Source organism: Tripterygium wilfordii, chromosome 21 (assembly GCF_013401445.1).
Source record: "Tripterygium wilfordii isolate XIE 37 chromosome 21, ASM1340144v1, whole genome shotgun sequence".
Lineage (NCBI taxonomy): Eukaryota > Viridiplantae > Streptophyta > Magnoliopsida > Celastrales > Celastraceae > Tripterygium > Tripterygium wilfordii.
Genome location: NC_052252.1, coordinates 1,205,571 through 1,321,152, shown reverse-complemented (window position 1 = coordinate 1,321,152; position 115,582 = coordinate 1,205,571). Strand labels below are relative to the sequence as shown.

Sequence of the window (115,582 nt, the reverse complement as noted above, 5' to 3'; positions counted from 1 at the left end):
TTGCGCATGCGTTGATTATATATACTCGAAGACTGAATTGGTTGCACCAATACAAATTAATGAGATAGACATATATGCAAAGACTTTTCATGCACGGCAGAGAAGACCCAGCACCAGAGCTAAGCATAATTTCACCTAAATGGAGGCAACGTGGTTCAAGACATCCACAAAAGTGGGAACCTACGTACATTAAGTAACTAATAAGTTTATCTTCCTGTGTGTTTGTGGACCTTGTTCAATTATATATGCTTTGTCACATGAGGACGCCTGGAAATAATAATATTTATGGATCTCTAAAATTAATCGTTAGATCTGGCCAACAACTGAGATTAGAGGTGATTAAGAATATCAGAAAAAAAAACTATATGGTCGCGATCTCCACTTTTATTTTAGCGTGTTCGGCAAAGGGGCGGCGATAATGATGAAATTTGAAGGGGTTCCATATTCACTTTGAAGTGTTCGGCGTCGATGATTGCGGTGAAACTTAAAAGGGTTGCGAAGGCGATGAGTTTCAAGTAGCAAAAGTGAAGCGTTTCAAACTGAGGTTTCAGGGGCATATGAGGAGGGGGGAATTGGCGGTGACGATAAAGGTTTACGAGTTGGGAAGAATTGGGTTGGCGCTCAATTTCTTAATCACCTCTAATCTCGACCGTTGATCATATCCAAAGGTTGAGATTAGAGGTGGATGAATATTATTATTTACAGGCATTCATATTTAAGAAAGCTTATATATATATATATATATATAAAACATAAAGTACTTCTACAGTAAAAAGATTCTTATTTTACCTCAAATAAAGACCTTTACTTTAAGTCGTTGGATCTGATAAATGATTGAGATTATAACTTATTAAACAATCTTAAATCCCAAACCTAAGTTTTAAACCTTAAAATCTTAAATCCTAAACTCCTAAAACCTGAACCCTAAGCTCCTAAACCCTAAACCTAACCCTTCCCTTAAATTCTAAATCAATTTTTATCTCAGTTAATTGGTTAGATCCAACAGCTTAAAATCAAAATGGAGAGAATATATATATATATATATATATATGTGAGAGAGGGGGGGGGGGTGTTTAATTAAATATTGAATTGGTCGTATTGAAACCATGCACAATTGCCCATGTGAAGACGTTACTCGGTGCAATGACACTTCCTAGTGGGAGTGCTTGAGAGGATCTATTCGGCGTGTGTCCTGTCACGTGACTTTTCAAATCTCATGGACTGACTTGAAAAGATCAAACCAAACGTCTAAATTAATTAAATCAATTAATGCCTTCTGTTTTTTTTTTTAAATATATTAAATCTTCAATAATACTATTTGCTCTTATGTGACCTTTTATATATCTACATAATTATATTGTTTATTTACTTCTAATATCATTTTCAGTAAATAAAAATGCCATATTGAGGAGGCAACTTGCTTTTGTTAGTCTTGTTCATTACATAATATTATTATATACTTCCATTTAAGATTATGGCTGTGTTTGGGATTTGGGAAACAATTTGAGATTTAATATTTATGTTAGCTGATTTAAAAAATACTGTTTAAAATGTTGGCATATATGTTTTACAAAATATTGTGAATGTTTGGTTCAATTATTTTAATATCATTTATATTGTCCAAAATATTGAGAAAAATTATTACATAAAAGGATATTATACAATTCTTTCTAAAATAGAAATAATCAATCATCTTAAATTCTTCAATAGTGAATAATAGTCAGACATTTTCAAGAGAAATGTTGAACACTAAAAAATAAAGTAGTTAAATAGTTAACAGTTAAAAGAGAATCAACACTAAAAACTAATTAGTTGTTATCAATTATAGAGGTCAAACCCAATGGGAACTTACCGAAGCATCTACTAAAAGTTGTTGGCGGAACATTAATGCAAAATGTGAAAATTTATTGGATATGTTATACAAATTGATGATAAATCAACAAACGGGTCAAATAGAACATGATACTATGGAATGATAAATATTTAAAAACTTTATGTTTTTTCCTTAAATGATTTATTAATATGTGCTTATATCTTTTATCAAATTTTAAATTATTAACCATTTAATTATTGTTGAATTATTATTAATTCGGAGATGAGCTTCCTATAATGGACTAATTTAAATGGGTTTGAGAAATGGTTACTCATTTCGTTTCTTGGGTTGGAGTCATAAAAATAATCAATTTGGTATTTTGATGATTTATTTTGGTTACGCGTACCGGAGATGCTATAAAGTTTAGAGAATTATAATTTTAATAAATAAATAAAGTCAAAATACCAAATTATAAAAATATGATATGATGAATTCAAATAAAAGCAAGTTGTTTAGAGTTTTTTGATCATTCAATAAACAAATTAGAAAACTCCACGTGGATTTTAGGAACCAATGTTGACCAGAATCCATCTATAATACAAGTGTGATTATATCATATATATACGCCATAGTTTTTGATTACCTCTCGCCCTTCCCTCATCGTACAAACGAGGACTAGACTTGCAGAGCAAACGCAAAGTCCACCCAGATATCTTATCTTATTTCGTTTGTTTATATTTCATAGGAGAGGACTTTCACATCTCTGATATTCTCCGGTGGCATCAAAAACTTCAGGTGAGCTTCATTTGTTCATTCTCTGCTATTGTTTGGTTGTTTTGTCAAGTAAATGACGAGAAAAAACCAGTTTTTTTAAGAGAAATAAAATTATGGGTTTTCTCTTTTGTTGCTTTGACTTTTCAATGAGGAGAAAGAAGTGAAAAATCAAATTCCTTTTGTGTAAATGTATGTTTTTTTTTTGGTCAATTTCTGTGTTTCTTGTGAGTTGTTGTTAATATTGATGTGTGAATTTGTGGACGAATGAATGTGAAACTGGATTGGGGTGTTCATATGGTAAGTGGGTATGAGTTGCAGAGTTATTGCTTTTGTGAAGTGAAGGGTCATTTACAAGATTAAAGTGTGAAGCGAATCCTAAAGCTTGTTTATGTCTCTTAGATTTGGTTGTGCAAGGATTTGTAGAAATTGACAACCTTCTCATACAGCTATTCATGCAACTCCTTTTGGTTTCTTGAGTTGAATTTCTTTGTACCATTCAACTTAATCGAAGTCATGAATCGGGTATAATGGACATGGAAGGTCCTGAGTTTGATTCCCACCGGGAGCAATATCACTTTACACCTTTTGGCTCTTCATTTTCATTTTTTTGAAAGATAAATTGTAAATAACTTGGTTAACTATTAGGAAGGGGAATATTGATTGGATTCTACCATGACACATCCAATTGCTTTACTTTTGCAGGGTGTGCCTTTTATTTGACTGGACACATTGTTCTCCTTATAGAAGCTGGTGATGACTTGTTTTCCTTTTAGTTTCAGAAAGAAGAGAGCCTCCCCAGCTGTACAAACGCCAGAAGTTGACGATGGTAAGCAGCTGGGCATCTTAATATTTGTTTGCCCTAAAGACATCAAATTATGATTTCAAGAAACCTTGAGAAAGAAGGATACTGGCATTATCCTATGTTATATCTAGTTTGTAAATGTTCCTGATGAATTTGTATTGAAACAGAGGTTTCAGACATTCACAATACGATCATGTACCCATACAGAGAACTGCGAATGGCAACTGAAAACTTCAGTCCAGTAAATAAAATTGGAGAGGGAGGTTTTGGTTCTGTCTACAAGGTGATTGAACCTTTTTTGCTTTTGAGAAAAATAATATCTTCATCACCTTTGGCTGAACGTGTGATTGATCTTTTAAATTAATTTAATACTGATGATTGGCTTCTTTTATAAATTATTGCAAATGAACAGGGAAGGCTCAGAGATGGTACGATGGCTGCTATAAAGGTTCTATCAGCCGAATCAAGTCAAGGGGTGAGAGAGTTCTTGACTGAGATAAATATGATTGCTGATGTAGAGCATGATAACCTGGTTAAGCTGCATGGCTGTTGTGTGGAAGGAAACCATAGAATCCTGGTCTATGGCTATCTTGACAATAACAGCCTTGCACAAACTCTTCTAGGTAAATCTGCTACTATTTTCCTGATTTAGGTTTAATTATTTTCTCCATGTTTCAATAATATAGTCCTATCTACCTTCTAGGTGGAAGCAGCAGCAGCATCCAATTCAGTTGGCAGATCCGAACTAGAATTTGTATTGGCATTGCACAGGGGCTTGCTTTCCTTCATGAGGAGATTCAACCTCGTATTGTTCATAGAGACATCAAAGCAAGCAATATCCTTCTTGATAAAGACCTCAGGCCAAAAATTTCAGATTTTGGTCTAGCTAAGCTTTTCCCTTCCAATCAGACCCATATAAGTACAAGAGTTGCTGGAACTGTGTAAGTTCATATTCGATCCCATTAGCCTTGTGGACAATATATTTATACGTGTATATATGTAGATATGTATGTGTTAATATCAGTGAGTTTTTGGTGAAGGGACTCAAAGACGGTTATTATTTTGCTATTGCCAATTGTGTTAAACTGTGTCGTCTACGATTTCTTGTTCAAAGAAATTGGTACAAATGGTTGGTTACATGGTTGATTTGTGTTTATCCCTTTTTTTTCGTACTTCATTTTGATGAACTTAACAAGTTTTTGGGATGATTGGTAACTGTTTTTCAGCCTTTGATTTGACTTTTGAGGCTTGAAAACTAATTTTGTTGCATCCCATGTGTTGTGAGACACATCAAACAGGATCAACACCTTCCTGATTTGGCATTGTTTAAGTGGGATACTATTAATTTGATTAACTAATTGCTTCTCTCGGTTCTTTTTTTGTTTTTCTTTAACATTTTAGCTTATCCATACTCGTTTCCTGACTTATGCAGCGGTTATCTGGCACCTGAGTATGCAATACGAGGTCAATTGACTAGAAAAGCAGATATTTACAGTTACGGTGTTCTACTCCTGGAAATTGTTAGTGGGAGATCCCACACAAACAGGCGGCTACCTGCAGAAGAACAATATCTTCTTGAAAGGGTATGTTTCATTTTTTTTCCATGTGTATAATTCATGGAAGAATCGATATTTCTCGATCAAACATGCCTGGGAGAGGACCAACCCAGTGATGAACTTGGGCCATGAATCTAGGTAACAGATTGGAAGTTACTGTCTTAAGAACAACAAAATCTGGGTTTATTCTTCAGAAACTTAGGAACGGATTCATAGGTACCATTGAGGAAGTTAACATGAAAGTTATCCACGGAACATTATTTGCTGAAATATTTTAGACTATCCTTCCGTTGGATAAACCTTTACACTATCTTTTATGTTGTGTTCCTGTCTTTGCCTTGTGAATACTTGCACGATAAACATCGTTTGTAATGCCCCTTGTCAAAATTTATCTTCCAAGTCTAATAGATCAAATCAGTGATGATCTAGGCCAAAGGAGCCAAGTTATGTTTGGCCAAGTTATGTTTGGATTTATGAATCTATTAGCTAGTCTTTTCCTTCTGGAAGCTTATTACTTTAAAAGAGATCTAATCATTAGTTGTTAATTGAAGTTCTGGGAAAGAGGAGAACAAGAAGGCCTTTTGCATGTAAGGTATAAATGGGCTGAGAAACCAGTGAAGAAATAAATTTACCAACAAATAGTATTATTATTACTGTAAAAGTATGAAATGTATTTGCTTTGAAGTCAATGAATTAACATCTTCTCCCTTGGTAAGCTCTTCAAATAATGTCAACTGCTTTTCCTTTTAGCAGCGGAAGAATTTATTGAGAATGAAACAAAGGTTTTGATGATAAAGATGATGATGTTATGTAGGATTCGTCGTCGTTTTGGAGTACTCCATAAGAACCTTGCCTCATCGCACTAGTCAAATTGTCTATTGATATACTCCTTTTAGAAGCCATCTTCATTTGTTCCTTGTCCGTTAGATGGTTTATGTTGAATTGCAAGAGGCGTTATGATAAAGAAAATATGTAACCTGCAGGCATGGGAACTCTATGAAAAGGGAGAGCTTGCGAGTTTAGTAGACACATCGATGAACAGGGACTATGATGTTGAAGAGGCATGCAGATACATGAAGATTGGTCTCTGTTGCACCCAAGACAAGCCAAAGCTCCGACCATCCATGTCTACCGTGGTTCAGATGCTAATGGGTGAAATAGATGTGAATGACACAAAGATCTCGAGACCAGGCCTCCTTTATGAGTTGATGGGTCTCAAAGGGCCTAAAAATAGTTCTGACACAATGAACACAACTTTCACAAACTCTGCTGGATCAGGCAAACCAGAAACTTCATTCTCGTCGTTGGGAATGACCAGCTCACATGCTACCATGACCTTCAATTCAATATACGATCGAAGCAATTAAGTTGGGTAAAGAACTTCTTTAGGTACCACTTGCTTGTCATTTTGGATTTAATCTTTACTTTATTAGCCATCAAAAAAAAAAAAACTGAAGGAGTTTGTCTCCAATCTTCTGTTTTTCATTGTACTCGACTGTCAGAACAAAAAAGTCCTGAGGTTTATTCGAGGAGCAGTGTTGCACACCTGGATTGGTGAATTTTTGTTGAATAAATGGATGTGAAGAAAGGCTGTAAATAGAGAAATGAAGTGATTGTGATTGTTTATAGGAGGGTGAAGAAGGTGGGTTTGGATATATTTTTTTCCTTGCTTCTGATTGTTTATTTTGGTATTTAAGGTCTATGATGTCAATATACCAAGCTGTAGTTGGCAATTCAAGAAACATGAAAACAAGACTTGGATTCAATTGGGAGCAAACTAGAAATAAAATATCAAAGTGACCGCTATAAACAACTTTCAGACGAATCATTTTAAGGTGAACTTTTGATGCATATTAATTGCATGGAGGAGTCAAATAACGATAAATGGATAAATGGATGGAAGAACTTGCAATAGTGTTGCATAGAGTTTACGGAGTGTCATTTTAACGATTTGAATCGAATGGGGTGTTTTTAGAAATTACCTAAGCCACTCAAAAGTACCTAAAGAGGCTTGGTATATTGAAATTAGGGCTCGGCATCGGGCCGGGCTGGCCCGGCCCGGCCCGGCCCGGGCCCGGGCCCGGTTTATTTCTTCGGGCCTCGGGCCGGGCTCGGGCCGGGCCAAACTAAGAATATGAGGCCCAGGCCCGGCCCGGGCCCATAAAGTTCGGGCTTCGGGCTCGGGCCTCGGGCCGGGCTCCCACGGCCCGTCACTATTCATCCTCTTTGGAAATTATAAAATTAAATTGTTCATCATAGGATTCGAACTTGAGACTTTTAGAAAGGAGAGTAATGAACTAACCAACAAGCCAACTCTACTTTCATGTTATATTTGTCAACTAATTAAATTATTATCTTTACATACCACATGTTATATTTTTAACACAATTAAATAATTTTAGTTTTACCTAATCAGTATTGATTTTAAATTTTATATTATACACATATATAGTTTTAAATAGTTTAATTTTATACTTATTTTATAAAATCTTAGGGTCTTAAGATTTTATCAACATTTATGAGTAGATGGTCATATTATGGCTTTAGGGTTAGTGCTTAGGTTTAGGGTTTAGGATTTAAGATCTTTAGGGTTTAGGGCATTTAGGGTTTAGGGTCTTTAGGGTTAAGGGTTTAGGGCTTTTAGGGTTTAGGGGTTTTGAGTTTTGGGGTTTAGAGTTTAGGGCCTTTAGGGTTTTGGAGATTAAATCCTCGCGGGCCGGGTCGGGTCGGGTCGGATTGGGGCGGGGATAAATTGTCATCCCTGCTTACAATTGATTAATGTCATAATTGTACTTTAATTTTTACACAATTGAACAATATTTTATAGAGTGTGAAATATATACGTATGATGTGTATATATATATACACATACATTGCAATAATATATATATACACACATATATTATATATTATATATACATATATACAGATATATATGTGTGTGTATGTATATATATATATTACATGTATATATGTATGTATATATATGCAGACAGTGCATGCACTGTCTGCATATGTATATATATACACAAATACACAGACTGTGTATTTGTGTATATATATACATTATTTATTTTTATATGTACATAATATAAATACATACACACACACATACATATATACACACACACATACACAGACAGTGCACACTGTCTGTGTATGTGTGTGTGTATATATGTATGTGTGTGTGTATGTATTTATATATACATATATGTAAATATATACATATTATGTACATATAAAAAAAAATAACGTCGGGCTTGGGTCGGGCTCGGGCTCGGGCCGGGCCAAAATTGGCCCGAGGTGTCGGGCTTCGGGCCGGGCCCGGCCCAAAAAATGGAGCCCAGGCCCACCCAAGGGGTCGGGCCGGGCTGCCCAGGCCCGGTCTACTTTCGGGCCGGGCCGGGCTTTGGCCCGCGGGCCCGGGCCGGGCTCGGGCCGGGCCTAGGCCCGCGGGCCAAATGGTGAGCCCTAATTGAAATCTTTGAAATAACGGTAACAAAAACAAAACTAAAGATATTTATCATGCCATTTTGCCAATATCGGAGGGCATTTAGGTAATCCTCCCCATAAACCCCCTTCAAAAACCCTCATCCACCAGTGGACTTTGCACTCTCGCTATAATCAGTTAGGGTTTCTACAAAGAAACCGGACGCCATTGACGCCATGGCCACTCAACACCTTTCTCGCTCTGTCCTGTCCAGGCCTTCCAAAACCCTAACGTCTCTCCTCACTCGATCCTTCTCTTCCGTCACCACCACCACTGCCAACTCCTTTGTCTCTCGCCCTTCCTCGTCTCTACTTCACCGCCTCCGGCCCCTCGCGTCCCTTTCCTCCTTCTCCTTCTCCAATTCGAGATCTTTCGCTACCAGGGCCACTAACTCTTCGCTGAACGACCCAAGCCCAGACTGGTCTAATCGCCCACCCAAGGAGACGATTCTGCTCGATGGATGCGATTTTGAGCACTGGCTTGTGGTCATGGAAAAGCCGGAGGGAGAGCCTACTAGGGACGAGATCATCGATAGCTATATTAAAACCCTAGCTATGGTTGTTGGCAGGTAAATATTTGTTATAATCGCTGCTTGATTACTTCTAATACCATGACTTGTTTGACAATAATCAATTCTTGTATTGCTTGCTGATGAATAGGGAGAATGGGGGAAACTAAAAAGGTTACACATTTATGGATTTTAGCTTAGATTGTGTGGTTTGTGATAATATAGCCTACTTGCTATTGCAGCATGTTAGAGATGTATATGTAGATACACTAAGAAGAGTGTTATGTCATTGCCTCTAGAAGATTGCCTGCAGATTTTGTTTTTTGTTGTCATATTTTGCATGACTAGATACTTGGCAGAAATCAGGGTACATTTATGTTGTGTTAATGATTTATTGTTTTGCTTTCTCCTCGTACAGTGAGGAAGAAGCGAGGATGAAAATTTACTCTGTTTCAACTAGATGCTACTTTGCTTTTGGAGCACTTGTGTCTGAAGACCTCTCTGAGAAGTTGAAAGGTGTGTCTCTTGAAGTTATCCAAAACCGTTGTTTTGCTGAGAGGCTGTCTTGATGTTTGGTTTCTTTATGATTTTTATTTTCAGAATTGGAAAAGGTTCGTTGGGTTCTTCCAGATTCCTATCTGGATGTTAAGAACAAAGATTATGGAGGTAAGATGTGCTTGCATTATCTGTGTTGCTTGGTTCATACTGAAATAAATATATGCAAATTGTGAGCATCATATTATTTTTTCCAAACATTTTTATTTAAATTAACTAAGCTCGTATTTCCCTGAGCTATTTGCCCTGGAAGGTTGTTGATTTCATGGTTTAGTTTATTGTTTCTTACACCCAAGCTTCACCATCATGGTTTGAACGTTTTCTGTTAGCTAATACAAGAAGTAGTTTTTTATTCATCTCCATTTTACTCTAATGGTACTTTTGTTATTAAAATATCTAATGAAAACCTTGAGATAGGGCATTCTTCAGTGCTTGTGCTTTCTACGTATTGATCACATAGTTAACTGATTGTTGTGGTTTATACAATTTTTGAACGTGTAGAGAAATAGTTTATGCATGCTATTTAAGAGAAGGATGCAGAAGGTCCTGAAAGCATGGTTAAGTGTAGGTCCAATTTTATGTCATTTTAACTCGTGCTCTCCTTTGTTCTTAAATCGCCTCGCGTTCTCATATGTTGGATTTGTTGTTATCATTCATACCCTGTCATGCACAATTAGCTGCTTGATGATCATTTCCTTTTCTCTATTTTGTTAGGGGAACCTTTCATCAATGGGAAGGCTGTTCCATATGACCCTAAGTATCATGAGGAGTGGATAAGGAACAATTCGCGAGCAAATGAGAGAAACAGGCGCAATGACAGACCTCGCAATCTTGATAGATCAAGAAATTTTGAGAGGAGGCGAGAAAACGTGCAAAACCGAGACTTCCAATACAACGGTGGTGCTTCCGCAGCTAATCAGGGTGTGCAGAACTCTCCACCTAGCCTGAGTGGCATGCCGAACAACCCTCCAATGCCTAATCAGGCCATTCAAAACTCTCCGCCTAGCATTAGTGGCATGTCTAACCGCCCTCCCATGCCTAATCAGGGTATGCAGAACTCCCCACCCAACGTAGGTGGCATGCCTAACAGAGGAATGCCACCATATAACAACATGAGTGGAATGCCGCCGCCACCACCACCACCTAACATGAATGGGATGCCCCAGAACAACGTGGGAGGCATGCCACAAAACAATTATGGAGGAGGGCAGCCCAATGTGGGAGGCATGCCACAGAACAATTATGGAGTGCCACCCAACGTGAGAGGAATGCAGCCCAACGATAGCATGGGAGCAGGAATACCACCAAATGCAGGGTGGTCTGAGACCGTGCCTGGAAATACTCAAAACTACCAATATGGCCCCAACAGTGGTGGCATGCCTTACCAAGGTTCAGCTCCAAATGCAGGCTACCAGAACTACACTCCAAGCAGGGATTAAGAATTTATGCCTAGTTTACTTGGAAGCCTTATCATTCTTTAAATTTCCATAGAAGTGAGTTTAATAGGGTAATATGCTGTATATAAGCGAGGATGGCATAAGATTGTCTGGGATGTGCTGTTTGCACTGCCTGGTTATATCACAAGGTTCATGTATGTTATTTGCATGGCAGGCTGAGACTTGGGATTGTTTTTATTTAGTTAAATATGTTTACGTAAAAGTTCTTGTATGGGTTTTTTAGATCTTTTAGACATGTCCAAAATCTTTTGACAATGCCTTCTGAAATCTAGTTACAATGCGACTTTATTTTGTGTTCAGTTTTACGTTCTTAAATCAGGGGAATTGGCATCCTTCACGGTGATTCAAGCTTGTTTGCTGAGGCCTGAGTGCCAGTGTTTCCAGTGCTGTAAACATGGAAAAAAACCACAGATGTCAGGAAATTTTTAGCGGCTTTTGCACAACTAGGAAAGGTCATTTTATAGTTCTTTCTGCAGATTTTTAAAATTCAAAGGGGAGTTGAATTGGGAGAATAGTCGAGTGTACAAGCTACGAGTCATGGGTCGAAGAGAGAGCGAGCGTCAAGGGACAGAGAGAGCAACAGCTCGACTGGACGACGCAGCAGCTCGACTGGACGAGGCGGGGGATCTGTTACCAAACCATGTTCTGAGAGTAAGGCTTGTTACCAAACCAACTATGTTCTGAGAGTAAGGCTAAAGCAGTTGGGATTAATTAAGACCTATATAAACCACTTGTTTGCACCTTCAAGCCAGAGCTTGAAAATGGCACAAACCAAAGAAATGAACTAGAAAAGTAGTACTTTACTTAGAACTCCACTTTATCACAAACCGCAATAAAGGCTTGGGTGGAGTCAAATCGCACCAACAGCAGAAAACACGCGGTTTATTTGAATACAGTAAATAGCAGCAACGGTACTTGCCATTTATTTGAATATATGAAAGTTTAACAGCAGCATTTCCTTGAAATTCTTTTGATACATGCTGCATCAGACTATCAGAGAGAACCTGAAGATCCATCCTGAAAATCTACACAAGTGAAATAACTAGATATTTTCTTTGGTCGTAGTTACATGAGTATTTGAACATGGAGGAGCAACCATGCTTTCCAGGAAGATTGGTATCAGTCAGATCCTTCTTGTAATGAGTTCGGTACAAATTTGCATTAGAAGATTACTTTCTTCACCATGTGACACTGCAACCTTCCCTTTACGGCAAGGTTGCTCATAGCTCTTCCCCGCTCGGTATATTATCAAAGATTCCATGAAGCTACTGTATGCCACAATAAGTAAGCAAATAAGTAGATTAGAATTTGATTAGACAAATAAGCAAGTAAAGGGGAAAAAAAAAAGAACAGAGAATAAAGTTTGATTCCTTCTTTCTTCCTCTTCATCGGAAAATGCAGATCTTGGAACAACAATCCAAAAAAGCAATGTATGCATAAAAGTAGAAGCAAATAGTTGCAAAAGAAAAGAGAAAGCAGCTCGCCTATGTATATCATGCGGTTATTGATGCCAGAGAAAGTTTGACTTCATGCTTACTCTCCCCTTGCTTCATTGGATTTGTGAACAGCGGATAAGGCTACAAGAACTTCACCAGCCATTGGTTCTATTCTTTTGTTTTTGGCAGCTTGTATTTGTTCTTCAAGTGAAACTTCCCTATGAGTTTTCTCTCCCCTTATAAGCTCTGCATCCAATTTCTCCCAGGTGGGAACACTGGCTATCACTGTCTCTCCTTGAATACCAACATGACCATTCATGGACACCTTTCTTCGAATCTAAGGACAAGATAAATATACAATTGTCAGGCAACCACGAGTGGAAATCCACTATTGAAGCACATGAACATGTATCAAGTACACATCCCATAATCACAAAGATATGACAATCCATGACAAAGTACCATTCCTTAACTCGTGTCAAAGTCCCACAGACCATTAAAATGCAAAGGGAATATGGTAATTGGATCCCTAAGAGTTTTTTGAATTGCTTACGTTTAAGAAATTCACTCAAGAGGGATGGATTAGTTAGGTTATTAAATACGCAATGATGATAATCTGCTGTAAGTGACTTCTCTCATGCAATGTATCCAAGGTCAAAACCATCTGGCTTATTCCTTTTTCTCCCCATTCTAAAAGCTAAACATTTAAAAAGGCATAAAGGAAGATTTCAAAAATATCCTAAAAGAAAACACCGCCTGTATGGTGTTCAAAGAGAGACCCCAAGAAGAGGAATCCCCATATATTAGGAGGAAATAAGTAGGATGAGTCTGCCATTAAATTCCTATTTTCTTCACTCTCCCACATATTTTTATGTCTTCTGTGAAGTTTAAATTTTATACACCATTCTATGATGTATTGCTTGAACCTGAAAAGTGACTACATTGCCAATCTCAACCAATGTGAACAGTGAGAAGCAACCTTCTTTAACTCATTTTAGTTTAGTAGGTGGGTCCTTATGGGACATAACCAATATTAGGGACCCCATAGAAATGGCCCTCAAGTAGGCTGTCCTCCACAATATATAGAATTTTAAAAAGGTATACACAGAAGTAAATAACTCTTGTGCCCGAGGCTCTTGCAATGGAAGCAGGAGCACGTAAGAGCAAGATGTGCATACCCTTACCCTTGCATAGGCGAAGGGAAAATAGGACTCGAATGGCAAATTCAATCTACCTAGTCCAGTCTTGCGCAAGGAAATCTATAACAAAAAATAAAATAAAGACTCAGAAAAATCTGGCTAGATAGCAAATTGGGGGAGACAATCTGAGAAACCACTCCAAATCTCACAATGCTATATAGTCATCCGTAAAATTTTCCCATGTACCATAGGATTCATTCACAAAATAAGAAACCTCAACTCAAGAGAATGAACATATTGATATCATCACATATGCTAAATAAAGTTGCATGAGTGATATCCCAACACTACAGGATCCCAAAATTCCCACAAATCATAGGGTTGCCATTAATGCGATTCAGTCATTTACCTTCATTAATCTCTGTTTCAGTTTCCACTCCTGGGCAGCTACACACTCTTCTAGATCACTCTTTGATCTTTTGAGGGCGTTTCTCTTTATTTCTCGTCTAACTCTTGCTTTCTCTTCAAGCTTTTTCTGTTTCAGAGCATATCTTGCAATCCTATCTTGTGCTGCCCTCATCTTTGCCAGCTCTTTCGCCTTAACCTTGCCTGCAGCTCTTTGACTCTCTTGAAGAGCTATTTCTTGTTCTTGCTTATCATAGCTATCCCAATCTAGCTCTTGCTGGTCAGTCCCTCCTTTCTTAGCTGCTTTTGCTATGCTTTTTGCCCATGACAAAAATATGATTTCTCCCAATCTTTTCCTTTTCAAGCGCTTGGCCCAAATTTTCTTTAGTGAAGAGCTTATTCTTGCCTTGATCTCATCACTGCAAGAACACTTAATTTTAAAGGAGTTTTGAGAAATTACTTTCATTGAACTAAATTGATTACAATGACTGATGAGTATATATACACACTGCCATCTAATCCTATCTCCCATCCCAACCCACATAATTTAAATTTTAAACCAATAAGAAGTAACACTTTATGCAAACATTAGGTATTTTATTTGGTAATTCTCCAAAATATTATTCCCAACACTTGCAAAGCACCATATGATTGACTAGAAAACAAAAATTACAAGAACAGCTCTCCAAAAGATTACCTGTGAGGAGGATGTGGTTGCTCGGCCATCTTCTTCCTAACCTGAAAGGTTTTGGCAAAAAGTTAAAAGGAAGAAATTTCAGAAACCAAGCAATGAAAAAACTGCTAAAAGAAAGCATGGTTTGAACTGCCACTGAGAGAATCAGGCAACAATTTCCACAACCACCATGAGAAAAGAGCTACATCCACCAAATTGACAGTCTTACATGGAATCACCTGGGGATTTCTCATTGCTTCAATTGTCCTCTCCTTGATCCGCAAACGAGTCTCTGAAAGGTATAGGCATAAAAAAATTAAAAAAAAAATACTTCAATCAACAGAACATACAGTCTAAGGAGCAACAAAATTTAAACTTTACATGCCCCATGGAGCTTACCTGCACTATGTTTCTTGCCTTTATTCCATGGTACCATGCCTTTATTTGCCATTCCAATCTTTCTTCTTCTTTGCCTTTCCTTATCTTCTTCATCACCAAAAATTGATGTAGAAACAGAGTAATCATCTACTTGAACCTCCCCATTCCAAGTATTCTTGTCAGTCGAGTCTGCATTAGATTTTGAAAGGCAAAACTTGCCAAAAATCAAATTCCTTCCAATGCGAAGGCTGTTTTGAGAGACTCCAAAAGGGTGAGGTCTAGGGAAGTAAGCAGTCCAGACATTAGTAAAAGACATTCTGCCTGTAAATAATTGAAGAATTACCATTCAGACAGAAGAGATTACGAAAGGAGGAGGGAAAAGAAGAGACTGAAAAATGAGAGACTAGGGTTGGCACAGAGAGGAGGAAACAAGAAGAAGATGATGTTCTATTCTTAAACATGAAATTACAACTCTGTCCACAAGGAGAGATTTTAAAGAAGGTAAAAATACCGAAAATTGGAGTGTTTTTACTATTTGTTTGTTTTCTGTTTTCTGCATTTTAAATTTCCAATTTCTATATTTTATTTTCAGAAAATATCTTTTTCTTTTCTTTTCGTTTTCTGCTTTAAAAACATTTTCTATTTTTTCATATTTTTTAAAATGTCAACGAAATGTATTTTTCGAAAAATAAAAAAAAAACACATGGAAAACAAACATACTAATTTTTTATTTCGTTTTCTGTTTTAAAATGATTTTCTATTTTTTTAGCATTTTTAAATTGTCAACTAAGCATATTTTCCGATTTTTGGATTGTTTTCTATTTTCCAAAAAAAAATACAAAAAAGCAACAAAATTCACACCCTTGTCACTAAAAATCATAATCCATTCAGAACCAACAGAATCCAAACAGGAACAAAATCATGATGGATAAAAGAACGTGAATATATTCAAGTGTGCATATTGGAACAATTTTCGACTTTAGGTTGTCAGGTTGAAAACATTTGAATATATTCAATAATTGAGTTGAAACTTGATAACTCTTTGAGTGATGAAAAATTACATTAACCCATTGAACATTCAATAACTGAGTTGAAACGTTGTTTTCTTCGATTTCATTTTCAACTCATCCAAGGAAAGCCATCTGTAATGTGCTTGATGTATATGTGTATTAACTTCATAGTCCATACATTTGTTTATTGGTGGGATTTTTGAATTAGTTGACTTTAGCAAAGATTTAACTTGATACAATTATAATATAACACTCATGTTTAAAAAAATTTAAGTTTCCATTTGGTGAAGGCATTATTTTTTTTAATATATATATATATATATATGCATAAACATCAATGATCTCACAAGAATTTTTATAAGCAATTACTCTTGACATTATTGATTTACTTAGCTTGCAAGTTGTAAGCTTGAATTGACTCTAATTTTTTTGTAAGCTTGAATTCATGACTTTAAATATTTTTTTAATTATACTTAACAGGGGAGAAACAACTCTTTCTGTTCATGTCATAATTACATGCGCGCGCGCGCGGGCGCGCACACATATATATACTCATTTTTCTCGTATACCTTGCACCAAACTTCATATAGAGCAAAATAACCAATTTAGCAATGACTGGTTCATCTGATTACCCTAAGACTTTCGAGTATGAGCCAATTTCGACTGGTGATCATGCACTAACAACTCAGACACCTGTGATTACCAAAGCTGAAGAGAAGAAGAAGAAGAAGAAGAAGAAGACAATGGAGAAAAAGAAAGGTAAACTTTGTCTTTGCTTCTCCAATATGGAGATCGAAACTGAGGAGGAGTTGGAGGAAGCATTTCACAACAAGTCTTGCTTGTGTCTTTGGTTTTCTAATTTAGAGGTGCGTCCAAAGAACAAGGACGTTCCAAGTGAAAGCTTCAAGTAAAGGGTGTCTGTTCTATCTGTTCTAAGCCATTCAAGCCCTTTTCTTTATGTTGTCTGTATATGTGTTGTAATAATATATTGGGTGTATTTTGTTTTCTATCTCTTCTTTTTCCGTCTAGTATGAGAGTCTTGTGTACGGAAGTTGTTTACAATCACTAGTAAAAAAAAAAAGAAGCAGTAGCTTTTTACTCAAGGAGGTAAGCTAAGGAAAATAAGCAGCTACCAATTTGGTTTAGCGATAGTTTCAACTCTGCTTGTGCAGGGAAATGTCTCTCAGATTATCATGCTTCTCCACTTTGTGAATAATTTACTAAAAATTTCGATGTTTCCGCAACAAATAAGAGTACAAAATCTCATTCCATGTATCAGGAACTCCTGGTAAACACCAGTGAATGCAATCTGCGAAATTTTTCGGATCAGACCTTTGTTCCTTCGTCAAGAGTCTACCCTTGCGTTCGCCATAAACAGACGTATGAGCGTCTTTTCTGTACTCTGATAACTGTGTGATGTTCAATAATGTTACATTGATCCTCAATCCTTCCAAGACATTGTGAAGTATTCCCATGATTTCGAGGTTTGAGCCGGTGCCCCAGTACCATGGAACTTCAATAGGGTATGACTCGTCGAAACAGTTTCCGTCGCTTCCAGGTTTCCATTCCCAGCTCCTGCAACAGAAAAGGTTGTGTGATGTTTCCTAAACTATAATGGGAGGATCATCCAAATGAAGAAAAAGAAACATATACCACAAATGTGTTGGAGACATGCTCATGAAGAACACATTTTGCCTTCTAGGGTTGATGCTGGATTCAAGCCACTTTGCCCAAGTTTCTAGTGCCAATCTGTAAGCAGTGGTGACATTATATTCCTGAATATCGTCCGGAGATCCATATCTGTCAACAAAAACCAGACATTCAGGTGCATTTTGGATGAACTAACTTTATTTTGGTTAGCGATGGAAGCTTCGATTGATCGGTAATTAGAGATCGAGTGTACTTACGTCGCGTTGATGACAGGCTTGTACATCCACCACACATAGCTCTCAAATACTAACACATCTACACTTTCCCAGCTCTTGCCATGTTTGGCAATGGAGTCGAGGTCAACTAGTCGTTTTCGAACAGTATGGTTTGTGGCATGATCTGAAATGGACTCGACGATAAATGGCGCCCAGTAGTACTCGATCGATGCATTGAACTCCTGAAAACAAACCCGAAAATGAATAAAAGAAGCATTTCTGATACATTCTGAAGTTGGCATTCAACTGGCCTTGCTTCTTTGGAATGGAAGAGGATGAGCGATTTTGGATACCTTAGCTTTGAAGATTTTCATGGGAGGAATTCTGTCAAAGGACTTCTTTCCATCAGGAATCACTGACTGCACCAAGCACACCATAGATTCAAACTGTGCTCTCTGCACTGAGTCTCCTATGAACATCAGTCTTTTGCCCCTCAAAATTTGCAGTAGCTTCAATGGATCAAACCTGCCATATCTTTGAATCATTAGCTTCATTTACATAATTAAGACCACCATTTATTACATTAAAATCATGAATACTCGGCAACCATAGGTAAACAAAAGGTAAATAAAACCCATGCACAAGACTCTCGCAGAGGGCGGAGTCGGGGATATATATACAACATGTAAGCAAACTTTATCTCTAGGTTGCACCCCTACAACTCTAATACTAGGTATTAAGGAAAAAATGAACATGAATATACCTCGGCAATTTACATTGATTAGGCTGCCATCTCCAGTTTTGGTAGAAGGAGTCATGTCTTCCATTTCTCAAACAAGTAGTCTGCTTCACCAAGTAAGGGCAACTCTCTTCTGTATAAAGAGGATATGACACATTGTCCCAAACCCATTTTCCTTCAAAAACATTGCATCCTTCATTCACCAAATCTTCAGGTTTAACAAACACAGGTTCTCTATACTTGTTGTCACCTTCTTGCCTGCCATATGACAAGAAAACAAGGCTCTGGTTGCTCTTCAAGTTGTCTAGGACTAGTCGTGCGATTCCCAAGACAAGTAGCAACGCCAATGCAATCGGAAACAGAGATTGGATCCGGCGATCCAGTGTAGGTAGATTTTTCATTGAAAGATAGATTGATTGGAGAAGAGAGAGAGCTGTGATTAACTAAGAATGTCATTGTGGTTGAAGGGACTGTTTCTTGAAGTTGAAGTTATTTTGAGTAGTAGTTCATACTTCATACAACAACCGGTTGGCACAATGTTACTTAGGTGACATGTAATGTAATGTGATGTGATGATGTGAAGGCCAAGGCTTTTGATTGTAAATTTGGCATCCCAAGTTGTTGTAACCTATGTGTAAGAATGTGTTCTTGAATTGCCTTTCAAATTCATATTCAATTGGGTTAGCAATTGCATCCTAATTTGTAATTTTTTTTATATGCAATCTATTAAACTTTTTTTTAACAATCGAGAATGAAATCATACAAGTTTGTCTTTTGAAAATCCAATATGAGCCTAAACTTGGGCCCTCGGGTTCGCTGCTCAAAAATTACAAGTTTGTATTTTGAAAATTCAATACGAGCCTAAACTCGAGCCCTCGCGTTCGCTGTTCAGAAATTTCTCACCTGAAGACAAAGTAAGTTGAGTCGAAGTCCAGAGCATGACCACAAGGATACTACTTACCATGAAAATCGAACTCAGGACTCTCCGAATTTATACGGTTTGACAATAGAGAGATTCATTACTAGATTATTCCCAAGTGATTTGAACGAATCGGTAAGAGATAAGATTTAGGGTTGAATTTCAGTGGATCCCGACAACTAGGCAACTATTAAACCTCTGTATATAATTGATCTCAAAGGTAGCATATCTATTTTAACATTTCAACAAATTTATTATTCGTTTTAAAAATCAGTAAATTTATTACTCTTGAAAAATCTTAAACCTTAAACCCCACGACCTATAGGCTAAAAGCCTAGAACCTCACCCTCTCACCTTCAAAGTCTTTCCGAGAATCACACACAGGTCTCTCTCCCTCTCTCCGTAAAATGATAATGACCGAAGTATGTGGAATCCGTACACGCTGCCTTTGCTTTCTGCGGCATCCATCCCCACTAGCGCTTCCTCGTCGCCGCCACTTCTTCCCCAATACGACGACGCGTTGCTGCGTTTCAGTTGCCAAAGAGGAGAAGAAGGAGAAGGTCATCGTCATCTCTGGGCCTACAGGCGCTGGCAAGAGCAGACTCGCAATGGAGCTCGCCAAGCGCCTCAATGGAGAAATCATTAGCGCCGACTCCGTGCAGGTCTGCCCAATTCCTTCTTTTTGCTATTGGCTTGTTTGGTGTCCCTGAAATTTAAGGGTAAATGACAAGAGAATCGTTAATGGTAGTTATTGAAAATCGCTCAAATTATGGAACTTCATTATTTGTACACATTTTCATTATAGTCCCTCTGTTTTCTCTGTTTCTGGTGAGCAAAAATTGCTCCAAAATTATGAAACTTCATGATGTACTTTTAAAGCTATCTTTTTTTCTTAGAAAGGAGTAAAAAAATGCTAATATTTTTCTTTAGAGTCCATTGGGTTGCTGGAAATAGAATATATCCCAGTTGTGTCTTTGATATGGGAGTGAGATTCTGCCATGTTTAAGAAATTCTCTTTGAATGTTTTAGAGTTTTTCCATTCTCTATTCATTCCAAGGCAAGCTGGATGGGGCATGGTTACTTAAATTGAAATTGGTTTTCAATGTAGGTCTATCGAGGTCTTGATGTAGGATCTGCAAAACCTTCTCCAAGTGATAGAAAGGTACTGTTTTATATTATTATCTTTGCTGGTAAATAATATATCTTTTCTGCCTGTCCGTTATGCACTGGCTTCCAAAAACACTGGCATGTTTAGTTTACATAATAATGGATCTATTCTGGTTGTTTTGCAGGAAGTACCTCATCATCTGATTGACATACTGCATCCCTCCGAGGGTATGCTGCATTGGAACCGGCCTATGCTGTTAAAGCATATTCAAATTTAATCACACTCTACACCGATAACTTCAGAGCTAATAGAATGAATATTTTTAATAGCCACTCAACTGAAATACTCGCCATTTTGGTTCCTACAGACTATTCCGTCGGACAGTATTTTGAGGATGCAAGACAAGCTACAAAAGATATTCTTGACAATGGTCGGGTCCCCATTGTTGCTGGTGGTACTGGATTGTACCTACGATGGTACGTTTCCAAAATCCAAGTATCTTTTCTTTAGTTGTTCAAGGTGAGCTTAGGAATTTCTGTGCCTGGAAATGTGAAATGCTTGTAACAACAAAACATCAATTCTTTTGAACTATCAAATATTCATAAACTAAAACTGTTGGTCAGGCGGTTGCATCATTGCATGTCCTTTATTCATTATTTGTTTATCTGGATTCTTGTTTTAAGTTAATGAAGACATTTTGAATCGAATTGAAGTACAACCGCTCCGCTCCCTCCCTGGCAGATATCAGAAAATCATGCACGGCACATATCCAATCCCTTATTTTCTCATGCGTTTTCAGGTTCATGTATGGAAAGCCAGATGTCCCAAAGGCTTCTCCAGAAATTGCGTCTGAAGTACATAGGGAGCTTGAAAATTTTCAGAGAGAGGAGGATTGGGACAGAGCTGTGCAATTGGTGGTAAAAGCAGGTGATCCAAGGGCACAGTCTTTGGCTACAAATGATTGGTATCGTTTAAGGCGCAGCCTTGAGATAATTAAGGTTATCTTGTGATGTTTTCTAGCTTTAGTGATGGATATTGGAATCTCTTTTTTCCCTCTGTCTCTCTTTCTATTGCTCTTTATCTCTCATTATGCAAAGAAGCAAACTCAGACATGCCCACCCGCTTATACACCCTCACAAATACAATCACACTCATTTATGTTGGAGTGCAACATTGTGTTTGCCATTTTTGTAAAGTTACTTAGTTTCTTGACACCATTAATTCAGGAGTTGCTCCCTCTAGAATTCTTCTTTCTGCAGAACCTCAAATTTACGGTTTTCAGTTGGTTACTTTTGTGCTTGAAATTGTAATATATATTTTTTGACTGGATTCTTAGTGGCTGCCCAGCTGCTATATCTTCTCATCCAGGCCCTTTTTGGTGTGACAGGCTTCTGGATCTCCTCCATCCGCTTTTGAAGTGCCGTATGATTCTTTCAAGGAGCAAGTTGATTCAAAAGAAACAGACAATTGCTCTGATTCGACTTCCACATCTTCCAATATGCTTGAGCTGGTCAAACAGAAAGATTTGGACTATGAGTTTATTTGTTTTTTTCTCTCAAGCCCCCGACTTGATCTATATAAGTTAATTGATTTCAGGTGTGAAGATATGCTTTCAGGTGAGTCACATCACATCACAAGACCCACAACTTTATACATCATGATTTTGTTCGTTTATAATTTAGAGATCTTAAATTATTCGAAGTACTCACCAGCGCTTGTCTAGATATGGGGAAAATATACATTAGGCGTGTTGTTTGCCGACTTTATGAGATGTAAAGAATAACCTATGCAAAAGGTCACGACCAAAAGGAAAATTAGTGCTCTAAAAGGTTCTAGATGTGAAATGGTGTAAATTTGGTATTTTGGTTTTGAAGTTTTCTCAAAGATATTAAAAGTGTTTGCATTAGTTTGTATAACTACTGATTCCATTGTTTTTTGGTGACTGTAAATATTTTTGAATGGGTGTCTGTCAATATTGTCTTTACCTTGCTTTGATTTGATATTTTCTTAGGTTCTTTTTTCTAATTGGTTTTATGGCTGAGTTCCTCAGAATTCAATCGATTAATTTAGCTGAGCAGGTGATGAGATGTGTGCATATGCAGTTTTCCTTCATGCTATGGCACCAACTATAAATTGTCATTCTTTTTACCATAAATCCTGTTTATCGGGAGGACAATTGTTAAGTATTTTGGTTGTTTCTTAACTGAATTATTGAGTAAATTTTTGTTTTTTTACTTCAGCATGGGAACAACTGTTAAGAGACTATAAGAAGATCTTTCCAATTGCTATATAATGTCTTTTATGATGAGTCGCAAATTGTCCAATAGAATCATTGAACATGATGATTATGAATAAGATGCCAAGATGTGCTTTCTGCCTGCTATTTTGTTCCATGCATTTGCATTTTATAATGTTTTCCGTATCAGAGGGTCCTTGCTCTTGCTTTTTTTTTTTTAAAAATTATTTTCCTATTTGGTTTTAATCTACTGTGGTTGCTTTCGATTGTAGGAAGTGATGGAATTTTGTCTGAGGCCAAATGGCTTCTTGATATAGGTCTTCTTCCTAATTCAAACTCTGCAACTCGAGCAATTGGATACAGACAAGTATGGCTTTGGATATAATTGCATTGTTGGTTCCTTTGCATATATGTCTTTTTTTAATACGCTAACCTTTCAGTTGCATGCTACTCGATTTTATGATCTTTATTGTTAATACTTTCAGACTATGGAGTACCTAACAAACTGTAGACTACAAGGGGGCAGGAGTTCTGCAGGAGAATTTTTTTCTTTTTTATCTGAATTTCAGCAAGCATCAAGGTAAAGCATTTTTGTTTCATGATTATTTTGAAATGATTACGCTAGTTTGTTTGATAGGAGCCATATGGCTGTCTCACATTGTGATAAATTAATTGTCCTTTGAAGGAGAAACTTACATTTTGTTTAGTTTAATGTACTGGGAAAAGTGAGAAGATAAATCATTTTTGGAATTTACAGCTTCTTTGCTTTCGTTAAATTATGGCACCAGTGGTAGAGTTGCAAGGCTGCAATAGAGAGATCACATATTCATTGATAAATTTGCTCGTTTGAGTGCTCAAAATTTTTTGAGATTTTTTCCCCTTTCCCTTTTCTTTTCCTTGTTTTGTTTAGTTTCTTTGACTCGGATACTATGTAAATCTAGCAATTATATGGTTTTGCAGAAATTTTGCAAAAAGGCAAATGACATGGTTTCGCAATGAGCAAATTTACCACTGGCTTGATGCTTCAAAACCCCTGGTATGCTGAAACTAATTTTCTCATCTTAGCTTGGAGGCAAAATCATGATGAGATTTTTATGATGTCAATATTAAATGCAGGATGTTGTTCGATGTATAGTATAGGCAACATGAAAGCTATGTACATGATAAATGATAATGCCAGCTGATTTTGGATGGACTAGTGTGCTTTTGCTTTTAGCTGTATAGTGAGCTGGTCATACAAAGAAAATTGTCATATGCCCATGATATCTCATATTGCCCTCTCAAACCTACATTTTTGCTTTTTTCAAACTGCCATGAGCATGCACAGACATATAGCCACGCATCCCATTCATATAGCCACACATCCCATTTGTTTCCTTATAGCCAATGTCGATCATTCATACCATAGCAGAAAACATGATTCATCAATTTCATTACTTCTAAGTTGTAACTGGTCTTCTAAAGTCAAAATCAACACGGTATCTTTGACGACACGTTAATGGATGCACGTCGTGTTCCCTAGATGCACCTCCTGTTCACTAATAGTGTTTTCAAACATTTGTTATTTACAAGGTTTGCTTGTTCTATTTCATGCAATGCTTTGCCTCCCGGTTATTATAGTGAAGGAGAATTATGGCAGGAAGAGGTGGTTAACTTTATTTGTGGTGCATACCATGATCAAAGTAGAACACTAGTTGTGCCCGAGTCACTAAAAATGAAGAAAGGCATAACAAACCGACGGGAAGCTTCTGCACTGAATAAATATCACCCTAAAAACAGGTATAATTTGACAAAGCAAATAGGCAATGGATTTTATTATAGTTATGTTCATTATGGGGAAAAAAATAATCTAATCTGCTTGTGACTTTTTTTTTTTTAAAATATGAAGGCATTTCATCAGCCGTGAAGATTGTTCTGATATTCTGGACTGGATAAGGAGAACTCAAGGTTGAAACAGAGAACTTATCAGTCTGCTGCTTGGCTTCAATTTTCTTCTGGGCTGAAGAGGAAATACCCATTTGTTTGCTTTGACATGGCTTCACTTTGGTCTAATGGACAAACTACAAATGATTTCTTGGTCTCTCCAAAAGGTGGGTTTTAGAACCCTCCTCTGTTGTCTCCTACAATGAGTTTCCTTCCGGCATACGCTCTATATCGATGCTCCGCTGAAGCTTCCCAGCTATTGTAACTTACAGGATCCAGCTACGACTATTTGTTATTTACTGCCAATGTTGAAGTCTCAAGACTCTCAGTCCTCTTGTGCCCTTTTGAAGAATGGAAATTTTGAGCCTGAGATACTGTATTCCTGTGTGTATTTTGTTAAGTCATGACTTAACAATACACATTGTTTGTTGGTCTAATGATAATGTTAAATTAAATTAGACACCCGAGGCATTAATTGAAGTGATAAGTATGGTGTGCATCACCCTGGTGACTAGAGTTCGAATCCCCTTTTCAGGAAAAAAAAAATTGATCGGCCAATAGTATTTTCTTATTTCGCTTCATCATCCGATTTAAATGATCAACCCAAAACCAAAGTTGATGACGTAGAAAACAATGTAGTTTCTTGTGAATTACACAATGAGCTCAACTTAAATGACAAAATTGATCACAAAAGAATATCTAAAGGGGTATGAATTCCTTTGAAACTCTAAGCAACTCCATGGATAGTCCACTGGAGAATCATCATCTACAGTCACCGTTGATGCCTCAAATGCCATTGAAGAGCCTGAGGTCGGCCTGGAGTCCTAACCAGAGCACCCTGTTCGACTCATACGAGCTCAAAGGAATGACCAACCAGATTAACAAAGCTATGCAGGAGAGCTCAAGATCTTCTCCTGCAATGTATTCTCAACGCATCATGAATCGCATCTACGGAGAGAACTCAAAGACACCCAAGAAAGTTTTGGGAAGTAATAGAAAGGCAAGCAGTGGGGGTGTTGTTAGAGGTTATGTGATACATCTATGGAACAAGGTTAAACAAGGCTTGTTAAGAAATACCAGGCATAAAATGAATTAGCTAGAGAAAGCTTGCTTATTTAATGTAATTTGTAACACCTTTTCTTTTAATTATTGTAGTTACTATGTACATGTGTTTGTCTAGTGGTGAATTTTTCAGGGGTCAAATCCTATATAATCGAAAGATCTTGGAGTATTATTAAAGTTGGATTTTTCAGGATTAATAAAGTTGGATTAATAAAGTTCTTGGAGTATTATTAATTTTTACATTACCTTTGCCTCAAGGATTCTATTAAATATGGGTGGTTGAGTTAATAAAAAATAAAGGTTTTAGGTGAGAAGCTCAAGTCAAACACCCCACCACAACATGTCTTAAGCAAAGATGGGCAATCTAAGAATATTTGCAGTTATATATTCATTCAATATTTAAACTTTAATTGTTATAACTATTCATTCAATTTTAATTTTTCTAACTTTCTTCCATTCTTCTCCAAATAGAATGAATGAAAATTGTAATTATTCATTCTATTGGAGCTTAAAAAGAATATTCATAGTTAGGTAACACATCAGGCCAATTGGCGGACAATGAATCCTTTTCAGTTTAGGACTTAAGATCAACTTTTCACATTAATATCAAATATTTAGGGAAAAGTCAAAGTATACGATGATAATCCAAATATACGATCTTTACATAAATAAACTCACATTCTCGTCACTAAAATGGATACTTTTGAGAGTGTGTCTGTACTTGCCAAAGTACCGCGTTCGGATAAAATAATGTTTGGCCAAGTGGTGCATTGTAGTATCACTACACCGATGTGAGTTTGAAGATGAAGGTGTAGGGAGCTGCGTCCACTCTCAACGCAATGTAATTGACTGCATTTTTTTATGTCAAAACATGATTATTATTTTTTTGAATTTTATCCTCAAATCATTTTTATGATCTCATTTATATATTTTTTTAAAAATAATTTATCAAAAATTAATTGAAATCAATAAAAAATCTAATTTTACCCTATTACCACAACAGTTTTTGTAACCCGGCAAACCAACTCACCTCGACTCACTTCACTCGGGTTAGTACAATTTCAGAACTCACCTTCAAAACCGAACACAGCCCAGCTTTGGACCCAAATATCACAATAACTGCCGGTAACGGAAGCATCACTCGCTAACACCTCGCTTTAACTCAGTCGAAACAAACCCGACTCACTGAGTCGTCTCTCTCTCTGATGAAGCCGAGGCTTCTTGATATACGATTTCTCTGAATAAAACCGATCGAAGCAAACCATGCCTTCCTCTCCCAAGTATCTCAACTCGCGCCAATCACTATCTCTTGCTCGCAGATCAACGGCCCTGATTATCTCCTGCCTCATCATAGGAATCGCCGGATTCGTTTTTGGCACATCGGCGATACTCGCCGCTTCCCGCGGTGGTTACAGTTGCAAAAACAGCGAGCCGAGATCGGTGCGCGTGGTATGGGAGAGGGATCGTGGCTTTAAGAGCGGAAGTGACGGAGTCGTTTTGAGCGAGAAAAGGCACAAAGTTATGGGCTTTGTGGGTATTCAAACCGGGTTTGGCTCAGTTGGTCGCAGAAGGTCGTTAAGAAAGACGTGGATGCCCTCGGATCCACAAGGGCTTCAACGGTACGTATTTATTCAAAATCCATTTGACATGGATTGAAGTAGAAACTAGAAACACCTGCTTTGAATGGCTTCATTTGTAAAATTCATTTGAATCTATTGAACATTTGTGTTTGGTATTTGTATTTGCATATGGTTCTTGATTTGTTCTCTGAATGTTCTTTAATGTTTGAATTTACTTTTGATGGTGATTCATTGTGTAATATGAATAATTCGATCTGTTTTGAAGAAAATTTTGATAATGTTTTAGATATTTATATGTTGTCTATTCTTATAAATAGATAAATGCATATACTTTTTTTTGTGCATTGGGTATTTTTATGATACAGCCTTTTTTTTAATTACTTGTTTGGAATTGGTATATTATTTCAGTTTGGAAGAATCCACTGGTTTGGCATTCAGGTTTGTTATTGGTAGAACCAATGATAAAGCAAAGATGGCAGAGCTACAAAACGAGATTGCGGAATATGATGATTTCTTGCTATTAGATATTGAAGAGCAGTACAGTAAGCTCCCATATAAAACGTCAGTGCTGATTGGGATTATGTAGTATTTGGTCTTTAGTTACGTAGTCTTTGGTCTTTAGTTCATCATCAAAAGCTATATTCATATTAGGTTCTCCTTCACAGGTTGGCTTTCTTTAAAGCTGCTTATGCACTTTTTGATTCTGAGTTTTATGTCAAAGCTGATGATGACATTTACTTAAGACCAGGTGAGTGTATTAATAAAATAAGTGTTTACATGCTGTCTCAAAATTTCTTTGCCTTGTGCAATTTGTGTAATCACTTTACTTTGTTGTGATTAATGTAGATCGTTTGTCCCTACTCTTGGCAAAAGAGCGTTCTCACTCTCAGACCTATCTTGGATGCATGAAAAAGGGTCCAGTTTTTACTGATCCAAAGCTCAAGTGGTTAGTTATGCTATCTTCATTTGAAATTCATGATATTTGTGCATTTTTTGGCTTGATGGGTTTCAAGCTCTTGGTGATTTTTTAGATGTTACTTGACGACTTGACATTGAACATATGGTCCAGTTGTAGAGTTGTAGGAGTGTAACCTAGAGGTCACATGTTCAATTCCGGGAAACATTCTCTCCACATATTATGTGAGGGTATGGTTTTTTACATCTTGCATGTCCCCGACTCTGTCCACTACGAGAACCTTGTGCACGGGAGTGGTTACCTTCTTTTACATGGCGTTAATGTTGTCTACAATTGAACCAATAAAATAGATCGGACTGACTAGCTATCTGGATGAACTGATAATACACTAAAACATAAATATATAGAAAGAAATGGTGGTGTACTACTACTGTACTAGCACATCAATGGAATACATTAAGTTTCATCCACCAATATTTCTATCTGAGACTTCTATCTAGATAAGTAAAAGAACATCCAAAAGTTAAGGAAGAGCACATTGTGATGAAAATGCAATATACTTGACAGAATGATAAGTTGAAGCAACATTTATTTAGATAATAAAGGAAAACTTTAGATTCGCTAAAGTTTCAAAGCTTATAAACAACAGCATTTTTGTAGTTTTGTAGTCAGAATGACCTGAATGGTAGATCTAAGTATGAAAAACAGCAGCATTTAGAAAATCTTCTGAAATGACTAGATTTTCAGCAATGTCCCATATATGTGTCTCTTTAATTTTTTAGCCATCAATTGGGCCAACGAGCTTCTCTAGGATCTTCTCTCCTCTGCTGAAGGAGTCGGATTATCCACTATGAAATGATTCTTTTCCCTGAAGTGACCGATTAAACTTGTCATGTTGTTATAGTTATGCATTGACCAGCCAAATTAATGCAGGTACGAACCGTTGTCATACATGCTTGGAAATGAGTATTTCCTTCATGCTTATGGTCCAATATATGCTCTATCCGCTGATGTTGTTGCAAGTCTGGTTGCTCTCAGAAACAACAGGCAAGTTTTTTGCTAAAACTTATTGTACTGAAATAAAGAGTAATTTTTCAATATCTGTTGTGTATCTTAGTTTGATGGAGCTTTAGGAAAGTTTATGTTGACTTTGTATGGGTATAAGGAATTTGCATAATTTTTTTTAAAAATCCTAAACATATATAATAAGCGTGATAGAGTGGAGAACATATCCGGACCATTTCTCCTCTTTGTTTGACTGCTGCAATTCTTAATTTTGTTGAAAAATGAAAAATAATTGCATTGAATTGGACAAAAAGAGGGTGGTGGTACTAGGTCTTGAATTGACTTCTAAAACATTTATCATACTCGAGTCATAATTGGAATTTGTTTGTGTTCCCTTTGCTGAGAAGGAAATTTTCAAACTTATTGCCTGTACTTAATGAGGTTTTTGGTAAATTTTGTGTTTATTCTTTCCATCCCAGTCATCAAATATATGGGAATAATTTTCACCTTGAAGAAATCTTCTTCTTTGATGCTGGAGAAGATTCAAAAATTTTTAATGATTGTGTTCATGAAAACTATTCACGTATATATCTTAAGCAACTTCTCAAACTTTTACTTCTTTCAAAACGTGACATGGGAAAAGATGGCCAAAGTTGCGTACTTGCATCTTATGGAGTCCTGCCTCACCTGTGGTACGTTTCATTTGTTTCAAAAATGCAGTTTTCGGATGTTCAGTAATGAGGACGTTACAATTGGTGCGTGGATGCTTGCAATGAATGTCAAACATGAGGACAATCGAGCCCTTTGTGAACCAGAGTGTACTCCATCATCCATCGCTGTCTGGGATATTCCAAAATGTTCAGGTTGGTGTTTACTTTTAACAAGTGGAGCAAAAAGGTTACCGACTCTAGGACATTATAGTTGCGTGGTTGGTCTCGATCAACCAAATTTAGGTAACTAATAGAGCATTGTTTCAGAGTAACTGGCAGTTGTTAAAGGCTAATCATTTCAATTTTAGCAAACTTCATGCAAAAACAAGAAAGCTAGGCATCTAACATGTTTAAATCTTTTAGACGTAAGAATGTTCCTTCTGGGTTTGTCTTTATGCATTATAATGTCTCAAGAATACATAATCGAGCTTCTCTCTTGTAAAAGATTGTATCTGGAATGCACCCCCTTGTTGCCCTTTAATACATTTTCTTTTCCATTCATGAAAAAAAATGACTCTCGGATAATGTATGAGATAATACAATATAATCATATAATTTCTATGAAATTTCTGGGCGATTTTCTAGAAAACAAAATAGATGAAATGATATATATTCCTCATGAAGCTATCTATTGGAATTTCATGGGATGTGGATGTATCTTGTGTTTTAACGTTACTCTTTGTATGCAGGGCTTTGTAATCCAGAAAAGAAGTTATTAGAACATCATCAAAAGGAGAGCTGCTCAAAAAGCCCAACTTTGGCTTCTGATGATTAGCAACTTTTCCGTGATTTGCACAAATTTTGTCATACTGAGTAGGTACTTTAACAAACCCTCGTCTCCTAGATGTCGGTTGTGATGCTAATCAACATTCTTCGTATTCTTTTACTGTATCAGCTAAACCTTCTTCCCCATGGCTAAATCCTGAGAATTATCACAAGTTTGTTCGAGTTTAGACTTTAGGAAACTGATAGTTATACACACTACATTATGTTGAAATACTCTTCTTTTAAGAATGCTGAAGGATGTTCACTTTGTTCTCTGCTCATATGTGTTCGTCCTTTAATTTGCACGATTTTGGCTGTTCATACATGGTTTTGAGCAAACAAACCAGGGTTTTGTGACTACATCCACTTCCTACATTAATCTTGGAGAGCAACTGTTGTTGTATTAGTCTTCCAACTCTTTGCTCTACAAGAATTGCATTTGGATGTAGTGAGAATTGGATCTCACACCGTAAGTCATTTTCTCGCACACCGTAAGTCATTTTCAGACTCTATTGACTATTGCCCTTGAAAGCTTTGATGGGTAAGGTTGAAAGTAGCCTTTCCTAACAAGTGTTGGTGGTCCAATGCTAGGGCATGACAGTGAAGGATTGCCTAATCCCTCATAAATTCTTGTACTATTAGTGTCCTTGTAGTCATGACAGTACATACTCTATGGACTCATGGCCAACCTGTAATGTAGCTCCTAGAGCTTGTTTCCCATGTTCTTCTAACTTACCCGCCCAATAATTTGAACGCGTGTTTTTGTCATGTATTCCTATATATCATGCTCTGTTGCTTTCTGGTTACTGATATGTCAAAAACCATGTGACATCTTCTCTTTGATTTCATTGATGTGGGTGCCCCATAATCACAGTGTTGTCCATTAACAGCTATGTACATGTGATATATAGTTATATACCCAAGTTGGAGAATGTATGTGGTTGACATGCTCAGTGAGTCTTTGCTCTTGTTTGCTTCGCTTACACTGATATGTCAAATGCTTGTGGAGGGCGTTGCTTAGGTACTAATTTTGCTATATTGTTATGCACCTTCTATGGCCCCTCGGGGGAGAGCTCTTGGAAAGGTCAAAAACAATGTGAGCATTGTTTCACAAAGAAAAAAGGCTCATTTACGAATAAGTATTCAAGCATCATGAGAATATTTTTTTGAAGCAACTGATAAGGTTATCCTTCGTTCCATCATTTTTTTTTTTATCCCTTTGGAGTAAATGATAATTTCTTTTAATGTGGTCCTTTTTATGACGTTTATAACATTCAATCTCTCACTTTCTAGACTTCGATATAGACTTTGATCTATCTATTCCAGATTTCTTCTCTTCTGATCTCCCTCCTACAAGCAAACCCTCTACCTACTATCTGAAGTTGTCTTCGTCCATTGATTTAAGAGCGATTCCAGTTCAATAATATCTTTTTCATAAAGCAAAGTTGTGACTAAATGCTCATAGGAATCAGGGATATAAGATAACAATAATAGGGTTTTATCACTATCTTCTACATCCTCCCCCGACATTCATCAGTTCTGAAATTAATCTATTGAATTCATTAAGGTGATCATTCAGAGATGTACTTTCAACCATCTGCAACTAGTATAGTTGTTTCTTGAGATATAGACGACCCGTCATAGATTTCATCATGTATAGATCCTTTAGTTTCACCCATGGTGATGTTGCTGAGTTCTCCCATATCATGTTGTAAGTTATCTCTTTCACCAAACACATATGATTTGTGCTACATGCCTAGAGATCATACTTCTCTCCATCATCATTGAACATATCCGGCGACTTACCCTTAAAGTCCTTTTAACGTTATGTGTAACTATGATGACTTGGCAAACCAAACCTAAATAGAATCGTAGACTATGAAATTGCGGAGTTCCTAAATACTTGGGAGCTTATCTTCTTCACTTGAGCTTATGGTTAATTATCTACTTGGGAACCATCGTTGCCCATTAGGTACTTGGGATGCTTACCTTGGCAATGAAATAGATCGCTTGGTCATCATTGCTCTCTTCTGCCATCACTAGATGGTCTCCACTGCTGTCACTATCCCTCTCTTTTTTTTTAACTCGCTGTTAACGTCCGTTAATCACTTTCCATTTTTAATATGAATATTATGATGACTCATGAACCCTGTTAATCAACCTCCGTTATCTGCTTAGCTGGACGCCAGTGTTCCACCGGTTGGTCCGGTTCCCCCTCAATCCCAAAAAAATGAATAAAACAACAAGTTAGAGAGAAGTGAAACCTGTTTCGGGAAAAGAGAGAAAGGAGAATTAAGAACTCTTTCTTTTCTTCTCTCTTCTCCCCTGTCGCACAGGCATTGCCCTCTCTCTCTCACGTTCACTTTCCCTCTCTAGACTCTGACTCACATTCATTCTTTGCTTCTCCTTTTATATCACGAGATCCCCAACACTCTTCTTTTTCTTTCTCTCTCCCTCTCCTCCTCTATGTCTTCTTCCAAGCTTCTTCTCTTTCAATGTCTCTGTCCCTCTTCTTCTTATCCTGGTTTTGTTGCTGTTCTCCAATTTGTAGACATTGTTGACGGTGGTGATAAGGGAAATTGAATGTAAACGAGATTTTGTGGCACATTGAGTAGAGGGGGCTAGTGGGGTGAAAATTTGAGAGGAAATTTTCTTTTTCTTTTTTTTGGGTGTTTGGTTGCTTAGAAAATGTCGCATTCCGGAAAACCCATATTGGATTTGAGGTTGGATACACTGTCCGATCAGCTGCGGGGCTCATTGATTTCTTTGGAGGAGGCTAACAAGCCAGATTTCCGCGAGCTCGATCTGGGTTCTCCTGTCTCGCCTCTTCGTACTCATGGGCTCTCTACCACTACCACCGCCACGAGCAGTAGCTCCAGTTCGTCCGGGTCCGGATCCGTATCCGGGAGAAATGGGCATAATTTGGTTCCGGGAAGATCCGACAATAGTAACTCCGGTGAGCTCTCTGGGTCAAGAGAGTCCAGTCCTACCACCGCTGCCCGGAATCCCAAACCGGGTCACTCCGGATCCCACTCTAGCTCTAGTACAACAACTGCCGCGACTCAACCTTTGATTTATTCGGGTCAAAGCTCTGTGAACTCTTACTCACCCCCAGCTAATGTCCTACCCACCGGAAATATCTGCCCGTCTGGGAGAATCCTGAAAACGGGTATGGATCCCAATCGGAGTTCCAAAAGTGATGTATTAGGGTCTGGGGGCGGCAAATATGGCCATGGTAGCATAATGCGAGGCACAAGCACGAGCAAAGCGTATGGCAGTGCAGAGACCGTGAATGCGGGCAGTGGAAGGGCAGGAGGTGATGGGGATGCCGTGAGGAGGGCAATGTACAGTGCTGATCCGGAGGAGGTGAAGAGAACAGGGAATGAAATGTACAAGAAGGGGCATGTAACCGAGGCACTTGGATTGTACGAAAGAGCAATTGCATTGGCACCCGGAAATGCAGCCTACCGGAGCAATCGGGCTGCAGCTCTCATGGGGCTGGGCCGGGTGGCCGATGCTGTGAGGGAGTGTGAGGAGGCAATCAGGTTGGATCCCAATTACTGGAGGGCTCATCAGAGGTTGGCCTCATTGCTTATCAGGTGAGCCGTGGATTGGTTTTGTTTGTGTTTGTTGGCTGTTTTCTGTAATGGGTTACTGGTTTCTGGGGCATTTGTCAGTTTGGTGTTTCCAACGATTTTGTTGGTGATTTCTCAACTTTTCGGGGGAGTTGTGTCGGTTCTTGTGATGCATTGTCTGTGTGGTGCTTGAATGTGAGTGCAGTTGTTCTCCTTCTGTTGATTGATTGTTTTGACAATGGATAGTTGCTTCTAGTTTTGTGGGTGACTTGGTAACTTTCTGGTCGATTGGTATGGAATCTGGTGATGAATTTACGTACGTTAGCTCATTGGCATTGCCTTTGTTAATGTGTTTCTCCACCGGAACAATGATTTTGTGAATGAGGAACGTTCACTTTTTTCTGGGTTGTCTTGTCAGTTTGGTTGATGGGGTTCACTTCATTCTTCTATGACACTGTGTTAGTTGCTGCTTGGCACAAATTGGTGAAAGGTCATGCTTTGGTGGGGTTTTGAATCTTTTTGTCTTTGAGATTTGTCATCGCCACACTTTCTATCTCCACTTAGATGGGTGATATTGAGTGCAATTTAAACTTACATTTCAGTTTAAATTGTTTCCCTTTGTTTTTTTCTTTACCCTGCTTCTACTTCTGGTCATTAGAAAGAGGCTAGGGCTAGCCTCAGCATGTGCCATTCATATTTTGCTCAACAATCTTTTTGTGAGTTTTATTTTCTGGTTCATTTTTTTAAAAAAATCTTATTATGATGTCTGACGGCAATGGAATTATCTTTTCACAGGTTAGGACAGGTTGATAATGCCAGAAGGCACCTTTGTTTCCCTGGTCAGCAGCCTGACCAGGCTGAGTTGCAAAAGTTGCAAGCGGTGGAGAAGCACTTAACCAAATGTACTGATTCCCGAAAGGTTGGTGATTGGAAAAGTGCATTGAAGGAAGGTGATTCTGCCATTGCTGCCGGAGCTGATATTTGTCCTCAGGTAGAACGTTGAATTTTGACTTTTTACATGTGAAATGAAATCATTTTCTGCAGTTAAAAGATAAATTGCTGAACTTGTTCAAATTGAATTTACAGCTATTTATGTGTAGAGCAGAAGCACTTCTGAAGCTCCATCAACTTGAAGATGCTGAATCAAGCCTATTAAACATTCCGAAAATAGAATTATGTGCCAACTCATGCTCACAGACTCGCTTTTTTGGGATGCTTTCTGAAGCTTATCCTTACCTTGTAAGAGCCCAGATTGAGATGGCATTGGGCAGGTGAATTGAGAATTTCCAAGCTTCACAATTATATGGCTTAGTGTTTTGGGGTAGATTAAGAATGGATGTGATAAATGTCTTGCAGGTTTGATAATGCAGTTACAGCTGTTGAGAAAGCAGGGCAGTTTGATCCAAGAAATATTGAAGTAGCAGTGCTGCTTAACAATGTCAGGTTGGTGGCTAGATCCCGTGCAAGTGGTAATGATCTCTTCAAGTTGGAGAGGTTCACTGAAGCTTGCTTAGCATATGGTGAGGGTCTCAGGCTTGATCCTTCAAACCCTGTTCTCTATTGCAATAGAGCTGCTTGTTGGTTTAAACTTGGTCTCTGGGAGCAATCAATTGAGGAATGCAACCAAGCTTTATGTGTTCATCCTAATTACATGAAAGCTCTTCTTCGAAGAGCTGCCTCAAATATTAAGGTAAAGAATCCACGTTTAACTTCCCTCCAGGAATTGCTCCCTGCTCATAGTTGTATTTTTATGCTCTAAACTGATGACATACAGCTAGAGAAGTGGGCTGATGCTGTGAGAGATTATGAAGTTCTAAGGAGGGAACTTCCCGATGACAGTGGAATTGCTGAGTCTCTATTTCGTGCCCAAGTTTCATTGAAGAAATCTCAAGGGAAAAAGGTTTATAATATGAAATTCGGCGGAGAAGTGGAGGAAGTTACAGCTGTTGAGCAGTTCAGAGCCGCAATATCCGTACCAGGTAAAGCTTGCCTCAATATTTTTGAAGTTCATGTTGTTATCCTTTATTGTTTCTAGTTAGTATATTCCAACAAGCGAAATAAATATGGCAGGAGTCTCTGTCGTCCATTTTAAAGCAGACTCTGACTTGCATTGCAAGCAAATATCTCCATTTCTTGACACTTTATGCGGCCGTTATCCTTCCATAAATTTTCTCAAGGTAAACTACTTGTTAGTTTCAATTTCGTTATGCTTGTACTTAAGCCCTGATTTTTGTATTGATGGAGAAAATAATGAATCAATGGGATTGTCTAATATATTCAATGCACCTGCTCTTCTTTGATGAAGGTGGATATTGAGGAGAGCCCAGCAATTGCAAATGTGGAGAATGTGAGAATTGTACCAACATTCAAGATTTACAAAAATGGTAGCCGGGTGAAGGAAATTGTTTGTCCAAGTCGCGATGTGTTGGAATACTCGGTGAGGCATTATAGCCTTTAGAGCTCATAAACTGTATTCTTACACTTTTAATCTTGCCTTGTCGAACCTCTAGTCTGTTGAGAGAAATCTTCCACTGCTGTTCTTTCCCGCCATACCACGATTACCAGGTACCTGTGACATAAGTCCAACAACATAATAACCTCACTAGCCAGCCAATGTGCCTGTGGAACCACCCAGAGAAAATAGCCTAGTTCGTTTTTGCCGGTTTCATTTATTCATTCATTCCTCATTGCTCTGTGGTTCCATGCTCTCTTCCTCCCATCTCCTTCTGCGTTAATTATCTCCCATTTCTTTCTTGGTTGTAAGATTGCCCGCATTCAAGATGAGTACAAAAAACAACTAAAGAGAGAGAATATGTACAATTCCATTAAATTGCTCCTTTAAGTCAATGAGATAGAGAGGGGACTCTGCCAGGCTGGTTAGTAGAAGAGAAGACCTTGTACATGTATATATATATGTAATGATATATACATAGCGAACATTGGAAGCCATGAGGGAGATATAATTGGATATCTGGTGGGTACTTTTAGTAGGTTTAGTGAAAGAAGGATGAATATGTTCATGTTGTCATTAAGAAGTATTCCTATTGCTGTTGCTTATTTTCTTTTACCATTTGATCAATAAAAAGATCCCCAATTATTTTTTCCCCAATTCACAACCCGCCACATGTACTTTTATTCATCATCTTTTCTTGTTAATCTTGCATTTCAAGCCACTGAGTCTATGAGCAAGATCTGATTCCTGTGATGTTATTCTAACAATTGTTTCTGATAGAAAGGACATTGTCCTCTGTAGTAGTAGGGTTGTCATTAAAACCCTACCATACCATCTATGTTTTTATTATAATTGAAGTGGGGATTTGTGTTCACATGTGGGCATTTAAGGTTTTTGGGGTTTTTTTTTTTAGTCTTCCCCACAGTCCCCACTCACAGACACGAAAGTCCAGAAAGTGCAAAAACTGGTCGGTGCTAATTTAGGTTGGTGGTGGTGAGTGTAAGTCTGTAATCCACTGCCAAATGCCAATAGTCAATGGTATTTGCAGCCTGTGTCCACTTGTTTCTTTTCTTTTAATTTATTTTCTTAGTTATATGTTAAATGTAACCGACACCACTGGACTAATAAAAATACCCAGATAAAGAATCTAATCCTATAAAAGTAAATAAATCAGGTTTAAATAACTAAATATAGTAGCATTTGATGGAGATTAGTGATTTGAGTTAAGATTCCTATGTCAGTATTCACTTTTGACCACAAAGTAGATTCTGCAGACTACAATCATATGCACGAACTGAAACCAGTATAGCTTTAGGATCATGCATGAAACAAACAAACATGTCAAGATTGCATGTCAAAAGGTTATTTATTTACCACGTATCCATGTTTTCCGTCTTTAACTTGAACCATCTATCTTGCCTTGTGAGCTTCAATTAAAAAGAAACAAGTAGTATTATGGCATCTTTATACTTTTCTGCTCAAACCTTTGGGATTACAACCTTTCAGAGTTCTCCCTATGTTTCTAAGTATTACCAATAAAGTAGGGAAAACAGTATAGCAAGTTCATTCCAAGCAGTGCAAGCCAGTTTTAGCCAAACAGGGGGAAAAGCTTGGCTTGGTTTTCGTTCATCCCTGGCAACAATAGAGACCGCTGTTCTTATAGTCTTACAGCTCAATAATAAGCTCGTACAAGCTGAACAAGGTGGCCAAAAATATTCCACCTCGAACCGAATATTTCAAACCACAACAACATTTGGTCTAGATAACTCAGTAGGGAAGTTTTTGTGATGCAGTGGAAACCCATCTATAGATAGAAACAAAAGGAGTGTTCTGAAATGACAGTACGGGATTTTTTAACCAGTGTTCTGCAAGCCAGCGGCAATACCCTTCATGGTTAAGATTAGGGTGTCCTCCAAACCAGGGGCATAGTCGCTCGTTGGATTCAGCTTCACAAGCTCATCAGCAGGCTTGCTTGATTCCATGATGTCCCTTGTGATATGAGGACGAACCTTCACGTGGTAGTTTGGATCTCGGATACGTTTTAGAGTGTAAGCCTGGCAAACGTTGAGGGTTGTGATGTATGAATCACGAAGTCTGAGTCGTTGCTTCAAGTAGGGGTCTCCTTCAAGAACATCTCTGTGTCCGGCAACCTAGTAACAGAAAAAAAAAAACAAAGGAGAATGAGTTCTTCAACTCTAAAAAATTGGTAACCTCTCAAAAACATTTCCAAAATCATTTGCAGATCAGATGTCAGAATGTCTGTCCATCATTTGAATTTCATCTCTGAACAATTGTCGGAGTAACAGAAAAACAAGGAATAATCTTAGCAGAAAAGGTTTAGGGTCTTTCGGGTTTTGAATTTACCTGGAGGAGAAAGCTTTTGGTTTCTTCATAATTGGACCTCAACTTCTCCCCAAATGCCCAAAGGTCTTCAGAAACTAGGAGCTTATCATACAAGGCAGCGATACCAGGGTCGCCCTTGGCGAAAACCATTTCAACTAGATCAATGGTAACCCTAAAGAAAGGCCATAAATTGTACATCTCTTGCATCATATGAAGATTCCTAATGTCCTTCTGAACGATATACTTGAATGCAGCTCCAAAACCCAACCACACTGGGAGATGAAATCTTGTCTGCGTCCATGCGAAAATCCATGGGATTGCACGAAGAGATTCAATACCACCACTTGGCTTGCGCTTTGATGGACGGCTTCCAATGTTCATCCTTCCATATTCCAACTCCGGTGAGGCCTAAAATAACCAGCAAAATAGTAATCATTAATAAAAGAAGAAGAAAAAAAAACCAAGCCTTCCATAAGTTCAAAATAACATCAACAGCAAACAAAGATGCATGGTTTTACTTAGTAAATCCCAAGAGTCCTGCAGTGGGCGGGGTCAGAGACATATAAGATGAACGCAGACTTACCCCCACATAATATGTGGAGAGGCCGTTTAGAGGAATTGAATTGAACTTAAATCTCTAGGTTGCACCCCTGCAACTCTATCACTGGGCTACATGTTCGCCAATATAGTTTTACTTACAAGGCGAAAATACTCTACAAATCGTGGCTCTTGAAAAACAATGGAGCGGTACTCCTCTGTGGCAATAATGGCCATATCATCCATCAATGCACGCCATTCTGGTTTTGGTGAAACTGGGGGACGCATACCATGCTCAAGCGTGGCAGCTGTGAAACGCTGAAGCGTTCTAAAGCACAAGTGCTCCTCTCCAAAGGATTGCTCAATAACTTCACCTTGAACAGTGACACGTAGTGATCCATGAATAGTGTCTGGTGGCTGAGATAAGATAGCAAGATGTGTGGGACCACCACCTCTGCCAACAGTTCCACCACGACCATGGAACATGGTTAGCTTAACACTGTATTGTTTAGCGACCTTTATAAGGTCCTCCTGAGCCTTATATAGCTGCCAAGCAGCAGAGAATCGCCCAGCATCTTTACCGGAATCTGAGTACCCAATCATGACTTCCTGCTTTCCATTGATCCGATTTCTGTACCAATCTATTGAGAATAGCCGAGATAGGGCAGCAGGAGCAGCTTCCAAATCTGCAAGCTTCTCAAACAGTGGAACAACTCTTAATGGTTCCTTCACATGGCATTCCCGTTGCAGAAGCTCCACCGCAAGCACATCAGAAGGTGCAGTAGCCATTGAGATGATGTATGCTCCAAAATTATCAGATGGTAGTTCTGCTATGACATGAAAGGTGTCCAACACATCAGCAATTTCTTCAGTTTTCGGAAGATCAGGGCCAAACAATGGGCGCTTGCCACTGAGTTCAGATAAAAGCCATTCTTGTCGCTTTTCTTCGGACCAGTCTCGGTAAGAACCAATGTCCAAGTGCTTTGTGATAGCATCCATGACATCAGTGTGACGGTCTGACTCTTGCCTAATATCTAGTCTCACAAGTGACAGTCCAAACGTAGAGACTTGCCTCAAGAAATCAAGAAGGCTTCCATCAGCAATTGACCGATCACCACAAGCACAAAGTGATTTATAACAGAGTTCAAGGGGCTCCAAAAACTACCCAAAAAACATATAAAAACAAGTCAATATAAATCGAGTCGAGGTGAGGATAACGCAGAGAAACAAATAAATCATCACGTTATTCATTCCTACGATTTCTGAAAGGAATATATCAAAACTAAAATGGTTACCTGCTCGACATTTGTTAAAGTTGCCTCTTCTGGGATGTCAGAGTAGCCATGAGCTAGTAAATGACGAGAACGTTCACGTGTTTGATATAGCTTATCCCTCAAATCACCGAGAATCACACGATAAGGTTCGCTTGGAGGGACTTGCTTCCAAAATTCTGCATACAGTCATTCCAATGATAGCAATTAGATTAACTAACCATCTCATAAACTATAGTGTTACTGTATTACTTGATTTGCAAAGAGCAAATGCTGCAGGCCCCCAAATAGTGCCCATCATTTTAACCCTCCATCCATTGATTATGAACACATATGTAGGGCCCACCAAACATACAACATGCCACGTGATTGAGGGTTAAAATGGGGGTAAAAAATTGGGGGGACGAAGCATTTTCCATTTGCAAAATACGTTCCGGAGAAAATCATTAATTAGACTCAATTATATGTCCTTGTCAATATTATGCATATATGAACATTAAAACAACATCAAAAGATGATGTGCACATGTTAACTCGCACAGGAGGGCTAAAAAAAGAAGAAGGAAGAAAGAAAGAAGGAAGGAAAAAAAAAGAAAAGAGAAGAGGTCGGGGAAAAAAATTACAGCTTGAAGGAGTAATAAACAACTTCCAACATTTTATAGAAAATAAAGTATACAAGCTTTGCTAGAGTCACTCAAGCAACTTTTTAGAATATGCAAATCTACATCTCATTTCCTCATGGAATACACATTGAAAGAACTCTTGACAATTTATCTCGTCAGATATGTAATGCCTTGATTCAAACATAAAGCACATAAGGGAAGGTATTCTTATCATAAATTGAAGCTTTACCTATGTAGTGCTTTGCATCTCTCTTTGAGTTCCTATGGAGCATTTCAGCACGGACACGAAGCTCGTCATTGCAACGCCACATGGACAACTGCCAAGAGAAATACAAAAAAGATATTAACACACTGTGGAATGAAACATAATTCGTACAAAGACTCGTACAACTCCTTAGCAAATCAGAAAAAAGAGAAGTGATGTTACACCTCGAACATCAGATCTTCGATTTGGGAGTAATACAAATTAGCAGCCATCATTCTAGCCAATAAACAAACATCCCTGGTGACTTCGGGAGTGACCCTTGGATTACCTGGATTTCATAGCAACAACATTATGATTAGAGAGGGAGCAGTGACAACATTCGCACTTTTACCCATGGCTATAAAGGACAAAAAAGCACCAACATAGAAAGTAAAAAATGTTTTATCCAAGACTACAGGATCATACCATCACGATCACCACCCATCCAAGAAGAAAATTGAATAAGGGGAGCATTATAAGGTACACGCTCATTAATCCCTATGTTCTTCAAAGCTGTATCAACACGGCGCAAGAATTTAGGGACACCCTTCCAAATTGTCTCATGGAAATAGCTCATTCCTGCTCTCATCTCATCTTGTGGAGTAGGAGGAGTCCTTCGAATCTCATCTGTCCGAAATGCAGCTTGAATCTACATCAAAGAGATTATTTAAGAAAAAGGACCAAAATTAGTATTGCTACTGTTGCAAGAGAGAGAGAGAAAGGCCTTTAAACATGTGTTGTTTGACTTTCTAAGTAACTCTTAAACACATATTCCGTTCAAGTTTGATTCAGGTAAAACTATAGTCACACCAATCAAATTCTTTCAATCTACAAAAAAGAAGCTAAGTTTCGCAAAAAATTCCAATTCCAAAAATGCTTCTATGTGTTTTACACAAAGTTCTGCCAATAGCCAGAAAGATCAAATGCAATGCAAATGTAAGCCAATATTTTCAACAAAATTTAAGAAAATGTTGCAAGATAGATCTCAAGCAAAAGGGGGTAAGAACTACCTCTCTTTGTAGAGCCTCATCAAGCTCCTGCTTATCATCTGGAGTAATGTCTTTGGCATACAGCTGGGTTAGACAATTCCGTATCCTGAACAAAACAGAAAACCAACGTCATAAAAACCTCCTAAATATCTCCATCCAGTAAAAGGAATCTGCACATTTCAACTTGAACTAAAACTCATCGTAACCGAAGATCGCTAATAGACACAATGGAATCTCCACTTCTTTTTTCCATTTTGTCACTGTTGGGTGATATCTAAGTTAAGCTCAAAACAATAGAAGCTGAACAAACCTTGCATGTTTCTGAAGCAAAGATCTGCGGACTGATTGAGTAGGGTGAGCAGTAAGAACCAGATCCACAGTCTGATTCTTCAGAGCATCAAAAACTTCCTCGGGAGACTTCTTCAGTTCACCCACAAGCCTCTTAAAAGTTTCTTCAATGTCTGACTCAGTAGCTGCAGAATTCTCATCAGCAAAGTCACCCTTCTTCAACTTGATCCGTCTGTGGTAAGCAATCTGAACCTCCTCAGCCAAGTTGGCCAAGTTAAGCATGTGTGAGAAAGATTTAGCAATGACAATTGAGTCACCCGGATCCAGACTGGTAATGACATTCCCAAGCTCCTCAAGCTTCTTTGGATCATGCTTACCCTCATACTCAGCAGAAAGCTCATAACACTCTTGAACCTAACAAATTCAACATGACCAATTAGTGCAGCCGGAAAAAAGGCCATCTCATTCAGTATTTACTGTTACAAAAACAAAGACAACTACATGCCCATGTAGTTTCCGACCAATTTTCAGATGTAAGTGGATTAAGTGGCAAAAGAAAAAGATGTCAAATCCAAATCCCACAATATTAAGTCAAACATTTAATAAGAACCTGATACTGAACCGTAACTACCTTAAACCCCCCAAAATACTGACTGAATTGGGTTTTCAGTCACAACAACTCTTCCACTCTGACCACTCTACACACTTATTATTCAATGGATTTATCAAATCAAATCAAATTTCATATCAAATTCCACCACATATTGGACAAAAAAATTAAGAACAAGAGAAGCCAGAATTTGACAGCACACCGTTTCCTTGAGATCTTCGCCGTGCAAGTCCTGGAGGATATCAAGAAACCGATCCAAAAGCAGAGCATCATATTCAACCAATTTGTCGTCTTCGCTCACTTTTCCAGGAACCAAGAGCCGTAGCTGTGCATCAATCGATGCCAGCTTCTCCAGATTCCGATTCGCAGCCATTCTTCACAGTCTCTCAAGCTTCTCCTAAATCACAAACCAAATAAAGACCTTTTGAATTCAAATCCAACACCAAGAGAACCCACAAAATCTAAAAGCAACTAGATTTGAACCAAATCTAAATCAAAACAACCACAAATTCATATCAAAAAGGAACCTAAAGATCGTGGATAAGAGAGAAGTGTATAAAACCCAAAACAATTCTTTATATGTGTCGAGGGGAATAACAGTGATTCGTGATACCCAGATGCAGATTATTTAACACAGTTGTAGACAATGCAGTACCTGAAATTGGGTGTGTGAGACTCGGAGAGAGGGAAGAGAAAGCGAAGGCCTTTGTGGGTGTTGCGGTGATCCAATCTAGTGCACAAAGTACACTACTTTATAGGAATAGGAGGAGAGAAGAAACGGAGTATCACAAAGGCAATTTGACCTTGTTTTAATATGTATATATTTTTGGATCTCTCTGAATGTATCTATCTATTTTTTGTCTCTGTCAGTAGTTCGTCTTCTACGGGATGCCAAACTTGAACAGTGAAACTGAAGAGAGTAACATGTGAATAGCAACTTCTCTTCTTCTCCTTTTAGGTCTGAAGTTTCTAATACGTTTTGACTAGTTTGCTTGTTTTGTTCCTATGCATGGAAAAGTGGAAAACTAATTAATGGAATATGCTATGGATTATGCTTTTTCTCAGTGTTACTTTCTCTTCTTTTCTTTTAACTTTTCCTTGTCTGAAAATAAATAGAAGGAGAATCCCAAAAAGATTTCCTAAATTAAAATGATATTTTTTGAAATGGGTGAGGGAGTTCAAACCTTATCACCACGATGATATACGACTCTGATGTAATTAAAGATTATATTATTGGAATGATCTTTGAAAATATATTTTTTAATAGGAGAAATCTATATTTTAAAAGGATTAAATATTATTTATAATAATAGGGAAATTAAGAGGATAATTAGGAAGAAGAAGATATAATTATGGGGATTGTTCAAAATGATTCATTTCAAATCATTAAGAAATTAGAAAATTTAATTATATTCAATTCTCTCTTAGTCAAAAAGTAAATGCACAATTATGCGCTTTCCTATTTAAGTTATTTTTCTTTATTTGTATTCATAATCAACAAATCTATGTTTGTATGGCATGTATATTGCCTTTCTCCATTTTTATTCACATCTATATCACCATAAATACTTTTTTATTTTTTAGGTAACTGACAACGACATCATACAGTTTGTCCTTCTAGATATCCGATATGGGCTTAAATTCGGTCAATCAATTGTGCGCATAAAAGGTTTCCACTTAACGACAAGGTAAGTTAGGTCAAAATCTAACGCGTGACCATAAAGATATTGCTTCCAGTGGAAATTGAACTCATAACCTCCCGAGTCCATAGAATTTTGCCTCAAATAAATTCACCAATAAAACTGTCACTCAAGTGGTTATATCACTACAACACCATACTAATTAAATAAGTTTATTTTCCCCTATAAGTGTATATGAGGTTTTGCCCCCCTATATACTAATCTCTCGAGAACATAAGTTTACTTTTTCAATATTCTAATATGAACCTAAATTCGGGTCGCCAGATGCACGCACAGATAAATTTATCACCTGAATACAGAATAAGTAAGTTCGAAGCCCAATGTGTGACAAAAGTTGTGATTCCTCCAATGTGATTTGCTAAGATTAATAGATCTCATTAGGAATCAGAGTAGGTATAAGACAAAATTGTGGTTGGGAATGGATGATTAAGTTGTTACACAATGGAATAAAAAATATATATTCTTAATGATGTCTCTTTAGGTTATTAATCCAATTTTTAGATTATTCTAAGAATAATAAAGATCATAATTAAAATAAAATTATTATATGTAAAATATTAAAATATATGATCCAGTACTATGAGGTGTGATGCACACATTGCCCGGCAACTGTCAAAAACATTAGTGGACTTTCTCATTTATATATATGTAGAAACTTCACCTAATTGTGATTGGTTCGTGCTTCATTATTGGGCTAAAGAAGTGCTAAGTTACTCTTAATATTTAAATAAGTAGGTTGCACGAATATATTTAATTTTGAAGAAAATTGAGTTTTTTTTTTTAAATGGAGGATTCGAACCGGGGTTATCAGGGTGATACACATAAATTCTTATTACTCCAACTAGTGATTTGGGTGTGAAGAAAATTGAGTTCGTGCATGCGTGTAATATATTAAACATGTTACATAAACATGTCTTTTTGTGCATATATATAATATTTTTGGTCATATACATATATATATATATATATATATAAGAATTCTCTAATGCACACTTAAGTTGCGCACTTAAAATACGTATTACCTTTAAGGGTGTGGATGAGTGAAATGATAAGTGGGGTCTATTATTTTGGGTCCCACACATTTAAAACCAATGATAAAAACATATAGACGTATTTTAAACGCACAATTTAAGTGCTCGTACCAAAATTGTTCTATATATATAATTGTGTGTACGCATGTGAAAATATGTCATCACCTTAGAAAAATCAGGAGCCGGCCATATTGACCTTTCAACATTACTTGAAAAGTCGAAAGTCTAGTTGATTTTTTGTCGTTTAGTTGGAGTAATTGGTGATTAGCCGCCCGAATTATTGGGAGAGATATATTATAGCTTATTCAGTAACCGACAAGAGTGCTTATCACGTCTAGATTTTCGAATTGATATCGATGAATGTGTTTCAAGAAATTAAGCTCTCGAGAATAGAGTGCATGAAATAGTCCTCATTACGAGGTTAGTTAATTAATTAAATAATTAATGATAATGATTTTCAAAATTGTTTAATTATTTTTAAATTTTCCTTTGTGATTTTGGGTTGAAACTCAAAATTGTTATATTTTGACTTTTATGTAGTAATATATAACTCACCTTTCTTTTATTTTTTCCTCTTAAAAATGCCTTGACTCTTACTGTTATGGTAAATTTAAATTTTCATGTAGTTACATTACTAAATTATTGAAGACATTTATCTATAATATATATGTATTTGTTAAAAACCATATTTTGGGTTGTGCATATCATGAGAAAGATAACTTATCAAAAGTACGTATCTATTGAATCTATATGATATCGTGACGGATATGAAGTCTCGATTTTCATATTTATTCTTTTTGACTACTTCGAAGTGTTTTATTTTGACGAATAATAGTTTACTTTATTGATTACTTTAACATATAACAATTACTTTTGAGATCCTGAATAATGTTCGAAGTTTGAAAAAAAATAAAAAAAAGTCAGTGTTCACCTTATTCTTCTTGTTTTAAACTCCGCATATTCCTCTCTCTTTTTTTGACTTAATTGGGCAAGATATAAGTAGTTGATAGGGAATGACTATTATTTGTGTTTGCTTGTGTGAGTTTAGATAGTTATCTAGACATTTTGTGGTCATGTAGAAAAAAATACTAACTAGAAAACTTATCACCTCTAGATTTTCCAATTGAGGATGAGTATATAGTTTAAAGAAATTTGGTTTAGCATCTTTTAATTGTGGACAAGGATTCAAATTCACATCTTTTGACCACTGATTTTTTTTTCATGGATGCATCCATTCGACATGTTACATAAATTTCTTTCATCAAATCAAATCATTATGCTAATCATGCTTATCAATTAAAAAAATGAAAATTTTTGTCTGAGTAGGCTCTCCAGCATGCCACCTCGGTAGAGTGGGCTAACTGAAGTGTTTTCATTGTTCTTCTCTTTCGTTTGATTTTCCGAGAAGGTTATAGGGGCAGAGTGTCGACCAGGTTGAAAATTAACAAGAGTGAGTTATGTGTTTTATTGCGTTTGACATTTGGTGACTTATGTGCAAAAAAGAATCAAGAATAATATGAAAATTTATCATTTTTTAATTCGAAATAGTGTCTCCAAGGACAGGAGGTCATAATTTCTGAGAAAAGATTTGAGGATGAACAACGTAAGAAATGATAATTGTAGGGAAGGTGTTCATGAACACTACCTTGAAATTATTCACAAACAATATCTGCTTATGGTTTAATTTCCTCCAATATTTTATTTCTATTGATTAGAGGAGGAACACATACTATTATTTGTATTAAGAATTGAAGAAAGGCCGGATTGTATATGTATGACGAATCAGTAAAATACTTGAATTAAATCAGAAGGAACAATAACAATAATATGATGGTAAAGGCATGTATATTATTTTTTCTGGGTAGATTCAATTGTCATGTGGAATAGTTTTTGTGATTTTGAAGTGGTTAAGTCATGACAATTTTGCACGGAAATTTAGGCCGATTAAAATTAACCTCATATATATAACTTTCACACAAACATACATGTTCCCGTATAATATATATAACTTCCACATACTTGTTCCTGTACAAGTGGTAACATTGGTCTATATGCACGATTAACCATTTGAGTCATAGTCTAATTGGTGAATCTCTCGAGCTAAATTGTATGATACTAGTGGTTTGGGTGTGAAGAAAATTGAGTTCGTGCATGCGTGTTTTATATTAAATATGTTACATAAACATGTCTTTTTGTGCATATATATAATATTTTTGGTCATATACATATATACATACATACATATATATACATACATACATACATATATATATAAGAATTCTCCAATGGACACTTAAGTTGCGCACTTAAAATACGCATCACTTTTTAAGGGTGTGGATGAGTGAAATGACAAGTGGGGTCCATTGTTTTGAGTCCCACACATTTAAAACCAATGATAAAAACATAGGGACGTATTTTAAAGGCACAATTTAGGTGCCCATGGAAAAATTGTTCTATATATATAATTGTGTGTACGCATGTGAAAATATGTCATCACCTTAGAAACATCAGGAGCCGGCCATATTGACCTTTCAACAGTACTTGAAAAGTCGAAAGTCTAGTTGATATTTTTGTCGTTTAGTTGGAGTAATTGGTGATAAGCCGCCCGAATTATTGGGAGAGATATATTAGAGCTTATTCAGTAACCGACAAGCGTGCTTATCACGTCTAGATTTTCGAATTGATATTGATGAATGTGTTTCAAGAAATTAAGCTCTCGAGAATAGAGTGCATGAAATTGTCCTCATTACGAGGTTAGTTAATTAATTAATTAATTAATGATAATGATTTTCAAAATTGTTTAATTATTTTGTATTGTTCCTTTGTGATTTTGGGTTGAAACTTAAAAATTGTTTTATTTTGACTTTTATGTAGTAATATATAACTCACCTTTCTTTTCTTTTTTCCTCTTAAAAATGCCTTTACTCTTATGGTAAATTTAAATTTTCATGTAGTTACATTACTAAATTATTGAAGACATTTATCTATAATATATATGTATTTGTTAAAAGACCATAGTTTGGGTAGTGCATATCATGAGAAAGATAACTTATCAAATGGACCTATTGAATCTATATGAAATCACGATGGATATGAAGTACCGATTTTCATATTTATTCTTTTTGACTAGTTCGAAGTGTTGTATTTTGACGAATAATAGTTTACTTTATTGATTACTTTAACATATAACAATTACTTTAGAGATCCTGAATAATGTTCAAAGTTTGAAAAAAAAAAAAGAAAATTCAGTCTTCACCTTTTTCTTCTTGTTTTAAACTCCGCATATTCCTCTCTTTTTTGGCTTAATGTGTTGGAAAATGATGGTCAACTATACTTTGACTATTATTAATTGAAAGCCCAATAATAATTATTGAATGAAATTTATGGGCAATTGATCCTTGTTATAAGGACAATGAATTGGAAGTGTGACCAAATCATTTTTTGGTTGAATGTAAAAAGACTTCAAAGTGACCATGATGAGTATGGTGAACATAGTGCAATAAGTGTGTGTATGGAAATCCCACATTGGAAAAATACCATGTGGATTTGTAGTTTATAAGCTCAAGTGTTGAAGTAAGACTTTGGGCCCAAGAGCACCCAAGCTTTTGTGGGAGTGAGAGGCTCCGCATTATGAGCTTGGATTAAAACACACATGCGCGCGCCCGCCCGCCGAGCAGAGCCAGTGGTCAAGTCTAGTTGCAAGGGCGAGCAGAGTCGGTGGTCAAGTCTGGTTGCATCTTATCTGGTCAAATAGCAGTTGCAACAGTCCAAGATATGGGCTAGTGGTTGCAACATTTTTACTAGAAAATCAATAATTTTCCACTGATTTTTTTGGGTTTTGGTTCGATTGTACTACCTGCTTGGAGTGTCACTTCGAGGTGGTGAAAGGAGCATTGTATCTTAAGAGGTGATTGCTCGGATTTGCTAGACACCAATAGGTAGGAGCAAATTCACTTTAAGGATATTCACGTTAGCGTACCTCGCTCCCTCATCTAATTCCGGTTTTGGTATTTTAATTCCAGTTTTTATTATTGTATGTGATACTATTTTGATCAATATATGATATTGTTTATATATGCAATTTGTTATTGTTCTCGTATGTGATACTGTTTTGATCAATATATGATATTATTTATGCATGCAATTTGTTATTGTTATTGCTACTGTTAATTAATTAATTATATTATATGCATGCATGTTTATTCCAACATAATGTACCCAGTGTAAATAGTTGCTAGGGAATGACTGTTATTTGTGTTTGCTTGTGTGAGTTCATAGAAAACTTATCACCTCTAGATTTTTCAATTGAGCATGAGTATATAGCTCAAAGAAATTTGGTTTAGCATCTTTTAGTTGCGGACAAGGATTCAAATTCACATCTTTTGACCACTGATTTTTTATGCATGCATCAATTCCATAGCTTACATAAATTTCTTTCATCAAATCAAATCATTACGCTAATCATGCTTATCAATTAAAAAAATGAAAAATTTTGTCCGAGCAGGCTGAAGTGTTCCCGGTGTTCTTCTCTTTCGTTTGATTTTCTGAGAAGGTTGTGGGGGCAGAGTGAGCAGGTTGAAAATTAACAAGAGTGAGTTATGTGTTTTATTGCGTTTGACATTCAGTGACTTATGTGCAAAAAACGATCATGAATAATATGAAATTTTATCCTTTTTTAATTCGAAATAGCGTCTCCAGGCAGAGGAGGTAATAATTCCTGAGAAAGAGTTTGAGAATGAACAACGTAAGAAATGATAATTGTAGGGAAGGAGGTTCATGAACACTGCCTTGAAATTATTCACAAACAATATCTGCTTATGGTTTAATTTCCTCCAATATTTTATTTCTATTGATTAGAGGAGGAACACATACTATTATACTATTATTTGTATTAAGAATTGAAGAAAGGCCGAATTGTATATGTATGACGAATCAGTAAAATACTTGAATTAAATCAGAAGGAACAATAACAATAATATGATGGTAAAGGCATGTATATTATTTTTTCTGGGTAGAGTCAATTGTCATGTGGAATAGTTTTTGTGATTTTGAAGTGGTTAAGTCATGACAATTTTGCACGGAAATTTAGGCCGATTAAAATTAACTTCATATATATAACTTTCACACAAACATACATGTTCCCGTATAATATATATAACTTCCACATACTTGTTCCTGTACAAGTGGTAACATTGTTCTATATGCACGATTAACCATTTGAGTCATAGTCTAATTGGTGAATCTCTCGAGCTAAATTGTATGAACTTGGAAGGTTCTAAATTTGATTCCCATTAACAATAATATCCTTGTGGCCACTCGCTGAACGAATGGAACACAATTATATAATTTTTTTTCCAAAACTTGGGTTTATTTGACAATGTTTTTGATTACCCTTTTTAGTGGGCCATTCTCTCCGGCTTAAAAAAGGGCCCAACAAGTTACTGAGCCGGGCTTCTGAAACAAAGTTACCAAGAATGACAAGCCCAACTCCTTCTAAACAATATTTATACGACTGTGAAGTGTATGACAAGTCACCTGCAAATTGCAATGTAGAGAAGATATGCAATGGGCCAGGTTATCATGATTTCTTCCACTAGATTGGGCTGCATGGGAAGATACATTCACAATCTTCTCAAGAGATGCTAATGGCTGGACCAAGAATTGTGAGTCCAAGAAGTTAACTTCTTAACAAAGAGCCATGGATTTAGTGGTAGCCTTTTTTGATGAAGAATGGCACCACAAAAGTTTATCCCTTGAACATTCGTTATGGGTCTAAATTTTTACGCATAAAAAAGTTTCTCACCGACGACATAATAAGTTGGGGCAAAGTCTATGTGCGGCCACAAGAATATAGCTCCTAGTGAAGCGGGGCAGATCTGTTAGTCTCACATCGCTTGTTATGGCTATACAAATTTACCGACAAAACCGAGTCGAACGGTCAATTTTTGGTAATGTTTTTTACATATTTCTTTAAAGAATCGACCGAAAAAACCAACAATAAATAATTAGTGAAGGCTAAACAATATGATTTATAATCATGCCCAACATAATAAAAGTATTATTAATAATAATACTTTAAGCTCATTTTAAAAGGACAAAGTTACATGTGCCTTAATTCGACGTATGGTTCAAAAATCTTTCTCCCACCTCCTCCTTCTTCTTACTTGCATTTTATAATTAGGGATTGAATTGCTTTAGTTGCTTGTCGTACACTATGTGTGGATATATATATATATATATGACTTTTTTTAAAAAAAAATATTTCTTTGAGAGTCAAATTGTAATTAAGAAGCTCGAAAACCAACAATAATGGTTGTTTTAATATTGATGGAATATGTGTAATTGCAAACTTGGACAAAAATTAAAACAGCTAATGACATGTGATGTTTGGCACCTTGTAATAATATAAGATGCGTGTACCCATGTGATTTAGTTTAAGATATCATAATTAATAAGTCTTCAATAGTGTATATGTGTGTGTGTATATATATGTTGTTTAATTAATTACTATTAAAATAATTAAAAGTTGTTAAGATTATTAATTGAGTATTAGCTTTTTGTTAACTCAATCTTTGTCGATGGCTTTCAATGGTCCACTGACTCTATCTATACGTGTAAAGTTTGATTAACACGTCTCTTATCCTCTTCTCAACTAAAAAAATGTATATTTAATGTTTATTATAAAGGTTTTTTTTTTTTTTTTTGTTTATTAGATGGTTTTATTTAAATATCTTCTCAACAAAACAAACGACAGTATACAGGTTTATCCTTCGATAATCTAATATAGATCTAAACTCGAACAGTCAGGTTCGTGTACACAGAAATTTTTCAAATGACGACAAGTAAAATTTGACCAAAGTCCAACATGTGGTTATAAGAATATTGATCATAGTGAGAATCGAATTCAAAAAACTTCCAAGTACATATGATTTGATCCCCGAGAAATTCATCACTATGTTATCAATTAAGTTGTTGAGTTTAATTATTCACCATTTTCTTTTTGTATATCATGCATGCATTGTGCCAAACTTCAATTATCCACTCTCCATAAATGATGAAAATAAGCAACTTTTGTTAGATTTCAAAGCGACTAAAATATGTCTATGGTTAACTAAGTGGCGGACTTGCGGAACAGTTGAAGCAAAATTCAATCGAAAAGGGATGTTATCCAAATGCATTTCAAGTAATTGTGGTAAAATTTGACATGTTGAACGTTTTTTTTAACCCCATAATGATACATACAAGTTTACTTTTTGGATATATATTTGGTATAGGTCTAAATCAGGACGTGTATAGAAATTTTCCACTTGATGATAGGATAAATCAAACTCATAAATCTTTAGAATTCATACGATTTGGCCCCATTGAGATACACCACGAGATTGTTGCTCAAGTGATTTTCAAGTGACAACGAACACACACATATATATAATTTATAAAGAAACACTTGCAAATCTCTATTATTCTATGTCCTCAAGGAAGGATCTTTCTTACACCCGCTCAAAGACAGAGATTTGTCATTGTGACTCGAAGAAGAAAAAAACAATGCTTACCAAAAAGAAAGGAGAGAAAAACAAATTAAATAAAAAAGATTTGGTTTAAGATCACTTGGGTGCCTTTATGAAGCCCAAATGAGTGGAGTTTGCTACTTTGGTTAGGGTTTTGAGATCATAAGCAATCCAACATCTAGACGATGCCGTATTGTAGAAGTAGCCCAAACATTTACAATCCTTTGTGCACTTGTTGCCACAAGCATCAACCTTTATGGACTCTCCTTTGTTGTACTTGCTAATGAAGTGATCAACTCCTTCCACCTTGTAATAGTACACATCTTGGGCCGCACATGAGGTTACCTTCTTGGGCTCGCAGTTCTTGCTCCAGCCCGTTAGCCCGTTTGGCGATGGGCAAGCAACACATTGGTTATCCTCACAAAGCCCAAACTTGCCACACCTTGATGGCAATTGACACTCAGTCTCCCATGATGAATCTCTATCAAACAGAATGAATGTCTCTTCCCATGCACCACCGGAATCAACCTCAGCATAGTAAGTATACACCCTCAAGTTACCATCCAAGTCGATTCGGAGAAACGATGACGTGGCATTGTACTTTGGCCTAGCCAAAACTTGACTACCCCCATTAGGGTATGTTAAGTATATATAAGAATAAGCAGCGTCCACTTCAGAAGTAAGTGTCACATTTTCTGATACAACATTAGATTGACCAAACCTTTGTGTTGAATCATAGTACACATATTGTTTAGGAGAATTTGGGCTTTTGAAGTAAAGGGCAAACCTTTTGGGCTCAAAGATGAAGCTATAAGGCCCAGCTGAGTTGTCTGTTTCAGAAGCCCGACTCACTAACTTGTTTGGGCCTTTAAGCTGAAGAGATTGACCCACTAAGAGAGTATCTGTTGGGTAATCAAAACTTTGCCAAATAAACTTACCTTTAGAGTCATATAACACCATGTTACCATTAGAAAGTAACCTGAAGCCAACACCACCTTTGTTGGAAGTGTTGGTTCGCCAAGCAATTCGGCCATCGGCATCTGCCAAGACAAGATTACCGTCTTGTCCGAAAGTTAGGGTTGCATTTTCTCGAACAGGATTGCCCCGATTAGCCTCCCAAACCCAACGAAAGAGAGATTCGGTTCGTTGAATACCCATACGTAAAGCAAGGGTGAATGCATTAGGAGTTATGTTGTAGAAACATAATTGAAATGGGGAGGCGAAAGGCCTTAGAACGCGATAATTCCCGTCGTACTCGACGATGTAATCCCCAAATGAACCTTGATTGACATACTTGAATGTCTCATTGAGAGGAACCAAAGCTTGGGCAAAGAAAGGGAATAATGATAGAAGAAAAAGAGAGAGGAAAGGCTTTGGAAGTGAAAGAGAAGCCATTTTGTTTTGATAAGCAAATGGAGTTCTTCTATTTGTAATGGGTTTTGGAAAGGGGTATGATTGTCATTTGCAAAATGAAGCCATCACCTTTGACTAGATCTATTAATTCAAATTGTCTTTGTTTTGATGATAATCTGTGGTGGGTCAATTGTTTTGGATCACATAAATGCAAAATGCGAAGGATCGGCCAAGTTGTAGACCAAAAGGGGACAACATATATATCCAAATCTATGAGTCATCTTTTACTTTATTAATATGCACAAGTTGTCAATTAAGTGGGACCATACACATGCATGTATCTATATCGATTAATTTGTTACGACTCACCTTATTCTGGTATACATATATCTTACAATTGACTATTTGACTCTATTCGACTAGTTATTCATTCCATAAAACCGTTGTATATTTAGGAATCAACTCCAGCATAATAGTTAGCAGGGAGGTTTCCCTCTTTGGAGGTGGTGAATTTGATTTATATCGAGCCCGTACATAAAGTTTTTATCTGCTTCCATGACTCATGTGGATTGTAGGCTATTTCTCGGTCTCACCAAAGTTTTATTCAGTACACACTCGAAAGTCGAAACGATGATGAGTGTGGATTATCATCTAAAAAATGGAGACTATATATTTAGAAATATATAGTTGAGAACTAACTTTATCCATGTAGCATATGGAATACACCAAACTCGTTTTGAATTTATTGCGTGGAATGTGATTGAGTATTAGGCCCACTAGTTATATAAAAGATAAAATATTCACTCTTCTTACCAGTTCAAACTTTTAAGAGAGTCAGTGATTCACATGTATCAGAGAGTTTAAACTCAAACCCAATCTTTGATTGTGGAAATATCGTTGTCGTAGTTTTCTCACCTCCTTGGATTAGGATTGGGGGCTCCGCAATTCATTTAAAATTATAGAGTCGACAATAGAAATTGAATGGATTGGGAAGTGTGTCACATCACACCACATTTTTGTTTTTCAATTTCTACCATTAAATGTGAATTGTAAACTTTAGAGAATTACGGAGCCTCCAAATCCCTCGAATCAATCGGTTGGGCATTGAAGGTTTTATATTCAATCAAATATAATTGAGAAAGATACGCAACCCAACCCATGGAATATGGACAGCCAGTCAATTCTTTGAAAATTCCATTGCATGGCATATCCTGGCAATCATATATGCAATAAAGAAACAAAATATATAATGTAGTAAGATGTCATAAATTCAATTTTTAAAACTTTCTGAATTTTTCTCTACCATTAAATGTGAATTGTAGACTCTAGAGAATTGCGGAGCCTCCAAATCCCTTGAATCAACCGGTTGGACATTTGAAGGTTTTATATTCAATCAAATATAATTGAGAAAGATACGCAACCCAACCCATGGAATATGGACAGCCAGCCAATTCGCTGAAAATTCCATTGCATGGCATGTCCTGGGAATCATATATGCAATAAAGAGACAAAATATATAATGCAGTAAGATGTCATAAATTTAATGGTGTTTGCTAACTAATTAACTCTTTCATTTTTGAAAATTTGATAAATATGATATTAATCACAATATTTTATTTGGGATAAATTCAACTCTATTTGATTTGATTCGATCACAATTTCTCTAACAGAATTCCACCTCAGAAATCAACTCTAACTAATTAACTCGATTTTCCCTAAAATTTAGTAACAAATCGATCGATTATTGACTGAACTAGAGAGCTATACACACACACACACATATACATATATATGTATAGATATATATAATCATAATTCTTTAATTTTTGATACACAAAACGTAAGATTTCATCAATGGCTCCTTCATCATCATGGTCTGGTCTTGTTGAAGAACTCTTGGAGTCCATCTTCAATCGCTTAGAAGATCGAGTCGACGTCTTCCGATGTGGGCTTGTTTGTGCTCCATGGCGAGCAATGGCTCTTAAGATCTACCCTAAGTTCATGCCTCTATTGTTTTATCCTGACAAAACCCTAGAAGAGAACACGAAGGCTACTATGCTCAACATCGCAACAGGTGAAACCCTAAAACTTGATCTCCAAGAAACTTATCGTGAAATGATTCCTTGCTCGTCCTCCTCTAATGGATGGTTCCTCACTATTGGCCATGATTATCAACTAAACCTTTTGAACCCGGTATCGAATACCCGTATCGAGCTTCCCCAGATTCCAGATATGCAGCCACCAATAGTATGGGGTGGTAATTATATTTGTAAAACTAGGGTTTCTACATCATCATGTCCATTGAATCCAGGGTGCTTAGTTCTTATATGTTATAGGGATGGATGTGGATTGGTTTTTTGTGGGGTAGGAGATAAAGAGTGGAAAGCTTTGAATATAAGTACTAATTCATTGTTTCTCAAACCTTTAGATACTATTACATGGTATAATGGAAAATTCTATGTCATCGATAGGTCTCGAAGGGTATGGGGATGCAATTTAAGTTCAAGAACCCTAGAATTGGCTTGTGAGCTACCCAATTCAACAAGGTATTGTTATCCTTATACATTTTACTTGGCGGAGTCATTCTTTGGTGAACTTTTGTTGGTTCTAAGAGCTGGTAATCGGCATTTTCGAGTGCTTAGATTGGATTTGGGAAGGAAGGAGATGGATGAGGTGACAAGGTTGAGGAAACAAGCATTGTTTCTTGGTTCCGACGGATCGGCATTGGTTCACATGGACAACACCAGATCGATCAGAGGAGATTGTATATATTTCATGGATCCCGGCAAACCTCATCATCTCTTGGTATATGATATCAATACCAATAACACTATTGAGTGGCTTCCAGAAATTGTGACTGGTGATCAGCATTATTGGACGATGCCGTATTTGTCTACTCATTCATGATTTTTGTCAGTCTTTGTTTTTGTTTTTGCTCTTTGAGCCTTGACTGGTGATCAGCATTATTGGACGATGCCGTATTTGTCTACTCATTCATGATTTTTGTCTTAGTCTTTGTTTTTGTTTTCGCTCTTTGAGCCTTGATTGACTGGTATTATCTGTCGTTTTGGACGTCAATGTTGTATTAGTCTTTGTTTTTGTTTTCGCTCTTTGAGCCTTGATTGACTGGTATTATCCGTCGTTTTGGACGTTAACATTGAGAGGAATTTAATCTTAACTTAAAATGTATTTTTATTTTTCCGATGATGAGAGATATTTTATCTCAATAGACTTCAAAAGGTAGCTTAATTTATCAAGAAAACAAGTGTATCATGGCTAGGAAAAGAGTTATGATCTTGAAAAGATACTAGTAATAGAAAGAGAAAATTGCAGTATTTTTGACCAAAATTATCATGTGTAGTATGATTCTTCAATATCAAAAGGCACATCCATTTTAATTACCACCAAATCCAAGAAGACAAAATTAAGGTAAGGTTTCTATTTCTCCACTGGAAAACAAACGTAATATATACTATCAATTAACAATATTAATGTGAAAATATGCATACTATATATATATACATGAACAGAAGTAATTACCTGTATGAACTTTCTTGATAAGCTCGCACCAGTTACCTAAAACACACCAAATGCCTTAGTTTCACAAAATAATTATTTATGATGATGATGATGATATTATAGCAAATAAGATAAGTGAGAAAGAGGAGGGAGAAACCAAATTGATTGTTATCCAACTCAAGGAAGACGAATGAAATAGAAAACCTGGCCTAATTAAGATTAATAATTTAATACCCTTCCAATTTCACATGATATCGAATTTTGTGTTGGAGATGGACTCAACTACTACAGTTACGGTCTTAATAATCTAAAATTATAATGAGAGGGAAATTCAACAACTCACACTCTCACCCCCTTTAGGATTGGATACATGACTACGTAGTGGAGATTCACTCTCTGATAGAGAGGAAATCTATTTGTAACGCCTTTTTATCAATGAAAATTATCAATTAGTCGAACAAATTTCACATGGTATCATTTCAAAATAGGAATTCAAATAAATATCATAAAAGGGGGAAAAAAACATTGAATCCATTAAGTAAGCAACCATGTATTGCCTTTCTATTAAAGATTCTCCAATAATATAGGATTCAATAGTCAATACTAACACAACTAAGATTGAAGAATAAGAAAACAAATAGTATACTACTCCTATTAAGCTAAATTATAAAAAACAGTTAACCTATTTACTATTCCTAATAAAATTACTATAAACTATTGCAAGAATGATTGAGTTTTATAACTGTATATAAATGTATGTATGTATATGCGCATGATTAGTGTCGATCAGAATCCGAAAGATCACAAACAAAACAAACACTATAAGAATATCTTGGCTGAGGAAGATCACATCAGCCATGGCTTCCTATCTCTTTCATCTACTTTTCTTGATCCTATGCCTCAATCCTCTAACCTCCAAAGCCAACCAACACAAAACAAGAAACAGTCTCATCAAGTCAGACCTTATTTCACAAACCCATTTCAATATTACACCTCCAATCACTTTCTTTGAAGTGACCAAACCCATTAGGATCCCCAAGACCAAACCTTGCATCCATCGGATTCTCCAAAATCATGACTTTGGCTACACTTATGGAAAACCCCCTGTTCTTGCAAACTACACCCCTCCCTCTTATTGCCCATCTCAACATTTCTCCAAGATTGTGCTTGAATGGAATGTTACTTCCAAAGGGAGACAATATGATAGGATTTTTGGGGTTTGGCTTGGTGGGGCTGAGCTTTTTAGGAGTTGCACAGCAGAGCCTACAAAGAGTGGGATTTTTTGGAGTGTAAAGAAGGATATTACAAGGTATTATTCATTGCTTACTAAGAATGAGACACAGAGTCTTGCTGTTTATATTGGTAATATTATTGATTCTACTTACACTGGAGTGTATCATGTGAATTTGACTGTTTATTTCTATCCGGTTGAGGAGGAATCAAATAGTTATGTTATGCATCATAATGTGTTTGAGTCTAAATCTAGGGATGGTTCTAGGGCTGATTTGATCATACCCATTTCGCGAAATCTGCCATTGAATGATGGATTGTGGTTTGAAATTCAGAACTCCACTGATTTTGCTTCCAAGGAATTCGAGATTCCGCAAAATGTGTATAGGGCTGTGTTGGAGGTTTATGTTTCTTTCCATGAGAAGGATGAGTTCTGGTATGGAAATCCTCCTGATGAGTACATTGTGGCGAATAACGTGGCCGATGATATAGACGGAAATGGACCTTTTAGGGAGGTTTTGATCAAGTTAGATGGTGTAATGGTTGGTGCTATTTGGCCGTTCACTGTGGTTTTCACTGGAGGAGTTAGTCCTTTCTTGTGGAGACCGATTAGTGGGATCGGATCATTTGATCTTCCTTCTTATGACATCGAAATTACGCCCTTCTTAGGTACAATTTTAGATGGAAAGGTGCATGAGCTTGGTTTCAGTGTTACAAATGCTTTGAATGTGTGGTATATAGATGCAAATTTGCACCTTTGGTTAGACCATAGGAGCATGAAAACCAGAGGGAAGCTCTTGGAGCACAATCACATGCCTCTGGTAACTTCTTCATCGTCTAAATTCAAGGGTTTAGATGGAGAATTCATGACAAATGTGAAGAGGGTCATCTCCTCAAAAGGATGGGTGGAGTCCTCCTACGGAAAGATCGCTACCCGTTTCAATCAGAACTTTGATTACAGTAATGTAATGGAGATGAGCAACAATGGGTCTTCTCAGATTGTCAATCAAGTGATACATTTTAATGACAGTGTTGAAGCAGAGATGCCATGGAAGAAAACTTACTCAACAAAATCGCTTAAGAAGTTTCTGCTTTACATGAACACCAATAACTTAGATCAGGGAGATGGAACCACTTCATCTGTGGCAAAACTGACATTGGGATTCAATGAAAAGAACTACTTGCATAAATATGCGATCCGCTCAATCGAAAACTTGCAGAATGGTCAGGCTAGTATGGTTTTCAAGAAGAATTTGGCACTCATTGGGGTTGGAAGTACAAAACAAACATACAGATTCAAGGATGATAAATTCTGCTACAGCAGGAATATCAGTAGCTCGAACTACACCATTCTGTACGATGAACTGGGAAATGGATGCCATGAAAGAATGAAGTCTGGGTTGAGTTTTGTAGTTGGAAGATGATGAACATGTTGATTCTTCATTGATTGATGCACGGATTCATTGCTTCAGATATTGCTGTGCCTGTGGAGAATCCCAGAAATGGAAAGCACAAATAAAGTATCTAGTTTTTGTCTAGTGAAAATAATAATATGAAAAACAATGACTTCTAATTTTCCAAGATCATTTTTGCCTTCTAAGATTATCGGCATTGGAATGAAAATAGCTTTTATCCTTCAATAATACACATTGGGTGCTTATGACAGTATGTTTACACCTGTCAAATGTACTGCATTCGAACAAAAACGTATTTGGCTAATTGGTGTGTTACGATAACACTACATTGTGATCCCCAACACAACTCAGTCAACCACATTTTTGGCATCAAAACACACTCTTTTTTTCTAATTTTGCCATCAATCAATTTCATTATTCCATTTATATTTTTTTAGAAATAAATGCATCAATATCGATGAAAAATATTCAATTTTACCCTCTACCCGCCACAATATTTTTGACAACACGCCAAATATTTTTTGTCACTACAACGCACCTAATCTCACTATAGTTTCAAAAACACAATATTTTTGTTAATAAAAATCTCATTTACTAGAAGAGAGAAGAGAGAGGGAGATAGAAAGCACTACTCATATATGGCTTCAATACAGAAAAAGATTATTCGGGTTACTAGTTACTACCACCAGAATTGTCCAGATAAATACAAGACCATCAAAAATATTTACCATCACAGAAGACCAGACCATCAAAAATATTTATCCAGTATCCAGACCCCGGAACCATGACAAAAGACATAGGTTTCACTCCCCTTGCCCAACTAACCCTCTCATATTCTTCGCTGCATAACAATGACAAAGCGTTCTTTCTCCATATTCAGCCACTTTGGAAGTGTCATTCAGCACCAAAGTACTCCTCAGGGACATAAAATTTGAGGCCAATGGTCTGCAATTAAAAGAATAACTGTTTCAAGCAAATCAAACAAAACAAAAAAAACTCGCAACAGGTTGCATGCAGTATACTGGTAATTGAAGCAAAGATGAACACCACAACATTACAATAGAAGAATGTGGCCCAGAAAATAAATTGTGCATACAGATAATAATACCTGGGCAAATTTTAAATCAGCATCACTATGGTCATTGGGTCTACCCGCTGCATCGCCAACATAAAAGGATCTGCAGATGCAAAAAGAAATAAAGCTTCCACCATCAGGCGAAAGCATATGGTACTCCTTCCAATATGGAGAGTAAAGGTCAGCGACTGTGGAACTGTAAGAAGAAGAAAAGTAAGAGACTGACTGATCCATATTGATTGAAATGTCAGAGTTGAAATGTTTCTCCATAATTCGCCACATTCCAGGCTCAGGTTTGCGGAAGGGATCTTGAGAGCCATCAGAATTATCATACCCACAAGCTACAAAAACCTGCATACAGAAAACACATGAATCCTTCAAAATTTTACCTTTTTCACTTTGAATATGAATTTAGTTTCCAATACCTCGTACCAGTTCAACATTACACATATAAACTCAAGGAAAACTGGTGCAGAAAAGAGTGCAAGAAAATATCCCACATTCTAGCTCTCATTAGTTCACACTAGTCACACTTAAGCATAGAGAGACACACGTTATAAAGCATATACCGAGTTATATAAGAAATTACATACAAGACACAGTGAAAAAAGATATTTATAGTCTACCTAAAACCTAAATAATATAAAAATGCATCAAAGATATAGATAATAGAATTTTAGTAAAGGATGTACAAAATAAACGAGAGATGGAGACGTTACAACATATCTTGCGAATGCTTCGTTGGATGTGTGGCCACACAAGGAAGGTAAGATAATAAATGAGAATATTAGATTTAAGATAGGAGTAGCACCAATTGAAGATAAGTTACAAAAAAACCACTTAAGATGGTATTTGGTATGTACAACGTAGAGATAGCGGTGTGGCGGTGAGGAGAATCGAGAGAATTTGTATAGGAGCATATCATATAAGTCACCAGAGTGGCATACCTGAATTGGGACCTTCACCTGCTTGATAAAATTACTGAGGCGTCCAAGTTTTGAATCCACAGCTACTTGTCTTTTATTCTTCCAGCGGTCAATGTTGGATTCATTAGTAAAGATTACCTAAGTTTGATCCAAAAACAGCAAACCATAAATTAACAAATCATGCACAAAATCTTATAACTCCAGCCAGAATCATAGCCTACCACAAAAAGACACAAATACAAGAAAAGCATTGAAAGGACACAAACCAGCTTGTAGCCTTCATCATACAAACTCTGCAGCTTGCTTGGTATTGAAGGATACATAAGAGACCAAGCATCCTGACCTACTCTGTAATCAAAGAAAAAAATTAAGATAAAATAATTCTAAAGTAATGCCTTCTGGAGAGATTAAGCAAGAGTGATACTTGGTCTCAATTAAGAAAGCCTAAAACTTTTTGCCAGGGAGAACTATGATCCAGCCTTTCCTGGAAGAAATGAAAACAGCTGACCGTCGCCAATGCTACTCCAGACTAAGTGTTTCAGGAAATATTCGTAACTCGAGAAAATTCTGATGAATGAGAATGTCAACTTTAATCCCTTAGAAGATTGAAGCAGACAACATTATGCATTATGATCCAGTCGTGCGAGTCATGAGTAGCATCTATAAGTTGATTTCAAAGGAGGCAATTCATAAAGTAGATGGGTTAGGGTGTTCACAAAATGCTTCCATGGAGGGACTGCAAATATTAGATCTATGCTAGATCAATGAAAAAATGGATTCTTAAAATCAAGTGGAAAGAGAAATGAGTAATTGTAAGTCAGTTATACATAAAGCTTAGGATGATTCTTTCATCATACATCTTAGTGTCTCTGGATAAAAAAAGTGACAATGTAAGTGGAGGCATATCATAGTTCTTCCATTCATAGGGGAACCTATTGTGGTGGATCTTTCTGAGAGGATGCTGATATGGAATCGGGATGCAAATTGTAAGTTTCCGATAAATGAAACTGTCATCTCATTCTTCTAAGAGCATAAGACATGTTACTGTTATATATTTCTCCAAAAGCATAAAATATGAATTCCACTAACAATGAATATGGTCATACCTTTTGACAGATGTTTTTGCAAGGCATCCATCAAAATCAAATGCCGCAATCTTCTGTGAGTCACGAAGACCATCTTCCTGCAAAATATGACACATTATGAACATTAAAGCGCAAGTATATATTTGAACTGCTTGATAACAATTTTATTTTCACTCCCCTATTTATTTATCAGCACTATTTAGGAGTTAGAAATGTAAGTAGACATACGAATGTGAGATTTTCTAAATTTGAATAGCCACATGGAGATGTCTATAAGTATCTGAAGTTAATAAGCAACAGAAAAGCCACCTATCAAAATTAGGAAAAAGATTTATTCTTATCAAGTACTTTGTAGGACCCCTGCTATGCCACGAAGCAATCAACCCACAAATGCAATATAGAAAAGTAAGTATAAAAATACAACAGTAAGTTGAGATAATCTTATAATCATTACGCCTCTATCCCACGTCAGTCAAACAAATAAAATAGTAGCATTGCCCATAGTTAAGATCAGTTCTCACCCTGTCAAGAAATATTAGTGTCTGGAATGCCTTCCACTTTGGTGGCAAATCAGCATTCTTGAACAAAATCAAAATAGAAATAAGAATAAGGATAGTAATAATAACTTATAGAAGAAAAGGCAAGCCATCTAGGAAAAGCTAAAAATATGTGAACAAAAACCAAAGAAAAATATATAGGTTGCTATGATTAAATTAATTGGCAATTTGGTAGAATATCACATACCTTGTACTTGTCCTTGACATCAGAGATTAAGAATCTTACTTCCAGCTTAGCTTCCTCATGAGGTGTACATGGCTAGGCCAATAATTCAAATCAGAAAAAATAGATGCCAATCTAATTATGAGAAATATACATATGTGGGGCATTTCTCCCACCCATACAGAACCACGTCAATCCACTGGAGCTTAATGAGTGAAGAAACCAAGAAGAATGTACAAGAATAATTGAAACGATTAAAGATGACAGCATGATCAGTAAAGGAAAAAATGAAAAAGGTTCCCCACAAGTTAAAAAGCACATAAATCTCACAAGGAACAATGGTTACAAGAGACCATCATAGCTAACGAGTCAAGACAGGTCTTAAAGGTCATCCACAAAAAACCAACTACATTTTAAAGTTCCACTAACCACACACAGAGAGAGAGAGAGAGAGAGAGTGCCAACCTTAATTTTCTTTGCACTTCTTTTGTCTGATTCAAATTCTTCTCTGTCTTCATTTGTTTTCTACACGTAAAACGTTAAAAAAACATATAAATAGTAACAACACTGAAAAGCTCAATAAAGAGAATGAGGTAACAAAAAAAAGGAAAGGAGGACAAGAAAAGCTGTGGTTACAATTTGACCATGATGTTAGGTGCCTATATAAAGATCATAATTAATATCAACAACAAAAAGGACCCTCCCACTCCCAATTGTTAACAAAAAGGAAATAAAAAGGAAATCTCATAATTTGGGTACACTGTGTATTTATTGATTGACACCATAAAATACGTCAAGAATCACCACAAACCCCAATGATCTCAAATCAGTCCATTAAGAATGAATTATGAAAACCTCTGGACCACAAAAGTTTGCATCAGTTTATCTTACGACCATGTAACTTATATTCAGAAAGTTGTCAACATCAGACTATGGGTATTGTACTGAAGTCCTCAACATTCTACAAAGATATGGTCAGACAGAACAAATTCATTGCCTGAGTAATTTTACCATTATGTGAGAAAAGTCCAAAAGATTGACTATGTAACCAACATTATCCAGTTCATTTAAACTTCAGAAGAATCTGCTTGAACCAAAGTTAAGATCTCTGCTTAAACACTCATGTCCTAAATACAAATCTTACCCCACTAGTCCAAATTATCAGTCATCAAAAGGTTTCAAGTCATACCTCCTCTAGAGTCCTCTTTTGTCCATCCACCAATTTCTTCAAAGCTTCCTGATCACTACCCTGAAACAATAGGAGAAAAACAAAAATTAAAAAAATACGAAGATTAATATTAAATTTATGCATATAACCAGCGAAAAAACCCTTACTGTTTTCCCATAGAAAAATTAGAGCAGAAGAAGAGGACGCTCTTTTCTTTTCTTTTTTAACTTTTAATTCCCATCAAACCTATAAAGCGAAGACCTCACTTTTCCCAGCCCAGGAACCGTGAAACATATTGAGTTGAAATTCGTATCACAGAATATATCATCTTTCAATTATTTCCACAGCTTTCAAAATTGAACCAGCCAATTCATTGTTCCAGAGAAGCTAACAATAAAGACGATTTTGCTTTCATAGGTTTCCTCAGAAACGAAACAAAAAAGAACAAGCTTTTCCAACAAAAAACCATCAAAGAACAAACTTTTGATGAATCGTAAGTCAAAAATATGGAAGCATTGTTTACTTCTATTTTTGTTCCTCTTCCCCAAATTTCTTACAAGCCAATACTGCCCAATAGCCCCAAAAACAAAACCACCGTTCTCATATCCACTTCCTCCTTCGCCTCTCTCCCCTTTATGACGCGCAAAACCCAAACTCTAAGACCAAAGCGAGCGAAAAAACTCACCCGTAGAGAATCGAACCCGGAAACGGAGTCGACCGATTCAACTGGATCAGAGAAGCAATCCAAGTGGTGCCATTTTGTGAGATCGAACCCTCGCGAGTCTTTGGTGACAATACCCAGTCTTAGGGTTTTAGACGCGATAGCTTTAGCGCACTTCTTGCACGACGACCGGTTCGATTTCGCGTATTCGGCGACGATTTTCGAAGCAGATGAAGGAGGCATCGCTGTAGAAGAAGAGTGGAACCCGAAGCGAAAGAATCGATTTGGGACCTTGTGGAAGCTAAAACAATGGAAGTGGTGGTTATAGAGGTAGAAAATATTAGGGTTACAGGATGGGGCACCGAGGGCGGAAATTGTGAGCATAACAGAAGGGAGGGTTTCCGTCTCAGATGGTGTGAGAACCGGATATTATCCTTCCCGCCACTTTTGAGAAGGAAAGCGGTGCCTGATATTGACCCACAGTGCGGTTGGTAATTGGATTGGTTTGGCCTATTGACACAGAATTTGTTACTAATCACTTTTCCAAAGTTAGAACACCAACTCCCAACAGTGCAAATTAGGGTATCAACGGTGGATTTCAGTTAATTTCTTGATATAAATTTAACCGATGATTCGATCGATTATTGACGATTCAATAGCTTTTTTCGATCTTTCAATCTATTCTAACTAACATACATTTGATAATAACTAACCAAACGGTCGGTTTAGCGTGCAAACCCACCTACTGGATAAAGATGCTTGAAATGGAAGATACAGATCGTACTCTTAAAACGAAAGTACAAGCCACTGCATTGGAACTTGACATCCCCTCAATCCCCAGGGAAAACTTTGTTCTCACTCATTGAAAGAAAATGCAGGGTTCCGAACTGTTGCTGTCATATGGCAATGGCATTGGCATCCAATGGCCCTGCTAATAACCTGAACATCCTTCTGGTTCCGGAACAATGGAGCGGCCTCCCTTGTAACCTCAGAAAGCTTCAGTAACAAATATGGTTTCTGCCTAAGAACCAGTGTAGTCGAGAAAGAGCTACTCTGCTGCCAACTATGCAGTTTGCATGGTCAGTTATATACGAGTATGCAATTAGGTTAATTTATCCATGATATTACATTCATATATCTCTAGTTCGACCACATGATACGTTAGTAAAACCGAACAGCCGGGTGACCGAACAATCAAGGAGTTGGTCTGATTTTACATATCATCACTATCCATGATTATTATTTACTTGCATATCGAATCAAAGAACTTTTAGAAAATCTACTAAAAGATGGTAAGAATGTTACACCAGTGAATCCCATTTGCTATTTTACTTTTCAGAACTGGTCGAAAAACTGAGTCCGCACCTACTCATATACACATACAGTTGAGCCCTAAATTCAATGGTTCCCCATACAAGAACCTGTGTATGGAATGCACTGGGCAAAATTTCCAGTGCAATAACTTTCTATGGCCGTCAATTCAAGTGAGAAAATCATGTGTGTAGTTTTTATGCTTTGCAAGTGTTCACTTCTCATCCAGTATCTTAAATCCAAGGTTCCCAACGCCATGGAGACTATACATTGAATTCCAACGGCTATGTGCCACAGTATCTTAAATCCTCTTTAAGAGGAAAAAAGACAAATGAAGCCCTTACCTGGTGGTTCTGATATGTGGCCATCATTACAACAAAGGAATATTATTATGCAGTTGGCCCCCCAATCATTAATGTGTTTTCATCGATTTACAGCTCAATCATATATTTTTTTTATCCCAAAAAATTTGGGAAAAATCAAATTGAACATTGAAAATACATAACTATTGACAACAAATGTTTGGTATCCCATCTACCTCCCTCCATAAAAAACATGCTTGACCCTTATTATAAATAGATACACAAAAGAAGTCTTATCACAACCCAACTCAAACCCAGATCATAGCAACGGCAATGGCTAAAACCAATTTCCACATAGTCATGTTCCCTTGGTTAGCCATAGGCCACATGACTCCATTCCTTCACCTATCCAACAAACTAGCTGAAAGAGGCCACAGAATCTCTTTCTTACTACCCAACAAAGCAATCCAACAACTCCAACACTTCAATCACTACCCAAATCTCATCACATTCCACTCCCTAACCATCCCACATGTGGATGGTCTCCCAATAGGCACAGAGACTGCCTCTGATATCCCACTTTCTTTGAATGACTTGCTCTCCATTGCCTTCGATCGAACCCGGCCTCAATTCGAAGAAACGGTGAATACCACAAGGCCAGATTTTGTATTCTACGATAGTGCTCATTGGATCCCAGAAGTTACCAAGCAATTAGGAATCAAGACAATCAATTATAATGTTGTTTGTGCAGCATCAATAGCGATTGCATTAGTACCTGCTCGCAATGTTGTCAAGGGAAGGTTGATGAGTGAGGCTGAATTGGCAGAGCTGCCGGTTGGATACCCTTCAAGCAACATTGTCCTCCACGGCAAGGAATGGAATGCATTGACATTCATATCGTTTCCATTTGGAGAAAATATCACATTTTATGATAGAATCACGACTGCCATTAAAGGATGTGATGCAATAGCTATAAGGACTTGTTCTGAAATTGAAGGAAATATGTGTGATTACATTGGCAATCAGTATGGTAAACCTGTTTTTTTAACCGGACCAGTTTTGCCAGAACCAGCTGAGGAGAAGCTCGATGAGAAGTGGGAGGACTGCCTATCTGGGTTTGAACAGGGTTCAGTTCTGTTTTGTGCATTTGGGAGTCAATACATTCTTGAAAAGGACCAGTTTCAGGAACTGGTTTTAGGGTTTGAGTTATCCGGATTGCCATTTCTGATAGCATTGAAGCCACCAATGGGGGTTTCAACGATTGAACAGGCATTACCGGAGGGTTTTGAGGAGAGGGTCAAGGGGAGAGGAGTAGTTTGGGGGGGATGGGTTCAACAGCCATTGATTCTGGCTCACAAATCAGTTGGGTGTTTTGTGAACCATTGTGGGTTTGGTTCAATGTGGGAGTCTTTAATGAGTAATTGTCAAATTGTGCTTATACCACATCTGGGTGACCAGATTTTGAACACTAGGATAATGGCAGGAGAGCTGAAGGTAGCTGTGGAGGTGGAGAGAGAAGAAAATGGATGGTTCACAAAGGAAAGTGTGTGCCAAGCAATTAAGTCTGTGATGGACAAAGATAGTGAAGTGGGTGCATTGGTGAAGAAGAACCATGAAAAGTGGAGTGAAAAACTTGTAACACCAGGTTTAATGAGTGGTTACATTGACAAGTTTGTTGAAAACATGAAAGAGCTTGTAAGGTAGTTCTTTTGTTGTTTGGGAGCTGGGAAAATAAGATTCTTGGTGATGTCTGTGGGTTCTCTCAGTTTGTTTTTTCTGGCATTAAGTTTTCTGTTGTATGTGTTATCTGTTTGTAATCTTTTGCATTTCTTCCTTTCAGAATCATGTGGGTTACATGATTCCATGAAATCATGTACGTCTATTTCTATATTTGTGTTGCTGAGACAAAACAATACTTGAGATTCTTAGCATATTCATTGAGAAAGACAAAAAAAAACCAACTAAACATGGGATCACCACAAGTTGTGGAACTGGAAGTCCGGAAAATCTTGTGGTCCAAAAATTTGTGGTATTTAATCATTTTCGGGAATTTTCTCTTCTTTTTTCCATGGGTAGGTAGGAAGGGGGAAAACCTAATTCTATAAACGGTCAAACTATACTCAAAAAGCCTTTCAGGCAAATTCATATATGGGGAATATTCTGTTTTTCTGAAAAAGTCTTTTTCAAGTATTTAATAGCAAGATTAACATCCATTCACAAAAAGGCGCAGCAATGACAAGGGAACAAGAAAGTTATGAAGGATGTAGAGGTACGTTCCTCCAGGTATATATGCGGTAGTAGTATTAGAAAAGGCCTAAATTAGCTTGTAGTTGTCAAACCTGATACTGAATACAAGAGCTTTCCACAAGCGAGTAATATCATTAGTCCTCCTCATCGAGTGCTGTGAAATCTTCAATGACTTCAGTCCTAGTATTGTGTTTACTCATTGCACGCATTTCATCAATTTCAACAAGTAACAATGGGTCGCAAAACACTTTCGATGCCTGCAAAATCTTAGGGCAACCTAACCAAAAAAAATCAACAGACCTGTCAGCATTGGGTCTCGCAGTTCCCCAAGTCTCATGTAAGTTTACCAGCTTCAGAGCAAAAACACGTCTGTGTCCCCAAATAAAAAGCTAAACTTACCAGCTAAAGGGCATTGACCATTTGTATTCTTGGATCGTAGGTAGATCATGATTGCCTTCTTGTCGTAAATATGCTGGCATTCCACACTGCATCAAGAAAGTAAACAGAGTATAGAAACGCTTAAAACATGAAATGAATATATTGTTTCAGTACATGCTTCCTCTCATAACCAGCAGGGAATGTACCACTCCCAGAGACCAGTGCCAGTCATATCTCCTCTACAAACCATGACATAGCCAGTCATACCTCCTGTAATCCATGACATGGCCAGTCATATCTCCTGTAACCCATGACATGGCCAGTTGTATCTCCTTTACAAAAAAAGGAGTTTATTCTGCCCAAAGCCTAAGTTGCCATTAGATACCAGGAAAGATAAAGAAAAACCAAACACTTGATAAGACCACAAAATAACCAAAACCCTGCATGTCCAATTGGGTCAGTTTAATTCATGCCAGTTCGGGGAACATTAACTATCTGTCCAAGCCAGACAACATATTAGCAACTTATTAAAGAAAAGGAACTTATAACTTATTCAATGAAAATTAGGAAATATTTTCATTTTAAACAGAAGATAAAATAAAGTTAAGATATCTGGCATAGTACCTACGAACTGGTTCAGCTAATTCAGTTACAGGTTTCCCACTTAGCGGGCAGGTAAAATTCAACAGATTGCACTGTGTGCTTGTCATTACAATATCCTCATGCTCTTCACCTGGCATTGGCTGTCCTGCATGATGAACATTCTGCAGGAAATGGAGAATAATGAGAAATATGCAAACCATAGAGAATATCAGAAAAAGAAAATGCAAATGTAACAACTTGGAAAGAATGGTCCACCGTATTATCAAATTTGCAGACACTGTCTATTTGTCTTTGTGTGTGTTTGTGCATGTATGGAAGGATGGATGAATGGGGGGAGATAGAAAGAAAGAGAGAGACTGTAGGCAGGATAATCTCATAGGCTAAGTCAGTTTCGTAAACCAAAAGCATGTCAGATGTTCAACCACTTCCCAACAGTTCCCATCATATTAGTCCTAGCAAATGACTCAAAAACTCTCATAGTGGTTTAAAATCAGACTTCAAACAACAAGCAAGAATAAGAATTTCAAAAAAAAAAAAACTCCCACGCAAACTTTTTAATCACCCACATTATGAGAGTTCACAATGAGGATTGGACAGTATCGAAGTAACTATCAAATTTCTTAGGAAGTGTCCGATTAAAGAACATACCCAAATAGCTTCTCTAAATTGACGCATCAGTCGATGATTCTGTAAATCAGATTTGGAAGAGCCTTTAAGCTTCACAAACTCACCCTCAAGCAACTTTTTGAAATCAGTTGACTGCAATGAAAACATCACAAAGAAATCAACTTTAACAACGTCCATTCACAAACATATCATTGAGAACCATCTCCTCCCCCCCCCCCCCCAAACAAGAAAATAAAAGAAGAATGATGGGAAAATCTCGAGCACCTCTGACCCTGGCTGATATGCATTCGCAACAGATTGAATGGCCGATGAATGATGCATACAGTCTTCATAAGAATTCACCAGTTCAGCAACGGCCTTTTCAAGCTCCTTCACCTAAAATGATGTGCAGTTATCTTTCATCCAAGTTCAAATTGACATTTATCAGAGCCATCAAAAGGATTTCTTCCTCCTTCAGATGACTTCAAAAGAATAATAAACGAAACCATGCTCAGTAAAAGTAGAAGTACTCAAAATCGGATACATTACATAGAGAAACAACCAAATGAGTGAAGGCGAAGAAGCACTCACTCAAAACAGCAAACCACACAAAGAAACGACATGCCGCCTGATTTCTCAGTAATAAAAACCATTTTCCTTTTGAAAAAATGGACAATTTAGGCAGGCGAAAACCAAGGGAGGGAAAACAATGTTTACAACGTAAGTTTTTATGATGTGGGAGTGGGGTAAGGTTTGCGTACATCTTGCCTATCCCAACCCTGCCCACGGAGTTGTTTACCTTCTTCATTTTTTTTTTACCTATTTTAAAAATGACCCACCTACCTTGCCCTAATCTTTAATCAACCATATTGAACCGGGGGATTTGAAATTTTGAATTCCTTAGATGCTCAAAGAATAAGACCAACATTGAAATAATTAAAATAAAAAATAAAAAAATGCAGGACCACAACTTTGAAATTCTTTCCAAGCTTTATATGCCTTCCAGAAGAAAAAAAAAAGCCACATCAAATTTTCCTGATAACACTTTTGTTTCCTGATCATATGCTCACTTACACGGTAAAACCGTAAAAGTAATCATTTTAATTACCTTTTCAAATTGATTATGTTTCTCCAAATCAACTGCAATGTCCCTCATCATACTCAGGGCCTTCCGAATTTCCTGAACAAATGATGAGAATTGCTAGCTCAGTCAATTGAGATGAGACATATAGTAGGAACATACACTATGGTGTGAACAGTGAACATTTCAAGAAAATTGATCTCACTTCGAACACAATGCTACACGCTTATCAGCTCTTAATAGCAAGACTGATGCTTTTAGAGTACTGTTTGGAGCATAATGGGGGTTGCTTGGGTTCCTTGTGCTAACTTGATTTTAGAGGTTGAGGCTTGGCACTTTCTTGCTCCCAACAAAGCCAAGCACAACTTTTTGATAACAATTCTTCAGACTACATGTTGGTTAATCTGGAAAGAGCATAATTCCAGAATTTTTCAGGACAGGGAATGCTCTTTTGGGGTCTTTTTGGATGGTTGGCTTGCTGCTCTTAAACTTTGGTCGCAATCGCATGGAACTTGTTCCAATATTTTTGAGAGTCTTAGTTCTTGATATGTTTTTGCTTTGCTTTGGGTTGCACCCCTGGTGCCGTTAATAAAAAAAAATTTTCTCTCAAAAAAAAAAAACTCAAATCAGATAGCATCTCAAAACACTTGAAGGTCGTGATATTTGGATGACAACATAACCTGGTTTTTCAAAAGTAAAGAGCAAAAAAGTGGAACCAAATCAGTTCATCACATCATTCTTCAAAAATGCATTACCATAATCCATGTTACACTCTTGAAGCATTAGATTTTCTTCTAAGACCAAGCAGTCACAATGATGAAGAGATTTTGAAGACACAAAGAAACGCAAACACACGCATAAAAATAAGTTATGCACCTGAAGCACGCCCTTCCACTAAATAAGCAAATCAAACGAAATTGCATACAATGCGTACAGCTTCGTTCGGCGGAAAAAAACCCTAAATTTTCACCAAAAACATAACTTCTATGTACACTTCATTTACTAGAATGACCCAGGGAAATCAAATAACGCGGTGTTAGGGTTTGAAAAATTGCACAATTATTTTATTAGATACAGAAAGGAAAGTGAAATTGTCAGGATTGTGGAGACTCACAGCAATGAGAGACTGGTTGTCGGAGCAGATTGTTGAAGCCGCGTTTCTCATCCTTCCGGTGACGCCATCGGGCCGAGAAGCCGAGGTTGAAGCCATTAGAGTCTCTTAGTTTTTGGGGTCTTGTTTATTTTGGAAAACAAAGACAAGGCGGAGATGTTTCAGCGATGGCCGATTCAGTAGTGCAGAGAAATTTCCGCTTCGGGCTGTGGGATTGTCAGTCTTGTAGAATTCGCGCTCTTTTCTTGGGACGAACGATTTAAGACCTTGGGGCTGAGCATAAAACGCACAGTTTTTGAAGTCAAATTAAACGCTCCGTTCCACTCTCTTTGCGAAAATCTTTAGACTGATTTGAATCGTAAATGTGGGTGTAATATTGATTCTCCTAGCAAATTAGTCAATTAGTTGAAGCAGCAATGGAGGTATCACCGCTGCTCACATGCGAACGTCCCTAACTTTACCTGTTACAGGGTCTGTTCTTTCTGTGAACCAACGAGGCTCTCGTCTGTTTAACTTTTGAGTACATATAAAAACGTTAAACTTAACATTACAAACGTCCACACTTGAGAACTCACGATGAGAGTATACAACTACAAATCCCGCTTGCTCCACCTAAAAAGTTGGACATGTGGAACAAGTGGTACCTTGGAGACGAGACGTCCATATCCATCAACATTTGACAAAAACCAGTTGAATTTTACTCCAATCATGAAACTAAAGACATTTCCAATTTAATAGCTACAAAAAAAATTAACATCCAGGGCCAATGAATTAATGTCATCAGTCCCAAATGTATATATTTATTTGAGACATGCACCATCCATACAAAAATCAAAATCAACCCACATTGTATATATTCCATCCCAATAAATGCCAATAATTTTACAAACTTACTATTTTTATCCATGAGAAAAAGTGGGTGCCAATTAATATGTGAGTAAACAAGTATATAAGCAATTATTTTTTACAATAATTACTATAGTAATTAACACAATTTGTTTGGCACAAAACATTGCACTTAATTTAGGCCCATGTTGACCCACTGCCTCCACCAATCAAGCAATCATAGAGGTCCTCCATTTGCAAGACTTCACCACCATTAACATCTTCATAATTATTATTCAAGCTAGACCCACCTCCCTCATCACTAGAATTATTACAAGAAACCTCATGAGGAGGAGGAGGAGGGGGAGGGGGAGGAGCTTGAGCATGATGAGGCTTAGGAGGAACCATTCTTTGGTAATTGAAACCAAATTGAAGCATAATCTCTTGAGCTCTTCTTACCTCTCCTTGAAGCTCCATGACTTCTCTCTCTAACCTAGTTTTCTCAAGCAATGCATGTTCAAGCTTGACTTGGAGTGTGTTGTAGTCAATCTCCAAGCTTTGTGTCTTCCATCTTGCTTTCTTGTTTTGGTACCAAATTGCTACTTGTCTTGGTGGGACACCAAGTTGGTTTGAGAGTTGGAGCTTGAGTTCTGGCTCTAGTTTCTTGTGTGTTGTGAAACTTCTCTCAAGGAGCCTCACTTGGTCTTTTCTTAGCCTCTTTTTGCTCATGTGTTTGGTGTAATTGGGTGTGTTGAGGTGCTTTTGGTCTTCATTGAGGAAGAAATCCATGTCTTGTTGGAAGGAGAGTCTTGATTGAGTTTTTTTGTGTGACTTGTTGTGTTTATATATACACATATGGTGTCTTAATTTGGCTTCAATGTTCAAACCCTATAAGGAAATAATATTAAATATTAGTGAGAGAGATAGAGGGGAGGAGGGGGGGGGGGACGGCTTGTTTTGTATTTATTCATGCATGAGGTGTTCACGTGAAAGAGGTCCTACTCTCTAACTAATATTATTATTCAAAATTAATTGGGAATTTGTTTCATAAATTTTGAGAGCATGGAGAGTAGTTGCAATTTCATAGTATCAAAATTGAGATATGTACATTTAATCTACTAATATGTATGAAATTATATATATGTGTGTGTATGTATGTATGTATGTATGTATACATCAAATATATTTGTGGCCACACTTGGTTTTGGCACAACTTATCATGTCGTCAAGTGGAAAATTTCTCTACATGCTGGTGGAAATTTAGGTTCATATCGGTTATCTGAAGGGTAAGTGTATGTGTGTATAAGTATACAAAAATAAAAATGGTTCCAACACATTTGTGATTTTTGATTGATATATATCATATGATTGGATTTTGCTTTATTTTTAATTTAGACCAGATGATAAATATGCAATCTAATCATGTTCTCTGTTTGTAGGTTGTACGACATCAAAATAAGCCCCATTAATCCTTGTGAATCTTTGATAATAATCCATTTTGTGGGTCCAAATTTTTGCGTTAATTTCCACTTCAATATACTAATCTATGTAATCACACATTAATTGCTCCAGCCGATCATTCTGATTAATTACTTTAATTTTCTTTCCTTCTTTGAAATTCAAAGAAATCGCAAGATGATCAAGAAAGAAGATAAAGGTCCAAAAGTCGATAAAAGCGGCTCTCTCAAGAGATGTTACAATCTTAAATAGTGAAATGAGACCTTAATCAAATCCTAACTAATAAAAATAAATAAATATTAAAGCAGAAAATTTTCGAAGATATGAAAAATATAAATAAAAGCATGCTTCAAACTGTAAAAATACTAAAAGTGACCAAAAATCCATCAAAACGTCTATTTTTTATGCTGAAAAAGGGCACTTAATGTCGTAGTATTTAAGACCATGTCATTAGGCTCGAAATAAATTCCGATTTGATATATTATGGGTCCAAAATAAACAACCGAGTTCAAAGATACGGTCATTTTAGCGAACATGAGACCCATGCATGCCATCCTAATCCACATAAAACTTATTAGCAGCTTCATCAGTCACTATCACAACAAGTTATTAATAGTTGTTGTTTATAGGACGAATCCGTCACCAAAATCCCACCAAAGTGCAAGTTGGTAAAAACCTTCGCTCAATAGCATATGATTCACAAAATTCACCTAAAGCTAGGTTACTTGGGACTTAAAATCATGACCGTTGAGACGTGATGACATGGACCGCCACTTAACACCTCATATTTTTGAAAACATATCAATATTATAGTAGCTCCAACCCCCAAATTCATTTAAATAACATACAACATTTAATTTTTTTTTTAAAAATGACTTCTCTTAGAGTGTGTTTGGATTGAGGGATTTGGGGGGAAGGGAAAGGGAAAGGGAAAGGGAAGGAAGAGAAGGGAAGATAATGGAAGGGAAAATACATTTTCATCTCTTATGTTTGGATAGATAAAAAAAAGATAAAGAAAAGAAAAGTAGTTTAATTTACTAGTTTATCCTTATTTTTTATGTTTAAGTGTTATGTCCAAGCGTAAAATATGTTTTAAACTTATAAGTAACTTAATTAGTATTCTCTTCCCTCCAAATGACTCCATTTTGGGAGGAAAGAATTTTGACAAAAATTTAATGAAATCTTCCTCCCAAATCCCCTCAAATCCCTCCCCTCAATTTTTTATAAACTATCCAAACAAGATAATTGGAACGAAACTCCCCTCCCCTCCCCTCCCCTCCCCTCCCCTCCAAATCCCTCAATCCAAACACACTCTTAGAGTGTGTTTGGATTGAGGGATTTGGAGGGAAGGGAAAGGAAGGGAAATAGAGTTTCCTTCTAATTCCCTTGTTTGGATAGTTTATTAAAAATTAAGGGGAGGGATTTGAGGGGATTTGGGAGGAAGATTTCTTTAAATTTTTGTCAAAATTCTTTCTCTCCAAAATGGAGTCATTTGGAGGGAAGGGATTACTAATTAAGTCATTTATAAGTTAAATATCTATTTTACCCTTGTACATAATATTTTAACATAAAAATAAGGATAAATTAGTAAATTAAACAAATTTTCTTTCCTTCTTTTTTTTATCTACCCAAACATGGGAGAGGGAAAAATAGTCCCCCTTCCCCTCCATTCCCTTCTCTCCCCCTCCCCTCCATTCTCTTCCCTTCCCCCCAAATCCCTCAATCCAAACACACTCTTAGAGTTTGCCCAATACTCTTGAAGACTCAGGTATACCATTGGAGGTGAAGGACTTACTTTTTATCTTTCCTTTGCTTTGCCAACTCGATAGTGATGGTTTGTCGTCACTATGGTGTAGTGGTCGACTCAACACTTCCTTTTTACCAAGTCAAAGGTTCAATGCCCCAAAGGCCCTAACCATTCTGTCCGTTGAAAGGTCAGAATTGAAGAATAAATTATAAAAAAATAAAAAAAATCTAGAATGAAGAATATTAAATTTTCAACTTGGCAATGAAAGATTTTGACGGACACCTACAGCATTTATGTGAAGGGTGTAGCGGCGGCCACCATGAAAATACTCTTATATATACATATACATATATATATATATATATATATATATATATATTCAAGTAGTGTTTTATGCATGACCTTTCTAGATCGATATATATGTTGCATGACATATCGGTTTCAATTTTCGAGTCGATCACAAACGCACACATATATGTATATCAATAAATATTATCCGCTTTGCTATATTGCGGAAATGAAGTTGAAGAATAATAAGATTAGAAATAAAGACAGTCGCAGAAGTAGGAGAACGTTAGAGACGGAACCAGACGGTGAGAAGAGAAGATGCTTTTCATTCAGATCAAGTTATCGTTTACAATACAATTGTTACGCATATATAAGCAAATACGGTGGGATACAAAGTGTAAGATTTTAAGATCTGTGGATACATCAGGTCGGGTTCGTAAGGTTTTGTTTCTCTTAATCGTCTCACTTAACGATAATTTTCTTTTTTAATTGAGAGACACATGGATTTTTTTTATAAATCACATCGCTTGAAGAACATCAAGCTATGTGGGATTAAAAAGTAGAGTTAATGAAACAAAACTCAGCTAACCTATCCTTTATTTTTATTTTCCAACTTTTAAAAAGGAAAAAACTTTTTGATAAATCTCAAGGAGCATAGAAATTAATAAATATAGAAAATATTTTTGATTAGTGGTTTAATTATATAGGGAACTGTCCACAATTAGCCAGAACATTAATGGTTCTCATAAGTCATTTTTTCTTTCTTTAGTTTCCTTTCTTGAGCAAGTCCAACCCATTACTCATTTTTGGAAACACAATTTCCCTTATTTTAAGTAAAAAACAATTTTAGGTTACCAGTTTCCTAACACCCTTCCAATCATATACCCCATTTTCATATCATACCCAACATTTAATTATTTTAAAGTAAGAGAGAGGGTTCCTCAAAAAAAAAAAAAGTAAGAGAGAGGGAAAGATGCAAGAGAGAGAAACATAAAAAGTAAAAGGGAGAGAGAGAGTTACAAGAGAGAGAAATCAAAAAAAAAATTCAAATTGATATAGATAACATGAGTCATACCCTTTGAGTTACTCGAAAATGAATTATAAAATTAGGTAAGAATTTAGGTAACCCTGAAAGGTAAAAAATGAGAAAGTATTATCTAAAATAAGATTTTACTTATTTTAAATAACCCATTGGACATGCTCTTAGATGGTCAAATCTTGCAACTACATGTCCACAATTACCCATTACAGTTGCTATTAGTGTTCCTTAATATATGCCATTTTAAGACAGTATCATTGAAAGATTTCAGATTAGACAGCATAATATCTATATATAAATATATATAGATTTCAGATTAGACAGCATAATATATATATATATAAATACGTATATACTAACAATAATTGATTGTATTGTGTCCGTAAGGCCATTTAGTACTTGTCTTTGAGTGAAAGATAAAATTTGTGCCGTTTGGAGAGGCTACATTCTTTGCCCTACAGAATTACGTCACATTGTGGTTTGAAAGTCTCAGTTCATGCACCTCTATAATAAAACACACATAGATTGATAATATATATATATATATATATATATATATATATATATATATATAGTACTACCGTCGGGACTGTACTCTTTCAAACTTTTCATAACATTTGAAATGCATGAATGTTGACGACCAGTCAACAAATCATGCATCACGTTTGACACGTTGAATTTCGAATTGGATAAACATGAACTCTCTTCCATGGCCTTTTCTCCATTCTCATCGGCCAAATGCAGAGTTGATGTAAATCAAGTGCAGATCTCAAACAAGAACAGGAACTAAAGCTTCGTTTCCCTGATAGCACGTTATAGAAATTATCCAATACACAAGGATTACAATCAACAGGGTCGTAAACCTCAATAGAACAAGGAAACACTGAGAATCACTCTCTGAACAACGAGACTCACTCTCGAATAATAGGATAAACAGGAGAATCACTCTCTCTACTAGGAAATTAAGAAAACAGAAGGATTAAGTTCTTAGATCACCAAAAGTATCCTTCCCCCCACCTGACCCTAACCTTATACGATGACTAAGGAGAGTGGGCTGTGTTGTCGGGCCCATTGGGCCTGCTTGGAGTATTGTTAGGACTTGCACCAATTCCCTCCCCACTTGAAGGAATCAACTCTGGTGATGACTGGTTTACATAGCGCTCCAGGAGGCCGGGATAGGTTGACTGGATTTGGGTGGCTGTCATCCACACGGCTTCAGAGAAAGGTTTATCATGCCACGCAACGAGGAACTTATCATAACCACCACGTCGCGTCGAGACGAACTGGTGATCCAGAATGCTAGCTGGTGCATCCTCAACTGGGGAGGCAGAAGGAAGATAGGGTGTGGGCAAACTGTCATCAACTGGAGGACTGGACAAAGTAAGGTCTTCGACATTGAAGATGGGACTAATCTTCAAGGTGCCAGGTAATTCCACAAGATAAGCATTGGGACCCAGCCGTTGCTTGATTTGGTAAGGACCGGCTTTACGGGCATGAAGTTTATGATACGTACCCTGAGGAAAACGTTCCGCGCGAAGTCAAATAAGGACCCAATCCCCATCTTGAAACTCGACATGGCGACGGTGGGCATCAGCTTGCTGTTTATAACTATCATTACTGAGAATGATTCGCCGCTTGATGTCAGCGTGTACAGACCGAAGGTGATCTGCCAGTTCCAGAGCTAGTTCACTTGGTCGAAGTTTACTAGGTAATTCATGCAGATCTATGGGGGCCTTTGGTTGGATGCCATAAGTAGCCTCAAAAGGAGAACAACCAATAGTGCGATTGCAAGAACTGTTGAAAGCAAATTCAGCAATAGGGAGAACAACATCCCATGAGCTACCCTGCTCATTAACCAAACAGCGTAGAAGATTACCCAAACTGCGATTCACCACCTCGGTTTGGCCGTCTATTTGGGGATGAAAGGCGCTAGAATACTTGAGTTTCGTACCCAACTTGATCCATAATGTCTTCCAAAAATAGCTCACAAATTTGCTATCTCTATCCGACACTAAACTGAGAGGAAGACCGTGGAGACGCACAACATCACGTAAGAATAGGGAGGCAATACGAGAGGCATCATGTGTGCGACTACACGCGACGAAGTGGGCCATCTTGGAAAATCGGTCAACAACCACCATAACAGAATCATGACCAGCCGCTGTCTTGGGTAACCCCAATATAAAATCAAGACTTAAGTGTTCCCATGGGTGGTCGGGGACGGGGAGAGGATTGTAAAGACCAGTATTATGCTTGCCACCTTTGTTAATTTGACAAACTCGACACTGTTTCACCACTTTAGTGACGTCCCGTCGTAGGTGAGGCCAAAAGAACCTATCTTCGACCAAGGACAGGGTTTTGTCGATGCCAAAATGACCGGCTAATCCCCCCTCATGAAGTTCAAGAATCAAAAATTCACGAATGGATCCCGAGGGAACACACAAACGTAAATCACGAAACAAGAAGCCATTCTGAATGATATAGTTACCAACCGTGGATTGATCACCGCTTGTTATAGACGTCCAGACTTCTGCAAAATCAACATCCGTAGCGTACTGGTGAGGAAACTGCTCAAAACCAGTGATTGTGGCCTCAAAAGCGACCAGGAGGTGATTACGTCGGCTGAGAGCATCGGCGACGCGATTGTCTTTTCCTGCTTTATGTTTAATCACAAAATTGAATTGTTGCAAAAAGTTGAACCACCGAGCATGGCGTGCATTCAATTTCTGTTGTGACTGTATATGTCTCAGCGAATCAAGGTCGGTGAAGAGGATGAATTCTCGATACACCAAGTAATGCTTCCAATGTTTGACTGTCTGGACTAAAGCATAAAGTTCAATATCATAAGTCGAATAGCGCTTGCGGCACTCATTCAGCTTCTCACTGAAGAAGGCAATTGGGTGCCCTTCCTGGCTAAGAACTCCACCAATACCAATGTGAGAGGCATCACAACAGATTTCAAAAACCAGCTCAAAGTTGGGCATCCGAAGGATCGGTGTGTGAGTCATGAGAGTCTTGATGTCCAGAAAGGCTGTATTGGTAGCATCAGACCACTGAAATGTAGACAACTTGAGGCACTCAGTGAGAGGTGCCACTATCGCACTGAATCCACGAATAAACCTCCTATAAAAGGTGGCCAACCCATGAAAACTGCGGACGTCATGTGTACTGGTAGGGGTAGGCCACTCCACAATTGCCCGGATTTTATCTGGATCTGCTTCAATACCCCGATCTGAAATAACAAACCCCAAGAAAGTGACTTGTGACTGAAGGAATAGACACTTTTGTCGATTGACAAAAAGTTGTTCAGCCTGCAAAACTTGAAAAACTACCCGCAGGTGGGAAATATGATCAGAAGGGGACTTGCTAAATACAAGAATATCATCGAAATAAATAACAACGAACTTCCCAATATGCGGACGGAAAGCGTGAGTCATCAACCGCATAAAGGTGCTTGGGGCGTTGGAAAGCCCAAACGGCATAACAAGCCACTCATATAGGCCATCTCGGGTTTTAAACGCGGTTTTCCACTCATCCCCGGGTCGAATTCGGACTTGATGATAGCGACTTTTAAGGTCAATCTTGGAAAACACTTGTGCGCCACATAGCTGGTCCGTGAGATCATCAATACGAGGAATAGGAAACCGATATTTGATAGTGAGCTTGTTGATTGCCCGACTATCCACACACATGCGCCACGTGCCATCTTTCTTGGGAGTGAGGAGCGCGGGCACGGCACAAGGGCTGGTACTTTCCCTAATAAAACCTTTGGACAGGAGACCTTCCACTTGCCGTCGTAATTCATCATGTTCCTTAGGATTCATCCTGTATGAGGGAAGGTTGGGTAAGCTGGATCCAGGGATAAGGTCAATGGCATGTTGGATAGAACGCATGGGAGGTAGGTGATCAGGTAGGTCCTCGGGCATAATGTGAGCGTGCTCTTTTAGAAGCTGGGATAGTTCTGGGTCCAGGGGTAAGTCAATGGTGTTTTTGGATTGGGCTGGTTGGACCAACACAAAGAGGCACAACTGAGTTTCTTGACATGCTTCATCAAATTGGGTCATAGTAAGGACTTGTGGTTTAGTAGGACAAGGCTCTTTAGGAGGACATGAGATAGGATTGCTGGGAATTTTAAGGCTATCTGGTCTCATAGGTTTGAGAGTGATGCGGCGTCCCTTATCAATGAAGGAATACGTGTTAGCTCTCCCTTGGTATGATACATCGTGATCATAGAGCCAAGGGCGGCCAAGGAGAAGTTGACAAGCTGTCATCAGGAGAACATCACAGCACACTGAATCTTTATACCGACCCAGAGAAAAAGAGAGTAAACATTGGAGCTTGACGGGTATCGACGTATCATTCACCCAACTAACACGATAGGGCATCGGATGCTTAGTCATTTTAAGTCTCATCCGGTTCACAAGATCTTCAGCCACCACATTCATTCCATTCCCACTATCAATAATGACATCTAGAACTCCTGTACCAAATTCAACCCGAGTATGAAAAATACTTGTGCGTAGCCAGTGCTCATCTGAATTGGCGGTTCGTGCTTGGCCCGTGAGAATCCTCCTAATGACACAATTGGGCAATGTAGATGCTTCTAACTCCTCCTCTTCATAAGCTGGATCCTGGAGGAGGGTCTCCTCTGTCATGTCAGGGGTTAGATCGGGTAAATCATTACCGCAGACCAAGGCAACCTTCTGGTTTTTGGTAGGACACAAAACTGCATAATGCCCTCTCCCATTGCACTTATAACACCTCAGTCCGGTACCTTCGGAAGGCTTATCTACGGCCTTGCCTGAATGGTTGTGACGCCCAGGGACCATGTTGGAAGATTCAGGCTTGTTACGCAAACCCCGCACATCAGTAGGCTTGGATTCAAATGAAGTGGGTCTCGGTCGCGATGTAGAGAGTTTCATCTGAGTCTCAATTTCTTTAGTGAGTTGGTGGGCCTCTTCCAAGCTGGTTAGGGATAACTGCATAGATAACATGTGCTTCTTAATTTCCTCATTAAGCCCGTTGATGAAACGAGTAACAGTTTGCTCTTCATCTTCTGTCACGCCACTGCGCACACTAAGATCATGGAAACGGTGTGCATATTCGTCTACCGAAGAACGATCCTGGCGTAGATTCAAGAGTTCACGGAACTTAAGTGCTCTGTAATTTTTTGGCAGATATTTCTTACTCAAGCGTGCCTTCATAATCTCCCAATCAGTAATTTCCGGCTGTTGAAGTCGGTATTGTTGCTCCTCAACGTTCAACCACCACACCTTGGCTGCCCCTTTTAACTTAGCTTTAACCAATTGGACCTTGGACCAATCTGGAACACTATACCACTGAAGATATTCTTCCAAGGCAGTCAACCAATCTTTAAACTCGTTGGGCTCCATATTGCCTGAGAAATCAGAGACTTCCAATTTAACACGACGAGAGACATCGGTGTAGTGATCATACTGTCTAGGATGCCCAACCCGGTCAGGGTGGGAAGGTGCATAATAAGCTTCACCATAGGAGTTGTGTGGTGTAGAGTGTGGGCCCAGTGGATATTGTGGGGGTATGTGTGGGTATGGAGGGTATGGGTATGGGGGTGGGGGTTCTGGTTGTCGTACCGAGGCTTCAGGGAAACGTGGCAGAGGTGGGGGATGTCGTTGGGGAGGAAGTCTAGGAGGTGGGTATCGGAGATGTGGAGGAACTGGTCTTGGTGGGAGAACATGTAAGGGGGGCGAATTTGGGGAAACGGGGGTGGTGGAAGTACTGTGGGTGGGGGGTTGTGTCCGGGGGCAGGAAGGTCATCCTGTTTGGGCAGATCCATTGGGTCAGCCAAACTATCAGGACTGGAGGCGCGGCTGCCGCGATCTGGACCACTGTCCTCATCAACAGGGTTGGCACCATCCACAAGGGGATCTACCGCGTTCAGTGCAGTAGGGAAGAGGTGCTCCCAAACCGTGTCTACTTTGTCGGCCAGTAAATCCATCCGCCGAGACATAGATTCCATAAGCTGCTCAAGCCTGGATTCTGTGGTGTTGTACTGTCGACCGCTGCGTGTGGTGCTCATGTCGAAGCACACGCAAAGCCTCTGATACCAAAATTGATGTAAATCAAGTGCAAATCTCAAACAAGAACAGGAACTAAAGCTTCGTTTCCCTGATAGCACGTTATAGAAATTATCCAGTACACAAGGATTACAATCAATAGGGTCGTAAACCTCAATAGAACAAGGAAACAGTGAGAATCACTCTCTGAACAACGAGACTCACTCTCGGATAATAGGATAAACAGGAGAATCACTCTCTCTACTAGGAAATTAAGAAAACAGAAGGATTAAGTTCTTAGATCACCAAAAGTATCCTGCCCCTCACCTGACCCTAACCTTATACGATGACTAAGGAGAGTGGGCTGTGTTGTCGGGCCCATTGGGCCTGCTTGGAGTATTGTTAGGACTTGCACCAAGAGTAAAACAAAGGCTGGAGATAGAGTTAATTCAATACTCAAGACCTCAACACCAATCATCACAACAAAAGTAACAGTTCACCATAAGACATTTGGACCTCAATAATTCGATCTTCCAAATTTTCTTCCCATAATATTAAGATAACCCATTTAAGCTTTCTTCCATGCTAAAGCTTTTTTTTTATATATAAAAAGTTCATAAAAATATTAATGAATGGCAAGAGAGTAACCTTAATATTTGCTATCTTTGTTAAGCACAGTACACATTCCCCATAGTATACTTGTGAAACCAACCAAACATTGGATTGGTAATAAATGACGTAGTATGCATTACCATTCCGTGGTCAAAGAGTGTACCAAACTTAATTACGTAACCCTAAGCCTATAATTGGCCAATGGCATGATTAAGAAATTTTGGTATCCGATCTTGTCTATCTCTCTATTGCAGCTCGCTTGTTTGCTTCATTGTTAGCATCATCACATATGGATCGATGTTCGTGCGTGTATCATGTTACACTAATGATAGGGATCTCAACAGTCCCAACTACTGAGTTAGACACATAATTTCTGAGATAACTGAGATATCAATTGTTGGGATCCGATCATTACTGATCATGTTAGGGTTTAAATTTAGAAAAAAAATTAGTGCCAAAATAGTAATACTCAAGTACCCCATGCTTCTTCATTCATGCTTGAATTATTTGTCTGTATTATCTAGCCATGATGCTTCTAGCCATCCTTCAAGTATTTGGAGGCTGGCTTTGAACAAAAATCATATTTGGCCATCATTGTACAAGGGTCTAAAGATAAAACCACCAAGAACAAAGAGTGCTTGACATTAAAGTTATTTGGTAGTTGTTACTTTGCTGGATTTGATTGTCAGAGCAGGTTTTTGCTTGATATGCCTTTGACAGAAAAAGTTTACCCTTTTTAGGGCTTCTTCGAGAGAAGATGGATCGACAGCAAACGTTATCCGGAGCCAATTCTCCAGTCCTACTGCAGTTCCTGCACTCGATAATAAAATCAGCCTTGTTAGCTCCTGGTTTTAGCAGGAAAACATTAACATTCCAATGATGCTGATGCCTGATAGAGAATACATCAGATGTCAATACAACAAAAGAAAAACTTCTTAGAAAGTCAGTATCATCAAGGCTTACACATTTTTCCTTTAAATTTTTTGGAAATCAAACCGAACCCACTTCGTGCTGGAATGCTTGAAACTATAATACATATGTATGAAAGTTCTTAACATTTGAAGTTGAGAGAGAAGAGATTCACAATCACAAGATTTCTTCCGTTTATAATTGCCTCCGCAAACTTTCTCTTTATATGGATTAGGAACGAAGTTGGACAGCAAAATTTAAGTCTGGTGGTCTGCTTCTTACCTGGAAGAATGATAATGGATTCCTCCTTGGCCAACTTGAAACAGAAATCAATGTCACTACTGATATCCTCCAATAGCGAAATATTCAGCTTCACCTGCATTGCATTAAGCTTTCAGTAAGTTTGACTACTTTTAAAGTCCTCGAAACTAATTTATAACTATGAATTTCAATCTGCCCTCACCATAAAAGCCATTGATCCCTCTGGTTTATGAGGACAAGTTATGCAATGGATCTCCTTTATCATTTCGCAACACATGTCTGAAGTCTGCTTCAGTAAGTCAATAGTCTTCTTGAAGAAACCCTCATTAGTTTGCTCAATGATGCGAGGTACAGCTGCCTACCATACCAGAAATATCGGAAGATAATTTAAGTATATGCTTCTTGGAATGAATAATTTACATTGTACAGCGTGTGTTACCAGAAGACAGTTAATCAAAACCCAAAAATCTCATTGGAAAAGAGAAATCCGTTCGAGGGGCCAAGACATGTTCATTACACGAAAATATGCGTAGGTCGCCTCAGAACAAAAGATATTTTACCAAAAAAAAGCTCTTGCAGCACATCAAGCCGTATTAAGTAAACACTGCTGATTCAATATAATTATATGACTAAATAAACTAACTGCTAGTAAATACATTGGCTTTGTATCACAAAGGAAACTATTTGTGCCACAAGCTTTCAGCCTACAGTTAATCAGATCAGGAAAGTGTAGACTAACCTGGATGAAAGTAGCAGGTCCACCCAAAATGTCAAAATACTTCTTGATACGCTCAACAGTCTGGACAAATGGAAGCAGTATTGGTTAACAATAGGGAGCAACTGCTAATATAGGCTTTATAGATAAAAAGCAAAAACCGACTGGCGTATATTTCTTGGCCACAGAAAATTAATTAGAGAAATATTTTGGACTAGTTTATGATGTTTAAAATTGGAATAAGTACACCAATTTGTGTAGCATTGCTGCATTGGAGAAAGCCTCTACAGCGTAGAGGCATCATTCTTAATGCAGCGCCACTCGTCAATCTTCAAAAATGCCATACCATTAGGAATTTAAAACTGCATAATTATTTTAATCCCTAACTGAGTGAACAATGTTTCAACGCAAAAAATACCAGCAAGAGAGATGGAGAGACAGAACCTTGGGTTTTCTGAACATGCCACCAGGATCACTTGTGACAAACCAACCAAGTCTCCATCCAGGCACTATCCATCTCTTTGATAGAGAGCCGAGAGTGAGGACAGGGACAACTGATCCAAAGACACCCATTGGCACAAACGGATTACGTCCGAAGGCCAGGTGCCCGTAAACCTCATCAGCAATCACAAGGGTTTCAAGCTTGCTTGCAGTTTCTGCAATCTAGGAAAAACTACCATTCAACTCAGTCTCCCAAATATTCACATGAAACCAATTCTAAAATACATATTCTCCAAGTATAATTATCAAGGCCGTCTACCTTCTTCAAATGTTGATAAGAGTATACATTTCCACAGGGATTCCCAGGATTGATGATAACTATTGCAACAGTGTTCTGATCTGCTAAAGCTTCAATAGCATCAAGATCTACCTCCCAGCCTTTTTCTGGAAGAAGATCAAAGTGTCGAATTTCAAGATTCCGAAAAGTGGCACATAGTTCATAGATCGGAAAGCCTGGTCTCGGAAGCAAGATATTTGCACCAGGGCGAGCAAGCATTGCCAATGAAACATCAATCGCTTGTGTGCAACCGGAAGTGATAAAAATGTCATCAGGTGATAGCTTGTAAGGAAGATCACGAGACAAATATTCAGCAATTGCCCTGTTAAAGAATTTAGATGATCAAATTAATTGTAGGAAATTCACAATGAGGGGGTAAAAAAAAGCCTTTATTGGATTATAGTGTGGTGGGCAAGTGGTTGCAGACTCCATGTGATTGAGACCTATCTGGCTGAATTAGATCTCATATTGATAAAATTCTATATTAACATTTAACAATGATTTTACTATCAACCTCAATACAAATTACAGTGTGAAGTGAGGAAGGGTGTGGTTTGCGGAGTAAAGGAGCGAGCAAAAGACCCAAGTTCGCCATTTCAGATTGCTGCAAGTTACTGAAAAATTACAAAAAGAGATGCTACTAAGTACTAATTCCCTTCCAAATAAAACTTCAAGTACTCGTTGCCTTGAGCTGAGTTTCAGAAAGCCCTGATTGATACTCCATGATTGCTCAAAACTTCATTTATGTTATACTGACAAGAAATATGATTACCAAATTTGACAAAAGGAACCCCCAATTGGTTTGAAACCTTTGATGCCTAAGTTCAAATCGAGAAGCATCAACACTATGATTGCCTTGAATGGGATTTAAAAAAACCCAAATTGATACATTCAAAACAAAAGGAACCCCCAATTGGTAATTTTAGAACAATTTCAACAGCAACAACCACCACAGATAGCACTACAGTGTCAGACTAACCGAGACAATCCCTTGCAGGCTCAACACATATAACATTTGACTGAAACTGTTGGAGCATTGAAGCAGCATGCACAATCATTCAATATAAATTCAAACAATCCCAAATCAGAAATTCAATAATTACACAAAAAATCTATCAATCAACTGTTCATAAAAAATGTACCTTCTTGCTTGAAGAATCCCAACAGTTGGAGCGTACCCATTAAACTTTTGAGAGTGAAGAGAATCAGAAACAGCATCTTCAGCAACATGGGTGGTCTTGAAACAAGAATGAGCAGATGGGTCTCCAATCCCCAACGAAATCACTCTTTTTCCGTCTTTTTCATCGACAGATTGCATTAACAAACTTAGAATCCCTTTGATTGTGATTCGAGAAGCCAATTCCGCTTCTGGGTTTCTAAGTACTGACCCATTATTCTCCATCAGCTTCTCTCCTCCTTGTTTCTGTTCGGGTTTTCAGCGTTTTGGGTCTAATAAGTGATTTCACAGGGAAGTGAGCGATTCAGCTTTAACTTAACAGATGTATGGTTGGATGATTAAGAGCCGATGCTCTCTATAAACCACATAGTGTTTTGCATGGAAACAAATTCGTGGCAAGTGGTTGTGAATTTGGACACTTTTAGCCAAAATGTGATTGTTGGAGTCAAATAATCTTGGGATCTATGATAACCATAGTGTTTGGTCCCACAATATCTTGGCTGTTTCATAAGATAAGTGTATCTATCATCTAACGTCTTCGCAAACGCATGAAAGGGCCAAAATTGTGAACTTGCGTGCCCAATTTTTCCACGACTTTACATTGGTAGCCATTCAACCGCAACCTTATTTATGATTGGTCTTTGTTTTCAACCTTTTTTTTAGAGCACATGCATCAGGTTATCTTAACAGATTCCTTAAAATACATATAAAATATCACTTTTTTTTATTTTATAAATTCTTTATCCAACCAAATCACCTATATTATTCTCCACTACATTAAAATAATATTTGTTTTTCTTTCCTTTATTATTCTATTGATATAATTTATTTTTATTAAAAATATCTAAAATAATAATAAATTCACCCACAAGTCTCCACCTTCCCTGCACTACAACACCACGGCTGCCTACCTTCTTTCCACCACCAACAACCAACCACCATGCCAGGCCATGAACAAAATTAGTTCTTTCCGTCGAAAAAGTTAATTCTACAACCCATGTTCTCCAAGGCTCTGACCCATAAACCCATAGCAGAAAATCAAAGATGGGTTTTGCAAAATAAATGAAATCAAAGAGACAATCATCTAGAACGAATATCGGTTTCTCAATTGATGTCCAATCTATGCAACGATTGTTCGACTTAGCCCTAAAAGGATAAGTGAAATTTGTTAACATTTTGGACCCCCATTAGCCACCCTCTAAAAGGCCTAATAGAGGGTGGAAGTATACCCTCATTTATATAAGTCATCAAGACCATTCTCAGTCAATGTGGCACTCCAACAGAGTTCAATTTGTGCACTTGGCAACAGAAGTGGAGCTCGATTCCCAAATCTCCCAAATCTTCCAAATCAAAGACCCGCGGATGAAGGAGGTGAGGAAACCAAGGTTGGGGAAGGAGAGCAGGATGAAGGATGAAGCAATTGATTTCCCAAATCTTCAACCGTTGTTGACGAACTTGTTGCAGTGTCGGAAGGAGAGAAGATTGTGAGCGAAGCCGGAGGCAAAGTGTATTTTCGTAGCGTTGAGATAGAATTGGGTACAATTGAGGAGAGATAATAATATTTTATTCTTACATAACGCTACAGTGATTAGGAACCACTGTATCAAGTCTTTCAAGTTTTTAAAATAGGGAAAAGTTTAGGTAATCTGATGCAGGGTTTTTTTTTACTAGTTCTCTATATTTATTCCATATTTTACAGACAGAACTATGTTTAAGTAATCAGATGTGGATGCTCTTGTGATTGAATCGTCTGTTAATGTCTTTTTCGTGGGATGATTGATAAACTTGATATAGCTTTTGATTGGTGTTCTTCGAGTTGGGTTCCCTTCCTTGTCGATCCAGTTCGGAGCGGGTATGGGGTTTAGATGGAGAACACTATCATCTACGTGTTGAGTTGTTGAATGTCACTTCCATCTCACACCACGTGCAGGGAGTATGAGAACCTTATGATTCTTGTCTCACATCACTTGGGTTGACAAACTTGGGCTTGTTTATATGATTTGGATTAATTTTCCCTTGTAAGCCGGTTTACAATGGAGAGCATGGATCCGGAAACACCATGTTATTTAGCAATTTTCAAAAAGGACAAACTTATGAACCAAATCGAACCAAACTGAATTTTGTAATTTGATTCGGTTATTTAAGCTAATGTCGTTCAATTAAGTTAATTTTTCCTAAGACAAAGTCCCTATTTTTGAGAGAACACTCTCGCTTTTCTTTAATTTCTTCAATGCATAGATATAACATATAGATAAAAACGACAGGTGGTTCGATTAGCAATTGGTTGGGTTAGGTACGTATGTGTTTAAAGTTCGATTCTAACCGCAAACATATTTCTTTGCGGTATTTCAAGAACATGTGGATAAATATAGTAAACATGTAGATAAATATAGTATTTAAAAACATCTACCCTAAAATAAATTAGGAAACAAACTATTAATTCACTTAAATTAGTTTTTTTTTTGAAACAAGGGTTTGGGGAGAGGATAAGATTCGAACCCACGATTTAATGGGTGGATGATCCCTTACATGTAAGGTGATTGTCGTTCAACCAACGACTCACTTGCATTCACTTAAATTAGTTGACAACTTTCCCTTATTTTAAACAGATTCTAAATTTTTCTGAATTAAGAAACTGAATAACATCAATATACAATTAAATGCCTAAACTTTCATGCAAAAATAAAAAATAGTCTAGTTCTTCATCAGTTCTCCTTGGATCGTCATGATTAGACTTGGATTAGACCAGTCACATGTGGGGTCCAATCAGTACTCAAAATAGCCACGTGGCACAGTTTATTACCGCTGGTTGGTACAACCTACGACCTATAGCTCTACTCAGCAACAACCGACCAGCATTTAAACCGATACTATTTTGGGCTATTGTAGAATTGCCGCATTCTATCACTACTCTATGAGAGCACTCACAATGGTGTGGCATGGGGCAAAAATTTGAGGACAGAAGGAGAACTGGAGAACCATCAAACTACCATGATCAGCTACGCAGGTTATCATTTCCTATCTCTATATATTAATCATAATCTTCTCAAACGTTATAATCTGATGGTTGGTGACAACTTACAGACCCCACTCTAACCCATACCCCCTCTCATCTTCTAAAGCAATCCATGCCTGGCCACATATAAGTTCGGGCCAAGTATCAAGCGCGAAATCAAACGAGAAGAAATATCACTAGGGATCGAGCCACGAAAAATCTTGCAAGAATACCCCTTTACCCGAAGGCGATAATCAATTGGGGTATCTCAGTTTGATTGTGTAAATTCTTAGCGACCCTAACACATTATAGTATTGCATGGTTTTAATATTTCTTTGTAAGAAATGTGAAATTAATCAAGAACTTGTTGATTACGTACATTTGGAAATGAATCGAGAAATATATGAAGACGAAGCAAAATAAAAGATTAACAAAATGAAAGAATTTATTACCTGAAATTTTGCTACCTAGTACCAAAACCAGAAGATGAAGCCAAGACTAGTAATAGAATTGCTTTTGTGGGTTTCTGTTTTTTATGTCCCCAATAAGTGAGGAACAATGTTGTTTATATAGTTTTAACATATTCAAGGTTGTGTGTTTTCTATAAAATCAATGTGATAAGTTTGATGATTCACCAAATCTTGTCTAATTATAAATGTATTGGATAAGTATGAAGAGAGTACTACCAACTTGGAACGTCTATCCAAATTGGAACTCTTCAAGAGATGGATAATTAGAAGGTTAGAACTCTTATATGGAGTGAGATAATTAGAAGGTGTCTAAATGTGGAAACTGTTATGAATAGGATAGGAGAGTACCGCATAAATCAAACCCAAATAATCAAAAAATATATTATCCATCAAAAAACCAACACGGTTTTGTAATTAAAATCTCGTCATTGAGAGGTGTCGTCCCAGGTCTGACTAAGAATGACATGGGTTTTGTGTTTGTCCAATATGTGTGGTCCTTGTGGATCCAATTCCGTCGTAAGCTTTATTGGTTGAGAGACATTGGATATTTACTTATAAACTACATTGATAACTTACACTTGACCTATGTAGAATATCAATGTTAATAAAAACTGTACTTACGTGGCTTGAATATGTTAAAGTATTTGACAATGGGCCGTCTGATATAAGGCGGACGATGGGCCTTCTTGGCATCCAAACTTATTCAAGCTATTAGATTCGATTAGAATTTGCAAGAGGATTAGAATCATTAGATTGGTTGTGATGCAAAATGACCAACTAATTAAGTTCAATAATTTTAAAGATAAATCATGTGGACACCTCGTAGTACTGTCGATGTTGACGTGTCAACCTGCATATGGTTGGTCTGACAAATAAAAATTATTATTGTAATAATATTGAAACGGTCTGACCCATTTAAACTTTCGGGTGGTTTTAACAGGTTTACCCACACGTAAACAAAATGGACAGCGAATAGGGCCCCAAAAAATACCAGGGGTGGCCCACACTACGAAGGGGCCTAGACTGGAGGGCGGCGCGGCCCAGTAAGCCTCCAGAGAAGTGTGACATAATCTTGTCGTCACGCACTATCTCCAGGTAATCTCTTGATATTCGAGCCCCATCACTACAAAACAAAAGTGCCCAATTATTTGAAATAATGTGGAGAAATATAGTTTTTTTTTTTGTTGGTAATTTTGTTTTGTTTTTTGTTGGAAAAGTCAATTGTGGGGATGCTAATAGAATGTACGAATATATATGTATATATCTAGGGAGAGAGATGTAAGGCATGCAGATTGATGAGATGATTTAGAGATGGTAAAAAAGGCTATGATTGTGTGGAGTCTCAAAATCCGAGCATGATGTGTCAAATTCTTATGATATGATGGATGGATTGATTGATTAGCCATGGATGGGATTGCTGAATTGATGCAAGCTAGCAGAATTACACCCATCATTTCTTCAGTTGAAATTTCAACACCAAAATATAAAATAAATCTCATTATTTAAAAGATATGACCAATGAATATCATGTGTTTTATTTGTAAAAATGGGGTATTTATAAGATTTGCAATATTGATATAGATCATTAAAAAATAGTCATAAGAAATATTGATGGCTCCTGCCTTCCCAGATATAATCCTCACTATTCAAAATAGTATCGAAAACTAATTCTGGGTACTCGCACTCTCCACCGTAGACAGTGTTTCATCACGCTATTCAATCTATTTTTGAAATTTAAAATACAATCTGAGCCCCGCACTCTTGAACATATCAAATGTTATTGATCAAAACTACAGAAAATTGTAGGGGTTTTCCACTGCTGATACCCCGGCTATATTGAAGGCAATGCACAATATTATCATAACATTACTCAATTAAGCTAAGAGATATTATAACAATATTAAGATTGAAAATACAAAAATATTTGCATAGTATTAGTAACCATTACTATAGCTGGAAAGGCTACAAAAAGTGGCCTAGCCCTCTCTCTATCTTTTTGTTTTTGCTTTAATCAATTGAAAGAAAACTTCATTGGTTGCCCAATTTTTTACCTTGCTTTTAGTCCCTTCCCTTTCCATGTAAGAGCAATTGCAGTAGTGTTAATTTGTTAGCCAAACAAAAATCTATATTAGGTCCCACTTCTATTAAATAAAAAGTCAAGGTAAACACGTCTCTCAATACAATCACATCAATAAAACACATCTCCCAATATAACTACATCAACAAAACACAAATTCTTATATATTTTCCTTCCCACCCAACATGGTGGCCAACAAATTCTCATGCCCTTCATATTGTCCCCAATAAAACTACACTAAAACACAATCTTTCAATATAAAACACATCTCCCAATATAGCCACATCAGGAAAACACAATATTGATCCAGACAAAATAAAAAAATTATAAAAAATTATCAAAATTATAAAAAATTATAAAAAATTATCAATCCCGTCAAATTTTTTATAAAAAATTATATTTTAACTTAAGAGTGGATTATTGAAAATGAAACTATTCAAAATTTAAAACTAAACTCATTATATATAAATTTAATTTCCAAATTCTTATGTATTAAAAATATAATTTTCAAAGGCGTTACCTCTACATTAGCCACTGCCCTCCTCGTCAGGAAATCCTTCCGTTTTATGTGTGAAAAACTGTGGAGATACTTCAATATCATCGAACTGTAATAGGCTGAGTTTTATTTTTTCCTTCAATTTTCCTTTACTTTTTGGAGACTAAAGATGGCGTGTGTAATGAACAATATTTGTCCCTCGCTCTCGCTTCTCCTCTCTCTGTCAAATTTAATAATTTAATCTGGTACTGTACCTGACATTGGAGATTTCAACCAGCTTTCTCGATACTTGCTGAAAATCTTTCTCAATTTTATTTTATTTTTCCCTCTCACAGAAGTTACTTTTTGTTCCCTTCCCCCTCATTTTTTCTTCACTGACAGAGAATACCTGTACACGCACGCATTCCTGCAGTAGAGCTCGTCACACATCATATCCATATATATCATCTAGAGAGAGAAAAATCACATCTTTATGTCATACATGTCTAGAGAGAGAATGAAACAGAGTAGGGCAAGGACAGGGGCAGGAAAACACAGAGATTTTTCATCCAAAGGCAGATCATACCTATATCTATAGGTTTATATAATTATTATTTTTCGTTTTGGACTTTCTTTAACTCTGGCAATTCGATTCATAACCATAAAAGCGGTTATTATGATAACACCTTTTCACTCCAACAACACATAACAAACCAATCACACACCCACTTTGTTATTCTGCAGAATTCTGTTCTACTGCGTTAAAGATCGTTCATTTTCGTTCTTCCTCTGCTGGTTTGAGTGAAACTCAATTTGTGTTCTATTGGGTTTTTGTGGTTTGGTTTGTTTGTTTTTGAGTGTGTTTCAATGGAGCTTTACCGCCAGTTTGATCACTGTGACACCCACTTGCCTCCTGGGTTTCGGTTCCACCCAACTGACGAGGAACTGATTACATTCTATCTCTTGAAGAAGGTGCTTGACAGTAATTTCACTGGAAGAGCCATTGCTGAAGTGGACCTTAACAAATGTGAACCATGGGAGCTCCCTGGTACAAGTTATTTTCTTGTCTGTTGTCACTCACATTTATGTTCTCTAGCTGTTTGATTCAATTTTTCTGTCACTGTTTTTTTTCAGATAAAGCTAAAATGGGAGAGAAAGAGTGGTACTTCTTTAGCCTGAGAGACCGTAAGTACCCAACTGGACTCAGGACTAATAGAGCAACTGAAGCTGGGTACTGGAAAGCTACTGGCAAAGATAGAGAGATTTACAGTTCAAAGACCAGTGCACTTGTGGGAACGAAGAAGACACTGGTGTTTTATAGAGGTAGAGCCCCTAAAGGAGAGAAGAGCAACTGGGTTATGCATGAGTATCGCCTTGAAGGGAAGTTTGCTTACCATTACGTCTCCAGGAGCTCCAAGGTAGGTGTTGCATGATCGAGTTATACATGCTGTGTTTACATGTGTTGTGCACAGTTTTCATCATGCACTGAACACATTGTTCTTTCTCCCCTTTGGTGTGATATGGCATTTTTCTTGTTTAGAATCATGATTTTATGATCCATAATCTATACCAAAGTACCTGATGATATTTGTTATATGTTGTGAGTTGAAGATCAAAGCCATGTACTTGATTTGATTCCACTGCTGTTTTACCGAGTATTTAGTTTCAGTTGTTGTTTCTTGCGCCTTTTAGCATCAAAACAATGATATTGTAAAATTATAGAACTATTCACTACGTGCATATAATACTATTCACCCTTAGTGCTGATAAATAATGATTCTGCAGCATCTGAAGCCTTTTTTTATTGAATCCCTAACCATTTATCGGCACATTATTTCCTGTAAAAGTTGGAACTTTATTCACTGTAAATGCTTTTCCTTTGATTGATTTAAGTGGGTGGTTTATTCATTCTCAGCTTCACTTTTCTGCGCAATCTTTTGCTGATAACCATTTATAAATTGATAAAGTCAAGTAGAGAAATTATCCATGTTGCTTGTTTCAGCTATAAGCATTTTCATTCTAATGATTCAAAATCAATTTATTTGTGAAATCACTAGTGAAATTGAAGATGTTAATGTCTTTTTATTTGGGTTCACTGAATTGCATTGCCGTTTTAGGACGAGTGGGTGATCTCCCGGGTCTTCAAAAAGACTGGTGGTATCAACGCAAGCAGTAGCAGTACTGCCGGTGCCAAGAAAAACTGCCTGAACCAGAACATCAGTCTCTACACTGAAGCCAGCTCTCCTTCTTCAGTCTCTCTGCCACCTCTCCTTGAACCTGGGAGCAACTCTATCACAGGGACCACATCGAGCACCACCATGACCGACCGCAAGAGCAGCTCCTATATCAACCCCTCTCAATCCGAGCACGTGTCCTGTTTCTCCACAATAGCGGCAGCAGCCACTGCCGCCAACAGCTACTTTGATTTCACTTCCATTCAGCATCAGCCACATCAACAGCCTCCATTTCTTGCAATTGAAGCATCCTCTAGGTTTCAAAGAAGTGCTGATGTCAATGCATTCTCAAGCCTTGCATCCTTGCAGGACAATCTGCAGCTCCCCTTTTTCTTCTCACTGCCCGGGACGGTCTCCTCTCTGCCGCCGCCAGCAATGCAGGATGGTGGTGCTGGTGGTGGCTCCAGTATGACTTGGGATAGTGGAAGGATGGATGTTGGTCCTACTGAGCTTGACTGCCTATGGACTTACTAAGACTGTTTGAGACTTCCTTGTTAATCTTAGTGTCTTTGTCTTGTGATCAGTATTTCTATTTCTGAAACCTGGATTTGTAATTAATGATATGTGTGTAGTGCTTAGTAAGTAGTGTTTGTAGGAAAGATTTGGTATCATCTATGTTGTTTATCTATCCTTATCAGAGAGATATTACTCTGCTTAGGACTGTGACTGCTTTAACTTTAGTGTTTGATGTATGTCCTCAATGAAGGTTTTAATTGTTTTGTCTTCATTGAACTTGTGATTCATATGTGGGCATCTGTTTTTAGTCCTCATGTCATGTTGTATTTGCTTGAATTAGAAATTTTGTGTGTTTTCAAGCACAAAGAAAGTGACTGGCTGTTCATTAGTACCAACTTGAACTAGATGGAGTTGCGAACCTGTGGGTTGTTTTCTTGCAATGAATGTTATTCTACTGGACCTATTAATTAGGTGGGTGAAGTTGGTGGATGGATTGGGTTTGTAAATTTTGCACCACATGCTTCATTTTCACATGGGGTACTGGGTCTCGGAGTGGACATTGAGAGAGTACAAAATAGTGTATATGTCGTGTGTGCTCCCTTAGCCTAGCTCTACTTGGGGAAGGGACAAATTTAATTTCTTCTCTCTACATGACAGTGTTGGTTGCTTGCCAGTTTAAACAGTAGAGCAGGTAAGGGACCATACTACTATAACTACATTATGAGTGTTAGGGTACATCTAAGACGTTGTATATATGCCACAGAAAGTTGATTGTAAAAGTCATTTTGATTTTCAATGAAAAAAATGAGTAATTAGAACTTTAGAAGCAAATGTCCTTGTGGAGTAGCTTGGCGGTATGACATATTTTGGTATGTGTAGTTAGAGTTAGACGCATGTACCCATGTTCGATTTTGTACTTAGTATTACGTTTACAAAATATTTCATACATATATTTAGATGTATCGCTATCTTCAGAGTTTATCATACGAAGGCGAGACTCATAATGGGCCGACTCTTGGGAACTTTAAAGGCAGAGGTCAATATTAAATCACGCTTAAGTAAATAAACCCAATTACTCTCTTACAAGCATATCGACAAAAAAACACACTACATGTGACAAATCTTAGTATAGCTGTGATTCTCGTACTGATGCATCACATACATATACTGATACACAAACCCTAAAAAGTCATATCAGTACAATGTGGAGCCTGAAACCCACAGTGATGGTTAATGATGAGAGGGGTTTGTATTATTATACATATTAAGGTTGGAATTGAGCACGTGATCTGGGCATGAACGGAATTGCAATCAAACTAGCCACATTTTTTGAGGGAGGGAAGTATTGTCCAAGGCATGTGTACATGGAAATAGCATACCACGCTTTGTACCCTATTACTGCAACTTTTGGACTTGTTAATGTTTTCATGTAATGTATTGGGGGCCAGTGTAAGTATGTTGTGATGGAGATACACACATATATGTATATATGTGCTCTGAATAAGAGGTCAAAATGAAAAACTCCAAAACACCAAATGCCAAAAGACCCAAAAGTTGGGGTTTGGTGGGTATATAAGAAGAAAGGAATTATGCTCTTAGAATCAAATGATGTCTTGTTTGGACCCTTTTTGGTGGTTTGATGGATCTCTGTCTTTGATGGGTGCAGTCTCACTTTTTTGGTCTGTTTTCAGTGAACAAGGTGGAATGTTTGATGATGGGTCATGGTCATTGTGAGCTTAATTTTCTTGGTGGGTCTAGTTGGAGGAGCTAAGTATCAGTCACAACTAGCAATGCAGCTTGAGGGAAATCCTCACATCCAAACTAGAGGGAAGCAAGTCCCTTTTTTCTGGCCAGTGTGGTTTAGGAACTAGCTGCACTGCCCTTGCCTGTACCTTTCTGTACTGGGGTGCGGTTATCATTATCTGCATTTCATGGGCAGGAGCTAGCTGCAAACGGTGTTGGAGAATACCTAGCTACTGATATAAGCATGTTAATCTTATTGTACTTCTGATCACACTATACTAACTCCAATGGCTAATAGAAGACAGTAATCCGCTAAACCATATTTGATGTCCTTAAAGTTACACGATTTTCTCATTTATGTCCTCAAAGTTTAAAATGTCTCGTTTCTATCCTTAATGTTCTGGATATTATTCGTCGAAGCTTTGGGTAATTCCGCCATGAATTAGAGTCATTAGACCTTCTTCGGACAATGAAACTTGGCAAGTTTTTGCGGCAATGAGCAACAATCTCACCTTCAGTCACATCATAATTTTTTCCCAATGTGGGAGCTTTATTAACAGCAATGAAATCACATGGACATGGGCTCACTCCCCACAATGGGTGCGACATTGTCACCACCGCCGCCTCCAACACGTTAGGGTGCTTGAAAAGCACAGTTTCCAATTCTCCATTGCTTATATTCTCACTGCCCGATATGATCACATCCTTTGATATGTCCTCTGCAATGGCTACCTGCACCTGGGGCTTATGCTGAGTTGAACTTCTTCGATTTGGGTTAGAAATATCTAAGAAGAATTTTGCGACTTTGGATGAGCTGGGCTTTAGGGAAAATGGTGTGAAATTTTATTTTTTAAGTATAAGTCGCATTCTGGTTGCCATATATGTGCAAATTCGACGATCACTTTTTAGAACAGTAAAATTAGCACACAAACGAATAGGTTTTTGTAACATTAAGGACAGAAACGAGACACTTTAAACTTTGAGGATATAAATGAGAAAACCGTATGATTTAAGGATACCAAGTATGATTTAGAAAACTAGACATAGATACAGATGTTTTCCGAGGCCAATAAAGTGTGGACAAAATATCAGTTCTCGAATCCTGGTTAAAAGAAAAAACACACTTTAATTGAGAGAGAGGTTATAGAGCTACAAACAGTTGAATATATGTGTACATAAATACACAATGGCCTCTCCATAAGCCATGAATGAACCACCAACAACGGTTGCACACAAATTTTGCTTTACAATTAAAGCCACCAAGAGCATGAACTACCTGTAACAAGGGGAGTTGTTGACCTATTGGATTATGCCTACCTCAAGAGGTGTCTCCTAGTGGGCCAGGGTGCTCATGAATTGGCTTTTGGGCCTAGATTCCCATGCTGCTTATAAGGGCCATAAGTGTATAAGCTAAGGCCCATTAAGATCAGCCTCACTCAACCAAATAAAGGAGAGACACAATAGGGTCTCCCATGCCTCATTTGGGCCGTAAGTGTATTAGTGAAAGCCCATTAATAATATCAGCCTCACTCACCATTCACCAATGCCTCCTCCTATTGCCTATTTCCAGACTAGGCCCACAGTCCAAATCCAAAAACCTTTAGGTCCATGGGCCTTAATCTTGTGGCAAATGGGGAATTACATCCACTGCCCAAGTTGTGGATAAAACACATCAAACCATCAATCCGGAGCAATTCAATCAGAGAAGAAATGGCAACAGCTGTTGGCTATCTATCCTCTTCCTGCTTATCCCTCCAGTCCAAGTTCAGTAATCTTTCGCTCACTAACTCTTATTCTCAACCCAGTTTCACGCCTCTCGGGTTCTCCTCTAATCTCTCTCTCAATGTCTTCTCCAAAGGTATTTGCCGTCGCTCTCATATTATTTACTCTTCACTGCAAATCAGGGACCTTTTTTTTTAAACTCATTCCGGTTAATGGAAATTACGTAGATTGTTGAGGATTAATGGGATTTTGAATTGTGAAGATTTTTCTTTTTGGGTGAAATTTCAGGGCATTTGTCGATGAACCCAGTTGAGAGGCCGAATCGTCGTGCGATTGTTTGCGAGGCTGCGCCAAAGAAAAAGGTTGATTCGGCGGTAAAGAGAGCTCTCCAAGCCGAGAAAAGGCGCATTTACAACAAATCCAGGAAATCTGAGGTCAAAACTCGCATGAAGAAGGTATTCATTTATATGTGTAGAATGTCAAGATTACAACAGACTAACGAGTGTTCATCAATTCCTTTCGTCTTTGCCTTCAATTTATCTATATAATTAGGTTTTTGGGATAAAGAATAGTTCTTTTCTACAGCGGGATGTTGTTTTAATACTGGAACAGCACTGGATGCTTTCTAATTTCCTTGGAAATTTTAGAGGCACTAATTAGCATTGTTGTTAAACTAATATTATCCGCTTTGGGCCTCAGCTTTTACGGCTTTGTTCTTTTCGACCGTCGCCTATAGGAAATGGATCTTTGCTTATAAAGTATAAACCATTCCGTTGGTTTATTTCAATCTGATGTGAGATTTTTAATCTTAACAATTATTACCGTTTAAGTGCTATTCATGAAGCTCTTGTCTTGATCTAGATATATTTTCTTTAGAATTGGTCAATATGCTGACCTTTCAGCTGAACCTGAAGAATATTGACGGGAAAAGTGGTAGGCTGGTAGCTTTATGTTTAACAGTTACTTGAGGAATCCGAGAGAAAATGCAGAAGATGCGAATATTGTGTAGTAGCAATGCCTTGGGACCTGTTTTTTGGGGGCTGAGGCTGAAACTTGTGGATTTCTTTATCTTCTCTTTCTCCTAATCTTCATGAAGATCTAATAAATATGTTGCTGCAGAGTGGAAAGATGATTAATATCGCTGTTCAAAACAACATGTTTTGTGAATATAGGGCATCTGATGTGAGCTGTTAAGGGATCTCAAGTTAAGATGGTGTGACTAGGTCTCTCTGATGCTTGAGTGTGCGCGTGCGTGTTAAGTGATGTGGATCAGCTAATGGATTCCTTGCCCATGCGAAAGGAATTATTGAAAACTAATGGATGAGGCTAGTATCAATATTTAGAATATACATGTATTACTTAAAAGTGGACTTTGAGGGGAGTTTACTTGATATCTTAATCTTCCCTCTCTTCTTTTTTCGATTCCCATATAGGCGAGTATGTGGCCCAATGATAGAGTTGTAAGGGTGGCAACCTATAGGTCACAAGTTCAATTCAAGGAGATAGCTTCTCCACATATTGGGGGTACGGTTTGCGTGCATCTGCCTATCCCCGACGTCACCCACTGCATGAGACTTGTGCTCGGAAGTTGTTTAACAGACAAACATGTGACCCAGTAATAGAGTTGCAGGGTGCAACTTAGATGTTATATGTTCAATTCCTGAAAAGTGAAAACATTCTCTTCACATGTTATGTGGGAGTAACCTCTGTGTACATTTTACTTATCCTGACTCCGCCTACTGCATACATTATTTTAATTCCATTTATTTTGTCTAACTATAACTATGGGATTGCAGTTTTTCTGGAAAAACCTTGTGATTTTGCCAATGCTTTTATTTCCTTGTGCTGTAGTAGTAACATCGTTGATACTATGAACCAGTAAAAGCATAAGCCTATTAAATTATTGTTGTACATATCTAGTATGTCTTATCAGTATAATTTGGATGCACTCAAGCTGGATCTGCGGATTTTTGCTAATTTTTACAGGTTCTTGAAGCACTGGATGCACTCATGACAAAACCTGATCCACAACCTAACGAGGTTCTTCCAATCGAGAAACTGATCGGAGAGGCATACTCGGTGATTGACAAAGCAATCAGAGTGGGAACATTGCACAGGAACACTGGAGCACGCAGAAAGTCTCGGCTTGCCAGAAGAAAGAAGGCTGTGGAGGTCCGTCATGGCTGGTACACGCCTACTCCTGCAACAACTGCTTCATAGATCCCTCTTACTTGGTCACATTAAAGTGTGGCAAAAGAGTCTGTTTCTGATATGTAGCAGAATTGCAGATGACAATGTTATTTTGTAATATCGAAATTGTGGTTTCTTCTGATGGATATAATTGACACCCCTCTCGTAAATCATTGTGTAATGCTGACTGCAACACTGTGTCTAGTATTTTCTGCATGTTTAAGGTCTTTGCTGGGTTTCATAATTTTTTGAGGCAGCACCATTAAATCTTGCTCCAGACAAGGTGATTGATTATGTTTACAACTTACAAGATAGATGAAGGGATGAGGGAAACTCGAACTCAAGAGCTCTATGAGATATCACACACATGAGTATCATCTTAACTACTCATGGTTCTCTTCTACTTCATAGTTAAAGCGTAACTAAAAGGCACGCTGAATATGAGGAATCAAAATACAATTTAAGGCCATAAACTGATACGAACCCTATTCAAGAATCAAGATCCCAACCCACCATACAATTTTTATCGATATGGTATAGTTTTGGCAGCTGCAACCATCTTGACCTAATTCTATTTCTCCATGTTAGGTAGTGGTATTCAACTATCTTTGCCTCCTTGGTTATTCAACATCACAAAAACCACAGATTGACAAGAAATCATGTCAAACTTAGAAACCATGTTTGGTTCATTTATGTTATGCAAAGTTAGGTGAATTCTTACTGTATTTCAACCTTGCCTGCATCAATTTCATTCCTTTAAGTTTGATATTTACTATCAAGTTTATATTTGTTGATACCTAAAATTTGCTATGACTTAATTAAGTTATGATCATTTACGTGTAAACGAATTCGATTTCATGTTTGAACGACCAGTTTCAAGCTAGTTTGTGTAAAATTGTTTGACCGTATCACTCTCAACTCAGGCAATTGCGAACAAAAGTTTTGTACTTGACATTTGACAACAGTATAAGTTGGGTCAAAATCGAATGCGTAGTCACAAGGATATTGCTCATAATAGGAATCAAATTCAATACCTTTGAGTTCATACGATTTGACCCTAAACTCTTATGCGTTAGGACAAGTCTAGTTTTAAATCGGACAAAAATTTTATGTATTAGATCCGAATTTCCAATGTACACGGGTCAATATCAGGAGAGGCATCACCTTATCCTCATCAGTTGGATTCCAGACAAAATACAGTACGTGCCGTCATTGGAGCTTCCACCACCAAACCAAAACCAAAAAAACAAGACAAAAGGTGTCGTAACCGCCGTTTGGTAACGCCGCCCACCCTATCTCCATTACCTTCGTGAGAAGAACGGTGCACCGAATGTTTTAAAAAGTTTAGAAAATTGATAAATACTATAAAATTTAAGTTATCTTAAATATTTGATGTTATTTTTTTTGATGAATTTAATTATTTTTTACGAAAAATACATCCAACCGGCTATATGTGCGGTACCGGCTAATTGTGTCGGTGAGCCAAATGGAAAATCTGCTAATTTTCACGGTGAGCTAAACCTCGGTTCGGTACGCGCTCGACAACCGACGCGCCAACCGGACCCATGAGAGGGCGTAAGACAGTGACGCCTCTTTCTACGCAAAATCATGCTCCGACGGCTGAGCCGATTTGTACACGATCTAGGTCAGTGTTCTCGTTGACCGAGTTTATTACCCAAATTTAGCTCCTTCAGTCGGCGCGCACTTGCACCCATTAAGCGTGACAGGGACGCTCTTCTTAAATACACGGGTTTGCTTTAATGATCTTCCCCGCTTGAAAAAGATGGCTATCCAAATTTTGGAGAAATAAGGGCTGCTAAAATTAATGAATTTGCGGGCACGTTTTTGTTATGTGAATCCATTAATACCCACTCAATTACAAATTTACAATCTTATTAGGCAATTTTCAAACACCATACCATTACATTTGGAATACATAAAATTATTATTGTGTTACTAGTTGAACAATATTTTTTTTGTCTTAAACAAAAATTAAATCAACTTAAAAATATAAATCATTGAATATAAATCCAAAATATTCTATATATTTTGATCGGGTTTAACTGTCAAAACACCGTCAAAAATCAAATTTACATGAAAAAACGTAAAATTAGGAACCATTGAATGTAAACCCGAAATATTATGTCTCTCTTGAGATCAAAACACATCTATGATATTATACCATTGTACTAGTGAATCCGATCAAAACATATTTATAATATTATTTTTTGAAAAAAAAAATTGAAGTAGATCCTTTTTATTATAGGGGGGGTGAGGATAAAAAAATTTACAGCTGAAACCGGACATCCGAAGCTGAACTGTGTAGTGGTTTGTGCAGGAGAAGCCACGTCGAAGGCTTTGACTGTACACAACAAAGCGCTCCAAAAGGAGCGGCTCTTTAAGCCCATCACACACCCTCTCTCTGTTCCTCTTTTATAAAATCCCAACACTTTTCCTTCTTTTCCCCCAACTCACCCAACATTACATACACAACCAACGAGACAAAAGAAAGAGGCAAATCAATGGCTCCAAGAGAGAAGCCCACCCAATCCGTGAACCAAAACCCAAACGCCTCCAAGGAGATCCGTTACCGCGGCGTTAGGAAGCGTCCCTGGGGCCGATATGCGGCCGAGATCCGGGATCCGGGGAAGAAGACCCGGGTCTGGTTAGGCACTTTCGATACAGCTGAAGAGGCGGCGCGTGCATACGACGCTGCCGCACGTGAGTTCCGCGGCGCCAAGGCCAAGATTAATTTCCCTTTCTCAACTGTGGAGTTCGCCCGCAGCCCCAGCCAAAGCAGCACCATTGATTCCTCCTCTCCTCCGCCTGAGATAACGCACCTCGACCTCACTCTTGCCAGTAACCCTAACCTCTTCGGCGGCGCGTATTTCGCCCCTCCGACGGTTGCCCACCCAACAGCCTTCTTCGACTCCTCCGCGCCGCTCGTAGGCCGTTACGGTTCTGTTAGTCCGACATTTAAGGCGGCTGTTGGAGGCGGGGCCCACAGCGACTCTGATTCGTCGTCAGTCGTTGATTTTGAAAATTTGGGTCAAGATCTGGAGCTTGGTGGTCCATGTAAATCCAAGAGTGAAGGATCATCGCTGGATCTTGATCTTAACCTGCCCCCACGTGAATTGGCCTGATCATACACCCGGCTTTTGTTTGTACGGCGATGGAATATTTATGAAACGACGTCGTTTGATTGCTATTTTCTTTCACGTAACCGCAAGAGCAGGATTTTGTACATAGACATAACTGAGGATGTGCGACTGTGTGTGTCGTTTGTTTTTTGCAACTGATGAGGAACTTTGATTTTCTCATTGTTGTTCGTTCGTTACTCTTTAACGTTAAACATGTTTTAGTTATCCTCTTATCAAGATCAAAGATCCTCTTGTCAGTTGGATCTCGTTTGTCTGCTGAGAGAAAACAAAGGAAAATGAACCCAAATTTTTTCTCTTTCTGATTAATCAAATGGAATCCATAATCTTGGCCATAATTTCTTTTGCATTCTATTGGTTTAATAAACGTAATTTTTGTTAAGTCTTTTGGTAAAAGAAGATTACAGTAAGAAGCAACAGACATGCGTAGCCGGCATTTTTGTAATCTGATAAGGTTGTTTTTGTCTTGTGGTTTTTGTTTCGTGGCTTGTCGTACACGTAGCTTAAGATTCGTAGAGAACTAGTAGGTAGTGATACTGTATGGTCTCTCACATCCACACGTTGAACCCACCGTTTGTACCGACATCGCATATATATATATATATCTTATCTTATAACTATTGTGCTTAAATTCCTTATAATTATACCAAAACGGAAAAAGTTTATGCATAAGTACATATAGAGATTGTTTCATATGACACTTATTTGTGTAATATTTCATTGAGATCTTGAATCTGAGTTTCCACCATCCTCGAAAAAAATTATTTATAGAGATTAATTAACAAGTTTGCGGTAACGAATTAGCTATACGTGTCATGATTTTTCTTCAAAATAGTTGTAGAATTGTTAAAGAGAATTTTGAAAGAGGAAATCACGGCGGCCGCTTCGGTTGGTTCCTTTCCGGTCAATGTCTAGTGTCGTGTGGATTCCATTTTCACAATTCTAGGATTTTCTTTGTCATGAAAATCCACACTTCCCGAATAAGAATCCGACACGTATGTCTGTTCACGTGGGTATATATGTTCGTATGCTTTGGTCGCGAAACATGTGTTGGGTGGGGGTGACAGAAAGTTAAAGCCGGCGCATTCGGTGAATTGGGGTCCTCCAAATGGTGGGAACCTGATAACGAGTGAGACGCTTGTTGTTTGACACGTGGAGGACATTCGAAGAGTGTTGATTTTATTTTTTGTCCTTGGGCGGCTGTAGTTGTTCGCGTGGCCGCCTTTGAAGCCGCGTTTTTGGTGAGGTTGCCAGGTGGCCTACCTGGTCTCGGTGGTATCAATGTTTGACCGGAGGGTAATTTCGTCATTCATATTTGTTTGAATGATGCTTGTATTTTTCTTATAAATCACCTCACTTGATATGAGATTTCAAGTCCGACACTCCCTTGCATTTATGAACTGAGTTATTTTAGTCCCAACAAGGAGACCGACAGTAAGTAATCCAATTGGATCGAGACATTGCTCTGATACCATATCAGAAATCTCAATCTACTCAAATCAACAATGTTGTCTATTTTGAATTATTCGCTTCGTTGTTGATACATCAAATCGACAAGGTTTTATTCTTTTGGACCTTTGCCTATGGTACTTAGTCTCAGAAAAAGGCGTTGGTGTTTGAGAGATGCTTTGATTTTCTTATAAAATACATCGTTTGGTGCTCTTCAAACACGTGGGATTACAAGTATGACATGAATTTACAGTATTTGTTGGGTTATTTCTGTTATGTAATTTCAACATGAAAAAGAAACCAAACCCAACAAATGTCAAGACTTGTAATCCCATAATAAATGACATAACTCAACTGAGTGGCATATATGAATGTCTCATATTGAATTGACACACAAGTGATCTGTTTTCTGGATCTAAACATTTTAGAGACGGCTTAAAAGAATAAAAATAATTTACAATTTACAATAAAAAAACATATAAAAACAAGAGACTAACTGAATTGATAAGAAAAAAAGAAACAAGTCTTATCAATCGAAGGACACACAACTTGGGCTTGGACTAAATTAGCTTTAATAGGGTTAGGCTAAGCACGATGATGAGTTAGGCCCAATTCAAAAGCCTGAACTATTGGATCAATATTATACACTTTTGTTCGCTTAAAAGTAAAACTCCCTTATATCCAAAACAAGATTTAACAGCAAGAATTGAATCAAACAATCAATATTTAATTCATATATGCTAATATTTCATATGACATTTTAAAACCATTATATATGTTTCTTTTCAAATGTTTTACCAGGCATAATCTAAGTGAGGTCAAATCTTACGTTTGGGATTTTCCATATAGAATAAGAAAAGTATAAATATGTCAATGTGTTATACTCTAAAACATGCCCAAACGCAATGATGATTGTGTGATCTAATATTACGGAGTTTTTTCCTTCTTATCTTCGACCAGAGTTCAAATCCCATCAGAAATATGAGTTCATACATGAATTTTTATTTGTTTGTTTGATCTACGTGATTTGTGAGATATTGCGTAAATTCCACCGAATGTATAAGTCTATTACATAAAATTTTCATGTGTTTGTCTGATCTGCATGGTTTGTGAGATAATGCGTGGTGCATGACCCAAATGATGATAACTATGGTTCATCTTAAAGAAGGAAAAAAAGTGGTCTTAAAAGACAAAATAAAATAGCAAGTGTCAGCTACACTTTAAAGTAATGTAGTACAAGTGTTTGTAAAAAAGCTTGAATGACCCTTTTGTCGACACACGAGGAGTCTGATATGCTGCCATACATATATATGTGTGTGTGTCATCACCGCACGTGTCATGTGATCACTTAAGCTTATTTATTAAAAAAAAATTCTTCTTATTTGCCCACTGACGAATATATTGAAAACTCTTATGAGATTCATGAGAATTTGGACATAATATATGTATGGACTCACTAGCTCTATTGACATATTAGAGTAGTATTGAAGAGAATATGACCATCCAAATATTCAGGCGGATCTAAATGAACATAATTCTCTTAGAAAAAAGAACCCAATATACATATGTATATACTTAAAACTCCTTGAGATTTCGAAAGATTGTCATTAGCATGTATTTATGGTGATCAATAGATAAATGAAACCCTAGAAAGAATGTAGAATTTCACCTTAATGGTTTTGGCAGCTGGTTCGGTGTTATATATATTATATATATAATGCACAGAGTGGAGACCAGAGATGATGATACAAGAAAGTGTATAGGGTTGGGTTAAATAGGAGGGATTTAGAAAAATGGGACCCACCAAAGATCCGGTCGTGGAGGTTTGGAGGGAACCCTGGGGCGGTCAATGCGGGGGATGGAGTTTGATTCATTCTTCACTCACCACCATTTCTTTCCTATTTTTAATTCCCCACGCGCCTCCACCTCATCCATTTCTCCAATTGCTTTTTCAAATTTTTATTAAAATTTTTAGAAAAAATCATGTAAATTACACAAATTAACATTTCTAGAAAAACTTAAAAGGTGAAACTTTCTCAAGGGTGAAAGGAATGATGATAATATTTGAATCTCCATTCTCTTAAAAAATAATGAGGGGAAGTTTTATCATTTGAAGAGGGAGTGGCTCCCAATAATTTTATTTACTTTTTATGAATATATTTATGTAATTTGTCGAACAACTTGACCTTTTATTAAACATATGTAACATAATCATCAATTGTTATTGTAATCATATTACTTTTAATTTTAATCTTTGAGGTCTATCCCATAAATTAATAATGAAAATTATTTGATGTGTCACACTATGTTCTATTCAATTTAGTCAAAAACTACACAATTTAGTGATAAGAGAGATGTTCTGAAAATAACTTGCATGTATTGAATTTGACATTTAATATTTTTATTTTCACCAAATTATACACCAATTGATTTATAGATGATAATTTGGTATAATTCACTAAATTATATATAAAAGTTTTATGTCCTATCATGAACAAGTACAAGTTTCAAATATCAATTATGTGAAACAAAATTTTTTTGGAATCATCCTAATGGTTGAAAAATATTATAATTGTCTGATTTGTCTGAGAGATAGGATGATCCATCTATAAAAAATTAAAAATTTATCTTGTAGGACCGAGTCCAGTATGATCATGTCTTTTGTGAGTCCCTCGTAAAAAAATAAATTCAACTGTGAAGTATTATTGTTAAAGGATTTTTATATATTTTTTTATAAACTAAAATCCAAATATTTTTATCCAAATGGTATCCGAAGAGAATGTGGTACGTGTCACGTGAAGGTGAAGCGCGTGGACAATATGCAGGAGGTTGTCGCGGGTAGAGGACGCAGTCCCCCGCAATTCGTGCGCTTCTTTCGTTTCTTTTTATGAGAAACGATGCACCGACTCCCCTGCCATCGCACGTGCGCACGTGACCCTCTTATTCTTTCTGTGTTAACTGTTTGTACCACCATCATTTATTATTAATTAATTATTATTACTTTTCCTGATTTGCCCTTTTGTGCTCAACTTATATTTGTGCACTCCCCTTTTGGCTTTTTGGTTCTCACCAATCCCTTTCATCATCACCATTTGCACTTTCTTTTTGGGTTTTTGTGTGCAATTTTTTTTAGCAAAAACGAGACGATGCAAGTTTGTCCTTGGAATTCCATAAGAGCCGAAACTCTAGTTATCAGACCTCTATATATTGGAATTTCACACATGATGACATGATAAATTTGGTCAAAGCTTATCGTTTGGTCACAAGGGTATTATTAATAGTGAGAATCGAACTCGGGACCTCCCTAATTCATATGGTTTGGGAAAAGAGATTCACCAAATATACTATCACCCAAGTGGTTGTGTTAAATATCTCTTTAAATTACTAATTTTAATGTTTTACTAAGATATTTTTAGTCGATGAATAAACCTATAAACTCAAGATTAGATTAAAGACAATGTAGCTATACCATAATTATGCAAGATTCTCGGTATAATGTCCGATCTTCAAAAGAGTAAATATTTAACTCAAGTTTTTCTACTCAATTGAAAGAGTCTATTTTGATATGATGAACTAGTGATGTTTAAATTATGATTAGAGCAGTAGATGAATTAACCGAATCGAGTTGAACTTCTCCGAACCCTACTTTTGATTCATTTAGAAAACTAGTTCAAAAGTGTAAGTTTCGCCTTTAATTTATATAGTCTCAACGAGTCAAATTATTCTGGAATTTCAGATATTCCATGTGTTTGGTGTAGCGGAACCAAATAGATATCAAATATCAACGGAATCGCTGACTATATATCAGTATGTCACATGTGATGAACACTCTCACACAATTTTTTTGAACTTAAAACAAAGATTTCAATAGAGGATTGTCAAACTCCAAAAACAACTTTATAGCATCTCTCCTTTTTATTAATATCATCATTACAAATTAAAGGGCAATTTTGGTTTTTCACTTTCCTTAGGCAGAAGGAAAGGGCAAACAATAGCCAATACCTTGGAGTGCCCCCAATGGGAATTCTAAATGGGAAGCATTATCCCAACCCCTACTTTCAACCCCTTATCTTCTCTAGACTACTTTAATGACTTTTTCCAATCTCATCCGTTGAATAACTTTTCAATGGTTTGAAATTGTAAAAAAAATCACCTTTTACTTAGTGGTCCTTGCATCGTAAAACTCGTCAGCCCCTTTTTTTGACCGTTCATGTATTCCTTTAGTGATATTTTCGACTACCACTTGTCAAGTTGTTCAAGTGAACAGGTAAATACATATACTGATGTAAATTATATTGTTGTTTTTTTGTAAATACTCAGTGTAAATTATATTGTTTGTAGGGTGATTTTATCTCAGTCGAAATAAAGCAAGAAGACGAACATGCGGACGAGATGGTTGATAATATCGAAGTTAACGATAGATGTGAATTTGAAACTGATCAAGTGTTCAAATCGCGACAATCGATGATCGAGTGGGTTCAACAAACTGGCTGTGAAATATTCAGACCTTCATCAACTTCTCTTCGTGAACCGGCTGTGAAGACCAACACTAGAGGGCGTCCGTCCACAAAGAAAAAGGTAGCCACCAACACTCGTAATAATCCGACAGCATATGTCATTGATGGGAGTGATTTTGTTCAGCCTCGGGAGCCTCACAGACACAGTTCTTCATCCGGACGCCCCGAATCGAAGATTTTTGAATAGGATTTTTTGCAATCTTATCAATCAGAGAGACACAATTGCTCCTCAATATACAATACTCAGTCTATCTCTACACAAGAAAGTTCGATGTTAAGAAAGGAAAACTACTATTTACGATCCTATATTGATCAGTTTCCAGCTATATTGCACCCTTACATCAGGGACGTGCAAGATGTAAAAACTGATGGAAATTGCGGCTTTCGATCGATAGCTGTGTGTCTTGGTCATGGGGAAGATGAATGACCCAATGTTCGGTATAACCTGATGGCAGAGTTGGACGCATTTTGGAAACAATATGTTGAAATACTTGGCGGTGAAGAGAGGGCATACAGTGTTAAACACTCACTGAACTTTTTTCAAGATGATGTTGCAGCACCATTTGAGCATTGGATGACAATGCCAGATATGGGTCTATTGATTGCTTCTGCATACAATGTGATATTGCATGTTCTTCATCATGCAGAGAGTTGGACATATCTACCACTACGTACAGCTCCTCCATCACCCTATCTACGCGTTGCCATTGCTATAGGGCACGTAAATGGTAATCACTACGTCAAAGTTGGTTTGACAAGGAATTATCCAATGCCTCCCATCACACCCGAATGGGTTCACTGTAGACATACTTGTGCAGCTGCATGGGCGACTCCGTATGCGGAACGATTAGATGCGTACATGCACTCATATGGATTCATCAAATCTTCATCTGAAGCTTTTATTCATGTACTTGAATAAATTATTATCTATGTCTTACAAAATTATGATAATTAAAAAAAGTAAACAAATAATCTTAATCAAAACATTTAAATTAATAAATGTATATATATATTCTCTGCCCTATATGTGTGTGTATGTATATATCTATATATATATATATATATATGTATGTATATGAGATGAGACATGATGAACAGACATGACATGACAAGACAAATAGTGACAACCTAGGGGGAGGGGGTTTAAAATAGGGGGGTTTGTTTATCAATTTCCATTCTAAATTTCTAATATTTTAAAATCACAGCCGTACATAATATTTTTATGATTTGCTCTTGAAGTTTAAAAAAACTGACATAATCGTCAGAATCCTCTCAATTCATTTTGACCAGCAAGAATTCTGTTTGCATCAGTCAAAATTTTTTGGGGGGGGTCTTGTTTGGATGGTTGCAAACTCAAAAGCTTTGTACTTTGTAGTCAAGATTGTTAAAATCGGATCATAGCTAAGATCGATAGAAGAGTGACAATAATAAAATCGTAAGATTAATTCTATAGATTTAAAAATAAAT

General features: G+C 37.4%; 20 protein-coding genes across 28 annotated transcripts; 11 read left to right on the top strand and 9 right to left on the bottom strand.

The window, feature by feature from the left end:
• The first annotated feature begins 2,452 nt into the window (after positions 1-2,452).
• On the top strand, positions 2,453-6,609 carry LOC119989970 (cold-responsive protein kinase 1-like). 4 transcript variants are annotated; one of them, XM_038835755.1, is made up of 8 exons: positions 2,453-2,608; positions 3,290-3,413; positions 3,557-3,672; positions 3,802-4,012; positions 4,093-4,330; positions 4,822-4,972; positions 5,929-6,334; positions 6,448-6,598. In XM_038835755.1, exons 2-7 carry the CDS (start codon positions 3,341-3,343, stop codon positions 6,310-6,312), a joined length of 1,173 nt encoding a protein of 390 aa, XP_038691683.1. In that variant the 5' UTR covers positions 2,453-2,608; positions 3,290-3,340; the 3' UTR covers positions 6,313-6,334; positions 6,448-6,598. The 4 variants fall into 4 exon arrangements, with proteins under 4 accessions (XP_038691683.1, XP_038691685.1, XP_038691684.1 ...); XM_038835757.1 differs by having other exon boundaries at positions 3,367-3,413; positions 5,929-6,609; XM_038835756.1 differs by having other exon boundaries at positions 3,361-3,413; positions 5,929-6,609.
• Positions 6,610-8,550: 1,941 nt separating this feature from the next.
• On the top strand, positions 8,551-11,238 carry LOC119990148 (multiple organellar RNA editing factor 8, chloroplastic/mitochondrial). Its single transcript, XM_038835995.1, has 4 exons — positions 8,551-9,003; positions 9,362-9,459; positions 9,544-9,609; positions 10,213-11,238. Exons 1-4 carry the CDS (start codon positions 8,612-8,614, stop codon positions 10,935-10,937), a joined length of 1,281 nt encoding a protein of 426 aa, XP_038691923.1. The 5' UTR covers positions 8,551-8,611; the 3' UTR covers positions 10,938-11,238.
• A 617-nt stretch (positions 11,239-11,855) lies between these two features.
• Positions 11,856-15,427, bottom strand: LOC119988692. Its single transcript, XM_038833828.1, has 6 exons — positions 15,008-15,427; positions 14,848-14,900; positions 14,633-14,673; positions 13,940-14,354; positions 12,440-12,728; positions 11,856-12,223 (listed from the first exon to the last, which is right to left on the bottom strand). The coding sequence occupies exons 1-5, from the start codon at positions 15,330-15,332 to the stop codon at positions 12,489-12,491; spliced, it is 1,074 nt and encodes a 357-aa protein (XP_038689756.1). The 5' UTR covers positions 15,333-15,427; the 3' UTR covers positions 11,856-12,223; positions 12,440-12,488.
• A 1,730-nt stretch (positions 15,428-17,157) lies between these two features.
• LOC119989835 (protein trichome birefringence-like 31) lies at positions 17,158-19,016 on the bottom strand. Its single transcript, XM_038835569.1, has 5 exons — positions 18,625-19,016; positions 18,215-18,386; positions 17,904-18,103; positions 17,650-17,796; positions 17,158-17,571 (listed from the first exon to the last, which is right to left on the bottom strand). The coding sequence occupies exons 1-5, from the start codon at positions 18,999-19,001 to the stop codon at positions 17,217-17,219; spliced, it is 1,251 nt and encodes a 416-aa protein (XP_038691497.1). The 5' UTR covers positions 19,002-19,016; the 3' UTR covers positions 17,158-17,216.
• An 817-nt stretch (positions 19,017-19,833) lies between these two features.
• Positions 19,834-25,288, top strand: LOC119988591 (tRNA dimethylallyltransferase 9). 4 transcript variants are annotated; one of them, XR_005465645.1, is made up of 12 exons: positions 19,836-20,181; positions 20,628-20,681; positions 20,812-20,854; positions 20,995-21,103; positions 21,427-21,625; positions 22,015-22,243; positions 23,136-23,230; positions 23,349-23,443; positions 23,824-23,899; positions 24,503-24,642; positions 24,752-24,953; positions 25,059-25,288. XR_005465645.1 is itself a non-coding variant. In XM_038833676.1 (11 exons), the coding sequence occupies exons 1-11, from the start codon at positions 19,927-19,929 to the stop codon at positions 24,813-24,815; spliced, it is 1,359 nt and encodes a 452-aa protein (XP_038689604.1). In that variant the 5' UTR covers positions 19,836-19,926; the 3' UTR covers positions 24,816-25,288. The 4 variants fall into 4 exon arrangements, 3 of the variants coding, with proteins under 3 accessions (XP_038689605.1, XP_038689606.1, XP_038689604.1); XM_038833676.1 differs by having other exon boundaries at positions 24,752-25,288; XM_038833677.1 differs by lacking the exons at positions 24,503-24,642; positions 24,752-24,953; positions 25,059-25,288 and adding an exon at positions 23,980-24,475 and having other exon boundaries at positions 19,834-20,181.
• A 1,623-nt stretch (positions 25,289-26,911) lies between these two features.
• Positions 26,912-31,105, top strand: LOC119988259 (probable beta-1,3-galactosyltransferase 14). The gene is made up of 7 exons (XM_038833231.1): positions 26,912-27,467; positions 27,837-27,989; positions 28,094-28,176; positions 28,275-28,374; positions 29,278-29,391; positions 30,070-30,212; positions 30,749-31,105. Exons 1-7 carry the CDS (start codon positions 27,112-27,114, stop codon positions 30,832-30,834), a joined length of 1,035 nt encoding a protein of 344 aa, XP_038689159.1. The 5' UTR covers positions 26,912-27,111; the 3' UTR covers positions 30,835-31,105.
• A 2,007-nt stretch (positions 31,106-33,112) lies between these two features.
• LOC119989541 (TPR repeat-containing thioredoxin TTL1-like) lies at positions 33,113-37,508 on the top strand. The gene is made up of 7 exons (XM_038835142.1): positions 33,113-34,423; positions 35,195-35,390; positions 35,486-35,670; positions 35,756-36,089; positions 36,174-36,378; positions 36,470-36,576; positions 36,705-37,508. The coding sequence occupies exons 1-7, from the start codon at positions 33,513-33,515 to the stop codon at positions 36,855-36,857; spliced, it is 2,091 nt and encodes a 696-aa protein (XP_038691070.1). The 5' UTR covers positions 33,113-33,512; the 3' UTR covers positions 36,858-37,508.
• A 776-nt stretch (positions 37,509-38,284) lies between these two features.
• Positions 38,285-44,692, bottom strand: LOC119989540 (phosphoenolpyruvate carboxylase, housekeeping isozyme-like). Its single transcript, XM_038835141.1, has 11 exons — positions 44,411-44,692; positions 43,958-44,152; positions 43,168-43,559; positions 42,879-42,963; positions 42,295-42,517; positions 42,054-42,157; positions 41,854-41,941; positions 41,027-41,181; positions 39,894-40,892; positions 39,216-39,602; positions 38,285-39,001 (listed from the first exon to the last, which is right to left on the bottom strand). The coding sequence occupies exons 2-11, from the start codon at positions 44,126-44,128 to the stop codon at positions 38,705-38,707; spliced, it is 2,901 nt and encodes a 966-aa protein (XP_038691069.1). The 5' UTR covers positions 44,129-44,152; positions 44,411-44,692; the 3' UTR covers positions 38,285-38,704.
• Positions 44,693-53,883: 9,191 nt separating this feature from the next.
• Positions 53,884-55,404, bottom strand: LOC119989530 (EP1-like glycoprotein 4). Its single transcript, XM_038835124.1, has one exon. It carries the CDS (start codon positions 55,387-55,389, stop codon positions 54,091-54,093), a length of 1,299 nt encoding a protein of 432 aa, XP_038691052.1. The 5' UTR covers positions 55,390-55,404; the 3' UTR covers positions 53,884-54,090.
• A 1,797-nt stretch (positions 55,405-57,201) lies between these two features.
• Positions 57,202-58,254, top strand: LOC119989594 (putative F-box protein At5g55150). Its single transcript, XM_038835220.1, has one exon. It carries the CDS (start codon positions 57,202-57,204, stop codon positions 58,252-58,254), a length of 1,053 nt encoding a protein of 350 aa, XP_038691148.1.
• Positions 58,255-59,666: 1,412 nt separating this feature from the next.
• Positions 59,667-61,712, top strand: LOC119989857 (peptide-N4-(N-acetyl-beta-glucosaminyl)asparagine amidase A-like). Its single transcript, XM_038835596.1, has one exon. It carries the CDS (start codon positions 59,724-59,726, stop codon positions 61,518-61,520), a length of 1,797 nt encoding a protein of 598 aa, XP_038691524.1. The 5' UTR covers positions 59,667-59,723; the 3' UTR covers positions 61,521-61,712.
• Positions 61,713-62,124: 412 nt separating this feature from the next.
• Positions 62,125-67,645, bottom strand: LOC119988134 (polynucleotide 3'-phosphatase ZDP). 2 transcript variants are annotated; one of them, XM_038833072.1, is made up of 11 exons: positions 67,171-67,645; positions 66,507-66,566; positions 65,783-65,842; positions 65,342-65,413; positions 65,119-65,175; positions 64,619-64,695; positions 63,779-63,860; positions 63,534-63,650; positions 62,813-62,937; positions 62,620-62,689; positions 62,125-62,456 (listed from the first exon to the last, which is right to left on the bottom strand). In XM_038833072.1, exons 1-11 carry the CDS (start codon positions 67,528-67,530, stop codon positions 62,406-62,408), a joined length of 1,131 nt encoding a protein of 376 aa, XP_038689000.1. In that variant the 5' UTR covers positions 67,531-67,645; the 3' UTR covers positions 62,125-62,405. The 2 variants fall into 2 exon arrangements, with proteins under 2 accessions (XP_038689000.1, XP_038689001.1); XM_038833073.1 differs by lacking the exon at positions 65,119-65,175 and having other exon boundaries at positions 62,151-62,456; positions 67,171-67,644.
• Positions 67,646-68,862: 1,217 nt separating this feature from the next.
• Positions 68,863-70,743, top strand: LOC119988400 (UDP-glycosyltransferase 79B6-like). The gene has a single exon (XM_038833420.1). The coding sequence runs from the start codon at positions 69,093-69,095 to the stop codon at positions 70,461-70,463; it is 1,371 nt and encodes a 456-aa protein (XP_038689348.1). The 5' UTR covers positions 68,863-69,092; the 3' UTR covers positions 70,464-70,743.
• A 133-nt stretch (positions 70,744-70,876) lies between these two features.
• On the bottom strand, positions 70,877-75,101 carry LOC119988401 (E3 SUMO-protein ligase MMS21). The gene is made up of 7 exons (XM_038833421.1): positions 74,789-75,101; positions 73,702-73,773; positions 72,879-72,989; positions 72,636-72,746; positions 72,009-72,148; positions 71,406-71,491; positions 70,877-71,283 (listed from the first exon to the last, which is right to left on the bottom strand). The coding sequence occupies exons 1-7, from the start codon at positions 74,882-74,884 to the stop codon at positions 71,141-71,143; spliced, it is 759 nt and encodes a 252-aa protein (XP_038689349.1). The 5' UTR covers positions 74,885-75,101; the 3' UTR covers positions 70,877-71,140.
• A 604-nt stretch (positions 75,102-75,705) lies between these two features.
• LOC119989834 (homeobox-leucine zipper protein ATHB-52-like) lies at positions 75,706-76,442 on the bottom strand. The gene has a single exon (XM_038835568.1). It carries the CDS (start codon positions 76,397-76,399, stop codon positions 75,809-75,811), a length of 591 nt encoding a protein of 196 aa, XP_038691496.1. The 5' UTR covers positions 76,400-76,442; the 3' UTR covers positions 75,706-75,808.
• Positions 76,443-81,182: 4,740 nt separating this feature from the next.
• LOC119989586 lies at positions 81,183-86,655 on the bottom strand. Its single transcript, XM_038835205.1, has 5 exons — positions 86,505-86,655; positions 86,263-86,384; positions 85,884-86,221; positions 81,693-85,842; positions 81,183-81,656 (listed from the first exon to the last, which is right to left on the bottom strand). Exons 1-5 carry the CDS (start codon positions 86,653-86,655, stop codon positions 81,183-81,185), a joined length of 5,235 nt encoding a protein of 1,744 aa, XP_038691133.1.
• A 586-nt stretch (positions 86,656-87,241) lies between these two features.
• LOC119990119 (probable aminotransferase TAT2) lies at positions 87,242-94,188 on the bottom strand. 2 transcript variants are annotated; one of them, XM_038835966.1, is made up of 8 exons: positions 94,077-94,188; positions 90,595-90,901; positions 89,435-89,774; positions 89,119-89,337; positions 88,699-88,758; positions 88,162-88,317; positions 87,981-88,074; positions 87,242-87,600 (listed from the first exon to the last, which is right to left on the bottom strand). In XM_038835966.1, the coding sequence occupies exons 2-8, from the start codon at positions 90,852-90,854 to the stop codon at positions 87,440-87,442; spliced, it is 1,290 nt and encodes a 429-aa protein (XP_038691894.1). In that variant the 5' UTR covers positions 90,855-90,901; positions 94,077-94,188; the 3' UTR covers positions 87,242-87,439. The 2 variants fall into 2 exon arrangements, with proteins under 2 accessions (XP_038691894.1, XP_038691893.1); XM_038835965.1 differs by lacking the exon at positions 94,077-94,188 and having other exon boundaries at positions 90,595-91,185.
• A 2,884-nt stretch (positions 94,189-97,072) lies between these two features.
• Positions 97,073-99,561, top strand: LOC119988398 (protein CUP-SHAPED COTYLEDON 2-like). Its single transcript, XM_038833418.1, has 3 exons — positions 97,073-97,694; positions 97,781-98,064; positions 98,764-99,561. The coding sequence occupies exons 1-3, from the start codon at positions 97,514-97,516 to the stop codon at positions 99,352-99,354; spliced, it is 1,056 nt and encodes a 351-aa protein (XP_038689346.1). The 5' UTR covers positions 97,073-97,513; the 3' UTR covers positions 99,355-99,561.
• A 3,188-nt stretch (positions 99,562-102,749) lies between these two features.
• On the top strand, positions 102,750-105,235 carry LOC119988399 (30S ribosomal protein S20, chloroplastic). The gene is made up of 3 exons (XM_038833419.1): positions 102,750-102,937; positions 103,090-103,256; positions 104,788-105,235. The coding sequence occupies exons 1-3, from the start codon at positions 102,790-102,792 to the stop codon at positions 105,019-105,021; spliced, it is 549 nt and encodes a 182-aa protein (XP_038689347.1). The 5' UTR covers positions 102,750-102,789; the 3' UTR covers positions 105,022-105,235.
• A 2,201-nt stretch (positions 105,236-107,436) lies between these two features.
• Positions 107,437-108,487, top strand: LOC119988600 (ethylene-responsive transcription factor 4-like). The gene has a single exon (XM_038833691.1). The coding sequence runs from the start codon at positions 107,514-107,516 to the stop codon at positions 108,132-108,134; it is 621 nt and encodes a 206-aa protein (XP_038689619.1). The 5' UTR covers positions 107,437-107,513; the 3' UTR covers positions 108,135-108,487.
• The last annotated feature ends 7,095 nt before the right edge of the window (positions 108,488-115,582 follow it).

Excerpts from the sequence above, each read along its gene's own strand:
- LOC119989857 (XM_038835596.1), top strand. The coding sequence starts at position 59,724 with ATGGCTTCCTATCTCTTTCATCTACTTTTCTTGATCCTATGCCTCAAT.
- LOC119988692 (XM_038833828.1), bottom strand. The coding sequence starts at position 15,332 with ATGGTAATTCTTCAATTATTTACAGGCAGAATGTCTTTTACTAATGTC. Across the intron at positions 14,901-15,007 it reads AGGCAAGAAACATAGTGCAG|AGACTCGTTTGCGGATCAAG; the intron begins GTAAGCTCCATG and ends TATACCTTTCAG. Across the intron at positions 12,729-13,939 it reads TGAAACAGAGATTAATGAAG|ATTCGAAGAAAGGTGTCCAT; the intron begins GTAAATGACTGA and ends TCTTGTCCTTAG.
- LOC119989835 (XM_038835569.1), bottom strand. The coding sequence starts at position 19,001 with ATGAAAAATCTACCTACACTGGATCGCCGGATCCAATCTCTGTTTCCG. Across the intron at positions 18,387-18,624 it reads AATCAATGTAAATTGCCGAG|GTTTGATCCATTGAAGCTAC; the intron begins GTATATTCATGT and ends AAGATATGGCAG. Across the intron at positions 18,104-18,214 it reads TGAAAATCTTCAAAGCTAAG|GAGTTCAATGCATCGATCGA; the intron begins GTATCCAAAATC and ends GTTTGTTTTCAG.
- LOC119989834 (XM_038835568.1), bottom strand. The coding sequence starts at position 76,399 with ATGGATTTCTTCCTCAATGAAGACCAAAAGCACCTCAACACACCCAAT.
- LOC119989586 (XM_038835205.1), bottom strand. The coding sequence starts at position 86,655 with ATGATTGGTGTTGAGGTCTTGAGTATTGAATTAACTCTATCTCCAGCC. Across the intron at positions 86,385-86,504 it reads TCGTATAAGGTTAGGGTCAG|AGAGTGATTCTCACTGTTTC; the intron begins GTGAGGGGCAGG and ends CTCGTTGTTCAG. Across the intron at positions 86,222-86,262 it reads AAGCTTTAGTTCCTGTTCTT|AGGCTTTGCGTGTGCTTCGA; the intron begins GTTTGAGATTTG and ends TTTTGGTATCAG.
- LOC119990119 (XM_038835966.1), bottom strand. The coding sequence starts at position 90,854 with ATGGAGAATAATGGGTCAGTACTTAGAAACCCAGAAGCGGAATTGGCT. Across the intron at positions 89,338-89,434 it reads CTTATCAACATTTGAAGAAG|ATTGCAGAAACTGCAAGCAA; the intron begins GTAGACGGCCTT and ends AGTTTTTCCTAG. Across the intron at positions 88,759-89,118 it reads GCATGTTCAGAAAACCCAAG|ACTGTTGAGCGTATCAAGAA; the intron begins GTTCTGTCTCTC and ends CCATTTGTCCAG.
- LOC119989541 (XM_038835142.1), top strand. The coding sequence starts at position 33,513 with ATGTCGCATTCCGGAAAACCCATATTGGATTTGAGGTTGGATACACTG. Across the intron at positions 35,671-35,755 it reads ATTGAGATGGCATTGGGCAG|GTTTGATAATGCAGTTACAG; the intron begins GTGAATTGAGAA and ends AATGTCTTGCAG. Across the intron at positions 36,577-36,704 it reads CTTCCATAAATTTTCTCAAG|GTGGATATTGAGGAGAGCCC; the intron begins GTAAACTACTTG and ends TCTTTGATGAAG.
- LOC119989594 (XM_038835220.1), top strand. The coding sequence starts at position 57,202 with ATGGCTCCTTCATCATCATGGTCTGGTCTTGTTGAAGAACTCTTGGAG.
- LOC119988591 (XM_038833676.1), top strand. The coding sequence starts at position 19,927 with ATGATAATGACCGAAGTATGTGGAATCCGTACACGCTGCCTTTGCTTT. Across the intron at positions 20,682-20,811 it reads CTTCTCCAAGTGATAGAAAG|GAAGTACCTCATCATCTGAT; the intron begins GTACTGTTTTAT and ends GTTGTTTTGCAG. Across the intron at positions 23,231-23,348 it reads GAGCAATTGGATACAGACAA|ACTATGGAGTACCTAACAAA; the intron begins GTATGGCTTTGG and ends TAATACTTTCAG.
- LOC119988259 (XM_038833231.1), top strand. The coding sequence starts at position 27,112 with ATGCCTTCCTCTCCCAAGTATCTCAACTCGCGCCAATCACTATCTCTT. Across the intron at positions 27,468-27,836 it reads GATCCACAAGGGCTTCAACG|TTTGGAAGAATCCACTGGTT; the intron begins GTACGTATTTAT and ends ATATTATTTCAG. Across the intron at positions 28,375-29,277 it reads ACTGATCCAAAGCTCAAGTG|GTACGAACCGTTGTCATACA; the intron begins GTTAGTTATGCT and ends AAATTAATGCAG.
- LOC119989540 (XM_038835141.1), bottom strand. The coding sequence starts at position 44,128 with ATGGCTGCGAATCGGAATCTGGAGAAGCTGGCATCGATTGATGCACAG. Across the intron at positions 42,158-42,294 it reads GATGGGTGGTGATCGTGATG|GTAATCCAAGGGTCACTCCC; the intron begins GTATGATCCTGT and ends TATGAAATCCAG. Across the intron at positions 39,603-39,893 it reads TTGTAGAGTATTTTCGCCTT|GCCTCACCGGAGTTGGAATA; the intron begins GTAAGTAAAACT and ends TGGTTATTTTAG.
- LOC119988398 (XM_038833418.1), top strand. The coding sequence starts at position 97,514 with ATGGAGCTTTACCGCCAGTTTGATCACTGTGACACCCACTTGCCTCCT. Across the intron at positions 97,695-97,780 it reads TGAACCATGGGAGCTCCCTG|ATAAAGCTAAAATGGGAGAG; the intron begins GTACAAGTTATT and ends GTTTTTTTTCAG. Across the intron at positions 98,065-98,763 it reads ACGTCTCCAGGAGCTCCAAG|GACGAGTGGGTGATCTCCCG; the intron begins GTAGGTGTTGCA and ends TTGCCGTTTTAG.
- LOC119988600 (XM_038833691.1), top strand. The coding sequence starts at position 107,514 with ATGGCTCCAAGAGAGAAGCCCACCCAATCCGTGAACCAAAACCCAAAC.
- LOC119990148 (XM_038835995.1), top strand. The coding sequence starts at position 8,612 with ATGGCCACTCAACACCTTTCTCGCTCTGTCCTGTCCAGGCCTTCCAAA. Across the intron at positions 9,004-9,361 it reads CTAGCTATGGTTGTTGGCAG|TGAGGAAGAAGCGAGGATGA; the intron begins GTAAATATTTGT and ends CTCCTCGTACAG. Across the intron at positions 9,610-10,212 it reads TAAGAACAAAGATTATGGAG|GGGAACCTTTCATCAATGGG; the intron begins GTAAGATGTGCT and ends CTATTTTGTTAG.
- LOC119988401 (XM_038833421.1), bottom strand. The coding sequence starts at position 74,884 with ATGGCTTCAACCTCGGCTTCTCGGCCCGATGGCGTCACCGGAAGGATG. Across the intron at positions 72,149-72,635 it reads AATTTAGAGAAGCTATTTGG|AATGTTCATCATGCAGGACA; the intron begins GTATGTTCTTTA and ends CATTTCCTGCAG. Across the intron at positions 71,492-72,008 it reads TTAGCTGAACCAGTTCGTAG|TGTGGAATGCCAGCATATTT; the intron begins GTACTATGCCAG and ends TTCTTGATGCAG.
- LOC119988400 (XM_038833420.1), top strand. The coding sequence starts at position 69,093 with ATGGCTAAAACCAATTTCCACATAGTCATGTTCCCTTGGTTAGCCATA.
- LOC119988399 (XM_038833419.1), top strand. The coding sequence starts at position 102,790 with ATGGCAACAGCTGTTGGCTATCTATCCTCTTCCTGCTTATCCCTCCAG. Across the intron at positions 102,938-103,089 it reads TCTCAATGTCTTCTCCAAAG|GGCATTTGTCGATGAACCCA; the intron begins GTATTTGCCGTC and ends GTGAAATTTCAG. Across the intron at positions 103,257-104,787 it reads TCAAAACTCGCATGAAGAAG|GTTCTTGAAGCACTGGATGC; the intron begins GTATTCATTTAT and ends TAATTTTTACAG.
- LOC119989530 (XM_038835124.1), bottom strand. The coding sequence starts at position 55,389 with ATGGCTTCTCTTTCACTTCCAAAGCCTTTCCTCTCTCTTTTTCTTCTA.
- LOC119989970 (XM_038835754.1), top strand. The coding sequence starts at position 3,341 with ATGACTTGTTTTCCTTTTAGTTTCAGAAAGAAGAGAGCCTCCCCAGCT. Across the intron at positions 3,414-3,556 it reads AACGCCAGAAGTTGACGATG|AGGTTTCAGACATTCACAAT; the intron begins GTAAGCAGCTGG and ends GTATTGAAACAG. Across the intron at positions 4,973-5,928 it reads AACAATATCTTCTTGAAAGG|GCATGGGAACTCTATGAAAA; the intron begins GTATGTTTCATT and ends TGTAACCTGCAG.
- LOC119988134 (XM_038833072.1), bottom strand. The coding sequence starts at position 67,530 with ATGCTCACAATTTCCGCCCTCGGTGCCCCATCCTGTAACCCTAATATT. Across the intron at positions 66,567-67,170 it reads CCGGGTTCGATTCTCTACGG|GGTAGTGATCAGGAAGCTTT; the intron begins GTGAGTTTTTTC and ends CTATTGTTTCAG. Across the intron at positions 63,861-64,618 it reads GCAAAAACATCTGTCAAAAG|AGTAGGTCAGGATGCTTGGT; the intron begins GTATGACCATAT and ends CTTTGATTACAG.